Source organism: Prionailurus viverrinus, chromosome E3, assembly GCF_022837055.1.
Source record: "Prionailurus viverrinus isolate Anna chromosome E3, UM_Priviv_1.0, whole genome shotgun sequence".
Lineage (NCBI taxonomy): Eukaryota > Metazoa > Chordata > Mammalia > Carnivora > Felidae > Prionailurus > Prionailurus viverrinus.
The window spans coordinates 5,759,406-5,878,668 of record NC_062576.1 but is presented as its reverse complement, the minus strand read 5'-3'; the positions used below and the strand labels follow the sequence as shown (position 1 = coordinate 5,878,668).

The 119,263-nt window shown below is 50.6% G+C and overlaps 3 protein-coding genes across 5 annotated transcripts; 1 reads left to right on the top strand and 2 right to left on the bottom strand.

Annotated features, from left to right (window-relative positions):
- Positions 1–1,983: 1,983 nt before the first annotated feature.
- TECPR1 (tectonin beta-propeller repeat containing 1) lies at positions 1,984–27,504 on the top strand. The gene is given in 26 exon segments (XM_047839513.1): positions 1,984–2,059; positions 6,197–6,444; positions 6,944–7,126; positions 7,383–7,505; positions 8,475–8,600; positions 10,453–10,627; positions 10,735–10,835; positions 12,212–12,313; positions 13,833–13,978; positions 16,066–16,556; positions 16,921–17,066; positions 17,379–17,534; positions 18,074–18,223; positions 18,340–18,497; positions 19,367–19,488; positions 20,469–20,571; positions 21,530–21,626; positions 21,706–21,785; positions 22,710–22,766; positions 23,217–23,397; positions 23,701–23,836; positions 24,700–24,729; positions 24,732–24,791; positions 25,483–25,589; positions 25,727–25,846; positions 26,000–27,504. Coding segments are annotated over 25 exon segments (3,537 nt in total). The 5' UTR covers positions 1,984–2,059; positions 6,197–6,219; the 3' UTR covers positions 26,162–27,504.
- Positions 27,505–28,669: 1,165 nt separating this feature from the next.
- Positions 28,670–31,369, bottom strand: BHLHA15 (basic helix-loop-helix family member a15). The gene is made up of 2 exons (XM_047839519.1): positions 31,289–31,369; positions 28,670–30,604 (listed from the first exon to the last, which is right to left on the bottom strand). Exon 2 carries the CDS (start codon positions 30,549–30,551, stop codon positions 29,988–29,990), a length of 564 nt encoding a protein of 187 aa, XP_047695475.1. The 5' UTR covers positions 30,552–30,604; positions 31,289–31,369; the 3' UTR covers positions 28,670–29,987.
- Positions 31,370–32,720: 1,351 nt separating this feature from the next.
- LMTK2 (lemur tyrosine kinase 2) lies at positions 32,721–114,179 on the bottom strand. Of its 3 annotated transcripts, none has more exons than XM_047837942.1 (14): positions 113,680–114,179; positions 92,430–92,554; positions 89,222–89,366; positions 81,197–81,267; positions 77,051–77,169; positions 76,782–76,869; positions 64,923–65,056; positions 53,642–53,726; positions 52,244–52,365; positions 46,775–46,924; positions 41,828–44,810; positions 38,040–38,178; positions 37,542–37,784; positions 32,721–36,540 (listed from the first exon to the last, which is right to left on the bottom strand). In XM_047837942.1, exons 1-14 carry the CDS (start codon positions 113,765–113,767, stop codon positions 36,512–36,514), a joined length of 4,521 nt encoding a protein of 1,506 aa, XP_047693898.1. In that variant the 5' UTR covers positions 113,768–114,179; the 3' UTR covers positions 32,721–36,511. The 3 variants fall into 3 exon arrangements, with proteins under 3 accessions (XP_047693898.1, XP_047693899.1, XP_047693897.1); XM_047837943.1 differs by having other exon boundaries at positions 81,197–81,270; positions 113,686–114,178; XM_047837941.1 differs by having other exon boundaries at positions 81,197–81,270; positions 113,680–114,177.
- Positions 114,180–119,263: the final 5,084 nt, after the last annotated feature.

The window sequence follows — 119,263 nt, the reverse complement described above, 5'->3', positions numbered from 1 at the left end:
TACGGGAGAGAAGGGGCAAGGTCAGGATAGAGAAGTCACAGGAAACGAAGGTTAAAACGAGAAGACGCGGGAAGGAGGATTAGCAGTCGGTCTCCTGCCATAAGGGAAGACAGCTCCGCAAAGGACTGAAAGGGCTGGAGGGGGAAGGGGCCAATATGGGTCCCCAGAAGGTCCACTGTGTCAGATCCTGAGCTCAGGAAAACTGGTACTGGACCCTGTCATGGCACAGGAGCTCTGTAAGGCCCATAGAGTGCGCAATGCCTCTCAATGTGGAAACTGAGGCCAGATAGGAGAAATGGCTCCAAAATGTCAGACAGAAGAGAGCACAAGTCTCCCTACAGCCAGACTACTGTTTCAGCTGCCTAGCAGCCACGCATCCTCCTGCTAACAGGACCCTAATTTTCCTCTCTGGAACCCCCAGCCGTACCTCGTGTCTCACCGAGGCTCCTGCTGCGGCTGCCATCGCACAGCTCCCACAGACTGGGCTGGGGGGAGGAGGGGAGCTTAAACAATAAACGTTTCTTTCTCATAGTTCTGGGAGCTGCAAGTCCACGACCAAGGCAGCAGCAGATCTCGCGTCTGGTGACAACCTGCTTCCCGGCCTGCAGTGCCACCCTCTCACGGTGTCCTCACAAGGGGAAGGGGCCTGAACTCTTCTGTGTCTCTTCTTCTAAGGGCGCTATCTTCTTCAGGGGGGCTCCCTGCTCCTGACCCAATGACACCCCCGAAGGCCTCATCCCCAAGTACCATCCCACCGGGGATGAGGGCTTTAAGGTCTGAATTCTACGGGGACCAAAGCATATGGTTCATAATAACCCCCATCTCCAGACTAAGCAAGGGTGAAGGTTACACGCCAGACCACACAACCATCCAGCATGAATCAAAGGCTTTTCGGCCTTTAGAGCTGGCGGCCGTGGGGCTTCCCCAGCCATCACCGGCAGGAAGAAAGCTGGTCTGCATCCTCCGAAAGGAGCAGGAATCAGAAGGGAGGGAAACTAGGTCCAAGGGATGTGGTTTCAGCCTGTGTGTCCCGCTGTGCTTGGCCTTTCATCAGTCACGGCTCCTTTTTTGTTTTTGTTTTGTTTTTCACCTCTGTCCTAACGGCAAGGATACCTCCCGGCTGCTGAGCGGCCCAGAGGAGGGCCCCGCGCACCGCCTCCACCGGCGCCCGGCGCCCGGCCGGCGCTCAGCCGGCGCTCACATCGGAGTCGCTACTAGGTTGGCTACACCTGCAGCCGGCTTTTCTGTCACCGGCCACAGCAGAGTCTGAACAAAGCAGTGGCCTGTTACCGCTACCACACCAGGGACTCACAAAATCGCATGTTTGGCGGAGTTCTCCTGAGCAGGTCTGCGTGCTCAAGGGGACGTTTCACCTAGACACCGGTCTCCACGCCCCAGGCCCCGGCGGGCACGCGGCTCTCCGGCCGCCTCGGGTCACCACGGTGCCGCCCCCCCCCCCCCCCCCGCCCCAGGGCCCCTCCTGACCGCCCCCTCCTCGCCTGACGTCCTGAGAACGCGCGGCTGGCGGGCAGGTCCTGGGGAAGGCGGGCCGGAGTCTGAGGTACCACCGGCCGGGTCCTAAAGAGCGACGGGCCGGGTCCTGGGGGGCTGCAGGCAGGTCCTCAGGGGCGGCGGGCCGGAGCCTGAGGTACGACGGGCTGGGTCCTAAAGAGCGAGGGACCGGGTCCTGGGGAGCGCCGGGGGTCTCGGGGAGCGGCGGTGGGGGGGGGGGGGTCCTGGGGCGACCGAGGTCTGCGGGTCTGCGCGGTTCGCTCCCAGCAGCGCGCAGACACCTCGTCGCACCCGACAGCCGCCTCACCCACTCCACCGCGACCCCGGAAGTGGGTGGGCGCGCGACCCCCAGGCGGGCCTGTGATGCGGTGCGCCGCAGCCAATCGCGTGCGCCCGGCCTTGCGTCACGGCGAGGCCGGCCAATGGGCGCGGGCCTGACTGCCGCTTCCTGCCCGCCCGCTCTCCCGGCAGCCGGGGGAGGGCCGGCCCGCTAGCCCGGCAGCGGAGGAGCGATCGCCGCCACCCCGCCCGCCGGGCGCCAGCCCAGGTGAGTGCGGCGGCGGGTCGGGCCGGTGGGATGGGCACCCCGGCCTCTCCGGACAGGTTGAGGCGGCGGAGGGCAGCGGCGCCTCCTCCCCCGCGGCTGCGTTTGCCCCTGACACCGAAGGGTGGGAGAGGCTGTGCAGGTGCGCCTTCCTGCACACCGTGCCGGGCGCCGTCGCCGTCCCCCGGAACACCCGCTGACGCTTCCACCCCAGTCTCTGCGCTGGAGTGATTCCTGGAGCCTGCGGGTTTAGGGGGTCGAGCTGCAAAGAGACCGTCTGTCCCTCCTGTAGGCAGCGGTAGGAGCAAATCAGCTTGTCGTGGGATTAGCAAGGGCAGATGGTGAGGGCCGGGCGCTCCGACTGTGCTACTGGTGGCTGGACAGGGGGCCCACCTGTCGCCTAAGTGCATACAGCCGAATGAAACCAAGGCTGACCTGCCCGCGATCATCGCGGGGAGGGCGGGGGGGTGGTGGTGGTAGCGGAATGGGGTGGGGTTCATCCCGAAACTGCAGGCTCAGGGCATCTCCTGGCCAGTGCGACCGGTGGACCCTGCTTCAGGAAGGACTCAACTACCGTGCATGTCCTGCTATTTTCTCCCGCGTCTTTGGACCCTGTTGTCGCTTTCCAACAGCCCCTGCAAATGGCTGGCAGTAAGCAACCTCAGTAGCCAGACTCCCTGTGTTTGTACAGAGGGTGGGAGTGACAGGATGTAATAGAATAACCAACAGGAAACCTTTCAGGAAGGAGTCCTAAGGCAGAGTCGGGGACATAGATGCTTCAAGAGCTCTCTTGGTCCCTTGTGTCCCTCCCTCTACCATACCCTCGCCCTACTGCCCCCACCCCCACCTTCCCTTGGGGACCTTTTGGCCTCCGAAGGGATCTATTAATAAACCTGTTCAGAAAGGCAGGTGGCTCTGAGGGTGGTGAGCAGGTCTTCTTAGTGGAATGACTGAAGGTCCAATTGGAATTCATTGTGCAAAAGTTCTTGGTGAATCTGAAGTTGCTTTCTTGGATAGTGTTCTCTCTACCCCTACAAAACAAAGGAGTCCCAGGATCCCAGAATCAAGAGACTTAATGCTCAAACCTGCTTTTCCTTTCAAGAGTCCTCTGACCCAGTGACCCAGTGACCCAGTGTCCCTGGATTGGTTATGTGGTTACCTCACAGCCAGGAAGTGGTATATGAGGAGTTGGGGTAGCATCCTGGCAAGAGCAGAAAGGGGGTGAGGCTGGCCAAGGATATTCACCGCTGTCATCTTTGGCTGGGAAATGATGGTGCCTGGGTGTCCACTCTGAAGGGAGTCTGCAAACATAACCCCCATTCCTGTCCTTTCTCTGCAGCAGAGTCTTTTGTTAGCTGCCCGGAAGGTTCAATTATGTCTGTGTGGAAATTACTGCTTAGTCATTTCTCTGAAGGGAAGTGTATCAAATACAAGTCAAAGTCACTATTCATTGAGCTCAACCCACAGGTAGCCTGACTTCACTGGTTTCTTATAATGTGGACTGTCAGCTGAGAGATAGCTTTGAAGAGTGGCTATATATTAAACTGACATCATAAGAACCAAATTCCCTTCACCTCCAAAATTCTTACTTTTCCCCCCAACAATTTATGATGAGGATATTCAGACACACAGCCAAGTTCAACGCGTTATACAGTAGGCACCCCTCCACCCACCATCTTTTCTACTCCTGGTCTTTAGTTTTATCGCCAGCCTTGCCACCTATTATGACCTTACTTTAAACCTTAAGTAATCGATGGCATTCGGCTTACCTGAGGCAGTATTTCCATCCTAGCCTAGGAAGATGGCAATCTAGTGGATGTAGGTGGCCGTGATAATCCGTAAACTTTGGTTGAACAGCCACTATGTGCAGATCGCTGTTAAGTGCTAAGCAAATGAAGAGACTAAAGGCTCAGGTTGAAGAGAAAGGGCTTTGATTTTGTCTGTTTTCTATGAGATAGGAGATAAGTCGGAGTTTGTGGTCGCAAATGCCAAGTAGGAAAACAATGCCAATAATGCCCATTGAGTTCTGGCTGAGTACTGAGCATGATCTATCACAGGCTCTACACCTGTATGATTTCACGTAAATCTCACAACAACTTTGTAAGTAGGTCGGTGTTCCCTTCCGCCTTTTACAAGATTAAGAAACTGAGGCATGGAGAGGTTAGTCGGCTCTGGGTGGTGCCAGAAAGCGATGGAGCCAGGACCCAGATTACAACAGTCGGGGTCCAGGGTGTGGCTCTGGGCACTTTTAGTCACAGCGTAGATGCCAGAGGCGGGTGGTGGACCCTCAGGCTGGGCCAGGCAGGGGTCAAGAGGGGGTGCCTTGCAGCTCTTCCACCTGGACACAGATACCAGTTTTCAAATGGCTCCAGAAGGCTGGTGTCATGACTGCCCATACGTTTGGCTGAGCCTTTGGGCCAGGGCAGAAAGGTCGGGATTCTGGGATGTTTCATAAAGCTTGGCTCCCGTTCCCTCTTTTTTATTTTTGTATTTTTTTAATATTTATTTATTTTTGAGAGAGAGCTGGGGAGGGGCAGAGAAAGAAAGAGGGAGACCCAGAATCCGAAGCAGGCTCCAGGCTCCAAGCTGTCAGCACACAACCCGACACGGGGCTTGAACTCTCAAACCGCAGGATCATGATCTGAGCCCAAGTAGGATGCTTAACCGACTGAGCCACCCGGGCGTCCCTCTTGTTCCTTCTGCTTCCCTTCTTCCTCATCCCTTGGTTTCTTCCTTCTCAGCCCGCACTTTCTTCTTGGTGTTCGTAAGACACGCTTTGTTCCAAAAGAGCCTATTTGCCTGTAGCAGATGCTCTTGTTCTCAGACGCTTTGCATCTGTGTCATCGAGTTGTGCTGTGTGAAGCGCCCACAGCCTCTGGTGTGCTGGCAGGAGCAGAACAGCCGGCCTAGCAGCCTCCCGTGAGGGTGGGATGCTGTCTCCTAGCAGCTCTTGCCTCCTTCCTGGCCTTGGGGTGGTGTCAGGCCGAGCTTCCCGCTGCCACTCCCCAGGCCTGCTGTCATCCCAGACCTCGTGGCCCTGCCCTGGTCGGAGGCTTTCCCTACCGGAAGCCAGGCTCCGGGAGTCAGGCCCCAGGGAGCACCAGCACGGTCTGCCCTGGAGGCGTGGGGGTGGCCACAGAGCTTACCAGTCACCTTGCCCACCGCCTACGGAGCAGAAAGAGGACAGAAAAAGGCGGCAGGAGTGGAGGATGGCGGATGGAGAGGGCTCGGCCAGGAGAGGGTGGTCACACAGGGGGTCGTAGACAGGACCCTCACATCCCCATCACACAGCCGTAGGCCTCCTGCAGGACTGTGGCTGTGGGGATGCTTTCACCACCCCCACGTAGGATTGTCACTGTGGGACCCACATAAACGAGGGGACCTGCCCACCGTGGGGCAGAGGCTTCCTGGGGAGGCAGCCATGGGTGTAAGACTGAACTAAATCTGTAACTTTTCACTTATTCTTTATTATTATTATTATTATTATTATTATTATCAAATGTTTATTTATTTTTGAGAGAAAGAGAGCACAAGCGGGGAGGGGCAGAGAGAGAGGGAGACACAGACTCCTAAGCAGGCTCCAGGCTCTGAGCTGTCAGCACAGAGCCCGATGCGGGGCTCGAACCCACGAGCCATGAGATTATGACCTGAGCCGAAGTCCGACGCTTAACCGACTGGGCAACCCAGGCGCCCCTTCACTTATTCTTTTAGAGACAAGAAAGGTGTGGAGGAAATATGATCAAATGATAATACTCGTTAAATTTGGGGAAATAGATAACTTGAATGTTACATTTTTTTTTCCTCTGTATATTTTTTGTATGTTTGAAAATAATCCTCATAATTAGAGGGAAAGAAAGAACAAAGAACAAATACGGGCCCTAGGGGCACCTGGGTGGCTCAGTTGGTTAAAGCTTCAGGCTCTTGATTTCAGCTCAGGTCATGCTCTCACAGTTCGTGAGTTCGAGCCCTGTGTTGGGCTCTGTGCTGACAGCACGGAGCCTCCTCAAGATTCTCTCTCTCCCTCTTTCTCTCTCTAAGTAAATAAACATTAAAAAAAAAAAAAAAAAAGAAGAAGAAGAAGGGCCCTAGACTGGAAGCCAGGACTGGCTGCCCACACTGACCTTGGCCTCCTGCCACCAGTTCTCCCTCGGTTACCCGCTGCCATGCCCAACTCGGCGCTGTGGGCGGTGGATCTCTTCGGGAAGGTGCACACACTCTCCACGGCTGGGCAGTACTGGGAGCCCTGCAAGGACAGCCAGCTGGAGTTCAAGCGCGTCAGCGCGGCCACGCAGTGCTGCTGGGGCATCGCCTGTGACAATCAGGTCTACGTGTACGTGTGCGCCAGCGACGTCCCCATCCGCCGCCGGGAGGAGGCCTATGAGAACCAGGTGGAGTCGCATGGGTTTGGGCGGCTCAGTTGGTTGGTCTGCCGGGAAGGAGATCGCCCTGCCCCACGCTCGTGGCCAAGCCCCACATTCGTTTCCTTCATTCTGCTTAACATCAGAGTTGTCCGGTGTCCAGGGCCTTTGGGGCCAGGCCCCCTGTTGTGTCCTTATCAAGGCAGGCTGGCCAGGTCTGCACAAGGTGGGCTCCGGGTAGTTTCCTGGAGCCTGGGACAGGGCCATGACCCCTACCGGCTGCCCCTCGGGGCCCTGTGTCCCACGGCAGGTTGTTTGCCCTTTGGGGAGCTGCTGACGTGCTGGCGCTTGGTGATGAGCCGTGGGAGGCTCTGATCCCTGAGTTCCAGGCAGACCCCCTGCTCACTTCCCATCCTGGAGATCTCTGCAGGGGGGCCCTACTGGCAGGGTCCTGCTCGTCACGGAGAGGTCCCCGCCACCCCGGGCCGGCAGCAGGCCTAAGGCCTTGTGTCTGCTTCCCGGCCCTCAGCGCTGGAACCCCGTGGGCGGCTTCTGTGAGAAGCTCCTGCCCAGCGACCGCTGGCAGTGGAGTGACGTGAGTGGGCTCCAGCACCGGCCGCTGGACGGGGTGGCGCTGCCCTCGCCGCACTGGGTGTGGGAGTCGGACTGGTACGTGGACGAGAATTTTGGAGGGGAACCCACCGAGAAAGGGGTAGGTGAATTCCATTCCTGCCGCCGCTTCCCTGTGGGGAAGGACCCCGTGCCCCCCGGCGCTGTCCCCGGTGCCCCAGCGTCCACCCTCAGCTGGTGCCCTGCATGTTCCTGCTCGGGATACGAGGGGCTGGGCCCTCGGGGCCCTACCACTGTCCCCCTCCCTCTCTTCTACCCCGCTCCCCCCAACCCCATCCCCAGCTGTTTCCTTCCTTCCCCAGGAGCCTGACAGAGCCACCCCCTGCTTGATATTTCAGGGGTGGACGTACGCCATCGACTTCCCCGCCACCTACACGAGAGACAAGAAGTGGAATTCTTGTGTGCGGCGGCGCAGGTGGATCCGGTACAGGAGATACGAGTCCCGGGACGCCTGGGCCAAGGTCGATGCCTGAGTGTGGCCGGGGTGGGGGGCGGGGTTGGACAGCAGTCCCACGGTTGGGAGGGTCCCGTGGGACCCTCATCCCCGCCCACCCCTCCTCTGGGCAGGGCGTACCATGCCACCCTGGGACCTGGCCTTTGACTCACCTCCTGTCCCAAGAGCACTGTGGTGCTGAGTGCGCTCTTGGCTGGGAGTTGGCCACAGAGGAAGCCGGACTAGACTGTGGCCCGGGACAGCACAGAACTTGACCTGACCCTGGTCTCCAGGCTCTCCTGCCCCAGACTGAGGCACAATCTGTGCCCTTCTTCCTCCCCCAACCCCCACAGGAGCCACTCTGGCTCTTGGGTTGTTCCCGTGACCCCAGAAATCTCCCAGTTCAGGGATGTGAGGCCTGGATTGGGGTCCTATGTGGCCTTGAATGAGAGGAGGGCCTTGGGCCCCCGCCAGATCTTTCTGGAGGGATCCTGCTTTGAGGTGGGGCCGCTAGTCCAGCCTGCCATCCCCTTGCCTTGGGAGCAGCCGCCCAGAGAACAGGGTAACGGCTCACACCCAGGGCCAGGTTCTGTGATCGGCCCCCTTCTAGGTGGGGGTACAGGGTCACGGCAGTCAGGTCACTGCAAAGCACAGAGCCGAGACCTTGCCTGTACGTCTGCCTTCCACACTGGAGCAGCAGTGGGCCCTTGGGGGTAGCAGCCCCAGGCCTAGTGGCCGACAGAGGGAGGCCTGGGCAGAGGGGACCCAGGGCCGGGAGCTCGCTGTCCTGATGCTGGCTTGCTGGCTTCTCTGTGGAGTCAGGCAGTTGTGGGCGGGCTGAGCTGGAGAACAGAGGGCAGCGTGCTGGGGGAAGATAGCGGGGAGTGTTGCAGGGGGGCAGAGCACTTGGGTGTCCACCAGGAGGGGAACACTGCCATCTCCTGGCCCGGGTGCCCACGGGTCGTGACCGCCTTTGCCACATGCCTGCTCGTTTCAGATCCCTTCGAAGGATGACCCCGAGCAACTGCCCGACCCCTTCAATGACCTCTCTGTGGGGGGGTGGGAAATCACAGACGAGCCTGTGGGCCGCCTGTCCGTATGGGCCGTGTCTCTGCAGGGAAAGGTAAGGCCCGTGTCCCCCTGTGTCCTAGGATGGGAGGTAGCTGGGGGAGGCCAGCCACCGGAAGGAGCAGGCAGGAGACAAACTGGCCTTCCGGGCCAAAGGTGGAAGCTAGGGGTGGGGGCTGTCCCTGAGCCCTTCTCCGCTCCTCGCCGCCTGTCCCTACAGCTGGGACCGCCCTGAGCAGGCGAGGAGCCATGTTAGTAGGGTCCCCACAGTAACCCCTCCTGTGAATCCTGCGGTTCTGTGGACCCACTTGGTCCTCCTCCTCCTCCTCAAAGCTTCTGACCTCCCACCCCATGCCTGGCCCTGGCCTATCCCTTCTCTGCGCCCCGAGCATGGATCAGTGCCCACCCTGAGCTCAGATGTCCTCAATGTTGTCTCCTCAGATTCTGAGTTCCCTGCCAACTCCCTTCGGGTGGTTCCCGCACAGCAGTCTCCAATAGTATCGTGAATGGGGGTCAGGTGGTTATGTGGAGAGGTGAATGGACAGGTGGATAAATGGGTGTGTGGAGAGTAGATGGCTGTATGGATGGCTGAGTGGGTAGGTGGATGGATGATGGGTAGGTGGGTGCGTGGGTGGGTGGATAGATGGGTGAGTAGGTAGACGGGTAGGTGGGGAGGTCAGAGGCTGGGTGCCTGGATATTTAGAGAGAAGAGGAGATTCTTCTCTCAGGAAGTTTATGAACCAAGGAGTAAGGCCAGCTCCCGCTGGCAGTAGTGACATAGGTGGTCCTTCATGCAGGTGACTCAGCACTTTAGCTGTGGTTTTAGAGCAGACTTTGTCCAGTCCGTACGTACCCTTTACCACAAGTTCACCACGATTTTCTGGTTGGCCTTGGAATAATCACAGTAGGTTTTTATCAGGCTTACTTACCTCTGGACTCTTGTTTGGCCTGGGCATAGCTCAACCCACAGTTGTTTGTTTTCTGAGCCGTGCTGAAAGGTGGTAGGGAGCTGGCTGGGACAGAGCCCCCGTTGAGGGTCCATGAGCACCTGGATGCAGAGAGAGGGGAGAACAGGGGCGTGAGAGCAGCGCTTGTGGTCGCTCCGTGCTGGCTGTCAGCCACAGCCCTGCTGCACTCCTGAGGGCCATAAAGGTCTGACTAGGACCCTGGGCTCCAGGAGAAGCTAGAGAGACTGAGGGGCCCCCAAACCAGCAGGTAGCAGAATGGAGGCTGCCCAGGGGTGGGCTGTGAGGGAGAGGTGTAAGGGTTGGGAGGCCGTGGTCCCCAGTGTGGAGACAGCCTGGGAGGGGTCCCACCCTCCTGGACCACTTGGCAACGTGAAGCCCCTTCCAGATGAGGTGAGCCAAACGGTTTGGACAATATGAACAGGTGGCTCAGTCTTAAATATTTTGTTACACTTGTTGTCTCCAAGTTAAAGGAAAAAAGAAGTGGATATTTTACACATTCCTATGAAAGGGATTTAGGGGTTTTCCCGGTTCACCACCAGGGACCCCCCCCCCACCTCCCCTAGATTCAGTGTACTGAGAGTGCATCGCCACTAGGGGGCATAGGACCCCTGGGGCTGGATGGGGCGAGGTCTCCCTGGGACCGTAGGTGAATGGGAAAGGGGTTCTTGAAAGCAGATGTTCCAAAGCCAGGATGGCTGAAACCCTGGGTGGCATTTTTTTTAGCAGCGGTTGGGGGCCATCTAATCTGGCATGAGGATTGCGATGGCAGTGGGGCCAGAGAGAGCGAGTCTGGACAGTCAGGGCCCCCTGGCTCCCAGAGACTCCACGCCTGGCCTGTGCACATACTCGTGCAAGCATAGTCAGGCTTGGGCTGTAAGCCTGACCCGGAGCCCTGGCCGGGCCCCGCCTGACCCTGCCGTGGGTTTCTCCGCCACCCAGGTGTGGTACAGAGAGGATGTCAGCCACCCCAACCCTGAAGGCTCATCGTGGTCCCTCATGGACACCCCAGGGGAGGCGGTACAGATCAGCTGTGGGCCCCACGACCTCCTGTGGGTCACGCTCTGGGAGGGGCAGGCCTTGGTCCGGGAAGGAATCAACAGGAACAATCCCAAAGGTGGGCAGCCCTACGCCCCATACAGGGAGAGGCAGGGGGACGCCCACTCTTCTCCCCAGCGCTCTTGCTGACGAGGGCCGCCTGCTCTTTCTTCTGGGGCCGGGTAGGAAGTTCCTGGTCCATAGTGGAGCCTCCCACATCTGAAAATGGGATCATGCACGTCTCCGTGGGAGTCAGCGTGGTCTGGGCCATCACCAAGGACCGGAAAGTAAGACAGGGTTGCTGGGGGCTGGGGCCAAGGGCTCTGTTTAATTTCTTTATTTTCTTTCTTCCTTTACTTTTAAAGGCATCACTGGCCCATACGGGAATCGAATCGAGGGCTCACCTAATGTTGAGGGCTGTGTGGTTACTCTTGCTAGTGTGGTCTAAACCCTTTAGAACAAATCCCAGCCAAGCAGCGTGCATTTTCTGGGGTTGAAGGACGTGGTGAGCTCCACGATGTACCCATGCCCCCGTACTGGCTGCAGAACAACTGTCTTTATCATTCAGTACGCTGTAACGTTTCCCATAGTCCAGTGCCAATTTTCTGGAACCTTCTGCCATTTGAATCCTTTTGATCCCATCCAGTGCTCGTTTTTACGTCATCAGAGACAAGTCCAGTGAAATGAGATTTCAGCTTGCTTCCGTGGTGTTTCCGACCCCACCTCCCAGGCATCGGTAGCATTGTCCAAGGGGGCAGAACCCCCACATGTCTGAGTCTGTGTCCACGCAGAAGGTCCCTGAGCCTCAGGCCATCCCCCAGCCTGAGAAAGTACAGATCACCCAAAGCATCCACTTCCCAGAGACCGCAACTTACTAAGCCCCTCTGAGAACGATGAATTCAGTGAGCAGGAAATCTTATTTATATCCGCAGTTTGCTCAGTCTTCAGACAAATATTTGTGCAGACTTTCTTTGGGTCAAGGAGACATTTTAGTCATCCTAGAATTTTTCATAAAAGCGATTTTAGGGTTTCTCATTTAACCGGTCACCTCCCCCCATCCCACCTCAGGAATTGTGTGGTTCATTACATAGGGGCAAACTTGACCAGACAAAATGGTATTTTCCAAGGGTCAGGCATGAGGATTATACCGCGGTCCATGGGGGTGAGATGTCTCTAGTCAGGCTCACGGGTCAGTGTCTGCATTCGAGATGTGGTGCGTGCCACCCCCCACCAGACACCGCCCAGGAGAAGTCCCACCCCCCAGCTCTGTGCACAGTGAAACAGTGGGCCCCTGCTGCTCCTGCCTGGTGCCAAGAGGTGCTGAGCTGGTAGAGAGAAGGTTCTTGAAAGATTCAGGCAGCCTTGTCTCCCGGAGGGGCAATGCCCTCTGCCAGAGAACAGACAGGAAGCCGCTAGGACAGGTGTGGCCGGGGGCAGGTGACCCTCAGCCCTGTGGGACAGTGCCACGCTCAGAAGGAGGTGCAGCGGAGGTATGGGGAAGAGGGACACAGATGACATCTCTCTCAGTGATGTGCTGTGTTCATTTGTGGCCATGAGCCAGAGACCAGAGGACCAAATTACTCATTGGTCCTTCCAGAACCCTTAAAAATTAATCTCGTTCAGCGGCCCTCCAAGGGGGTGTGTTTGGTTCTGACCTTCCCAGGTGTGGTTCCGAAGAGGCATCAACTCGCACAACCCCTGCGGCACCAGCTGGATCGAGATGGTCGGAGAAATGACGATGGTGAACGTGGGGCTGAATGACCAGGTGTGCGTGTGACGCTGAGCTGTGGGTCCCAACGGCCAGGGTCAGCAGTTCGTACACAGCAAGGGTCTGTCTCAGAGCAGGGGCTCCTGATGCTTCCTGCCGCCCCTTCCAGCCAGGCCTGCTCGTGATGCCTGCACGGGTGGGGGGAGGGGTGCCAGCACCTCCTGAGGCTTCCCGCCTGCAGGGGCACCCGGGGGGGCTAGCTCTGCCCAGGGTCCCAGAGCCCCTGCTCATCCCAGGTCCCTCCGCAGAGCAGTCGTGGGGAGCACATCCTGGAGACTTGAGGGGTTTTGCCGAGAAGTATTTGGGCAAAATCCACTCAGTAAGTGAAGAGTGAAAGTGATCTTCCCAAGTTGATGGGTGCGGCATCTCCTAAACGTCCCCGCAGAGTGTGTTTCCTGGTAGAGAAGGAGGCTTGGCTGCTTTTCAGACTCCCTGTGTCCCAACGCACCGCCCTAGAAGCTCTTCCCAGGGCAGGGGTGCTGGCCTCCCCTGGGCCCCCTCGCTCTCCTCCCCCCCACCCCAGTCAGCTGGGCACACAGCGGCCAGGGGCCAGACGGGCTCCGGCTAGTGCACGTGGGGGCTGAGGACGGAGGCCAGCCTGGAGACACCGCAGCCCTCCCAGCAAGGCCACTGGGACCACCCTGGGCGGATGCAGCCCCGTAGACACTCCCGTAGGCACCCCTGCAGGCCAGGGCCCCAAACGGGCTGCTCCCCGGGCCCCCCAGCCGCTCGGCACGCCCTCCTTCGTGCCTGCCGGTGGAGAGCAGGAGGATGCCTGCCCAGCTTCCTTTCTCGTTGAAAAGGAGGTCAGAGTCAAGGAGGTTGTTTTGCATCTTTAATTTTTTTTCAGTTTATTTATTTTGAGAGCGACAGCCCGAGCGGGGGAGGGGCAGAGAGAGAGAATTCCAAGCAGGTTCCACACTGTCCACACGGAGCCTGACGCGGGGCTCAAATTCACGAAACCATGAGATCGTGACGTGAGCGGAAGTCAGGAGTCAGACACTTGACCCACTGAGTCACCCGGGCGCTCCTATTTTGCATCTTTAAAAAGACCCAGACCCTTCTCTGGGCGCACTTGGGGAACAGCTGTCCTCCCACGAGGGGCTACTCAGAAGCCGGGGGCCTGGGTGGACGCTGTGTGCCGGCACAGCACCCAGTGGCATCAGCACCTCACCTGGACTCTGTTGCCCCAAAGCCCAGGGTCTGCCTGAGGTTGGGGAGCCAGGACAGGGTCCCTGCTTCTCCTGAGCTTGGTGCCGTGCCCTCCCCAGTCCTCTCTGGCCTCTGCTCCCTGTGTCTGACTTGTGCACACACCCCACATCCACCCCATCGTCCTCCAGGCCCTAACACTCATGTGCACATGCGCACCCGACCGCGCATAAAGCCGGGGGCTCCTGCCTGCATTTGCAGACATGTCCTCCAGCCTTAGGGTGCTGTCCCCTACTCCTTGCCCTCCCCTCACACCCCAGAAAGGGTCTGTGCTGGCCTCCCACCCAGCAGTCCCTCTCTCTGCCAGGTGTGGGGCATTGGCTGTGAGGACCGGGCCATATACTTCCGTCAGGGTGTCACCCAGAGCGAGCTCAGTGGGAAAACATGGAAGGCCATCGTCGCCAGCCGAGAGTGTGACCGGTCACACTCTGGTAGCTCATCAAGTCTCCTCAGGTGATCCCAAGGGCAGCAGGGCATGGAGAGGTCGGGTCGGGAAGGGCCGTCGGTGGCCTCTCAGTGGGGTGCTGGGCCTTGTCCCAGGCAGGGAAGAACCAGGTTCGGCCCACAAGAGCCATGGCCTGTGAGGTCTCTCCCTTCCTGCTCCCAGTGCCCCTGCTCAGCCCGAGGGTGGCGCATGGGAGCAGGCTTGCGGGAGGTGGCAGGTGGGTGAGGTTATCCATGTTGGAGCCAGGGGTCGGCCCTGAACAGGGCTGATCCACTGGTTCGAAAGTCTCAAGGTCTCGGACAGAAAAGACTTCTTCGTGGGGTGCAGGCAAAGACCCCTCCGTCAGAGGACCACAGGGAAGAAGACTGGGGCTCTCTCCAGTCTACAGCAGGGCTCTCAAACTTGGGCGGGCACCAGAAATGCCTGGAGGCCTTGTTCCCACCCAGATGGCCAGGCCCCAGCCCCTGGGCTTCTGTTTCAGTAGATTTTGCGTTAGACACAAGGTCCCAGGCTTGCCGCTGCTACAGTTTTGAGGGCCACGGGGGTAGAGAGGAGATGAGTCCCAGCTCTGGCCTCTGGCGTTCAGTGCCGGCAGATGACTTAGCAGCTCAGCTGGAGACGCCTTGGCTCCGTAACACGATTGCCCGCAGTGCTTACCTGCCTGGTCCTATGGCACGGGAACCCTTGGTACAGTGCTCCACAGCTGGCCACATTCCTGTCTGCAGCGTGGGCCCTGCCCAGACCCTGGTCCACACCCCTTTGCTCCCCTAGCATGGCTGTCCTCACCCTGCTGAGAGGGCCGGGAGACCGGCCGGGCTGCGCCTTCCTCAATTACCTGAGGGTTTAGGCTCTCAGCTGGTAGCTCTTAAATATTGGAATCAGCTGAGAAGCTTTCAAAACTACAGACGCCCAACCTAGGGTCTGGCAATGGCTTCTTTAATGTGACCAGAAACCACAGAACCCAAAGGAAAAAAAAAAAATTGATCAACCAGAATTTCATCAAAATGAAAACCCTTTGTGCATCAAAGGATACTACCAGGAAAGGGAAGAGACCATCCACAGAGTGGGAGGAAATATTTGCAAATCATACATTTGACAAGAACCTAGCATCTAGAATATATAAAGAACTCTTAGAACTAACAACAAGACAACTCAGTTTTAAAAGGGCAAGGGACTCGAATAGGTGTTTCTCCAAAGCACACAGAAAAAGATGCCCGGCGTCATTTGTCACCAGGGAAATGCAAATCAGAACCCAAAGTGAGATGCCCCTTCCCACCCACCAGGAGGGCTACAGTCAAAAATGAAAGGGGTAACAGGTGTTGACAAGATGTGGAGAGAATGGTGTGGCTGCTTGGAAAATAGTCTGGCAGTTGCTCAAGAAGTTAAAGCTAGAATTCCCGTGTGGCCCAGCACTCGCCCTCCTCGACATACACCCAGAAGAACTGGAAACGGTTCAAACAAAAATTCGGATGTGAATGTTTATAGAAGCGTTATTCGCGACAGCAGAAAGGTGAAAACAACTCCAAAGTCCATCCACGCATGAAGGAATGAGATGTGGCCTATCCCTACAGCAGGATATTTTTCAGCAGTAAAAGGGATGTGGTACTGATTGGTGCCGCGACGCGGGTGAGCGGTGACATCATGGTGCTAAGCGGGAGAGGCCAGTCGCAAAAGATCGCGTGTTGTATGATACCGTTTCTACCTAAACCTGGAGGTTTGGGCAGGGAAAGAGGAGTATGGAGTGTGGCTCCTTAATGGGTACGGGCCTTCCGTGTGGGGGTGACGACAGAGTTCTGGCACTAGGTAGTCGTGGTCGCACGACATTGCACGTGGATTGCATGCCGCATCATTTGAGACGGTCAGTATTCCGTCACAGGTCCTTTGCCACAGTGAGAAAATAATAGGACTGCCAATGATTTGATCGACCTGGGATGTGACCTGGCTGCTCCAGTTCCGTGGGAGGTAGCTGTTCGTGTGTGGCGCGTGGCCGCATGGCTGTGGCTCGCCCGGGGTCACGGCGGACGAGCCAGGCCTGCCCACGGCAGCGCGTGTTCCTCCCTCGAAGGGGTCACGGGTCTGCCCTTTTTGTTCCCAGTGCCGGCTGCTTCTTCGGCGACGAGGTGAGGGGCAGTGGTGAGTCCTGTGCACCGAGCGACACGGACGCCTCCTCAGAAGCCGAGAGACCAGGTCCAGACCGGCCTGGCCCTGCAGAGTCTGGAGACAGTCCCGGGAAGCCCAGGGACAGCTTGGCCCCGGGCTCAGGCACCGGCAGGACCACAGAGCCCGGCGAGGAGGAGGTCGCTGGCCCTGCCATTCAGACCCCGGGGCTTGAGCCTTGCCCTGGCCCGGCCTCCACCCTGGCCGAACTGCCCTGGACCAATATTGACCTGAAGGAGCCCAGGAGAGCACCCGGCCGCTCGGCTGCTGGCTTTCCAGAGACCACTGGCCTCTCCTCGCTGGGGCTCCTCCCGCTGGGCTTGGAGGAGCCCTACGGGGCCGATGACCACCCCCTCTGGGCCTGGGTGTCAGGAGGAGACTGCGCCGTGGAGGCCCACACCGTGCTCAAGTGGTTCACCGTCCAGTCGGGTGAGCACAGGTGTCCGGGGGCCAAGCGCCCCAGAGGGTGCTCCGTGCTGGGGGAGCCGACCCGATGTCCTGCCTGGACGCCCCCTCTGGTTCAGCCGGCCTGTCAGCAGCTTTCGGAGACCAGCGGGGCAGGGCGCCCCTTCCCCTCTCCCTGCCCTGGCAGTGGTGGCCTTTTACAGGCGGGGCTCGGTCCCACAACCCTGGGATCATGACCTGAGCCGAAATCAAGGGTGGGACGCCCAAGCGACCGAGCCCCCCACACGCCCTTGTGGGGCATTTTACAGAGCTCATAGCTCTCCAGCCAGAAAAGGCTGGTTAAAAACAAAAACAGAAGCCCTGGCTCTGAGGCTCCGCTGGCCTGCAGGCCTGTCCCCCTCAATGCAGACGCTGTCCCTGTCCATCACGCCGGCCCAGACCGCCGCCTGGCGGAAGCAGATCTTCCAGCAGCTCACGGAAAGGACCAAGCGGGAGCTGGAGAACTTCTGGCACTACGAGCAGGCGGTGGAGCAGGTGAGCAGGTGGGCAGTCGACAAGCTTTGTGACACTGGGTCAAGCACAGCACCTTCCCGAGCCTCAGCTTCCCCATCTAGAGCGTGGGGTAACAGTGCCCGCTGCCACCGCCACCCCTCCCCCCCCCCCCCCTCCCCGCGCCACGGGCTGTTTGAGTACGAGGAGGTTGTGCATAGACGACCCTGGCTTGTGGGCTCGGCACCTGTCGGGTGTACGAGAGCACCATCTCCGTCACTGCGGGAGGTCGGGGAGCTGGGTTCACGCGGGGCCCGCTTGTGACTCTGTCCCGTGCGCTGGGGGCCCGTGCCGCAGTCGGTGTGGGTGAAGACGGGGGCCCTGCAGTGGTGGTGTGACTGGAAGCCTCACAAGTGGGTGGACGTCCGCGTGGCCCTGGAGCAATTCACGGGGCTCGACGGGGCTCGGGACAGCATCCTTTTCATCTACTATGTGGTCCACGAGGAGAAGAAGGTGCGTGGGGGGTCCCGTGAGAAGGGCACACCGGGGACCGGGACCCAGGCCCCCCAGGTGCTCGGCGGGGGGGGGGGGGGGGGTGCGTGTCCAGCCCGTGGTGACAGCAGCCCTGGCAGTGGGGGGCAGGTGTGGAGGCCCCCCCTGCTGCAGCCTCACTGAGCCGCCGGCAGCCCCTGGCATTTCAGAGGAGAAATCAGCCTCAGAGGTGGAGCCGCTCAGCCCTCCGAGGACTGGGGTTTGAACCCAGTCAGCCAGGGCTGAGGGTGGTCCTGTGGACACGGAGAATGTAACTAATGTGGTTGCTCGTGAACTAGGCCTCCGTGCAGAACTTGCTTGGTCCTAGAGCCCACCGCTAAAACCCCACAGGCCCCGGGGGCCTCTGGGACCGGCTCTGTGGAATCAGGGGTGACCCGTGACCCAGACCACCCCGGTCCGTCCGCTGCGGCAGGGGCTCCGCCCGAAGGTCCGCTGTGCCCCCAGCCCCATGGGGCCACCGTGCCCTGGTGACAGCCCCGCCCTCCACCCTCTGTGAACAGTACATCCATGTGTTCCTCAATGAGGTGACCGTGCTGGTCCCCGTGCTCAACGAGACCAAGCACTCCTTCGCCCTTTACACCCCCGAGAGGACCCGGCAGAGGTGGCCTGTGCGTCTGGCCGCCGCCACCGAGCAGGACATGAACGACTGGGTGAGTGGTTACACGGACGATGGTCCGGGCTCAGTGGGCAGCGGTCTCGGGGAAGCCTGGCCTCGGCCTGCCGGCCGCCCCCCTCCCGACAGTGACCCACCGTCTCCCCACACCAGCTTGCCCTGCTTAACCTGTCCTGCTGTGAGAGCCGGAGGGTCCACGGCCGCCCCTCCCCACAGGCCATCTGGTCCATCACCTGCAAGGGGGACATCTTCGTGAGCGAGCCCAGCCCGAACCTGGAGGCCCCGGAGCACGTGCTGCCCTGCGACCAGATGTGAGTCAGTCAGCCGCACCCTGGCCTCGCCTCCCACCGCCCACCGCCCACCGGGGCGGAAACCGCAGTCTGGCTCCCAGGTCTCGAGTCTTCCTGGGCCTGGTCGAGGACCCCGAGGGGGACTGGAAACTTGGCAGGGCTCAGGCAGGTGTTGGGGGCCGGGAGCGAGGTGACTCTGTAGGTGGCATTCAAAACCAGGAGACGGAACCAGGTCGTCCACGGGGGGGCGGTGGTGGCACCGTTCTGGGGCACCCGGAATTTGAGGTGGGGAAGCAGGGGGTACCTAGCTCCCCGCACTGACCTAGGGCCCCCTCTAGGTGGCCCCGAGCCCAATGTAGGTGAGGCCAGGAGGCCCCGCTCGAGAGGGGAGAGTGGACGAGTCTGTCCACCTTTGGTCCTCCGTTCTTGGAGGCCGTGTGTGTTGCACCCGGAGGAACAAGTCACACTGCCTCCAGTGACAGTAGCAGGACCTGGACCCACAGGAGGGTGACCCAGGTAGCAGCCTGTACTTTGCCCACCCGGGAGGCTGCACTGTCACCTCAGTGTGCTGGCCCATGTCGTGGCTCATCCTGATGAGATGACCCTGCTTTCTGCCATGAGATGTCCGTCCCAGGCCCCCAGGGGGCATGTCACGTGAGGGCTGCTGGCTTGGTCCCCGCCCTGCTGACTCTGGGGCTGAGTTAGCTCTGATCACTACCGAATGGAAACCAGGCAGGTGCCATCGTCCCTCAGGAAGTCCACCACTTGGGGATTGAAGATGAATAAAAACGGGATATTCGAGGCAGGCGACTGAGCAAACAGCTGCAGGGGGAGGAGGCTGCCAAGGCCACCGGGACACGCTTCTCCCTGCCCTCTCCCCTCGCTCCCAGGTTCTGGCGTCAGATGGGAGGTCACCTACGGGTGGTGGAAGCCAACGGCCAGGGTGTGGTGTGGGGTATCGGCTACGACCACACGGCCTGGGTCTACACGGGCGGCGGCAGCTGCTTCCAAGGTGAGGGTGGCCAGCTCCCCGGGCCTTCCCGGCCCGTCCCCTCCCCGCCCATCTGGCTTCCCCACCCCACACCGGAGCCACTGTCCCGGTGTTGACTCTCCGCTGGCAGCTGGCTGACGGGTGACCTTCACCACGGCCACCAGCTTCCACAAAGGATGGTCCCGTGGCCAACCCATGAGGTGTGAGAGCTGAAGACCAGACCTTGCCTCGGTCCCGCACCCACAGTTGAGCCGGGGTCCTTGAAGGTTCTAGAAAGGCAGCTACCTTCACCCCTCATTTCACAGACGAGGCCTCAGGGTACACTGGGGGCAGCCCTGGGGCCTGGGTCTCAGAATTCTAGCCCCTGAATGGGTGGGTCGTGCCTTAGGGCATGAGAGCTTGCTGAACTCCTATTGCCCGCCCCCACCCCAGTTCTGGGAAGCAGGGGCCTTGTGTCTGGTTCTGGGAGATGAGGCGGGAAGCAAACCCTCAGGTGGAAAATTCCATGCCACAGCCCGCATGCCCTGCAGTGAGGGGTGGCCAGTCCCGTAGAAGCAGCTGTGGTCCACTGAGACCACAGGAGTTTCACATTCCCAGGCCTAACAGCACCCTGATTTGTGAGGCAGAAATTAACGTTTGTCCCCATTTTTACACATGAGGAAATTGGGGTTCACAGTGAGTCTCAGTATTAGTAAAGAAGGAGCTGGTGGGGCCCCCCACCTGCCTGGTGCCTGGTTAAGTGGGAAGACAGGAAGAGAAGGGGGGGACGAAGACCAGAGCTAGAAGGTGGCATGGGCGGGAGGTTGAGTGTGCCTCATGTTGTTCTCCTGGAACAACAGCCCAGAATAATCATGGGGAGAGAAACCCAGGCCAGCCCCTGGGACATCCGCTCCGCAGCCCGGTGAGCCCCTCTCTGCTGGCCCTCCCCGTCCTTCCTCTGCCCCTTTCAGTGCTTCTGACGGAAGCCTGAGTCCCCATCCGTCAGCCTCCTCTCCCCCCAGGCCTGGCCAGCAGCGCCAGCAACATCTACACACAGTCAGACGTGAAATGCGTCTACATCTACGAGAACCAGCGCTGGAACCCCGTCACCGGCTACTCCAGCAGGTAAGCCTCAGCCACGGTCTCGGCGGGAACGTAAAGACGGTGATGGCCCCACCGATCGATACCCGAGGGCGACTCAGCTCAACATCTGCCCTCCGCTCAGCCTCGGACAGGTAGATCGTGCGTGACCTCACGGTGTTGTACAAGCAGCTCGAGGGGTTTCCTTGTGTGTAAATACTTGGGAGTTTCTCCGTCCACCCCAGCAAACCGGGGCGTGAGCTTTTTCTAAGGCAGTTGATACCCGTGGCCCAAATACGTCCTGGAAACCTCCGCATGGGCTGTGGGTAGCGTCCCCCCTTCCTCCTCGGTCCTTAGGAAGCGGGACGGGGCGGCACCATGCGCACCGAGGGCCACGGCTCCCGCCCCCTGAGCCTCACGGCCAGCTGCCTGACACCACCGTGTGCCCTTGTCACTCTGTCTGGGTCGGCTCAGCTGCCGTCACCAAGCACGACACGCTGGGCAGTTTAAACAGTGGACGTTGACTCTCCCCCAGTTCTGGAGGCTGGCGGGGGCGGTCTGGAATCGAGGTGCAGGCAGGGCCACTTAATCCCGGGGGCCTCAAGGGAAGATCTGCTCCCGGCCTCCCAGCCTGGAGCCACGGGCATCCCTTGGTTTGTGGTAATGTCCCTGCTGTGTTCACATCGCCTTCCCAATTCGGGAAGTTTGAACTCAGTAAGGACACTGTCATGTTGGTTTAGGGCCCACCCTAGTGACCTCATGCCAACTTGATCACCTCTCGCTCACAGGTACTGGGGCTGTGACATCTCTTGGGGGAAGACGTGGGCTCCCAGACCACAGTGCACCGCAGCCCTCGGGCAGACCCTGCCCTGGGGCAGCCCTGTTTTTGCCCCTCACCCCTTCCGACACAGATGTCCCAGGAGCTCCCGTCTTGTCTGCCACCAGCTGGTGCTGGCCGCTCTCTCCTCTTCATGTGACCCCACCACACCTGTTGTCCACACAGGGGTCTGCCCACCGACCGGTACATGTGGAGCGACGCCTCGGGGCTGCAGGAACGCACCAAGGCCAGCACGAAGCCCCCGTCCCTGCAGTGGAGCTGGGTGAGCTCCGGGCCGGGGCCGGGGCCGGGGCCGGGGCCGGGGCCGGGGGCCGCCTGTGCTGACCCGCCTCTCCCCGCAGGTTTCTGACTGGGCTGTGGACTTCAGCGTTCCTGGGGGCACCGACCAGGAGGGCTGGCAGTATGCCAGTGACTTCCCTGCGTAAGCGTCTCTCTGCCACGCAGCACCCCTGCCCTGCTGTCCTGGGTCACTCCGGCCCCCCACAAGCCCCAGGGCGTGGCCGAGGAGCAGACCCCTGGATGCCCCCCTCAGCTGCTAGCAGGGTTTGGGGCCGGTCACTTGGTTCAGCAGATAGACTCAGGGAGGGCCGTCCTGGCTCCCTAAGCCCCCAGCTCATCTGTTCCGGGAGGGCCAGCCAGGGACCCGGTGATGGGTGGGGGCGGCAGGAGGAAGGTATCGGGTGAAGGGGCAGCTTGAACAAAGGGTGGAGTGAGGCCAGTGCGGTCGTGAGAGGCAAAGGGAGATGTGGATGACAAGTCTGCAAAGTGGGGGCGTGGGGGGGGCCTGGTGGCCGGTGGGTACGTGGCACTGGTGGGCGGCAGGCCCTTTGCGGTGCACAAGTCACATCCAAGTGGAAGGCGGAGCGGTGGGAGCCCAAGCCAGGGCTTCTGAGCGGGACCAGGCTCGGGGCCGACCAGGCAGGCATCAGGGGCAGGCGAACCCGCAGGCATCCCCTCCAGCCACATCTGAGCCTCCTGGACTGACCCTCCTCTTGGCCTCAGCTCGTCTGTTCCCCAGAAGGGCTCTGGTGGGCCCAGTGGTGAGGAGGACTCAGAGCCCCCTGGTCCGGCAGCTGCCACATCCTGGCCCGTGGACCTTGACCCCAGGGAGACCTGAGCCCCGGAGACCCCAGCCGAGCTGGAGGCGTCTGACGGATCAGCCTCGTGTCCTGTGATACCTGCTGCCTGTTGAGCTCACGCCGTGGCTCACAGGCTCCGCCCTTTAACGGGCGGAAAAAGAACGTGTGTGTGTGTGTGTGTGTGTGTGTGTGTGTGTGTGTGCGGTATTGTCACTTTCTGGAAACTTGCACGATGTGGTCTTGATTTGGGCTTCTTCCTCTTGCAGCTCGTACCACGGGTACAAAACCATGAAGGATTTTGTGAGGAGAAGGTGCTGGGCTAGGTAAAGTGGTAACTGGGAGGCGTGGCCTCGTCCCCGCCTACAGGTCCCCCCCTCACCAGTCAGTCCCCTTGGAAGAAAAGCCGCCGCCAGGGAGAGAGAGGGTGGGAGGGAAACAGAATCAAAGTAAATGTCAGCCCAGGAAATGCCCTTGGGCTCCCAACTGCTCTCTGGTTTCTGAAGAGTTTGTTTTCAAGAACAAACAAGAGAAATGTCACTGGCAGATTCTGCTCCCAGCAGGACAGGCAGGTCGGGGATGGGAGGCCTGGCTGGGGGCAGGGCAGGGTGGGGCGGGGCCTCTCCAGGCCCCTCATTCCTGCCCAGCGGAAAGGGGTGCCCATGTGGGCCCTGGGGGTGGTCGCGGCCCTCCCCTCAGGGGCCCCAGAGGCCGGGTGGGCAGAAGGGGAGCTTCCTGCAGCATCAGACCCGGAGCTCTGACGTCTCCCACTGCAGAAAGTGCAAGCTGGTGACCAGTGGGCCTTGGCTGGAGGTGGGCCCTCTTGCCCTTGCGGATGTGTCCATCATCCCGGAGAGCCCAGGCGCCAACAGAAGTGGGCACAGCATCGCCCTCTGGGCCATCAGTGACAAGGGGGATGTGCTGTGTCGTCTGGGTGTGTCTGAGCTCAACCCCGCGGTGAGCACCTTGCCTCACCTGCCAGCCCTTGGGCCCTTCTGGGGGTTCTGGCGGATTCTTCGCAAAATAGAACTCTGGACCAAAGTCCGGCTGGGCTCAGGCCTCCAGGGGCCTGCCCGGGACAGTCCCGGGGACCGGCGGCCCCAGGATGTGGCCCTAGGGGTCACTAGGTTCCCTAGGCAGTGGGAGCTGAGGCTGAGGTTGGCCTGAGGAGCTGCCAGTTCACCTGGGACCTTGGGCAGGGGGAGGGGCAGAGGTTAGGCCCGGGCAGCCCTCAGTGTCCCCTCTGGCTCCCATCTCCAGGGCTCCTCCTGGCTGCACGTGGGCACTGACCAGCCTTTCACTTCTGTCTCCATCGGGGCCTGCCACCAGGTGTGGGCCGTGGCCAGGGATGGCTCCGCCTTCTACCGGGGCTCCGTGTCCCCTGCCCAGCCGGCCGGTGAGTGCTGTCCCCCTAGAATGATCCCCACCGGTTGTGCGTGGGGACGAGAGGCGGCCAGGGTTTGGTCGGGGTGAGGCCGCACGTGCTTGCGATTCTGGGGGAAGGAAGATGGGTCCCCTAACGTTCAGTTCAACTGAGTGCTGCCTGGGGACCAGGTGCGGGGGCCAACCCAGGACTGTCACCAGAGGCCATGCCCCCTCCTCCCAGGACAGATGGGGACTCTCGCCCAGGGGGTGGGACAGTCCCTCACAGCTGCCCTTCACCAGCCTCAGCCCCCTTCCCCGGCCATTGCTGGTTGTGGGCTCTTCACGCATCCTGCCCTTCAGGACAGCCCTGCATCCCCCTGCACAGGGAACTACTCAGGGGACCCTCTGGGAGCGCAGGCCAGGCTGGCTTGCTCTTGGCTGGCTGTCTAGACAGTGTCTGGCATGGAGGCAGCTGGCCCCGAGGCGGTCCTATAGAGAGGTGGCAGCCTGCACGTTGCTGCCATCCACACGAGGACAGGGGGCCTGTGTGGTGGTTGTGCGTGGTGGCCCCGGAACAGGCTGGCCACCACATGCCAGGCTGGGCTCCTTGGTGTCCCTACTCTGAGATGGGCCCCTTGGACCCCACGGTCTGGAAGCCGCCACAGGCTCCGAGGGCCCTGGGCGGAGTGGGATGCTGGGGGGCTCGCTCTATTGGCCCTCAGCTCACGCCAGGCCCGTCACACATGTGTGACCTGGCTGGCCTGGGGACGGAGGCCAGCCACACCTGCCTTGACCCTGTGAGCCGCAGGGGGTGGGGTCACACGGTCTATGAGCTCGTGGGCAGGATCGGAGTCTCCCGGCTACATCCTGAGTCCGACCTCACACCCGCTGCAGGTGACTGCTGGTACCACATCCCGTCCCCCCCAAGCAGAGACTGAAGCAGGTGTCCGTGGGGCAGACGTCAGTGTATGCCTTGGATGAAAACGGCAAGTTGTTTCTGATCCTCAGTGACCACCAGGGGAGATTAGGGGTTCCCTGAGCTACCGCAGTGGGATGAGACCCTCACCAGCCCCGGGTCCCTGACATAAGACCTCGCTAAGCCACCACGAGGGGCCATCAGCCTGAGATCAGCCTCCGAATGAGTCCGTCCTGCGAGCCATGCAGGCTGGTCAGGGCTGCCTGGGCCTTAGCAGAGGGCGTGGGGCCGAGGCCAGGCAATGCCGCGTGGCTGCTGGGAGCCTCTCCTAGAGGGTACCACTCGGGCCTGCCACGCGGGAGTCCCGCGGGCAGCTCGGGGCCGGCGGAGGTCACCTACCTGTGCCACCTCGGACAGGGATCTCGCCAGTTCCCTGTTCTGCTCTGCGGCTGTTGTCGCAAAGCAAGGTGAAGAGAGGGCAGAGTCAGGACTGGAACCAGGGCTTTGTGCCCAGGCCCTGTTCTCTGTATTTGTTTAAAGAATTCCTTGTCCTCAGTTTCTCATGCGTAGAGAGAGCGCGATGGTGCCAGCCCGGCACAGCGGGATGATCATGCGGCTCAGGTGGAGGGCAGCGTGGAGAGGGCAGAGCCGGCTCCAGCCTGAGCTGCTTTCTCTCTGGGGACGCAGGAGCCCCCGGAAGTGTGGTCCGGCCCCCTCCGCCTCCGGCCCCATTCCAACGTTCTGGGCCCTTCTCTCCCCAGGAAACCTGTGGTATCGCCAGGGGGTGACGCCCAGCTACCCGCAGGGCTCCAGCTGGGAGCATGTGTCCAACAACGTGCGCCAAGTGTCCGTGGGGCCCCTGGACCAGGTCTGGGTGCCTGGGGTGGGGGTGGCGAGGCCCAGGGCGGGTTTGGGGTGCTCCGGGTCCTTGCTCTGCTCTCCCTGTTGCCATCCCCACAGTCCCACTGGAGCTGGGGGCCGGGCTTCAACGGGTCTGCGTTCCAGGTCTGGGTTATCGCCAACAAGGTCCAGGGGAGCCATAGCCTGAGCCGGGGGACCGTGTGTCATCGCACAGGGGTACAGCCTCGAGAGCCCAAGGGGCAAGGCTGGGACTACGGCATTGGGGTGAGCAAGGCTGGCCTGGGGCTGCGTGGTCACACCGTGTGCGCTGGAACCTGGCGCCGGGGCTGGTGGGACACAGCCCCTCTGGGGTCCTCGATCTCCTGGGCTCTCCCCTCGGCCCCCGGCAGCACGGGTGACGAGGTTCTCTCCTTCCAGGGGGGCTGGGATCACATCTCCGTCCGGGCCAATGCCACCAGAGCCCTCAGGGGCAGGTCCCAGGAGAGAGCTGCCGAATGCAGTGGGGAGCGGGGCCTCCCCGGTGCACCCTCGGGGGTGGCCGGCGTCCCGCAGGAGGCCCCCGGCCTGGTCCGCTGCTGAGGTTGTCTCCTCTCACCTGGAAGGAGGCTTCATGCAGGTGTGAAGGATCAAGGGTGATAAGTCAGCCTTCCCGTCTGAGCCGTTCTTGGATGTGGATCCTTGAGGGAAGCTGGCCCGAGGTCACAGCCACCTCGGAGGCGCTGGCTGAACCAGCCCAGAAATGTGAAGCTTTATGGACGCTCCCTCGGTGTCCCTGTCTGCGAGGAGGGCCATGGAGTGGGGTGGGGGCCCCTTCATCCCTGCCTCTCCGGCCTGTCCCTCTCCCCGTCTGCCTCCTGTCTTTCCAGAAAGGGAACCTAGAGCCTGGAGCCTTCCAGGGAAGCTGAACCCATGAGGCCCTGGGTGTCCCCAGACAGCACAGGGGCACTGCCCCTCGCCCCAAGAAGATGGCTTATGGGTCTTGCGGCTACTTTGCCCCATTCTGTCATCTTTTCTCAAAGCCGGACTCACGGTTTAAGTTCAAAAGTTCAGCAAGAGTTGACAGCTTGCGAGTGAAGGCTGGGGAGGGGCATCTTTTTCCCGGGTGGGCACAGGCGCCTTGGCGTGCACGGGGGAAGCTGTCCACGTGCAGAGAACTGTGGGCATCTGCCCTCAGCCAGCCTTTCCCCCGCTGGCTTTGGGGGCGGCCCCCTTTGTGTCTGATCACACCGTGTAGGGGCCGCAGGGACATGGGGTGTGCAGGCCGCAGCCCCGAACCCGACACCCCAGGGCAAGAGTCTTCCCGGCCAGGCCAGTAGGAAAGCTCCTTGAATGAAAACCAGCTTTTCTGCTGCTTTTTATTCAATTATGACCCCACTGGCAAAGCCTCAAATTTGCCTCCTACAAGACACTTTGCCTGGAGGCCGTTAGAAGCCCAAGCTCACCTCTGCTGGTTTGGGAACAGAACCCACGCCAGCCTTCCCTGGGATTCCATCAGGAGGGGCCAGCTGTGCATCGGATCCCATTTGGCCACGCAGGGCGTTGTCACCCAAAGGCTGACTTGGAAGAGGTCTCGGCTGAGGTCCCCTCCCCCGCGGGGGCCCTGGAGGGAGCTGATGGTCTCTGCGTTGCGGTGAATTCTGCATGTGGGACCAGGAGGTGTGAGCGTGGGCTGGGGGACGTGGTCCTGTCTGTTTACACGTCACCATCTGGTTGCGGATGGGCCTGGTGGATTTCTTCTACAGCAGCAAGCAGCGATCTGCCGACCTGACCTGCCCTCCGCTGTCTGCAGCCGCTTTCACCTTGCCCTTGCCCCAGGGCGACCGCGTCCTGCTGAGTGCCCACTGTCTACCTGCTCGCCCCACCGAACCATCCTGATTCCTTGGATGCTCTTTATTCAATAAAAACTCACACCAGAGTGTAAACACATGCTATTTTTTTATTGCTACGTTGTGATCAAAATGCAGTCCCCTCTCCCCCATCCGGCCTGGGGCAAAAGTTAGCAGTCTCGGGGGGGGGGGGGGGGGGGGGGGGGGGGGGGGGTGAAATCTTTCTTTTGTTTTTTGTTTTAGGACACAGCATTGGTTTCATTAGTACTTTGAAGGGGACCATTAGGAGAAATCAAAGCAAATTTGGGTCATTTAAGGAACATTTTCACCACAATCACAGCGGGGGCACCGGCCACTCAGTTCCAGGCAGGGTTTCCCACACAGAGAAGTCACAGTTCTGATTTCTCAGCTCCAGTCTGCGGGGATCTCAGCCTCCAGAGCTCATGCAGGTCTGTTCTGCAGGCGGATGCGAGGCCTGGGTGCAGGCCAGCTGGCAGGGCTCGGGGCCAGTGGGTTGCTGGCTTTGGGCGCCCTCCCCGGGGCAGAAGGGTCTCACTGGGCTTGGGGTCCCAGACAAGGTCAAGGGAGCAGACAGCAGCAGGCCTCACTAGCCTATCACCAGAACCTTCCTCCACCTGCCCGCCATATTTAACACCCCCAAATGCAACTGGAACCTTTAAGGGTCCTTTGTGACGTGGCCACAGGGGAAGAAGGACTAGACATCTGGGCCCAGGTCACCCCCTGGGAAGCAGAAGGGATGCAGGTGCCAGTTTGGGACAGATGGAACCCTGAAGGCTGTCATCTGCTAGGGGGTGACCCACACAGAGCCCCTCCAGCACCCTTGGTCATCGGGCATAGTCCCCCGGACGGAGTGTCCACGGGGCACCCCTCCCTGTGCTTTCAGCTCAGTCTGTTGGTTCATTCAGCAAGTTCAGGGGTGCATGGAGCCCCTGCTCTGGCCTCGGCTCTGCCGGAATAAGAACCACAAGGTTTGCAGACCACCCACAGGGAGTGTGGGGCCCATCCGTCCCGATCTCGAAGTGGTCCTCAACCTCGGCTCCAGTCGGTGGGGTGTCCTGACCACTGACCTTCCAGAGCAGCCACCTCTGAGGGGCAGGCCAGGAGTACCGGGGGTCCTCACCTGACGGTGCTGCGGGATGGCTGGGGCGGTGGGGCTGGCATTGGACCAGGCCTCCCAGGGGGCCTGGCATGGGGCCTGATCTGGAAAGTCAGGACCAAAGCCCCAAATGGCTGTCCTGAAGGCTGTTGCCTGCTGTCCTTGATGCTGACACCAAGCCAGGGAGGGGATTAAGCGGCTAGGGCCAGGACCCCCAAGGCTGGGGTGGGGTGGGGAGGGGTGAGGTGGCCCTGCCCCCATGCGGCTCGGCCCCCTGAGGGCCTCTGGGACAGCTCTGGCTGCGAGGTCTGGCCTCCTATGCCAGGCCAGCTCTACCCTCACCACAGCCTTTGTCACTGGGGTTCCTGCCCGTGGCAGCCAAGGTTGCTCGTCCCCTCCCCATATTGGCCATGGGCACAGGGATGAGGGAGGAGAGACGCCAAAGCCTGTCGGGGCCAGAAGTGTCACAGAAGGAAGCTTGGCCCGGGACTGTGGGGAGTGGGGGGGGGGGGGGTGGGGGGACCTGCCAAACTGCCCAGGCCCGCCTTTAAGGAGCAGCACTAGGCGGGGGAGGGGAGCTCCTGCCACCCCAGGATCCCTCCCCAGAAAGCCCTGCAGGCCCCCAACTCCAGGCAGGACCCGAGAACACCCTGCAGTTTTGTCAACCGCCCTCTGCCAGTGACACGACCACAGCAGTGACAAATGCGACCACGAGCAGCAAACGCCGAGGGAGGGAGAGCCGGGCCGTTCTCCCAGACCTGTCTGTAAGCCCCTGAGAGCTGGGCTGCAGCCCCTGGGGCCTGACCCTCCACAGTCAGGAGCCCCACCCAGGAGGAGGAAGGAAAAGATCCCAGCCCTTCTTCCTGCCAAGGTCCCTTTAGAATTAATTTGAGGTAATCGGATTAGGATTTGTGGGGTTTTGAGAGTTTCTATCTGACACACGCTGAACTACACGCTTCAATCATCTCGGCTTAGCCACACTCCGTGTCTGTGGCCTTTGCTTGCTCTGTGCCTCAGTTTACCCTGAACGAAGAGGCCACATTGCAGGTTGGAGGAGGACTGTTCCTGGGCCTGGGGCCTCAGCAGGAACTGTGGAAACTTACCCACATGGACCTTTTCCTGGAATCTCCCTCCCTCCCCCCCCCCCTTTGTCTCAGGAAGGAGTTGGGACTGGAGAGAATTTAGTTACAAAGGCCTGTCAACTGCAGCCTGGTCAATTAAAAAGCAGGTCCTGGGACTTAGGTCAAGGTTCGGGCCTCCTGCTGCCCAGAGCCAGGGCTTCAAGCAGGCCACTCAACTGGTCTTGTCCCCTGGGGACCAGGCCATGCCCCAGGGAGGCAGCTGAGCGTTTGGGGAAAATGGAGCCGCTGGGGCCACGTCCACGTGGGGTGTCCCCATCAATCTGGGGCTCTCGGCACAGAGGCAGCAGGGCCGGGCCAGGCCGCGGACCCCAGGCCAGGCGCTAGGAGCCCTCCCGGAAGCTGTGGATCTGCGTGGAGTACCTCTGCAGGTGGCCTTCGGGCTGGGGCTCGGTGGCGCCCAGTGCACCCCCAGCCGCCGCCTGCTGCTGATAATGCTGGTAGAGCTTGGGGCCCGGGCCGTCCAGGCCGGGGAGGCGGCCGCTGGACATGGTCAGGATGGTGGAGGTCAGCGACTTGATGTAGTTCTTGGCCAGAGTGAGCGTCTCGATCTTGGAGAGCTTCTTGTCGGCTCGAACGTGCGGAATGACCTCTCGCAGCGCCTGGAAGGCGTTGTTCAGCTTGTGCATACGCTGCCGCTCTCGCTCATTGCTCTCCAGCCGCCGCTGGACGCTGTTCTCCCGCCGGCCACCAGGCCCCGAGGCCCCCGGCCGCCTGCGCCCACCCTCGGCCCGCGCCCCCTGTGCCCGCACCGTCCTGCTCCGCAGACCCTTGGCCAGCTCCAGCCCCGAACCTTGCTGGGGCCCGTCAGGGGTCCGTTCCCCTGCGGCGGCCTCTGGGTCCTGCGCTGGCACCCGGCGCCTGGGGGGCCGGTTCTTGGTCTTCATGGCTCCAGGCTGCTTGTCCCAGGGGGTGGCGGTTCTAAGGCAGGCCCTTGGAGCTGAAATCCAGAACACAGGCCACCCTGTGGTCACACGGCAGGCTGGTGGGCGCTTAGGACGCCCAGTGGACACTCAGGGCAGCTGTCCTGGGCAGCCCCCTCACTGCCCAATGGCAGCTGACCACTTGGGGCACCGTGACCCCAGGGTTCTTCCCATTCACCCATGGAGCCCTGAGCCAACCCCTCCCCCATTCCCGTTTGACCTCATGGCGACCCCTCAGACTTTATCTGGTGTCCCGCCCCTGCCCCCCCAACTCCACATGCACTGATCCCTGGACCTTTCTCTGGCCCCTGGAGCCTCACTGCCCCCTGAATGCCTCCAGAGTTTGGGTGGCCTTTAACACTTTTCTCAGAGCAGGTGGATCAGGAGATGTGGCAGGACTCTAGCTGGTCGTCTGCCTGTGGCTGCTGCGTCTGCCCTCATGGACAGGCACCCACTCCAGCCACCACACTGACCACCGGATGTCACACATGCAGGGAAGACACTGGGGCCAGAACCGCTGTGGACATGAGGCAGCTGTCTGCGGTCAGAGGTCGACAGTGGTCAGAGCCTGCCACAGCCCCCAGTCCCACCGCGTGGATGCCCCCCCCCCACCAACCCAGGATTCCCGTCCCCACCCCCACCCGGTCCCGCCCCTGGGTCCTCTCCCCTCAGTCCCGCCGGGATCCCCCACCCCTAGTTACCTGGAGATCCGCGGCTGCACGCGCTAGGGCTGCCCACGGGGGACAAGGACACGTCGCTTTAGCCGCCCCGGGCGGGGCCGCGGCCGCATGTAAATGAGCCCGCGGGGCGGGGCCGGGGCGGGGCCGGGGTGCGCGGGTCTCTGCCGGCGGCAGGGGGCGTCGGCGCACCTGCGGGGTGGGGGGGGCGGCGGGCGGGGCCGGACGCCGCCCCCATTCCCCCCGCCGCTGCAGCCTCCCGGCAGCAGCTGGGAGCCCGGGCCCAGAGCCCATTCGGCGGAGGGGGAGACTGAGGCCTCTGCGAGCACGCCGGCGCTGAGGGGGATTTCGGGACGGCGCCTGGCCGCCGCACCTGGCCTTGGGGCGAAGGCTCAGAACAGAAGCCAAAGCCAGAAGAACTGGCGGAAAAGCCGTTATGCAATAATACTGATTTCTCAGACAGGTAGTGGCCCGTGTTTCAGCGGCCCCTGCAGCACCCGGGGGCTTCGTGAGCTCCCCCACCACTCCGCAGGGCTCAGGCCCGCACGGCGCAGGTTCCGGGGCCGGGGAGGGGGGGGGGGGGCGGAGCCCTGCCCCGCGGAGGACCTGCTCCGGCCCCACAGCTGCTTGCAGGTCACGGGGAAATACCCTGGTCGGTCATCGGTTTTAGGAGGTCTCCAGGGGGCGAGAGGTGGTCAGCTTGGGCTTAAACCCGGCTTCCACCCACCTGCTCTACTAAAACGCCTGCCTGCCTGCCTCAGTTTCCTCCCCTTTTACAGAAGCACTAAAAGGTGTTAAAATCAGCCTCTGGCTTCAGGGGTTCTTCTGGGCTGATGAGGCGCACCTGGAGTGCAGGGAGACGGCGGCGTCTGGGCCTGGCTTCCCACCCCTTGTGACCAGCAGGTTCGGGGGTTAGGGGTCGGTGGGCGCCCATCTCGCACTTGTCGGAGGTGCCCAGAGGGATGCTCGTGGGTCTCCATCTACTCCCTGGGGGTCTCAAGGGAGTTGGTGTGACTGGGGTTGGGGCCAGGCCTGCTTGGTAGGAGGCTGTCCCTCGGCTCTGGGCAGCTGGCGAGGGGGGCGGAGCGAGGACGGGGTGATGGAGGAGGCCGAGGTCCACCACGGGACATAGAAAGGCTGGCGTTGAACTGATTAGCCTCTTGACTTTTACAGCTCATTAGAGGCTGTATCTCAGAAATTAAAAGGCTTCTGAAATTCATCAAGAAGGACAAAGGCTTGGAATTACAGATACACCTTGAGGCAGCACAGTCACTGCATCAAAGTTCAGTTTTCCAGTGAGCACACGAATCTTCATGTTCTCACGCAAAAGGGCACACTATCTCTAGAGACCGGGGCACTGTGTGTCCCAGGGCCTGCGGCAGGGCGGGCGGTGCCTGGTCACACACCCTGGGCCTTGGAGAGCGGATAAAAACACGAAACAAACGCAGCAACAGAGTTTATAAATATATAACTATATTTATTTTGAATATTAAATAGTTTTTAAATTACAAGCAATTTATTGAATCACACTATGCATCAATATACAGTAAAAATCTTACAATTTAAAAATGTACACAATTTAAACCGAAAGTTCATTAGCGGTTATATTGCCGTGAACCTCTTACAACTGTGTTAAAGCCCGACAGGGAAGCCGCGTGGGTGGACTGCCCCAGGGGGGTCCTCATCCGCGGCCGGAATTCAACAGTGGATTCACACACCGGCCCCTCAGGAAGGTCTGCGTGCGCCTGCGTGAGCCTGAGCAACGCAAACATGTTTTCAAGCCGTTCCGGTAACAGGTTGTTGGTAATTCAATACTGTCCACACGTTTCAGAACTTAGGTACCCGAGAGAAGTTTGTTAACAGCCAACACTTGAGCCAACCCCGTTACTATTAGGAATGTTGTGCAGGAGACTGAAATGTGAAGTAACTGCGTTGCCCAATCTTATTTTAAGGCTCCTTCTCATAAGGCTACTATTCTGAAGCCCCCGTCACTGGAGCCCAACATTCGGAGCCCGACACTTGGGTTCACTCCCGGAGTTTTCAGATGATGGAGGGCTGGGTAGGGCAAAGCCGGGGGCTGCCTCCCTCGGGCCTCGGGCCCTCTGGACGGACATGCAGTTAAGTCACTAGCCCTCCAAGTACCCTACAGAAAAACTAATACAAGGGAGAGGTTCTGAAAGGTGTTTTTACGGCAGCAAGACATACAAAGACTTTTCTAAGATAAAACCCATTTCTATAGAAACAATCACCTGTACGTTTAAAAATAGAACGGATGCTGTTTTCAATTCAGCTTCGTGGAGCTCCTTCACCGTGAAGAGAAATGGCTTCTTACCCACACACACAGTCCAAGTTCCAGAAGGATTTGGGGAGCACTTTTTTTTTTTTTTACATTTCTTTTTCTGGCTTATGATGGGATCACTGGATTAACACAAATGAACATTTAGCTAGGAAGGAAATGAAGGTGAGATTCTTTTTATTCTGGGATTTGAAATATGTAAACTCCACCAGAGTAACACTAACCAAATCCTGATAGACTCCAAAAGAGGCCAGGAAATGCCATTGTGGACCAGGCATTATAAACCTCAAACATACTATCTAGAGGATTCCACTGATTTATTTCATTGCATAACTTCTCAGGACCAGTTTGGTCTGAAAACCCACTACTGGTAACCAACATAGTTAAAAACACAAAAAGACAAAAACAGAAACAAAAACGGGAATTGAACAACAAAGCACATGCTGATGCTTCAAAGATGGGCTGAAATTTTTAATCTACATCATTAGTTTCCTGTGTATTGCTTGAGATTTCAAAAGAACATGTTAACTCACATGTGTATTATAAATATAAAACCTTCCCCGCCATGCACCAACCACCACAGTAAGATTTACTACTCAGACCCACCCCCCCAACTCAGTGTAAAAAATGCTTTCTTTTGGCAATTAATCATGACAGCAATATAGACCTAAATTAAATTAAAACGGGAATTAGGTTGTTAAAATCTCCTTAATCATAGTGAAAAAGATACAGCCCCCAAATATCTATAAATTTATCCCGGGCTGATTGTATAAGAAGACTATATATTCTATGGATCTGCTTGATTTCGGTCATTAAATCTGAACTCCTTAGAGTTTGAAAAAACTTGTATAATCATCACCTCTCATTTCTCTCTCCACAAAGACTGGTAGTTAGATGTAAAAACTCAAGAATCTCAGGAAGTCTCCATAGCAAGAAATTCAGAGTTATGACAATTTGGCAAAATCACCTTCTAATGCCCTGTGATGGTTTCCCGTCTGCGTATCACAGGCCCAGCTCTCCTGGCCGCACTCCCGGCTCACACCGCCCGGAGGGTAAAGGGGGCTCTCTCTCCATTCTGAGTTCTTGCTCGGGAAAGTTATTGCTAGGTATGCAAAGTTAGTGGAGTGAGCCAGAATTGATAATCAAGGTCATAATTTACTTCGTAAACTCCAGCCAGTACCCACAACTGCATCTCACGCCGGGACCAGAGCTGCTGGGACTTCTGTCACACAGCCCAGTGGACCTGTGTCACGCTGGAGTCAGGCAAGCGAATCAGCACCGGAAAACATTCGGGGTGACGGGCCAGCGTGTGGGGACCACAGCCCCGAAATCAGACCCCCGATACACACGGTTTCGTGGCGAGCACGTCAAGCCTCCCCCAGCATGCGGCCCTCTAGCCCCTGGAAACTTCCTGGTGTCAAAGCGGGACTCACGGACCGCAGAGTGAGGCCAGCTTTTTATCCCGAACACCCGATTCCTGCCAACGCTGGGGGGCTGCGCTGGATACACTCGGTCCCTTCCCAGGCGAGGGCGAGAACGAGGTGCTTAACGTGGAAGGGAAGGGTCAGTGCAGAGGAGTCCCAGGGCCACGCCTGGGTGTGATGGCCATCCGGGGCCGCCCAGGGTCCCAACCGGGAGGACGGGCTGGCTGCGCGGGCTCCGCCACTGTCCCTCGTCCCTCCTCCTGGCTGCAGGAGACCGGCTGAGCCTGGCCCTAAGCGGGGTGGTTCTTGAGGGGAAACCCAACTCTATGGGTTACTTAGAAGCTCGCCACCTGACGTGTACAAATGCAATGAACTCAAACTGTCCTCGGCAACGAGAGCCCTGCAGGGACAGCTCTTGCTCAGAGCTCTGGACCGTCTACGAGGACACGGAAGCCACGGCAGCAGCCCACGGTTCCACACAATAAGGAGAAGAACCGGCTTTGAGGGGAGGCGCAGGGGCCACAGCAGAGCGCACACGGGGGGCGGGCACTCGGCTCCCCAGGGAGGGGGGCAGGAGACCCAGCCCTTAACCCGCAGCTGAGCCCTGGGGTGAACCGCCTGTCGAGTGTTACCGAAAGGGTTTACAAAACTGGGGAGCCGGGGGTGGTGGGCGGTGGGAGAACCACGAGGAGGGCTGCAAACCCCTCACCTCCTCAGGGAGGCCTCACTTGCTACAAGGAACCTGCGTTATAGAAAGAGACAAACGTGTGTTTCATTCGGTCAACAAAACAAAGCAGTCTTTTTGGACTCATCAAAAATATTTCCTATAAGAACAAAAAAACACTAACATTCGGAATCATTTATCATTTACAAAAAAGTACCATATGTACAATTCCAACAATTCTAGACAGCAGAACACTCAAAATATTTAAGCTTTACAAGTACCATGCAGAGCAAACAAACTATAAAACAGAGAAAAAAATCAAACTAGTGGATAGCACCAGCTTGACCTGCCTTATTTTCCTTGAATAATTTAAGATTCTGTACAATATCAGGTACTCTTAGAACATTTATCCACAGTGCAATTACAGAAAGCAATTAGTGATTTCTTTAAAAATAATAAATATGGCTCACTGGTGCCCGTTCCCATCGTGCTCCTCCGGGCCCCCGTACACAGAAGGGGTGCGCAGGTGTGGACGTGGAGAACACCCACCCCACCCCACCCTACCCCCCACAGGGAAACCGGAAATGGCCCAGAACCTACAGTTCCCACACACCGGAGCAGGGTCGGCACTCCCCAAGGATGACCGGGGCGCGAGCGCTTCTGGTGGGTGAGAGCGGCCGCAGGGCCCCCCCTCCGGCCAGGCTTCCCGCCGTGGGCACGGGGCCAGCGCGGCTCCCTCTGGGCCTCCCCAGTCTCTCTCCTGGGCCGGACGCCGTCGAGGGGAGGTCACTGCTGGGCTGCGGCGCAGGAATGCTGCCCGGCGGGGGGAGCAGCCTGGGACCCGAGAGCGCCTCGGGATCCACCTAATCCTTTTCTCCATCTTCGCTGCTTCCTGTTTAGGAGAGAACGAGCAAAGGTGGGTTTATGCCGTGATCGTCCTGGATGCAAACAGTCCGGACGGCATCTGACCTGTGCTACAGAAACGGGAACTGAAGCCGGGAGCGCGGCCACCCACCACCTGTCCAGCTGCGTGTTTTCTTCCTGTGACAGCGGCACCTGCCAGACCCTCGCACACTCTCGCACACACACCTGCTCCGCTCACACGCAGCTCGGTGTCAACGCTCAGGGCGGGAGAAAACCGCTCTGATCTCTGACAGATCGCTAGGGAATGGGCGTGATCTAACCGGCACAATTAAACAGAGCCCAAACACGAACACAAGCTCTTCATGGTTCGTGGCTGTTATCCGAACTTCGAACTTCAAATCGAAAAAAAGGCACCTGTTGACATTCATCTCCCAATCTAGTTATGGGGAAAAAAGGATCCGTATGTCCAGATAACACCACTGCAAATGGGCCCTGCCCGTGACCTCCCACCCAGGCCCCTGCTATCGCACAAGACCGAGGCTTAATGGCAAAGTCAATACTCCCGGGGGAGAACCAGAGCACATCTGGGCTCAATCCCAAAATCTTGGGCCAAGTGTTCTGAACAGAGTAAGCTTTCTGAAGAATGGCTTCCCTCTGGGGAAGGAGGAGGGAAGGCGGGGTTGTGGCCAAAAGGGGAAAAGAGAAGAAAAGAAGGTGGCAGACACCCTGGGCAAGTTTGGGGACCTGCAGCCAGGCCGTCACCCTGGGCCACCAGGCCCGACCGGGGCAGCGAGGGGACACCTCCAGTGGCACTCAGCTTGCGGAGTGACAGAGGCCTGCGGGTGGGGGCTGTGGCCCCGAGAGCGCGCTCTCGAACTGTGAGAGCTTTCTGAGGGATTTTTTTTTTTTTTTTAATCTACTCTGCAAACACCAGGAAAGCCCCAAATTAGCAAGCATTCAAGTCCCGCGGGGAAGGTCTCGCAGGCCGACGCCCGCCCAGCCCTGCTGGACACACAGCCCTCCTCTCACCTCCTTGCTCCATGTCCGAGTCAGTAAGGTGAGTGAGAGAAAAGCTGGCGATGTTGGCAGGCGAGATGGAGAACCGGGAATATGGCGGCGTGTGAGGCCAGCTCTGCTCTGCGCTCCGGGGTGGCGGAGGCGGCGAGAAGTACTTGGACGTCTGAAGGGAAGGCTTGGAACTGAGAAGGTTACTTGTTGTCTTTGCCATAAAAGGGTCCGGGGAGAAGTCATCATCCCATTCAAAGCCTCCACCTAAAAGGGAAAAAAATACACCCCAGTTTTCCTTCTCTGATTCTGTTAGAAAGAGCAGAGGGCCGAGGGCAGGCACACAAGTGTGCCTGTAGACCAAGCAACACCGACTCGGCCCGACAGGGGGCAGAGCTGCTCCCCGGGGTCCTGACAATGTCCTTTACAGCAGTACGTGACGTCACCCTCCAGAAAAGCCTCCCTCACTCACAGCCCACTACCTTTTAGTTTCTTTTTAAACCCACGGACGAAGGGAAATACCTTCTTCATCGGTCGAGCTTTCGGAATTTATGCACCTGCTCAGGTAGGGAGAACCCGAAGGCGGTGCCGGGCCGCGGCCGCTCAACTCGGGGCCGTGGGCATCTCCTCCGCAGTGCCCCAGCTCTTTGGTCGGGGTCTCCTGAAAGCCAAAGAGAAATTCCCGTCAGCAGAGGCCGGCTCGCGGGAGCCTCACTGATCGGCCGCGAAACGCTCCTCCTCAAACAGCGTGGGCTCGGGCCCGGGGAAGGTGCGACGGAACACAGCCCCGGTTCACCCACCGAAGCAGCTCCGGGACCCGGGCGGCAAGCGTGAAGCGGCTGCCGGAGGCCTCCGGAAAGCAAGCAGTGGCAGGCAGGCCGGGGAAGAACTCCTCAACGGCGCGTACCGGAGTGGACACAGAGAGCTCCAGAAGCCCCTTGGTTCTGGTTCTGAAGCAGGAGGGAGGTCTTCTGACGCTGGGCAGGGGGCTTCCAGATGGCCCCCCTCCATCTCTTGCTCCCCAGCCCCAAGCAATCCTGGGGTGGCAGGCACCTAGAATTCTGAGGGGGGGGGGGACTCACTCTCCCCCTGGGGGAGCTGGGATCCTGAGACAGAAGCCCTGCTGCTCGTCTTCCCCTCTGTCCACACGGCCGCATCCAGTGTGCAGTGTCGTGCACTAACGAAAGCCCCAGATGTTCAGCTGCAGCAACCGAAAAGTGGGGTTCAAGACATCGGAAAGTACCAGGGACACCACGGACAGGGAGGAGCTCAGAAAAGCAACCCTATCAAGTCTGTGAGAACCTGCCTTACCTCCGAGCCACGTGTGGTAGACCTGAACGTCAACAGCACCAAAGCTTTGAGAACTGAACCGCAGGCCAGCACTGGCCAAGACCCACCCTGGCCAGTGGGGGGAACGTGCACAGGACAGGTTTGAACAGTATAGCAAAAGCTTTAAACGGGGACCCCCCAGCCCACAGAAGGGTGGCTGGAACTTGAGACCTGAACCCCAGTGGGTCAATGCCTTCTAGGACAAAAATATCAGCATTCTCCTTAGAATCTAAACAAGGACAGAATCATAAACACACTAAAGAATCAGTCAAAAAAATCACTCTGCATACAAAGAATCAGGAAAACCTCAGTTCACGGCTGCCAATGCCACGATGACACAGATGCTGGGATTACCTTAAAGACTATTGTGAAAATGTTCCTACGAGCAAGAGCAAACGTTCTTGAAATGAATGCCAACCCAGAATAGTCTTGGCAAAAGAACAGATGATAAAAATAATAACAAAGTGCAAATTTCAAAACAGAAAAATACAGTAGCTAGAACTTAAAAAAATCCACTGGACGGACTCAGTAACAAGATGACAAAGAATGACTGAATTTGAAGGAGATCAACAGAAATGATTCAGTCTGAACAATGATGAAAACAGACACGGGAGAAAAAGCCAACGGGCCACAGACACACACAAGTCTGATCCCGGAGCACCAGAGGAGGGGACCCGGAGTGCGGCGAAAGAAAGCATTTGGGGACATAATGGCTGAAAACTTCTTGAATTTGGTGAAAGACATAAAACTACAGATTCAAGATGCTCAGCAAATTTGAAATGGGGTAAACGCAAAGAAATCCACACTCACGATCAAACTGCTAAGAGGAAAAATAAATTTTGCAAAGAAAAAAGTCCTGACAGCAAACAGACATAATAATACTGAGAGAAGAGAGTTGTCAACTCTGAACTGTGGATTCAGAGAAAATATCTTTAAGGAGTGAGGGAAACTAAGGTAATTTGTTGTCAGTAGATTTGATTAAAAAAAAAAAAAAAAAAGCCAAACTTCTTCAAACGGAAGGGAAATGATACCAGAAGGATCCTGGAACATCAAAAATGAAAAGAGAGAAACAGTAGAGCCCGCGTGGATAAACAGAACCCAATTTGTCACCTCCTGAGTTTTGTTTTTTTTTTTAAACATTTATTTATTTTTGAGACAGAGAGAGACAGAGCATGAACAGGGGAGGGGCAGAGAGAGAGAGGGAGACACAGAATCCGAAGCAGGCTCCAAGCTCTGAGCTGTCAGCACAGAGCCCGACGCGGGGCTCGAACTCACGGACCGTGAGATCGTGACCTGAGCCGAAGTCGGACGCTTAACCAACCGAGCCACCCAGGCGCCCCTCCTGAGTTTCTTAAAACATGTTTGATTGCTGGAAACACTGATCACACAGAGCACCGTCGGACGGGGCTTTCAGAGTAAGCGCGTGGAATAATATACCAGACAGCAGTAGTAAGTTTTCTTTCCACTGGAAGTGGTACAGTACTGATTCTAAGTAGATCGTGACAAGTATGTATATTTTAATCCCCCAAACCATGACAAAACCTAAGATACGTAGTAAAAAAAATGCAATGATAAATTAAAAGGTAATATTAAAAAAGGCCTATCTGTGTTGACAGCTCAGAGCCTGGAGCCTGTTTCAGATTCTGTGTCTCCCTCTCTCTGACCCTCCCCCGTTCATGCTCTGTCTCTCTCTGTCTCGAAAATAAATAAACGTTAAAAAAAAAAAAAAATTTAAAAAAAAAGGCCTAAATTACCACAAAGATGGGAAGAACAACCAAGTAAAAACAAACAGAAACGAAGAAAATGGTATGCCAAAATCCAAACAAGACTAATTTTATTAAATGTAAGTGGCCTAAAACCATCAATTAGAAGACAGGATTTTTCAGAAGAGATTTAAAAACTGATTTGCTACTCACAAGAAACTAACGTCAAACAAAATGATACACGTAGACTGAAAGAAGGTTGAAGAAAGAGATCTCATGCAAATGCCGATCAAAAGAAAGCTGGAGCGGTTACATGAATATCAGACGAGGGAATAAAGAAGGACATTCTGTCACGGTAAAAGGTCATCTCAACAACAAGATCTAATGGTCTTAAACGTGCATGCGGCTAACAACAGAGCCGCAAAACAGAGGAAGCACAGACTAACAAACCGAGAGAGACAAATCCAGAATTGCAAGTCGGAGACTTCAACACCTCTCTCTCTTCTATCCGGCCACGGACGGAACTACCAGCACGCAGAAAAATCAGCACCTCAGCACCAGTGCAGAAGAACTGAACACCGCCCACCATCCAGATCCAACGGACATTCAGGCACGTTCTTTCAAGTACACGTGGAACGTTCACCAAGACAGACCGTAGCCTGGCTCCGAAACAAACCTTTTTAAGTTTAAAGGAACTGAAACCATATCAGACACGCTCTCTGACCATAACAGAATCAGACTAGAAATCAGTGACAGATACAAGAAAACCTTCAACCCTTCATTTTTAAAGTGGCTAAAGTCTGAGCTCGTGGAACAGGGCCCAGCAGGCACAGGAGGCCTGGAGGGCCACGGATTCTGCCGCTGCCGCTGCCGCTGCCGCTCCCTGGTCCCGATCCACAGGGACCGCCGGTGGCCGGCAACTCCGGGGCTACCTGTGAGCCACAGACTGTTCCGGCTTGCACCTGCGTGCTGACCACCACTGCCAACTTCTGGGTTACGGAAATGCGGTGTGTAAAGCGCAGCTGACTTCAGCAGGCCTCTGCCGGCAGACCCAGAAAGGGCATCCGGGTCTCCTTCCCTTAACTCGACAGGACTTCCCTGTCCCACCTACACCTCTGCATATTCTTGGGAACCGTAACCAACCCCCAATTCCCATCTTTGGGGAATCCTAACACACTCTGCGGCCTCAAAGCGGCCATCAGGAAAACAAAGCGCACTCGATTTCCTAACACGTTCTGGAATTCCCCGAGACGACAACGTGCGGAGGTTAACAGATACCTGGTCAAACAGATAGACCGTGACATCATCAAAAAACGTCACCGCCTTCTTTTCTTTCTTCCAGTCGTCCGGCAGCTGGTCGATGGCGACAGAGGCCGCAGGTTTCAACAGGCTGCGCAGATGCCTCCCGTCCTCGTTGCTGAGGATCACGGGCACCGGGTGCTCGGTCTCGTCCTCCGACTCGGAGCTCAGGCTGTGCAGGTGAAACGCCCGCAGGTCTTCGTCCGAGTCGTCGCTGTTTTCGTCCTCCTCGTCGGCATCCATGCCGTCCTCGGAGAGGTCCAGCATGCCCGACACTCCAAGTTTCCCCAGGTACTTCCCTTCGACGTCCGGCTCCTTCAGCTTGGGGCCCTCGGAGTGGCCGCACGACGACTTTTCCGCCGTCACGTCTGCCGCGCTGCCGGGGCACAGGGTGGAACTCGCAAAGGCAAGGAGCTCGTTGGTGTTGGTTCCGGTGGAAGCGAGCGTGCAGGGGCGCTCCTCTGGTGCCTCGAAGTCATCGCTGCTGCTCAGCTCGGAGTTCCCCAAACTCAAGGGACTGCCGGCCTCGTCTTCGGGAGGCGGCGTCTGTTTGGAAACGTCAGGTGGTGCCGGTTCCGAAGTGTCTCTGGACGCCGGGTGACCGGAACTGTGCGAAGCGGGGAGACAGCTTCGGTCTGGCTGGCCGTGGCTGGTTTCCAGGCAACTGTCCTGGGCGCCAGGACTCTGCTCCGGCACGACCGGCTCAGGCAGCGGCTGGTCCGTTACCACCACCAAGGCCGAGGCCGAGGGTCCTGGGACGCCCTCGGACTTCTTGTCAGGCTCAGAGTCATTATCTGAGAAGTAGGCGGAGTCTCGGTACGAGCTCTGAGAGCCAGGCGCGAAAGTCTGCGAGGCCACTTCCGTACCCCTGTGGCCGTCGGCTGCGTCTGAGATGACGATGACCGGGTTGGGGGGCAGGGTGCCACGGCTGCCGTCGCCCGCCGTGGCCGCCTCCGCGGCCGAGGCGCCGTCGGGGGCGGGGTGCAGGGTCCATTCAGGGGACTCCAGGTTCTCCGTCTCGTAGCCACTGTCTGCAGGCTTATCGGGGGGCACGAGTTTCTGAGGAGTGTGAGAGCCTAAGGATCCCAATAAAACGTCACGGACATCCACCGAATCCAGAGAGTCCGGGGTCTCCACGGACTGTTCCGAAGTCGGAATGGGTGTTGACAAGCTGTCTTCTAGGAGGCTGTCTTGACTGGTCGAGTCTGAGGACAGGGCGGACACCAGGCCGCCCTCCTTGGCAGCCGCTTTACAATGCAGCTCACTCAGAGCGTCCGCACCTTCCGAACTTTTCTCCAGCACACGGTCAGCGTGTCGGTCTTCTGAGAGCGGCTGATTTGGGAAGTTCTGTCTCAATTCTGGAACACTGCTTCCTATACTCACCTCATTGGCAAAAATGTCATCAGTAAGAACCGGGTCACTCTTGGTCAGTGTCAAGGCCTCTTCGCTTTGGCGGGTCAGGTCCCGGGACCGGTCACCAACACCGGGTGCTCTGGCAGCCGCTGCGGGAGTTTCTACCGTGATGGTCACAGGGTCCGGATTCGTTTCTTGGCAGAGACCGTCTTCGTGGCTACGGACATCCGAGCATGTGGGTTCTCCCTGCTTCGGGGACGTCTCTGGAGGTAAGCGGGGAGATGTTCCTTCTGTCTCCAGCGAGGTAGGAGGTACCCGCGCTTCTGGGGAAGGCTGTAACGAGGTGTTCAAAGTGCTGTCCTTGAACACGACACCTGCATCCTGACCCTTGGCACTGAGGCTTTCCTGCAGCAAAGGAAAGCCTGGTTTGTTCTCGGCAAACTTCACTTCAGTACCTAAAGAGTTCCTATGTGGAGTTTCTAATATCGTTTCGGTGAAGCCAGCGTTTTTAAGTTCTGTTTGAAGATCATTTAGATGTTCTTTGTCAGACAGTGAGTCTTTTAGTAGGTTTTTCTCTTGAAGAAACAAAAAGTTTGCTGACAGCTCTTGAACGTTCAGTGGATCAAAATTATCTTGGTGCATGAGGGTTTCTGATAAGCAAAGAGGCTCGCCGTCAAAAAGCTTACGGGGCTTATCTTTCTCAAAGTGGCACGTTACAACGGACTCTCTGGAGTCGTCCGGACTTGAACCGAAAGCGGTCGGCTTCAAGTCGGTTTGAACTCCATTTAGTTCCATCAAGTCAAATATCTTTTGGTGACTGGGCAGATCCTCTGATTTGTCAAGATCACTAAATATACTGTTGAAAGGGCTCTCAGGGCCCCTGGGGACCTGTACATCCTCGGGTACGCTGGAATCTTTGGGGTCTGCACCGCTTTGGAAGAAATCCTCATCTGTACTGGACTCCTCTAATTCAAGGTTTCGGAGTGTCAGGAGTTGGGGCGCCTCCTCGTGTATCCTTTCCGGGTTATCCATTTCAGTTGTGAGCAGTGCGGGTGGGTAATCAAGCTCCAAGTTGCTGCCGCCTTTTTCTTCCAACTGGATGTAATAGTCGCTTCCAACAGAAAGGTTGTGGGCATCAAACACAGGGACCACTCCGGGGGCCCCACGGGGCACATCCTGGCCACTGTCATCTTGTTTCCCCGGCCCGGGGTCTGAAAGTGAACTCTCAAAAACTTCAACTGGAAAGAAGATGCTCGTGTAGGACAAGGCTTCGTCCGGGGGGCCCCGACCGCGCTCGTCAAAGTGGTCGTGCTTGGCTGCCTCCCAGACATACTCAAAGCTCAGGCCCTGGCTGGTCTCGGTCACGGTGAGGACTTCCTCCACCTCACGACCCAGCCGGTCCCTGGCGAAGTGGTCGAGGATTGGGAATGCGGCATTACTTGAAGTGTCTCTGCTGTTTGTATTCGGTTTAAGAGCATTCCACTGCTGCTCAAAGTCGACTTCTGAGTCCCTTTGGCTTTGCATCCGCAGGTAAGTGAGCAACCTGTGCACGTCTTCGGCCGCTGGTCTCTTGTCCGGGGACAGCCAGCAGAACTGCAAAACTTCATACCTGGGCAACGATTCAGAGGTGATTAATGGAATGATGGTAAAACTGCTTTAAAACAAGAAAGGACTTCACGAGGACTCCCAAGCCAACTCGCACCTCAAAAGTTTCTATGCTATAATCACTGTCAGCCACATGAAGGATCTCGGTTCACGGTGAAATACACTGTGGCGCAAGAGGAAATGAAGAAACATAAACGTTGGGCCTACTAATTTTGTGTGTTCCCGGGACATGTCCCAGTATCAGTGTTTGTCATTTTCCTTCTGGTGTCTACCCAGTGACTTATCCCCTGAATTTAGAAACAGTTTTAACATGATCTCCTCTTTAAAAAATCGCCACAGGTGGTCTACGTGGTAAAGAATGCACTTGTCTTACGTTTTTTAGATTGACTCGTTTTATTTTGCAAGAATTCTCAGAGACAAATGCGGTAGTGACTAATCTCTAATTCCTCCCCCCACTGAAAAGTAACACTACGATCTTACATAGCACGTGGTCTCCTTAGATCATAAAAGGGGCTGAAAGCGGAGGGAAACAGTAGAAAATGAAGTCCAAAGAAGAGAGCAAGGGGGAGCTGGGTCTTCGAAGGGTTGGCTGAATAGAGCCAACCTCCTACAACATAGCCACGAACAAAAGGGAAGACAAAGGCAACCTCAAAGTGTTAACTGTAGGCAGTATGTGTCAAGTTATTCCAGGTGAGACAGTTCGAGTGCTGTGGGAGCTGAGCACTGCCTCAGTGCATGGGGTTGCCTCGCTTCACGGGCAGTGCCTACTGGGCAGGCAGTGGTGTAGACAGAGGCTTAGAAAGAGGTGAACGTGATCCTGAATGGAAACGGAGTAAGAACTGGTCTGAAGACTCGTAAGAAGTAAATTTGTTTTGCAAATGTCAATATGCACTATGCAAATTAGCTTCTGCCGCCAATTTAAATATTACCCTTCCTATGCTCTTTTCTCACATATTAGGGATCACTTACAAAAATAGCCTCATTTTTTTTTTTAAGTTTATTTATTTTTGAGACAGAGACAGAGCATGAACGGGGGAGAGGCAGAGAGAGAGGGAGACACAGAATCCAAAGCAGGCTCCAGGCTCTGAGCTGGCAGCACAGAGCCTGACGTGGGGCTCAAACTCACGTGTGAGATCATGACCTGAGCTGAAGTTGGACGCTCAACCAACTGACTGAGCCACCCAGGCACCCACAAATAGCTTCATTTTAAAACAATTCCACAATAGGAAACTCCCTAATGTTGACTTTTCTAATTGGTTCAGACTTCACATTTTTTCTTATTGCACAGAATACATAAACTCCTACCTGTTGTACACTTTTTCCAAAACTAACATTACATTTTTAAAATATATGTTAATTCTAAAATCAGTTGTGGGGCGCCTGGGTGGCTCAGTCGGTTGAGCGTCCGACTTTGGCTCAGGTCATGATCTCACAGCTTGTGAGTTCAAGCCCCACGTCGGGCTCTGTGCTGACAGCTCGGAGCCTGGAGCCTGCTTCGGATTCCGTGCCTCCCTCTCTCTCTCTGCCCCTAACCCACTCACATTCTGTCTCTGTCTCTCTCAAAAATAAATAAATCATTTAAAAAAAAAAATTAAAATCAGTTGTGAATGATACACAAATCTTGGCTTTTCACAACATTTATCGTTTAAAAACAGGGAATAAATATACTGGGGCGCCTGGGTGGGTCGGTAGGTTGAGAGTCCGACTCTTTCTTTTGGCTCAGGTCACGATCCCAAGGTCGTGGGATCCGGCCCTGTGTCAGGCTCCTCGATGAGAGCCTGCTTAAGATTCATATTCTCTGTCCCTCCCCTCACCTGTGCCCCTTCCTCCACTGGTGCTCCCCATCCCCTCTAAGATAATCAATCAATCAATCAATCAATCAAAATGGGGAGTATACTACTAACACCCACAGACAGAGGATTTCCTTATCTTCTGAAAACAACAAAAAAGTAAAGTAGAGTTACCCACCATCTGTCAGAATAAGGCTGCTCCAGCTGGGGCTTAGGGAGTTTTGTGTCTCTCTCTCGAATGACCTGATTGAGAACATCTAAGTTGGAGAGGTTGGAATAAGGCTGAGCAGCATTATCAAAGAGCTCCCAAAGTGTCACACCTAGGGACCTGTGGAAAAAAGGAAACAGTCATTTCCTCCTCCCTTTAGATGTCGAATTTTTAACACCCACATTTTTATTAGTGACTTTAAGAATAAAGTGTGTACTGAAAAGGTTATTAAAGATAGCTCTTTAACGTGATTTTTTAAAAAAGGCACCTTCAATACAATGAGGTCAAGTATGCCTCCTCACATTTGCTACAGAGTACTCTAGAAGCTTTGGCCAACGCAGAAAGGAAAACTTAAACAAGGAACGGGCATAAGTACAGATAAGAGCTAGTGTAACTGTCCACTTTGAAACTCAAGAAATTTTTTGGCACATCTTTAGAACGATGTAAGAGTTCAGTAAAATGGTGAGATACGAGAGGAACATCCTGAGGCAGACAAAGAAATCCCGCTCGCGACAGTCGTAAACAGTTGGGTTTGGCTGCTGTTTCGAAGGGGCTTCTTCCCGTCATCCCGCCAGCTACCCGTGGGCCAGAAGAGGCCACCTGCCGGAGCCTCTCCGTGCCTCCAGGCCCACGGCTGTTACCACAGGCAGAAGGGAATGCCCCCTCCTGGGACCCATCCCCCTCCCTCACACCAAGTCCTCTGTCGCCACGGACACAGCCTCTGCGGCTCAGCCAGAGGGACACTTACTCTCCACCTCCTCTAAGCAGTCTCTGCATCTCCACCTGGGTCTTACGGCATCTCCTGGCCACTGCAATGGCTCCCAAGCCTGGCTGACTATCTGTGTCATCTGGGAACCCCCCACCCCAAGGACTCTCACGTGATAATGTAGGTGTGGCCTAGGAAACTGCATTTAAAGAGGCACCTGGGTGGCTCGGTCGGTTAAGCAGTTAAGTGTCTGACTTCGGCTCAGGTCACGATCTCGTGGTTCGTCAGTTCGAGCCCCACATCGGGCTCGGCGCTGACAGTGCAGAGCCTGCTTGGGATCCTCTCTTTCTCTCTCTCTCCCTCTCTCTGTCCTTTCCCCCACTCATGATTTCTCTTTCTCTCAAAATAAAAAAATAAACTTAAAAAAAAAAAAAACAGTGATTCTGACATCCAGCCAGGTTTGGGTGTGGATGGTTCACGTGACCTGGGATCGAGGCCTCCAGCTGTTTGTTTGAATAATAAACCGCATTAAATAAATACGTTTATTATCTGATACTGTACAGTACAACGTAACTTATGAGTTAATTTACGTTAACTTCACAAATCAGTGAAAGAAAGCACATTCAGAATCTAAGTTGAGAGATCCCTTCTGTCAGAGGAAACAAAATAGACCCAAATCTCCCAACTCAACTCAAGAAGGAGAACACACCTTCTCGCCGGCACAGACCTGCCAGAGGCAGAGGGTCGTTCTGGATACAAAACAAGTTTAAGACGCTATCGATGACTTTAGGGAGCCTACAATTTAAGTGAGGAAAATAAGAAATTCGCGCTACAGCCGGTGTGAGCTTGGGCACATGACCCTACCCGTCGCAACTCTCCAAATGCCTGCTCTAAAACTCCCTCTCCCGAGAAGGCCCGTTCCCAAACCAAAGCCCTCGCCGGCCCCCGGCTCACCCTGTTGTTCAGGAAGCTTGACGAGTGGGCTTTCTCGACTCCCCACCCCACACCTCTAACGTCTCCGGTCTCCCTTTCTCATCTCCTCACACAGGCCACAGAGAAGAGCCGTGTCCCCTCATCAAGGTCCGTCCCTGCCCCGGGGCTCTCTGTGCTACGCTGTGCAGTCTCCTGCAGGACAGCCGCCGTCAGTCACGGCCCCTCACCCCTAGCTGCGGAATTCTTTACCTTGAACTGGCCCTTGCCTCCTCGAGTACCACTGGCCTCCTCCTTCTGGGCAGAAAAATATCCTGGGGGGTCTTACCCACTCTTCCAGCAAAACTCTCTGAGAGAGGTCCCTCCCGTCCCCCCTGGCACAGGGCAGCACGGCCCCTGCCGCAGGCTGACGTCGGCAATGCTGCCCGCCCTACCGCTAGACTTATCACGGTGTCAGAAACCAGGGATGGGCTCTGTGTCCAGGAGCACAGGCTAAGCTCTCACGTTAAACATCCTGCTAGGAATAGTAAAAATTTGGACAAAACATTAAAATTATCTTTTTAAAGGCATCACAGATGAGATAAGATAGCATGGAATTACCAGGAAAAACCCTAGAACTTGAAGAGCTAAGGAGAATACTAAAACCACCTCTGAGGGGCCGCTGGGTGGATCAGTCAGTTGAGTGCCTGACCCTTGATTCTGGCTCAGGTCATGATCTCATCGTTTGTGGGATTGAGCCCCACACGCCAGGCTCCAAGCTGTCAGCACTTGGTATTCTCTCCCTCTCTCGCTGTCCCTCCCCCCACCAAAATAAATAAATAAACTTGAAAAAAAGATAGAGGGGCACTTGGGTGGCTCAGTCTGTTAAGTGTCTGACTTCGGCTCAGGCCATGATCTCACGGTTCGTGAGTTTGAGCCCTGCATTGGACTCGGTGCTGACAGCTCGGAGCCTGGAGCCTGCTTCGGATTCTGTGTCTCCCTCTCTCTCTGTTCCTCCCTTGCTCGTGCTCTGTCTCTGTCTCTCTCTCTCTCAAAAATAAACAAACATTTCAAAAACAATGGATCCACCTTTGAGCTGGTGCATTTGCTGAATCACAGAACTTGGGCTTTTGTGGTCTTGGTTTACAAAGCTCAATGGGGATGGTGGGGGTGGTGAACAGGCCAAAGCCCTGGGCCTGTCCAAAGTAAGGGGAATCACAGAGAGACCTCCTCACCATAAAAATAAGCCTGCCCCCACCCCCTCCAGGAGCCTGAAAGGCAAGCTGACTTGGCACTGAGGGGCTCTGAGTAAGTGTTTGCGTGTGTGTGTGTGTGTGTGTGTGTGTGTGTGTGTGTGTGTGTGTGTGTGAGAGAGAGAGAGAGAGAGAGAGAGAGAGAGAGAGACTGTGTGTGTGTGTGTGTGTGTGTGAGAGAGAGAGAGACAGAGAGAGAGAGAGAGACTGTGTGTGTGTGTGTGAGAGAGAGAGAGAGACAGAGAGAGAGAGAGAGAGAGAGAGAGAGAGAGACTGTGTGTGTGTGTGTGTGTGTGTGTGTGTGTGTGTGTGTAAGGGAGGGTTGGCCCCTAACAAGCTGTAACCACAGAGCTGCCCCTTGATTGGATCTGCAGCCCAAATTCACATCACCTGAGTGGTCAAAAAAACCCTCAAGCTGAATATATAAAGCACAGTCCCCTTACACGCCAGGACAATCCTGGTATCCGACACACGTAAGTAAGTGTAGATCCTCTCGGGAGGAATGCTCCTCAATTCTCGGTTTCCGAGATCCTCACCCCAAGGAAACGAGGCAGCATCAAGAACCAGCAAGATCAAATCCACAAAGACTTCAGATACTGGAATCACCTGACACAGATCACAACCCAATTGTTAAGAACACTGGGACAGGTTTTAAAAAATCCAGTCGACTTCCTCCAACTGAAAAGTCAACAGCTGAACCATAGAACTTAGTAGACAGATTTAACAGAAGAACAGACACACTTGAAGAGAGAGTTTTAAAGAGAGACAGAATTAGTGGCTGGAACACAGGTCTCGAAAATTACCTAGAGTGTGGCACAGAGAGTCAGAGAGACAGAGTGTAAAAAGGAAGAGATTAAGAGACAGAAGGCCGAGCAGGAAGGCAAAAAACACACGTCTAATTAGACTTCCCAAAGGACAGAAATGGAGCAGAGGCAGTACTTGAAGGGTAAGGGCTGAGAACACCATCAAACTACAGATTTGAAAAAGCCAAATAAATCCCAAGCAGAAAAACATAAGAAATCCACACCCATACCCATCAGAGTGAAACTACAAAAACAGAAGACAGAGAGAAGAGTTTAACAGCAGCCAGACAGCAGAAGTCACATTACCTTCAAAGGGCTTAGGGAGACTTACAGCTGACTTCTCAATAGCAACAATGGAAGCCAGAAGACAGTAGAATGATCTCTTCAGTATGCTGAGAGAAAGTAACTGTCATCCAGTAAAAATATATTTCAAAAACGAGGACAAAATAAAGGTATGTTCAGACGCACAAAAACCCGAGGGTCTGTTACCAGCAAGCAGGCCCTCACTACGGGAAATTCTGAAGGACGTACTTCAGACAAAGGGCGAACGATCCCAGATGGAATGTCTGAGATTTAAAAGCAAAAAAGAAAAGAAAAGAGAACTTAGAGCAAAGGGATTTGATTACGTGGATCAACCTAAACAAAAAACCGCTAAAAAACAAAACAAAACAAAAAAACCCCAAAATCCAAAAACCAAAAAAACAAAAAAATAATAAGAAGAACAATGTCTTGTGAGGGTAAAAGAAAAAAAAAAAAACCCAGCAATTACGTATTGTGTGCATGCGTGTGCATACACGCGTGGGGGGGGGGGGGAGGTGTATAATCAAACCAAGTTAAAGTCTGTTTAAAGTATCCTGAGGGCCTTGCAATGTTCAGAGAGAGAGAGGGCCAAGACACAAACTGATATATTAGACTACAATAAGTGGAATACACGTTATAACTTCTAGGGTAACTTTTAATAAAAGTACAGGACTAGAGTATACAGCTCCCAAACTAACAGGAAAAAGAAGTTAAAAAAAAATCAATCCAGATGAAGGCAGGAAGAGGAAAAGAAAATAGAAAAGGCAGGATAACAGTACAAAAAAATGTGTACACAAATTAAGAAAGCTGTAACAGAAACTGTTAGTCAAGGACGTAAATGCATTTCTTTTTCAACTTCCATTAAACGGATCTCCTACAAATCACAGTATTACATAATGGTCCAAACTTCTGTTTTTTTTGTTCACTGCAGTCAATATTTAAAACGTCCATTATGGGGCGCCTGGGTGGCGCAGTCGGTTAAGCGTCCGACTTCAGCCAGGTCACGATCTCACGGTCCGTGAGTTCGAGCCCCGCGTCAGGCTCTGGGCTGATGGCTCGGAGCCTGGAGCCTGTTTCCGATTCTGTGTCTCCCTCTCTCTCTGCCCCTCCCCCGTTCATGCTCTGTCTCTCTCTGTCCCAGAAATAAAAAAAATAAATAAATAAAATTAAAAAAAAAAGATAAAAAAAAAAATAAAACGTCCATTATACTGTAGGCCCTACAGTCAACACAGAAAACAGACCCGGTTCCTACATGTATGGACCTTATTACTGTTGAACGGGTAAGAGAAAAGTTAATGATATCACAGTTGTGATAATTGCTAGGATGTCAATAAACTGTCTTTTTCACACCATCGGGCGCTCCTGCGTTCCTACATCTTATTCAACTACTTCTCCTTAAGCACTCAAGGAGAAAGAAGGTAAGTCTTGGCTACACAAAAGTCGGACAGAATGGCAAATCAGGACGTACCAGATATTACTATATTTCGTTTGATCCGCAGTTAGTAGTCTGTCTTGAAAGCTGGTTACTAGTTCTGGAGCAGTCCATCGCAGAGGGAAAATTTTTTTATCATCTGCTTCAATATAATCCTCCTGTTTTATTAGAAAACATACGGAATTTTTAATTCTATTATGGTTTTTTTTTTTTAGCGAAGTCAATGATTTAATACCAGGTCATTCTCAGAAAACAAATACTCAACCCAAAAGACACATCAGACAAAGAAGTGGGAGTCAAGAGAGATTTTCTGGGCAGGAGGTGGGTGAGGTTTTTCTCTGAAGCCTCCTGGGCTCCATGAGCTGCTTTCTGAGCCATGAACGCTCACCCAGCCATGAACCTTCCTTCCTGGAAAAGGAAGGTACGCCACGTCGGATGCACAGAACACAGACTCTGAGCAAAACATCTTTTAAAACATGCTGGGCCTTATGCCCCAAGTAGGACAGCAGTGCCTACGTTACTGAATAAAAGCACAGACTTGAGAATGACACAGACTGGGTTGTAAGTCCAGGCTCAACCGTTCACCTGCTGGCTATCTGACCCTGGGCAGCCAACAAATACGCTAATAAGCCTTTTTCTTTATCTGTTAAATGGGGATCATACAATTCCCACCTCCCTTTATGGTGAGGATTAAATGAGATAATGCCCGCAATTACTTCATGGTGCCTGGTAGACACCAAGGGCTCAAGACACTAGAGGTACCGTGTAGACAAATAACCAACTTATATTTGCATAATGTACTTCAGTTACAAAATACTATGAAAATATGACCCCGGGGTCCTCACAAGAACCCCGTAAGACAGAACAGACACGACCCTCGTGTCACTGCTGCTGGCGTGGAGCCAGGACAGTCACATTCTTTGCCCCACGTCACACTACCTCATGCAGTTGGGCTACACAAAAACAAGTGAAAACCTCAACTACCTCTTACCTTCTTTGGGGATACAGTTATGGCAGAGTTTAAAAATCTAAACTTCTAAGCTTACTCAATTTGGGCCAAAACTCTACTGGAGAAATATTGATATGACATGCACGGTATTATTTTTTGATACAGGTGGTCATCAATCATTGCCCATTGGTTCATGCTAAAATTTATTCTGCACCATCAAATTACGTCAATTACACAGTGTAAAAGTCTTTTTACGCAAAGCCTTTGGAAAGCGGTCACAAAACCTCAGCACAGAGCCACTCATCTCGACAAACTGCTCGTCAGAAGCCAACACTACCGTTAAAATGAACAAACCGCTCTCCAGAAAGGCACCGTAGCCAAGATCTTACCCTCCTTTGACGAACAGGGTGGCATCTGTGATATGACCACCTCGGGGCTATGAAATCAAATCAGCTTCAGGAGAGAATCTTTAAACCTTGGCTTACCTTGTACCTGCTGAGTCCTATCCCATAATCTCCCACTTTCACATTTAGGTCCGAGGTAAGGAAACAATTCCGCAGGGCTAAATCACTGAAAACAGAAAGAGGGATGTGAGCATGAGGACAACGGGAACCCGCAAACAGCACAAAGTGACCTCAGATTTGCTACAAAGCAGAGTGGCGTGCTGGGCTCCCTGGCTCCATAACGTTTTAGATTCTTTTTTGACGGGAAAGGGATTATATGTCACGTTCTTTGTTACTTAAGTCCCTGGTGACGATCAGATGGTTTTACAAACAACTGCTAAGGTTAAACGCTGACCACGTCTTTACCTTGTGCTGTGTCAATACCAGATCAATGGCTCATTTCCCAATGTTTTAAGAGTGACCGAGAATTCTAAAATACTAAATTGTCTGAATAGTTTTTTACAGTAACTTGTATTACTTGAGTAACAGTCTAGCGGTAGTCTGTTTATTAGGAGTATAGATGAATAAAGTTACAGCCTCGAGCACCTAAAGTTAATCTACATTATTAAAAATGTTTGCTTTTTAACTTTTTTTTCTCAAAGACATGTGAGCATTCTAAGGAGGCCCTTTCCAAATTACTTCTTGCAAACCTCACCTCTCCACAGGTAGGTAAAGAACACATTTTCAGGACTTGCTTAAAACAGTTCGTTTGTATCGTGGATTTAAGAACATGTTAATTCTCAAAAACATACCCAGTGAAAAGTAAAAACTGCTTTTTCGGAAGGAACTTTCCATACAGACAACAGAGTCAACACTTCGGATTTTGGTATAAGTCCTTTATCATCTTTTAATCTTTTTTATCTTTTTAATCATCATTCGGCATAGGAATTAAAAAGTCCACTAAGTCAAGACAGAAAAGCATACTGAATTTCGTTTCAAATCATAAAGTTATCAGAAACTGGATTTCTGTGGTCCAAAACTCCACATGTCTGTCTTCCTCTGACCGTAGGAGACAATCCTATAGTGATTCCATTCTTATCTTCAAAGCTTCCATGTGGGGAACAGGACGCTAATGAGGCTGGTGACGGCAGCACTGATTCAGGCACACATCAGTGGCTGTTATTTGCAAAGCACTCACTCTACACGGGCACTTCTCTGAGCTCCAGCCACGTATTAACACATACACTCTTCACGACGAACCTTTGAGCCGGATGCTATCATGCTCCTTATTTACAGATGAGGAAGCAGGCCTAGGAGCAAAGGAACTCCCCTAGGGTGGCAGAGCCAGCGAGAGGCCGTCCCCACCAGTAACTGCCAGCGACAACATGTCAGGCCAGCAAGCAGAGGGCTGTTTCATGCGTACGGCTGGTCCTCGATGAACAGGTGCGGACTGAGACCTCCAACGGGTTATGTTCAACTCTTCTCTACGCTATGTTTGCTAGTGGTAATTTTCAGTGTCCATTCAGAAGCTTTCGGGCCTGTGGTGTCTGGGAGCAACGGAGAAACTCCCAATCTTTTTTTTTTTTTTTTTTTTTAGTATTTGTTTATTTTGAAGGTGAGAGAGTGCGCGCACATGCGTGGGTGAGGGGCAGAGAGAGAGAGAAGACAGAGAATCCCAAGTGGGCTCTGTGTTGTCAGCACACAGTCTGACACAGGGCTTGATCCCATGAACTGTGAGATCATGACCTGAGCCAAAATCAAAAGGTGGACATTTAACCGACTGAGCTACCCAGGTGCTCCAAGAAACTTCCCATCTTGTTTTTCAACGTTCATTTGTTTTTGAGAGAGAGAGAGAGAGAGAGAGAGAGAGAGAGAGAGAGGCACAGAGAGAGGGAGACTGAGGGTCTGAAGTGGGCTATGAGCTGACAGCAGAGAACCTGACACAGGGCTTGAACTCACAAAGATGGAGCGATCACGACCTGAGCTGAAGCTGGGCATCCAACCGACTGAGCCACCCAGGTGCCCCAAAACTTCCAATCTTAAGAAAATTAGTCTCCTTGTTTGGAACGAAGGAGGCAGGAGGGAGGAAGAATCAATACACCATTTGAGAGCAGGGAAGCGGACACACTTCCAGGCAGGTAGCACCGTGCGCAGGACCGGCAGCCGCAACAGGACAGGGCCGCGGGTTCCGCCAGCAGAGGTTCGGTGTCGAGCACCCCTGACGGGCATTTCCGCAGTCTCCGTTGACAGATCCTTCTTTTTTTTTTTTTTTTAAAGTTTTTTTTTTTTTCAACGTTTATTTATTTTGGGGGGGACAGAGAGAGACAGAGCATGAACGGGGGAGGGGGAGAGAGAGGGAGACACAGAATCGGAAACAGGCTCCAGGCTCTGAGCCATCAGCCCAGAGCCCGACGCGGGGCTCGAACTCACGGACTGCGAGATCGTGACCTGGCTGAAGTCGGACGCTTAACCGACTGCGCCATCCAGGCGCCCCTGACAGATCCTTCTTAACCTTCCCCACGTCCCCCTCCTCGGGCCGGAGTTAAAAGCTGGGTGCCTCATTCCACCAAGGCCCCACGCGTGCCGCCTGACGCTGGCGGGGGCACCTGCAGAGGCCTCGGCGCCTTCCCCGCGGGCCGTCCGTCCGAGCGGCTCCTGGGCCGCTCCGCTTCCCCGCTCCTCACACCCGCTCAGTGCAGGTCCTGACACACATCGGACGCGAGGGCTACAGAAAAGACGAAAAGTTACAGAAGCGAAAGGCCACAGCTCTCACTGTAAAAGGCATCCTAACACTCAAATACGACCCGGCCGGTGTTCTCAGGGAAACGCTCCTCGTCGCCTGGAAACCGAACCGATGAGGCCAAAAACGGGGGTGCGGCTGGGGGGGCTTGCACACCTGCCCCCTGCCTCCACCCCACACAGACCCAGAGCCACACACACGGCCCAGGGGGAAAAGCGGCAGACAAAGGCGACCCGGGGCAGGTCACTTAACACATCAGAGCCTCGGTTTCCGCAGGAACAAACAGGGACGCACACTCACAAGCTTTCGCAGGGGTTAAAATAAAGCTACATACGAAAGGTCTCTAATTTGACGCAAAATCGCTACAAACCTTCTCTGAAGCCCAACAGTACGCAAAGCAAAAGACCAGAAAAACACAAAGCTGTAACTTAACGGAACAGGTAATTCTTGACGTCAATGGCTGCTTTGGGTCGGGGAATACAAACATACGCAGCGTATTCTCCTTCAAGTTGAAAAACAGGTCTGGTGGTGAGGGGGCCAGACGATCCGGCCCCGACAGGCTCTGTCTGGCTCGGTCCCCATGGCCGTCGCCTCTGCTGTGTGAGTGGAGCAGGCCGACACGGGAGGCGGGAACCCACAGATCTGAGGAGTTCCCCACCCGGGTTCACCAGGAAGCATCGCTGCTTGCTCTCAGCTCACACCAGAGCTAGTGTTAACCCATCTCCAGAAGGACTGCTCCACTGGAAACAGCTCGGCGGGGCCGGAGCCATTTTCAAAATGGCTCTATTTATGTTACCTACACTCTCCTGAGACGGCCCAACTCCTGACAAAAAGAGTAACAGACGGGAAGCAAAGTTACTGAAACTTCGCACTGAATATTCTTCTAGGGCGTGACGTACATTATCTTAAGTCATCTTGACAAAGCACTTCAGGAAAAAGATTATCCCTTCACAGAAGAGACAGGGTCGGAAGTATTAAAGGTCGGGGCGTATCTTCTGACGAGCGCTGAATTAACAACTTGAGCCCCAAACCCCTGCTTTGCTCACAGCGCTCTGCCTCTGGCAGCCGTGAAAGTGTTAAAATAATCATTCCATGGTTCTGAAGAAACTGCAGGATGTGGCTCAGAAAGGTGCGAGCACAAGACGAAAGCAAACGGGTTCTGAAACGGCACCCAGGACACGGTCTTGACCGCTTTTGCTCCTATTTACTAGGTAAGTCCTTGCTAGCTGAACCACGCTGCATTTAGTGAGCACCCGCTGCATGCCAGGCACCCGCCAGGCTCTGCGTGTACACAGAACACCTGCACCGTGAAACGCTGGGTGGGCCCTGGGGAAAAGGTTTGGCCAGGATGCCGTCCACCACCGACGGCCTGGGCTTTGAGGCCCGGGGATCATACCAAGCCTTCAGTTCTCCGCTCTCCCCAGGGCTGGGCCACAGCTGACACTGAGGTGGATGGTCAGGCTGCTAGGGGTCTCCACCCCTGGTTATGGCTCATCTCCTCACCAGAAACAATGACCAGACTGCACAAAATACATAAGGAAGCGGTTTTCAGGTCCCGCACAGCGGACAGCCCAGGGCTCCGACCCTGAAGAGAAACCAAATACCAGAGGTGAGCTCCACATGCGCTCCAGCTTTCCGTTGAGGGTCCTTCCCAAACCACGGCACAGATGCAGAGCCCAGAGAGCAACAGCCTCCTTGGACGGCAGAAGCAGAGGCTGCCGGGGAGGCTGAACTGTAGGGCAAGGTGTAAGGAGAGGAGGGGTAAGCGGAGAGAGCACGCGAGGGCCCCTCTGAGTCTTGTCTGCGGCCACCTCCTGAGCTGCGGTGCCCTGGAAGAGAACGAGGGGCTGACAGAGGACACTCCCCAGAGCCAGCTAGACGGTCAGCGTGGAGCGACTGCCCTCAACACCCTGGTGACGCCCCTCAAAGTCCTTAAGAAGGAGGGGACTCTGACATAAGGCAGGGGATCCTCTGGGCCTGTCCTGAAGACATCCAAACCAGGGCGGGGCCAAGCTGCCAACGAACTGCCTTCCGGACACAACCGCATCACACTCGGTGCGTCAGGATCACGAAGAAGGTGAGCGAAAACGCAGTAGGCCTGCGGTGGGGCCGGTACTCCCCATCACACAACTCCCAGAATCCAAGCCGGGGCTAAAAGGCCACATCAGATCAGGGTCAGAGAAGGCCGGCGTGTTTCAGGTGTGCACGTTTTAGCAAGTGACAAACCAGCAGGCTTAAGAACACAGCACTACACCATGGGTCCCAGAACACTGACTTTCCCAAAAGGCCCAGGACCATCTAGAAAAATGCAACATCCACTACATTACTTAGCACTGATGGTTTTAAACTGACACCTAGGGTCCCAAGGCAAAGTGGCCCTCCCCTCGAAGACACCCACTTTCACCTTCCCGCACACGCTCCTCCTGCGGTGCGCATCGCTTCCCTGGCGTGGCCGGCCCCCACCTCCAGCTCTGTCCTCCCTAATCCTCTCTGCACAGCATACCTGCATTTTGCATTAACTGGGTTATTGGAATACTAGGCTTTTTCTAAGGCTTCCTGAAGCACAGCTTTTTAATTTTTTTTTTTAATTAAAAAAAATTTTTGGGGGGGGGCCGCTTGGGTGGCTTGGTCGGTTAAGCGTCCAACTTCGGCTCAGGTCTGATCTCACCGTTAGTGAGTTCGAGCCCCGCATCAGGCTCTGTGCTGACAGCTCAGAGCCTGGAGCCTGCTTCAGATTCTGTGTCTCCCTCTCTCTCTGCCCCTCTCCCCCACTCTTAAAAATAAATAAACGTTAAAAAATGTTCCTCCCCCAGCTCCACCCTCCAGGTAACATGTTTCAACAGACTGGTAGCTATAATCTTTTTGTACTTTTCCCGTATACATAGTATACACACAAGAAGGCATTTGCTCTATGCGACATTACGCCCACCTCTCTACATCCTCGCTTTTTTTCATTTTTTACTCAACAACATCACACAATGCGGAAAGCCCTCGGAGTCACCAGCACAGCAGCTGTCCCTCCGGTAGCCGCGTGGTACTTCCACAGTGCCGGACGGACTGAGATGGGTTCTCGCTCCCCACAATGAAGCTTGCTTTGTTGTGGTTTTTTTGTTTTGTTTTGTTTTGCCGCCCCTTCAGACAACACGGTGCAGTAACAGATCGTTCTCATCCATGTCCTTAAGTTCCAGGGCTTCCATGTCCTAGGGAAGTGAGTCTAGCAGGGGGTAAAGGGAACGTGGATTTCTAATTATACAGCTCCCGCCCTGAAAGCTCTTCAAAATTTGTAATGATTTACACGAAATTCAGGAAACTCCCCCACATCCCTACCAGCAACAGACGCAGGGGCTCCTTTAGTTCTGAGGTTCTGTGACTTTGACCTGCGTGTCCCTAGCTACTGAATGTGATCATCCTCCCGTCCGCTGGCCCGGCCCTGTCTCTGCCCGTCTTTCTAGGGGTCGATGTTCTCTCGCCAATTCTGAGGCCCGCTGTGTATCGTGAACGTTCGCCCCCCGGGCCGCTCCTTGCGTTGGCAGCTACATCTTCGCAGGTGTGTCGTCCACGGACTTTGTCGCGGTGTCTGTTGCCACACAAAATATTTCATTTGCAGAGAACAGTCAGCCTCTGATGTAGTATCTATCCTTTATTTTACAACTCCCAGGCTTCCTACCTCAGGAAAGGAAGACCTTCCCAGACAGGAGGTCTTGCTCATCCCTCGGTAACACATACCCACAGCCTTCTGGAATTTTGCCGGAATCACCTTTATTTCTTACGTCTTTATTTTTATATACAGGGTGGTGCAGAGGTCCAGTACTTTCACCGATAGGTAGCGACCTATGCCCACATTGGATAGGGAAGCCACCTTTTCCCCAGTGACAGGAACATCACTTTGCCATACATGAACTTGCTCCTCATACTGGCCACTGTCCGCTTACCTGTTTCTCCATCGAAACCGTCCTGATCTCTATCTCAGTGGCTGACTTTGAGTTCTGATACCTCGTAAAGCAAGCCTCCCTTGCTGCCCCAATTCACCTCTTTTTCATACTTCACTGGCTCTTCTAGACATTTATTTTTCCATATAAAGCTGAAGATAATTTCACCCCCCCTCCAAAATCGTGTGAGGATTCTTACTGGCATTGTTTTTGAAGCTTACTTCTCAATTCTGAGTTGACGGACATCTTTGTGCTGCCTGCCTTCCCACCATAAAACGGGGCACATCTCTCCATCTGCTCGCGTATTTTACGTCCTTCAGTAAGACTGCATAGCTGTCTCCACGCAGTCCTGTGTCTTTCTCACATAAATTATTCCCAAGTAATTTATAATGAATGATAACAAATAATTTTGTGGCACTGGTAAAAATGGGATGGGTTTTCTGGCCTCACTTCCAGGTATACTTTAGTATATCTATAAGCAAGCTAAATTCTTATTGATTTTGTTTTTTAAAGAAACTAGTATCTTGCTACCAGTAAAAAAGGGTGCCCAGTGAGTGCTTAGGGTAGTTCACTGGCTCAGAGTGTGGGCCTCGGAGCCCCCAGCTCTGGTTTTGAACCCCAGCTCTGCTCTATGACCAGGATCTTATGAGTGAAGAACACGAGGCTAGAAGAGGTGAGGCCCTGTGCCTGGGGCCCTCATTACTGGTCAAGTGTCTGCAGACTTGTAGCTCAAGCCAGATTCCACAGACTGTATAAGGAAAATCCTTAGATTTGCATCATAAAAGCAAAGTGACAGTACAATTGTGTCTTCTTTTCATTTAACACCACTAAGGGCCAGACGCTACAGGTGGCTTTGATAGAAGATTATCAATTAGGGAGAGCCCCCCCTTGACTTGCTGGATGGGGGCTGCCCAATTCATGAATAATTTAATAAAGCCAATTAGATCTTCAAAAGTAAAATAAAATAATCAAAAGAATTACAGCAATCATATTTATTGCCATACGAAATTTTTTTTCCTTAAAGACTAATCTTTAGAATACGAAACATTAGAAGGAATTTGAAAAGATAAAATTTGAAGATTTACATGCACACAAATTAATGAAATCTCCTAATAACACACCAGCTGAAAGATCTGCTCATGCCAGCTGTGCAGCACAAGCCGATTAGTAACCAGACTTTCTAATCTTTACCAGTGTGAACACCCACAGTACAATTTAAGAAAAACTAATGTAAAACAGAACCTAACCCTAGTGTTTATCTATCATGCTCCTGCAACCCTGGATACCCACACTCTGAGAGCCGGAGAACCTCAGTGTTTCTCAGCAGAAGGTAACCTTAACTTTAAAACAGGGAAAATCCTGGGGTGCCTGGGGGGCTCGGTCAGTTAAGCGTCCGACTCTTGGTTTCGGCTCAGGTCGTGATCTCACAGTTCGGGAGTTTGAACCCCATTGCACTATCAGCACTATCCCTGTTTGAGATTCTCGCGCTCTCTCTCTCTCTCTCTCTCTCTCTCTCTCTCTCTCAAAATAAATAAATAAATAAACTTCAAAAAATATAAATAAACCAGGAAAATCCTAAGGAGGCTCACGAACGATCCAGGTACTCCATCCCTCAGCTACCTGAGGCACCATGAGGCCCAGGCTACTCACTAGAACCTCTGTGCACTCAGCTCATGGTGGTGACCTGTGGCATCTCACTGGAGCGGCTCAGGAAGCCTGACGGGCAGGGGACGGGAAGTCCCAGGCTCTCGGCCAGAGTGGCGGAATGGTGTGGAACGTAACCCGCTGGCAGCTTCTGCTGTTGACATGGCCTTCACGGATGTCACATGTAAGCTTCGGAGATGGAGGCTACCTAAGACCCAGGCATAAGTCTCCTCTTAAACAATAAGCAAAAATAAAATTTAATTGCGGGTGCTTTACTAGATCAGTTTCCAAACATAGCTGACAGCTTTTAGTTGGACACGTGGGCTATTCTATTTTCAACCAACACAGAAACCTGACTTTAAGTCAGCCAATGAATATTCTGAATTCCAATTTAAAAATATGCTATACAGTTTGCTACCACCAAAAACATAATAATAATAAATTAATTAATTAAAATATGGCTACTTAGAGAGAGAGAGAGAGAGAGAGAGAGAGAGAGGGGGGGGGTGCTAACAATTTAAATATTCTTCACCTTGAGTTTTTGTGCCTGGATGACATCCAAACATAAATGTGATTTAATTCGTCACCTGTATTTGTTCTGAAGTTCACAAAAGCCTAAATCAAGTAGGACTTCAACCTATAAGGACTCACAGGAAGGGGCACCTGGGTGGCCCAGTGGGTTAAGCATCCAACTCTGGATTTCGGCTCAGGTCACAAGCTCACAGTTGTGAGATGAGGCCCAAGTTGAGCTCCATGCAGAGTGTGGAGCCTGCTTGGGATTCTCTCTCCTTCTGTTTGCCTTCCCCTTCTCATACGTGTGCATGTTCTGTCTCTCAAAATAAATAAACATTAAAAAAAAAAAAAAACCTCAACTCATGGGTTGCCAATTTTTTGAGGTCTTTGCCAATTTTTAATATACAGCAGTAGGGACGTACTTGGGCTTTAAATGCCATTTCCAGCTGCCTCTGAGACCTTTGTGCTGCTGACTCTGACATGATACTCTCTCCAAATGCTCCATCTTCCGAGATCTAAAAATTCCTAAACCAGCTTTTAGGGATTAATCTGCTGTGACTTACAAAAGATTAACAATACAAATATGCTGGGTATTAACCTGCTATAAGATATTAAAGATATGAAATATAAGATTTCTCTGTCATGAAGCAAATAGACCATTTACATTTCGAAGTTTTGTATAAGGGATTCTGCCTTGGGCTTGAAGAAACCCATAATCTCTGGGGTCTTTTATAAAGCCCTTTATCAGAATGATTCACTCACTATGCATGCCAAATAAGATATAGATGTATGAGAAAAATGTTAATAATTTTCTTTCTTTCCTACCCTGAATAATGTTGAGAATGTGACAGGGTACTTTTCCACATCTGTTCTCACGCACGCACGCATACACAGCTCTAAACATACAAGCAGGTGTTTTCTTATTTAAAAAAAAATGGCATCATACTATAAATATATTCCTATGAAACCTACCTCTTAAAAAATAGAATACTTCATAGCCCTTAAAGTCAAAACACACAGGTGTGCCTTTTCAGGGCTTTGGATTGTTAAGTGTTAAATTATCTAATTAAAGTCAACTGAAGAGCAGCGCCTGGGTGGCTCAGTTGGTTAAGCGTCCGACGTCGGTTCAGGTCATGATCTCACGGTTTGTGAGTTCGAGTCCCACATCAGGCTCTGGGCTGACAGCTCAAGAGACTGGAGCCTGCTTTGGATTCTATGTCTCCCTCTCTCTCTCTGCCTCTCCCCCATTTGTGCTCTGTCTCTCTCTCTCTCTCTCTCAAAAATAAATAAAATGTAAAAAAAAAAAAACAAAACCCAAAAAACTAAAGAGAAGCTGGTTTCCCAGAGACCTGAGAAATAATTTCAAACATATTTTTATTTTTTATTTATATATTCAAAGTTTATTTATTTTGAGAGAGAGCCAGGGAAAGGCAGAGAGAGAAAGAGAGAGGGACAGAGAATCCCAAGCAGGCTCCACACTATCAGCGTGGAGCCCAATGTGGGGCTTGAACTCACGAACCTTGAGATCGTGACCTGAGCCGCAATCAAGAGTTGGACACCAGGGGTGCCTGGGTGGCTCGGTCGGTTACGCGACCAACTTCGGCTCAGGTCATGATCTCACCGTTCATGAGCTCGAGCCCCACATGGGGCTCTGTGCTGACAGCTCAGAGCCTGGAGCCTGCTTCGGATTCTGTGTCTTTCTTTTTGCCCCTCCCCTGTTGTGCTCTGTCTCTCTTTCATAAATACGTAAACATTTTTTTTTAAAAAGTTAAAAGAAGAAAAAAAGCTGGACACTCAACCAACTGGGCCACTCAGGTGCCCCTCAAACATATTTTAAACGTAAATCAGAGCTCAGAAGGCTAGAGAAGAATAAGCAGCAATCTCCTTTTGGGTTCACAGAACCATCATCTCCGATAGGACTCAAAGCCCTTTTTTACAAAACATTAATTACAAAAATTACATCAATGGTCTGAGCCAAACACAATGTGCTCCAAAGAGCTGCGGCTATTCAAGTGGGACCAGGAAGGTTTCGGCACAGATACATTATACTGACTGCTGCTCACGCACACCCCCGACCACCTATAACCCAGCCCGGGGGCGGGGGGCTGAGGTGGGAGGGCAGGCCTCTCAGAGCACTGGCACCCCTGTTGTGACCCTCTACAAACAGACGATGCTGGCCTAGCAGACCCTCCCCTCCCCTCCCAGGGATGGGCAGCGGGACCCACCCTGAAATCGCACAATCAGGACCACAGCCCGAAGCTGACATGACAGGGGAGCGCAGAGAGACGTCAGTGGGGAGACGGACGCCGTCTGCCCCCCGCTGAGCGATGTGCAATTTTTTACATTCTCTGAAATTCTGGAAATGGTCTCCGGACCTCAGGCTGTATGCGGACATCCTGTTCCCCGGTTCTGGTCTGACCGAAGCCCAGCTCTACCCTCGCTCTGACCCGGGGCGTCCCGGACAGCTTCTGCTTACACACCCTCCAAGTACTCTCCGGAACCGTCACGCAGACGGCGCAGCCCGGGCGGTGAGTGGGGCGCCGACGGACGGACCCACCTGTGCAGGAAGTGCAGCTTGTGCATGGCGGCCAGGCCCGCCGCGATCTCGCAGGCCATCCGCTGCAGCAGCATGGTCTGCGAGTCCCCCCTCACGTGCTCTTGCTCGTTGCGCAGGTAAGCTTTTAGGTCACCCTGCAAAAGGCAGCGCAGGTCAGTTTCCAGAGGGGACGAGGCGAACACGCTGGCGACCACACACGTGCCTCTGCCCGTGTCCACTATCATTTATTAGAACTCACAAAGATTGGACCTTAATAAAGAGCAAGTTCCAAGTTACAAAGAGTAATTCCACCCAAATACTTTAAAAGTATAGAAAACACTATCATCTTTTAGGATCGTTCTAACCAAACGTTAGTTTATCTTTAAATAAACTATCAGTTTAGATGAACACACGTAAAACCAAACAGTAAAACTTAGATAATTTCTCAGTGATGCACAATCTAAACTAAGTGCAGAGGTACAGAAATTTCCAGGTAACTGAGATGATACGGAGAATAAATGGTGCCACATGTGCACTGCCTGTAAGGATTCTAGGACACACACTGCCAGACAACAGGTCACAAAGGCTACTGCCAGAGCACTCGAGAGCGACGGGGAGGGAGAGAACGAAAGAAGACCGGCCGGGGGGGGGGGGGGGGGGAAGCATTCTGAGTGCTGGCCCAGTCTCTGCCAGCTCCCCCAGGGCCCGGTGTGGCCCCGAGACCGCTCGGAGACAGAACATTCCGGAAAATGTTCCCTCCAGAAAAACGCATAAAGTTACTAAGCCTATTCAGAGTCTGGCAGCGCGGACAGGAAAATGAACAAACTCACACCGGACACCTCCTGAGGCACACCCACCGCAACGCCAGGCCCTCCAGGTATCCCTGCCGGACTGCCCCGTGTTACTCTGCCTCTTTTTCAGGACTTTATTATTAAAAAAAATTTTTTAATGTTTATTTTTGAGAGAGACAGAGAGAGACAAGAGTATGACCAAGGGAGGGGCAGAAAGAGAGACGCACAGAGAATCTGAAACAGGCTCCAGGCTCTGAGGTGTCAGCACAGAGCCCGACGTGGGGCTTGAACTCACAAACTGCCAGATCATGACCTGAGCCAAAGTCAGACACTTAACAGACTGAGCCCCCCAAGCAGGCATCCCTCTTTCAGGACTTAAATTTAGGACTGTATGTTTTGGGGAATACACGTTTAAGGAAATAAAATCTTCCACATTCTCCTTATCACCACGAGTAAATATTTATTGATCGGACTTAATTCCCAACTAAAGCTTTATATAAACAGTTAACAAAATTTAGAAAGCAAGCGAATAGCTTTCGATTGTCATTATACCTGGGTCAAGTAACGACTCCTGAGGAAGGTAACCAACTAAAGAACAGAATGCATTTCTTGCAACTGTCAGGAAAGAGCAAATTTATCCAATTCTACCCAGAATAAAACCTTAGAACACAATATTCCATGACAAACGTTTGCCTACCTTTAACTGCACACCGCAGTGTAAATTCTAGGCCCGCTGCAACATCTAAAGGCTTTCGTTCCCAGTCTCAGTGGTTTTTATGTGAATGATAATGTTGAAATTAATAATTACTGCCACCGGAACTTCTGAGCAGTGTGCCAAGCACCGTGCTGGGAGTGTCTACACCTGCTGCCTCGAATAATTCCCGCAATTTGAAACATTTCCTGGCTGTGGAACTGAGGCTCAAGGAGGTTAAGAAATCTCGACGAGGCCACAGCCAATAAACGGTGGGGCCGTAGCTCTACTGTTTAGTTTTACCAACCTGTCAAGAAAATCCACTTAGGGTTGCAGATCAAATCAATTTACTTTATAAGAATGAATGTACAATAACTTCATGTCAGCCACATGCATTTGTCGGATCCCCCCAAACTTAATGGGACTGCTCTGCCAGGGAAGCAGTTTCGTGCCCTCGGGACCCGTATGTCCTACCTCTTATTTCCTCCCAGATGTGACGCTGGAATCACAAGCCGCTCCAGGAGAGGAAGAGACCCTTCTTGCCTTTGAATAACACATGTCCCAGAGAGCCTGGGAGACTAGATTGGTTAAGGATTCGACTTCGGCTGAGGTCATGATCTCGTGATTTGTGGGTTCGAGGCCCGCGTCGGGCGTTGCACTGACAGCATGGAGCCTGCTTCGGATTCTGTCTCCCTCTCTCTCTGTCCCTCCTCCATTTGTGCATGCTCTCTCTCAAAAATAAAAATACATGCCCCTTCCCACCCCCACCCCACCTTCCCCCAGGCTCGGCTCTACCCGGTGTTGGAGTGGGTGGGAATAAAGACGGAGTCTCATGACAAATACATTAATCCAGACTAAGACCAGCAAAAAGCTCCAGGCCTACAGGCTAATGAGATTTTCATAAGGTGGCCCACATGGAAACTAAATATGAAAATGAACAGCTTTTTATTTACATTACCAGTGAAATGGCAACTTAAATCCATTTGTCCAACCCCTTTCCTGCAATATCCATCTAAGAAAAAAATCACCCTCACACAAAAGTAGCATTATGCTGTGCTGTATCTGGCCAATTCTCAAAACAAACAGAAGCTGCTGGCAAACAGTGAACACTTCACAAGTGACTCTGGCCATGAAGGGAGAATGGCAGAGTGGGTGGAGTTATTTTTCAAGGTTATGTAAAGTGCAGTTGAGCCCTGAACAATGACGGGGTTGGGGCACCGACCCCCGAGCGGTGGAAAATCCACACAGAACTTCAGACTCTCCAAAAACTCAACCACTAGCAACCTGTGGTTGACCAGAAGCCTTACTGATAACAAAGAGTTGCTTAACACATATTTTTATGTGGCATATATTATAGACTATATTCTTATAATAAATTAGGCCAGAAAAAAGAAAGTGTGGAGAAAATATATTTACAGCATATATTTTACATATATTTACAGCATATAATTTACAGCATATATTATAGACTATATTCTTATAATAAATTAGGCCAGAAAAAAGAAAAGTGTGGAGAAAATATATTTACAGCACTGGCCTGTATTTGTCGGGAAAACTCTACGTGTGGGACCTGCCCGGCTCAAACCCATGTTGTCCAGCTGGACCATCCATCACCATCCACGGTGCTCAAGGTGTCTTCTCTCCGCAGTAATTCACCCCCCAAATCTCACCAGAAGATGCACAACAAGCACAAGGGGATTTTGCTTAAGAATGTTACCGCCCCTAATGTTTCCAGCTTGGCCTCTCGCGATCCCAACCCCCAGCCCCCAACCCCCAGCCCGGGGGACAAAGTCAGCAGTTAGCAAAACGCTGGCAAACACACCTCTAAGCTGCGTGAGGAGCTGACACCAATGATTACGGAGGAGCCCGATGGGACTCGCAGTGGTTTGTGCAGGACCCAGGGTTGGTTCTATGTTCTAGAAAGACCGTCGGCTGTCCTGGTGCCACCATTGAGAAGAAAAATCAGCGTAAAATCTTTAATTACGGTAAAAATGTTTCTATTAAATAAATACCAAAACTGGATTCATTCTATCCAAAACAGACAAAACCGTATTGAGACGCCAGGTTTACTTTATTTATGTTTGCGTGGTACTTGGTGAGCAGACAGGGATTATTACTTTGGTCCCTTATTTAAAGAAAAACCCACCAAGAACAGCAATATATTCTGAATTAAAATCGTTCCCTTTATCCAAGTCTTAAAAAGTTCTCAGATCCTCCCCCAAACCCTCCCAGAAAGCCTGGAAAAGAAGGACGTGTGACACTAGGTGGCAGCAAAGCGCCGCACTCAGGACTGCGCGGAGCCGGGGCCGGGAAGGACTTCACGCACCGCACTGAGCGGCCCGCAGACCTTCAGACAGAGGCGCACTAGTGTCCTCTTAAATTCCAGCCCGGGCCACCAGGAGGGCGTACGCAGCTTTCTTCGGGGCACCGGGAACCATGAATTCATTTCATCACAATGTGAAAACGCAACCAGTGAGGAGTTCTAGGAGTGGAAAATTACAGTCTCTTATACTTTTAACAGGAGGACTTTGGGGGAGAATTTATGATTTTTAAACGAAACTGGAACGAAAGGGTGCAAGACCGGCATAAACAGCCACATACTCGGCCCCCGCTGACAGAAGGAAATGTCCACACGAAGCCAACGCCCCAGTACCCGTCCGGCCGTGTCCCCACCCGCCAGAGGCTGCTTCCTCGGCCCCGAGCCCTCACCTGCTGGCGTCCATCCCCTGACGCACCAAGTGCCGTTGTTACGGATTACTCACCCCTGTGCTCACACGCTCAGACACCCCTCAGGTCGGTCCAACCAGGAACCAAACAAGCCTCCCTCTGCCTCCACACTCCTCCTGCCCCGGCCGTCCCATTCCCCCTTCTCCCCTTCCCCCTTCGCACGTGCACTCTGAAGCCTGGTCTGCACCGGCTGGCCCACCTCCCGGGATCCCACTCCCTCATGACCCCGTCCCCACGTCCCCACGCCTCCCCCACGCTCCGCCGCTGCTGCCCGCCCCCCCCCCAACCCCTCACCAGCACTGCCAGGGTAGAGCCATCCCTCCCCCCTCCCCCCCCCTTCCCGGTCTCCTCCTAGCTCACTGGCATGCCTTTTCCAGGCCCCTGTGCTGGCCCCTCCTCCTCTTGCTCATCAGCGAGTGTTGGCACAGCCCGGGGCTCCATCCATCCTGCCACTGCGGACACTCATTCTCGGGCGACTCTACCCACCCCAAGGCTTTAAAAATCATCTCTAATGCACTTCTCAGGCTCAAAGCCCTCCTGAGGCTTTCCTCCCGAGCCCCAGACTCATCTTCCCAACTGCTGACTTGACGCCCTCTCCTGGATGCCTTCCGAGGCACCTCGAGTCGAGCTGGTCTGATGCAGACCTCGGACAACCTGCTCCGTCTCAGGAAATGGCATCGCCATCCTCCCGGTGGGTGAGACCAAAACCGAAGGCCTCGTCCTCGAGTCCGCTCTGTCTCTAGACGTCCAACCCATCGCCAAGTCCCGGGCAAGGCCTACTTTCACCAAAGCCCAGGGTGGCAGCCAGGCGTGAGGAAGGGAGAGGCCACCAGCAGGGCCCGGGGACACCCTCGCTGTCAAGCCTGATCATGCTGCATCGTCGTCCTCTCTGCTGCCTCTGGCCAGGGGCCCTGTCACACGCGCCTCTGTTCCACTGTTACCCCACACCCTCTCTTCTTCATGAGCTCTGTGGGGGCAGGGACATGTCATTCATCTTTGTCTGCCCAGCACCTAGAAGGCTCCCCGTGCATGGGCTTACTTGATGAACACATGTGTAACTAAGACATTAGACTAAGCCCATTAACTAGGCATCTTCTGTACGAAAGGACAGTTCTAAAGTGCAGGTTCCCCTCTGGTGGAAAAAACATGTACAGCCGTTAAACCACGTGGTACAGAAACACACAGAATAACGTTAAGCCATAAATTAAAATCCCTACTTTGCCACTGGTAATCATGTGACCTGAGGCAAGCCAATTAACCAAATAAAGAAGAACAGAAAGCCTGGTGCTGAAGCCTGGGTTTGGCCCTTCAATGAGCACCTTCATCTCCCTCAGCCTCAGTTTCCGTATCTGTAAAATGGAGCTCCTGCCACCCCACCTCACAAGGGCTCTCAACACCCACGAAGTGAGTAACGGATACCCCGTCCCCAGCACAAGGTCCGGCACAGACCGGCTAGAGCTATCCCTTCCTTAGGCCTCTTGGTGGGCATGGCCAAGGTTCCTTCGGCTCTAAGAGCCCATGATTCTAAGCGGCCCTGACTCCTGACAAGAGGCGGACTAAAGCAAGCCCCACAGAGGAACATGCAGCACATCAAGAACCCCAAACGGACTTCTTTCCCATTCTCATGTGGCTACTGCTAATTCCTTTCAGAAACTCGTCCTCTGCTTTATCGGCGATCAGAAAGCCAAAAAGGGAACGCTCCCTCGCAAAGAAAATACTGTCTCTTGCTTCAGAGTCAGGTGACAAGAGTCAAAGAAACGGATGAATCTTCAGAAAGATTAAGACAGAGCAACGTGTAACCTGCACTCCTCTCTCTGCCACCTCGGCCCTCGGTCTGGGCTCCAGAGTGGCCTGTCTCTGCTTTTCACCCTTTCAGCTCATCTTTTCCAGCAGACATCAGCCTGCCTCTCTCACCAGGACTTGCGTGTCCCCGGCTCCCCAGGGGGACAATGACTGAGGGGCTGTTCCCGCTAGGAGGTCTATCCAACTGCTCTTGCATGCTGAGCAAACTCCTTCTCCAAAGTTAGCCTTCTCCAATGATCCCAGTTAGAACTGCTATACTTCTCCTTTTTTTTTTTTTTTTTTTTTTTTTTTGTAAAAGTAATCTCTACACCCAATGTTGGGGTTTGAACTCATGGCCCTGAGAGCAGGAGTTGCATGCTCTCCCGACTGAGCCAGCCAGGTGCCCAGAACTGCCATACTTCAATACACACTACTCAGACCTTTACTCAATCACTAACTGCGATCAATTTAAGTAACTAAATATGAATAGAAATAGCTCCTATGTCTTGAGTACTTACCATGTGCTCCAAAACTTACTTTGCCAGCTTATTAATGGTCAGGGTGGTCTACGGGGTAGGTGGCATTATCCCCATTTTACAGAGGCCTAAACTGGGACTTAAAGAGGTCAGGTAACTTTCCAGAGTGACACACGAGTGGCAGGATGAGCATCTGAAGGCGGGCCAGCCTGGCTCTCCAGGTAGGAAACACAGGGACCCGGGTGACCCGCCTGTGTTCCCCAGGGCGCCGGGCACAGCTCCTCGTACCCAGCTGGTGCCTGGTACGCTTCTGTTGAATGAGCGGTCCCTACCCAAAAGCAGTCTCCTTGCCTGGACACTCACGAGCGAGCGGTGTGCACCTTCCATGGCAGAAAGCCGGAGACAGCACCCCGCAATCATCGCTCCTTCCCTGAGCACGGCACCATGAGCGTTCCAAACTGGTGGCTACAGTCCAGCTACCAGACTCGCTCTCTCTTCGTTTTCTTTCATAAAAAGTCTAAGATAAAGTGCTTTTTCAACAACAGACCGGTAATTCCACATCACCAGAATGACTTAAGTGCAAAAATATCCTCTCCTTTCTATTTAAAAGATGTTATCGTTGCGTATGATCACCGCCCGATGACGACTGAAAGGCCAATGTTCATTCAATAGCTCTTGACCTACTAAGAACATGTGAAGATAGTGGCTCCTTTCACTGTGGCCGCAGCTGCTTATGACCAAGCCCAAGCTATTACCCTCTGTCCTCTGGATCCCTGCCAGTGGGCGGTTTTGCTTCAGGTGACGCCCCTCTGCTCTGGATGGCCTATTTCTGGGAGGGCTGTGGGGCATCCAGGCCGGGAGCAGGGCTCAGCACTGAAGCGAGGCTTTGGTGTGTCAGGGGGACATCCCCGCAGGCGGGTGCCCTCTCTGGTTCACCGGGATGATGCTACCTGACCATTCCTGCCACGGAGCCACTGCACACACTGAGCCTGGGCAGAGGGACTTCAGAGCTGGTGACCCCGCTCCCTCTGAAGCTTAGCAGGGCCCAGAGGTGACGAGCCCGAAACTGTCCAATGACACAAACGTGACCCTCGCTGCTAGGCAAGGTGGAGGGTTCCCTGGGTCAACAGCCTCTACTTGGACAGGAGACTGGGCACTCGGAGCACTTCTAGCATCCTGCTAGCACAGGGACCAGCTGGGATGGCACCTTAAATAACAGTAAGTAGTCATCGATTTGCACGTGTGTGGTAAAAACTGGTAACGTAACACTACCATCTTAACCTCTGGTAAGCGCACAGTTCAGGGGCATTAAGAGCATTCACGCTGCGGCGCCACCGTCACCACCGTCCTTCTCCAGAACTCTTCATCTTCCCAAACTGAGACTGTGTCCCCATTAAGCACACTCCCCATCTCTCCCAACTCAGTCCCCGGCAACCACCATCCCACTCTCGGTCCCTGTTGAGTCTGACTGCTGTAGATGCTTCATAGGTGGAGCCACACAGGATCCTCTTCCAGTGGTTTGGCTTATCTCACTGATCATGCCCTCAAGGTTCATCCATGTTGGAGGTGTTAGCATTTCCTTCCTTTTTAAGACTTAGTAATACTCCACGGTATAGACTCGATTTTGTTTACTTACTCATCCACCAATGGACTCTTGAAGGGCTTCTACCTTTTGGCTAATGCGAATCATGCCGCTATAAACAGGGGCATGTGAACATCTCTTTGAGATGCTGCTTTCCGTGATTTTGGATATATGTCCCTCCAAGTGAAACTGCTGGGTCGTATGGTAACTCTTGTAATTTTTTGAGAAACAATGATTGCTTTCAAGGTTTTGTTGTTGATCAATGTACCGCTGGGCAGTGCACTTAAATTAAAAATAGCTATTAGCTCTGCACCACCAATGAAAGCTGTTGGTGGGGGTGAGGACCTCTTTCCAAACATCTAGCTACAGGAGTGAACATTCTCCCATGACGACTTAGGGGGTTCACATAAAATGTTTCAAGGAGTCGTATTTGTTGAACGGGTGTACAAAATTAAAAAAAAAAGTTTTATTTGTTAATTGTGGAGGGCTATATGCATAATCCTCACCCCAAAATACGGAAACCAGTACAACTTTAGGTAAGTTAATATTCTCTGCATACTCAGTCTAATAAGTACTTGGAGAATATGCATTTAAATGTGAGACCTAAATGTCCTGGGTAAAAACCATATAAAAAGAATGTTAACAAAAAGCACGTATTTATTATATTTACATAAGGGGCACCTGGGTGGCTCAGTCGATTAAGCGTCTGACTTTGGCTCAGGCCATGATCTCACAGTTCATGGGTTTGAGCTCCGCGTCAGGCTCTGTGCTGACAGCTTGGAGCCTGGAGCCTGCTTCAGATTCTGTGTCTCCTCTCTCTCTCTTTCCCTCCCCTGCTCATGCTCGTTCGCGCTCTCTCTCTCTCTCAAAAATAAACATTTTTAAAAATGTATAATGACAAAGATACAAAGAATACTCTTGAATCTTGTCAATTCTGACTTTTTTATAGTAATTGTAAAGGAGCTGTTTGTGTGCTTTGTAATGTTTCAGTTTCTTTATAAAGTAGGTTAAACTACTACTCCCAAAAAGAACAAGCAGCTTTGTGAAAAAATGAATTAGAATAGCACTAAAACTAAACCCATCGCCTGAACCATTTAGAAGACAACAAAAGGTGAGCATCCAGAAGCTTTTACCATTCCAGGAAAAACAATAATGTCTAATAAAACTTCCAGGAATAGACGGGGCAGACAGGGAGAGAGAGAAAACCCCAAGCAGGCTCCACACTGTCAGCACAGAGCCTGATGGGGGGCTCGAACCCACAATCCGCGAGATCATGACCTGAGCCAAAAACCAAGGGACAGACACTTAATCGAATGAGCCACCCAGGCGCCCTGAGATAGTTTTATAATTACGAGAATTGTGGTATTTCAAGTAGATATGCTCCCTGCCGCATTTTTGTTGTGTTTGATCAGGAAGAGTGTTTTGATTGTTATTTAGAAAAAATATCAAGAGCTTAGGGACCCAAAAGAACCACCATAGAGTGTCTCAGAAAACTACAACTCTGACTGCAGACTTGTCTCCTCACACAGAGACACTAGACCATAGGGCTTCTCAAACGCTGTCCGCACAAGAATCACCCGTCACATCAGTTAGCCTGAGCCAGACTAAAAGGAGCAGTTCTCATGTTGTAATAACCGAGGGTCATAAACATTATGACTGATAACATTGAGATAAAACAAAACGTAAATGCAATAAAATAATCAGGAATGTCATCGAGTACGTCGTCGTCTTAGTTCTCACGCCTCCATTCAAAGGTTTATCGGGCTAAATAACCACGATCACATGTCTGCTCTCACTACCAAGGAGGCCTAGAGGACAGTGACCGAACTCTCCCTCCGGATCCATGGATCCATGTGGGAATCCGTCTTCCAATAGCAGGTGTTCAACAAAGAAGCACCCTTGATGTTCGGAGAAAATGTGGGCTTGGGACAAAAAAGCAAATGGGATTTCAGTTTTCCTCACATGGAGGGAAAGCTCTATGAGGTCCCAGCTTCTTTGGGGGAGGGTTAAAATATTAATTTTAGACTTAGTCAAATTACATACGCATATTGTAACTTCCAGTGTCATCGTACCAAAAACTAAGAACAGTATCTAAAATCCAAACTAGTAGGTGCGAAAAACTGAACCAACCACCACCCCCACCCCCCCAAAAAAACCCACCAAGAATCCAAAAGAAGGCTAGCAGAAAAGCAAAACAGAAAAACTGAAACAAGTAGGTAGGAAAAATAACACAAAATAGGTACATCAAAATTCCAACTATCTCATAAATGCAATAAACATAAACGGACCACATGTTCCATGGTAAGTGATCAAGACTGACAGATTAACAAAATTTTAACGATAAGCTATTTTCAGGTGATGTAAACCAAAGGACTTAGACACACCAGGCAAATTCTAACCAAAAAAGGCTGGGATAACTATATTAATATCAGTAAAGCACAGACTTAATCCTCAGTAATGCTTTTAATCTTATGAAGAGTCCCTTCATAATAGTGAAAGCTTAAAATTACAAGACATTGCATCAATTCTAAATTTGTATCCTTGACACAACATTCAAAGCAAATACAACTAGAATTATAAGGAAAATCTGTAATCAGAGCAGATTCTACTATGCCTCTTAATAACTGATAGAAAACAGACTCAGACTCCTCTATCAATGCCCTCCCAAATCAGAAGGATGCAGGAGATTTGAACCACCTCATATGCTTGACCCAGAAGACCTATACAGATACACTTGCACAGAATGTACCAGAATATGCATCCTCCCCCTCCCAGCACCTACAGAGAATATAAAATACACTGATCCTAGAGTGAAGCTGAATACAGCCTGGAACAGAGCTGACGTACAAGATCAGTGAGAACCACTCTGCTCTCAGCAGTCGCTGAGACTGGGGGCTACTCTGATATAATCCAACGAAAGCTAATATATCAAGTTTATTAATTTTCCTTTGTAATTGACTACCACTGCCAACAAGAGGAATATTCAAATCACACTTTGGAATTAGAACAAAAATCCACAATGGTTACTGCCCGTTTTAATTTTGCTGGCTGAAAATACTGTCTGAACGAACTGGGCGTTTATCTCGATGTACTCCCACCTTTCCGTGCCCGATCTTAATGTTTTCACGTTCTGAAAACTGAGGCGATGCAAAGAAATCAATCAAAACCCAGTTTTTTAAAAAAACATGTTTACAGGAACTTTTCACATAAAAATTAGTATTCATAAAAACCGTGTTTGTGCAGCTTTTAATGCACAAACTGCACACACACAGTTTTTCCAACTTATAAATCTCAGTAATACTGTCATGCGAAGAAGTGAGGCTATTAATTTTGGGTTAAAAAAAATCATCTATTTAAAAATCTAAACGGCACGTACACTCACTATTTTAAAAGCCTGGCAGGTCACGGGTACTCTACAGGTACAACAATTACCTCATTGGGGAAAAGTGTTTCAAACTGCCTAGCTGAGGTCAAGACCTCAAGCTCTCGGGAAGGGGATGCTGGAGATCCAAACTCTGGCTCTGGCATATCCTTGATGAATAACATTTTCTCAATCTCCGTGAGCCTTACTTTAATCATATAGAAAGTGTGGACAAATATGATTAGATGAAATGCATGTGAACAGCTCAGCATAGGGATGGAGTGTAAAAACAACGCTGACGTAAGTGTCCGTCAGGACTGTTTTCAAAAGGTAAGGACTTAGCACATTGTAAAGTTTTTAAAACGGGGGACAGAAGTGAAAGCAGTCCCTCATCCGGCATTTCTATCTGTCAAAAACACTTGGGTGTCACGTTTTGAACGCCTGACCTTGAATTTCCACTAAAAACTTACCAGGTCACAGAACTCAAACACCAGGAGATAGGGAATTGCTTCTACACATTGTCCAACACACTGAAGAATATTTGGATGCTGAAGAACACTGGGGAAAAGAAAAGTCACGTGTCATTCATGAGGGAGCACACGAGTACACCTGTTCAGACGGTAATCTAAATTTTAACATTCATCACAATTTAAATACGATACATTGCAAAGTCATTTTAAACACCTGGTCCTCAACAGACCCCGGACTATGTTTACAAAACACATCTTAAGGTACTTACTAGTAAGGCTCGCCATTTTTCAAAAAAGTATCTTGTTCCTTTGGGCTCGCGCTCGCTTTTAACTCCTTCACTATTACTCTCGCTACACTAGTGCCTGTGTAAATCTCTCCAAGAAGGACCTAAAACAAAGAACAGGTTTTCATCTCACTTCCATCGAAATGGTAAAGAAGCAGGTCTCACTCATCAGGAGATGGAATCCAGGAAAATAAATTAAGGAACAATCAGAAGGTCCTCTATCATGAAAATACTACCTCAGAAAAAGCTTGTGAAATGAAAATGTTTTCCTTGTTTTAAACTGTTTACTGGATATGGACAGCATTCATCTATGTATCCGTGTTTCTTTTCTATTTATTTTAAAAATGTACTATACTTTCACAAATATTACCGGTGACATCACAGAAGAGTTATTTACAAGTTCAGTTCAAACAGAACTCAAATGTTTCTCAAAACACTTCAGCTGGGTTTTGTTATTTTGCCTCCTTCACATAAGAGAAAGTAAAGGGACAAACAGCAGCGTACAAACATATTATCACAGCATTGTGACTTTAAAAATCTACGGCATCGCAATTATTCCAGACCTTTATCTTATACCGAAACCTCAGTTAAAACACAAGGAAAAAATAGGCCACCGAAAGCAACAGAATACAAAATGAATGAAAACGAGCAAAGGAGCACACGACGAGCAAAATACCAAATACAACACTGGGCAATACAGAGGTGTTCCAAAAATACAATACTTAAGATGAAAATGACGATGAAGTGAAAGTTTTCATTTAATTCAAGAATGGCCAAAACTAAAAGCCTTCTTTTTGAAATAGTTTTTAATATTTTATCGAGTTGATTAACTTTAATGCCCTGGAAATTGAGAATAAGTGAACAGCATGTATTGTGTTTATTAAAGAATGTAAGGGCAGAAAAAGAAACAGACAAGAAATTCTGATAACCTTGTCATATTCCTGGTTTCAAAGGCTAGCCTGCACACATCTACTATAAGCCTAACACTGATCAGATATCAATTCCAGAAAAGATCAGGATAATCTCACTCTCTCTACCACCGCTGCCATCATCCTTGGTCTTCAATGTCAGCAGGGACAATTCAGTCAACATCTTGACCTCTTAGGTTTTCTACCTCACTTCCAATACTCTTTTCTATGACCCAATCTTGGCAAAAAACTCCCACAGGTCTAGACCTAGCTAATAATTGGATCATGTCCCAAACCCTGAATTTTAAATGTTTTTATTTTTGAGAGAGAGAGAGAGAGAGAGACAGAGAAAGAGAAAGTGAGAGGGACAGCGAGAGAACGAACACAAGTGAGGGAGGGGCAGAGAGGGAGAGGGACATAGGATCCAAAGCAGGCTCCATGCTGTAAGCACAGAGCCCAACATGGGGCTTGAACTCGTGATCCGTGAGATCATGACCTGAGCTGAGGGCAGACACAATTGACTAAGCCACCCAGATGCCCCCCTAACCTTGAATTTTAACTTCTCCTTCTCTACCAGTCCTCTGATTTCCAGCTCACTTCAACCGTCTAACCCAAGAAGTGCACAACCTGGCCTCCAGATCCATTCACGACAGCAGCCCTCTACCACCTGCCCTACCACAGGGCCCCCTCCCCTCCCTGGCAGCTTAGGGCCCGTGATCCTCCACTACCGCCACCCCCTTCACCACTCTTGCCGAGGCCTAGGAGCTCAGCCAAACCCCGGTGCCGCTAACACTCAACTACCTGCCTACAGTAACGCCGAATGTAGACAAAACACGCGCACACGACCACGGCGACCGGCCTCGTTTCAAATCTGTGAGGGTCCTCAGCATTCCCATCCTCCCGCTGCGTTCCCTACCGGATGGATTTCCCGGGAGGACTCTTTCACACCCTCTCCTCCTGTTCAAACCCCCAACGTGTCTTTTGACTCCTCCCTTTCAAACTGGCCTCTGTTCACTGAATAAAGTAACCAGAAGTGGACTTCCCCATTTTATACCAGCACCTGTACCCACACGCTGCTTTTATTCCCGTTTCAAGAGAACTCTGACAGCATCCCCCCTTGCTCTCTCCTGCACTATCACTTCCTCCCCTACTGCATAAAGCGGCTAAAATAGCTACACAGCCTATAAAAAGCAAAGCAAACCAAAGCAACCTTCCCTCGGCCCTGGGACGGCCCCGAACGGCTCGTACTCCACGTCTCTGCTCCCTTTATGGTAAAACTCCTCAACGGGGTCGTCTCCACGAGCCGTCTCCACTTTCTCCCTTGCGCCTACATGTGAGGACGTGACCCCCGAACAGCCTCTTTTGACAATACCACGGAGCTCACGTGGCCGAGTCCCACTTTTCCCAGTCCTCTCTTAGTCTGCCAGCAGCAGTCACTACCATTTATCTTCTTGGGTCTCCTTCTTCGCCGACCCTTAGAACACCCCGCTATCCTGCGCCCCCTCCTCCTCAGTGGCCAATTGCCTCAGTCTCCGTCACCAGCTCTCCCTGACTGCGCTGACCCCTCCCAACCAGACCCTCGGGGCTCAGTCCCCCTGCCTCCCCTTCCCCTCCACGTTCAGGGTCTCGGTCATTCCATCTGGCCTCTTACCTTTGACTTCCAGCTATACACTGAGTTCTCCCAAATGTCTATCTTTGGCCTGGACCCTCGCCCTTGAACTCTAGGTGTGTATTTCCAACTGCCTACTCCTCTCTCCATCTGGATGCCCACACCTAACCTACCCAAAAGCGAACTCCCGACCTCCTCCTCCTCCTCCTCCTCCTCCACGCCTGCTTCTCCTTAATCTTTCCGTTTCGCTTGACAGCAATTCTCTGCTTCCCACCAACCGGGCCACAGCAGCCATCCTTGACCCCCCTCTTCCGGACTCCACATCTGACCCGTCCCCAGCCCCGCACGCTCTTATCGCAAACTCCATCTCGACTCGCACCACTTGTCACCACTCCGTGCTATCACCCAAGCCTGCCTGCACCTCACCCGTATGACTGCAGTAGCCTTCTAAGCAATCTCCCCGCTTTCCCCTTGGCCTTCCACAACATAATTGCCCACCTGGTCCTTGTGAAGGGAAGCCAGACTGCATCCCTCGGGTCTCAGACGCCCGAGTCCTCTCCCACTTCACTCTGAGTAAAAGTCTCTGGATGCATATGCTGTCTCCCGTCACCTGGCTCCCCCACACCCCTCTGGGCCCATCTCCTCCCCCTGAATGTTTACTGTCTGATCTTCCCACACACACACTCTCTCCGCAGCTAGAGATTTAGCCTTTGTCGGGGCAAGGGGTTCTCTCGTTTGCTGCTACATTCGTAGACTCCACGCAGGTCAGGACTTCACCCATCGTCCCCCACGCTATACCCTCCACATTGAGAACAATGCGATACGTAATAGGTTTTGCTGTATGGCTTAGAAGATTCAGTGACTAATAACGGCTGCATGACATCAAAGATACAGGACTGACAAACGACTCTGAATGGAAAGCAAGGTGCGTAACACGGCTGACCACTGAGCACATACATCTTGTCTTGACCACCCTGCTCACGATGCAATCGCTGCTCAGTTAGGAACCTTTTACCCAGAATGACTGCTGGCTACATCACGGAACTAGCTGTTGCAATAAAATGATTCCTTCTGACACCCCGTGGTAAAAGGATCAACAAAGCACTGTTACCATTCGTCCCTTGACAAGCCAGGAGAAAGAGAGAACAGTTCTTTGTCGTGGTTTTCATTACAATACTACGATGCATCAAGAATTCTAAAGTGGTTTCAGTATCACAAGGGAGGGAGGGAGGGAGAAGGGGAGAAGAATGAAAAAAATAATAAAAATATAAAAATAAATAATAATTAAATAAATAAATAAAATAATTTAACTTGAGGAGGATAAAAAGCTTCCAAAATTCCAGGCCCTTTTCCCTGCTTACTGTTCTTGCACCAACAATTAGAAAAGCATCTGCTATATAAATAAAAGGCCTTCTTGGAAAAACGTATCCACCTGGAAACGCCGAAACCCCTCTTTTGGGGAGGGGGGGGCGGGGTTCAGGCATAATGAGGAGAATCAATCCGTACCACAGCATCCAAAGAGAATGTGGAATGTCACACACAACAATTCTTAATCAGCTTCAAATTCTAAACACTAGTACTAGGAAGGAAAAAAAGTAGATGTGAACATCTTACCTTTCCAAACCAGCCATTTCCAATTTCCTGTATATAGTTCAGACTGTGGCGGGCAACTTGGGACTTCAAACCTTCTGTAGGAAAAAGAACATAAAAACTAAATATGGACATTTAACTGACATACAATAAATATTAGATACAAAATCTAAAGTATAAACATGAACATAAAGTTACAGCTTGTCAGCCCAAAGGTAGAAAATAAAGGTAGATATAAATTCATACATACATACATACATATATATATATATATATATATATCATCACTTTCAAACCAATACTGCCAAAATGGTTTCAAGTTTTAAGACTGAAAATATCTTTTTGAATGAGTTTCCTACTGATTCTTAAATGCTTTGCACTGTTTTTTTGTTTGTTTGAAAGAGAGAGAGAGAGAGAGAGAGAACATCCACGTGAGCAGAGGAGGGGCAGAGAGAGGGAGAACCCCGAGCAGGCTCCACACTGTCAGTGCAGAGCCCAACGTGGGGCTTGAACTCACGAACCACAAGATCGTGACCTCAGCTGCAATCAAGAGTGGATGCTTAACCGATGGAGCCACCCACACACCCAGACACTGTGTTTTCTGATCTAACCTACTCTACTCTAACTACTGATCACCATTCCACTGGCTTTTACTTAGTCCTTAGTTCCAGGGTAGAAGTGAGTATCTTGTCAAAAACCGTCAGTGTCCGTGCATAGAACTAGAGGGTATTATGCTAAGTGAAATCAGTCAGAGAAAGACAAAAATCATTATGACTTCACTCATATGAGGACTTTAAGAGACAAAACGGATGAACATAAGGGAAGGGAAATAAAAATAATATAAAAACAGGGAGGGGGACAAAACAGAAGAGACATAAATATGGAGAAGAAACAGAGGGCTACTGGAGGGGGTGTGGGAGGGGGGATGGGCTAAATGGGGAAGGGGCACTAAGGAATCTACTCCTGAAATCACTGTTGCGCTATATGCTAACTAACTTGGATGTAAATTAAAAAATTAAATAGAAGAAAAAAAAACATAAATGTCAACTTTATCAGAATTCTGGAAGACAAAGATTTATAGCAACCAAATCAAACCAGGAGAAAGGCCACTGAAACAGGGTAGAATTTCTTTGTGTCTTTTAATTTATCAGAACCCCACCCAACAGCGGTCTTAATGACAACACATGTTCCAGTGAGAGCACAGTGGACCTTATCATTCCCCAGGCACTGTGTTTCTTTTCACCAGAGGTTTCCCTCAAGGACTGCCTCAAGCGGCTTCCCTTGGTTTCACAAACTCAGAACTCTATCAGGATGGAGTGTTCCTCAAAAACAGTGAAAGCCAAATGGACAAGACACTTCCACCTGGGGCAAATAAATAAATAAATAAATAAATAACAACTGAGGCAAACAACAGACACACTGAAAGCTTTAGCAGAAAAGCTGGGGAGTGAGATTTGCGGGGGGTGGGAGGGGGAGGTCTTTGAAAAGCTATTGCAACATATGAAGAAAGCTTGAGAGCCACCTTCACGTTCAGGGAAGGGCACGCCCACAAAAGACTTGACAAGAATATAACTTTCACCTCTGGCTAGGCTCTCTGCCCCGCAAAGGCAGGAGGTGAGGACTCCAGCAGAGCTATAAGTGGCCTGGGTAAGGAGTGTCCCAACACAGAGCTAATCGGCAAAGACCCACAGAATACTTTTTTCCTTTCTTTTCTTTCTTCTTCTGTGCACATTCATATCATTCAACATGTCCAATTTTCAACAAGAAAAGTACAAAACATGCAAAGAAACAAAGTATGGCCCACCCACACGTACAAAGGAAATGTAAAAGAAAGTGCCCCTGAGAAAACAGATGGTGGCCTTACTAGACAAGACTTTAAACCAATTGTCTTAAACATGCTCAAAGAGCTAAAGGAAATCATGGACAAAGAACTAAAGGAAACCAGGAGAACGATGTTCTGGTAAGTGAAGATCAACAGAGATACAAATTAGTACAAGGAGCCAAATATAAATCTGGAGCTGAAAAGTGTAATATCTGAAACAAAAAAATTCACTAGAGGGGTTCCACGACAGATGTTAGCAGACAGAAGAATCAGTGAACTTAGAGAGTTCAAATAAAACTATCCAGGCTGAGAGGTGGAAAGAAAAAAGAATGAAAAAAAATATCGATGAACAAAGGCTAAGGGGACTTATGGGACACCACCAAGTGGACCAATCCACACACATAACCAGAGTCCCAGGAAAAGAGGGGAAAGGGGTCAGAAAGGATATTTGAAGATGCGGTGGTTAAAAATGTCCCAATCTGATAAAAGGCATGAATCTACACATCCAACAAGTTCCACAAAGTCCAACTAAGACAAACTCAAGGAAACCCACACTGAGATGTATCATAATCAAACTGTGAAATGCAAAGATGGAGAACCTTGAAAGCAGCAAAAGGGACCAACTCATCACATACAAATGATCTTCAATACGATTAACAACGGATTTCTCAGAATCATGGAGAATCTGGAGAATCATGGTTTCTCCATCAGAAACCATGGAGGCCAGAAGGCAGCGGGATGATGCATATAAAGAGCCAAAGGAGAAAAACCATTAACCAAGAGTTCTACACCTGGAAAAGTGGTCTTTCAAAATGAAGGAGAAATTGAGACATCTCCAGATAAACACAAGTTTAGGGAGACTGCTGCCACTATACCTAACAAGAAGGTTAAAGGGAGTCCTTCAGGCTAAAACAAAAAGACGCTAAAGTGTAACTGGAAGACATAAGAACAAATAAATATCACTGGTAAATATAAAAGCCAGCACTATTGTATTTTTCGTGTATATATCCTCTTTGGATTTCCTACATGATTTAAAAGATGAACACATAAAAAATTATAAATCTATGTTAGCGGACACACAATGTATGCAGATGTAATTTGTGGTAACATAAAATGACGGGACTGCGTTGCAGAGTTTTTATATGGTATTGAAGTTAAGTTGGTATCAGATGAAATACAATTGTTATACATTTAAGATAACTGTAATCCCCAAGAAAATATCTACAAAATATAAACAAAAGGGAATGAGAAGGGAATCGAAATGGTACGCACATGCACATACAAATCCCAACGGTCTGTTTTGCAGAAATGGAAGAACTGATCCTAAAATTCATACGGAATTGCAAGGGACTCTGAATAGCCAAAACAATCCCGAAAAACAAAAATAAAGTTGGAAGACTCACAAACTTCTCCATTCCAAAACTCACCGCAAAGCTACAATAATCAAAACAGTGTGGTACCGGCATAAGGCTCGACGAGACCATAGACCGATGGGATTAATCGAGAGTCCCCAGATAAACCCATACAAATGTGAGAAACTGACTTTCAACAAGGTCCCAAGACAGTTCAATGGGGGAAGAAAAGTCTCTTCAAAAATTACTGCTGGGGCAACTAGCTGTCCGCCTGCAAAAGAATGAACCTGGACCCTCACTCACCTCACACCATATGCAAATATTAATGCAAATTCCAAAGCTAAAACTACAGAAGTCATAGAAGATAACACTGGTGTAAATCTTCATGATCTTGGGTTTGACAAAGATTTCTTAAGGATGACACTAAAAGCACAAGCAACAAGAGAAAAAAAAAGATCAACTGGACTTCATCAAAATTAAAACCTTCTGTGCATCAAAGGACACTACTGAAAGAGTGAAAAACCTACAGGGAGCAAAATGTGCAAATCACATCATTTATTATGAAGCTATTATAATTACAACAGTGTGGTACTAGAACGAGGAGTTGACACATTAGTGAAACAGAACAGAAAGCCCACAACAGACCCATACACATATGGAACTAAAAAGCAGGGAGGAACGGGAGAGCTGGAAGAGCCGCTCAGGGAATGAAGCTGAGAAAAACACAGTAATCCGTAAAAACACACACACAAACAAACAAACAAACCAACCACCTCATGGATTCCCTAACACCATACCCAAAAATCAATTCAGGATGGGCTATGGATTTAACTTAACTGTCAAAGCAAAACCTTAAAACACTGTAGAAAAAAAAGTAGTTAAGTTATCATTTTGACCACAGCATGGAAAAAGATTTAAGACATAAAAAGCTCTAACTCAAAAAAAAAAAAAAAAAAAAAAAAAAGAAAAAAATTTAGAAGTTAAAAAAAGAAAGAGACTGCAAAATTTCCAGCTTAAAAGGCTGTTAAATTTGGCTATATTAAAATCAAGAAACATCAAAAAATTCTTTTTTGTGTATATTTAATTTTTGGTATACATTTTGATTTTTTCATTTTCTGTTTCCATATTTACTAGTTATTTTCTTAGTGGTTACCATGGAGATTACAGTTCTCACCCTAAATTTACAACAATCTAACTTGAACTGATACCACCTGAGCTTCAGCAACAGCACAGACCAAGTGAAACCCACAAGCAGGAACATAAATGAGCACAACTCCTTGTGGAGGGGGAGCTGGCAACAGCCCTCAAAATTACAAACACATGCACTCTTCGGCCACTTTTGAAAATTTATTCTACGAATACATTAGCCCAACATCAGTGTGCAGACCAATATAGGTGAAACCTTTGTTTTTAATGGCGTAAGATTAGAAACAACCGAAATAGCCATCACTAGGAGACTGGTTAAATAAACTGTGCTTGGTCCATACAATTTCAATAGTACAGACTTTTTTTTAAGTTTATTTATTTTGAGAGAGAGAGAACGAGCAGGGGAAGGGCAGAGAGAGAGGAGGAGAGAGAAACCGAAGGGGGCTCTGTGCTGACAGCAAAGAACCTGTTGCGGGGCTCGAACTCACAAACCGTGAGATCAATGACCTGAACTGAAGTCAGGCACTTAACGGACTGAGCCTCCCAGGCACCCCTCAATAGAATAAACTTGTAAGCAGGAATAAATAAGCTCTTCTTATGCAAATGGAAATCTCTCTAAGGTTTATCTAAGTGGAAAAAAAAGCAAGAAGCATATTTTATGATGCCACCTATGATAAAAAAAAAAAGGGGGGGGGGCGAGGGGCAGCAGGTAAATGGGAATATTTACATCAAGAAAGTCCGGAAAGAGGTATAAGAAACCAAGAAGAATGGTTATGTACAGAAGCTGGGGGTAGAAGCTGAGGTCAGGTTCAAAGATTGGAGGCTTTTCACTATAGATACCTTTTTACATTTTGGTTTTTGAACCAAATGTATCACTATATTATCTATTCAAAAAATAAAATAAATATTAAAAGGAAAAAGGGTAGAGTTTCTAACAGACTTGCTTTTGAATATGCGGTGTACTTTTTTCACTTAATACATCACCAGTACCTTTCATCCTTTTATAGGACTACATAATACTCCATCATATGGACTTACCATCATTTAATGAGTTCCACACCAACATTTAATGTTTCCACTCTTACACTGCCAAACAATGCTGCAATAAACTCCTTTGCAGATACTTACTTGCCTACTGACCTCAAAAAGCTACTAAGAGTGGAACTGGGGGATCAAGTGTAAACACATTCTACACTTGGATACATACTGTCAGACTACCCTACGGAAAGAACATCTCTATCAATTTACAGTCCGGCTAGCAGTGAGTGTCCAAGTGCCTGTTTCCCACACATATCCCTCCCCTGTCACCACCCAGTGTCCTTTCTTCTCTTTGTTGAACTGTTATTATTTTTTTTTTAATGTTTATTTATTTTGAGAGAGAGCAAGAGAGAGAGAGAGAGAGAGAGAGCAAGAACACACTAACAGGAGCAGGGGAGAGGCAGAAAGACAGGGAGACACAGAATCCGAAGCAGGCTCCAGGCTCCAAGCTGTTGGCACAGAGCCTCCTGACGCGGGGCTGGAACCCACGAAATGAGAGATCATGACCTGAGCCAGAGTCGGACGCTTAACCAACTGAGCCACCCAGGCGCCCCAATCTGTTATCATCCTACTTTAAGTTTGTATTTCTTTAATTAATAGTGAAGTTCCTTTTTTATTGGCCACTTAAATTTCTTTTCATGAACTTCTTTTACATCCTTGACTTATTTTTGCCTATTGAACTGTTAGTCGTCGTCTTATACATTTGTTTGTAATCTTAATATATATTAATATATAACAGGGTTTTTTTAGACATTTTTTGTAGCTTACAAATATTCTGGCTACTTTGTCAAATTTGTTTATGGTGTGTTTTACCATACAGAATATTCCATTTTATGCGTCAAATTTGTCAATATTTTCCTTTATGGTTTCTGCATTTGCTGCCAAGCTTGGCTAGGCCTCTTATATCCCAAGATCATAGAAATATTCTGTGACTATTCTACGCAGAATAGTCTCTATGCAGAGAAATCAAAAGTAATTTCTTCCTATTAAGAAGGAATTTAGGGGCACCTGGGCGACTCAGTCAATTAAAAGTCAATTCTTAATTTCAGGTCATGATCTCGCGGTTCATGAGTTCAAGCCCCACATCAGGCTCCTGCTGACAGTGTGGAGCCTGCTTGGGATTCTAGGTCTCCGTCTCTCTCTGCCCCTCCCCCGTCTGCACAGTCTCTCTCACTCTCTCAAAATAAATAAACTTAAAAAAAAAAAAAAGAAGGAATTTAGAACAGAGGGCTTCAGAAACTAGAAAGGTGTATGAACATAATGGGGATGGCTGTACGGGTCACTACCATTTCCGCTGTGTTCGCTACAGGGCTCTGGTCCATCCCCACTATGCCTCGGACAGAAGTCGTGAGGCTCTTCTCTGCCGCGCCTTCTTGCCCACAGTGAGGGGTCAACATCATCAGACTTGGGGGAAGCCAACCGGGATGCCTCTCCGGAGGGTTTTCCGAGGAGAGGGAAGCTCCCTTCTTCTGGTAGTAAAGCTACAAGGACACGAACCCGGCAATGGCAGCAGCCACGCTCCGAGCTGGCCAAAGAAGCCGGTGTGCGGGATCTAAGCCGACACACACAGAGGAGAGAAATGAAAGATGGACGAGAAGCGCGATGGCGTCCAAGTTCCCAGCGCCAGTTGTCTCCACGGTCAGCCTCACCCCTACCCTTCCCCATCGCCTGGTTCCAAGTGTCCGAAGAATCCCCTTTCTATGTACACTGATCTAAGATTCTATTACTTGAAATCGATTCATGGGTGTTAAGACTCCAGGATGGTAAAGGCCCTAGAGAATTCTCTCAGGGCTTCCCTTACGTGTAAAGGAAAGCCTATTATCGAGTAAGCAAAGATAGGAGAAAATCTTTCCATTTGTGGATACGTGCCCTTAGGTTACTTAGGTTATCCCCAGGATATCCCAATCCTTTTAAATTTTACTATTTTACTTTTAAATTTCACTATTTTGGTCAAAGCAAGTGTATTATTATTTACAAAAATTGAAGGTAGATACTACGTGTTAGCCTTTGAGTGTTGCAAAAACCACCAATACTAAAATTTACCAACTTTACAAGTGTTTCACATGAAATGCACCAGCTGTGTCATGTTTCACCTGACTTTTCCCTTCAGTCACGCATGCCTCCAGCAGCACAATCCACTGCGGGGTGCGCACGGCCCCACGCCCACACCACTGGGCGCAGCACCACGAGGCACAGAAACGGCCCCTCACAGAGAGAAGAGCCTCTCCCGAGTGGTCTCAGAAATCCCTGACTCTTGAATTGCTAGTATTTCTGTTCTAGAACAAGAAGCCAATCGATCTCTAACCAAACCTCTATCTTAGGATGAAAAATCAATCCAATTAGCATATCCAAATAAACCCCTCCTCCCCAAACACAGGACATCCCCGGAAAGAAGGCAGCATTCTACTCAGCAAGGCAAGCTGCGTCAAGAACTAGCAGAGAAGCCTCTCGACCCAAGGGAAGGCCAGGAGCTCCGTGGGAGAGTTCCACTTCAATGATCAGAGGCGACCAGTTTATTCCTACACCAGATCTAGGGTCCAGAAGAAAAGGACTCAGCTTGTGCAGGCATGCAGTGGGCCCGACCACTACATACAATTCGGCTTCCCCAGAGAGCAGAAAAAGAAAGAAGCAAGCAGACGAGACAGGCGACCCAAGTATTTGGAAAACATGACGCCGGATGCAAGGCCTTACCTACGGAAGGCTGGAGCCGCGACGGAGCTGGTAGTGAGATATTTGGTACTGAAAGTGTGAAAACTTCTGCTGGGGACTGGACAGACGGAGTGTCTTCTGCTGGTGGTGTGAAATCTATCTCATCATCAAAATTATCTTCAAATTCCTAAAATAAGAGGCGATCAATGTTATATCTTATATAAACCAATGTGAGAACAAATATTAAGAATACATATGCTAACATCGGACATGAGAACATTGACTCACTCACTCATTTGAAACATGCCGCCTTGGGTTTTATCCCCCCAATTTGCACCTACTTGAGTAAAAAGCATATGTAATTGTGCTCTCCAACACCAAACGGCAGAATAAATAAGGTTTAATAAGTTATACATACTTTGTATTAAACTTTTTCAACTGAAAGCTTGAAATTAAATGCAAAATTGTCTAAAATGACCACGGAACTTTAAGTGGAAACACTCTTCTGGTCTGAAATTTTGCTTTTAAGTTACCAGAGCTTAGGCTATTCTTTTTTCTTTATTATTCATTTTCACAGATCCCTTTGCACACGGAATCAAAACAGATTCGTTTTATTATAAAACTACATGTTCATTTCTAATTGCATTAGAATTGTATTCTGCTATGATTTCAATCAAAATAGGGACAGTTAAAGACCCAAAAACGGTATTTTTGAGAAAGTCCTGTTTCTCTGCAAAGAGTAACGATGGGAAAATTACTAAGCTGTGTAGAAAAACCATTAGGACGTGAACGACGATCAGTATGACACTGTGTAGTACATAAGTACCTTCAACACACTAAGAACGTCTGGTTTTCTGAAGATGGCAACTTTAAAACCGAGGCTGCGCCCATACAGGTGTGAAAGTCTTTTCAGTGACTCAGTCAGCAGAGAGCTGTCCTGACTCTTGCTGTTATCATTCCAGTGAGCTCAGTCCACCCTGGTGTCCATGTTAATTCCACGTTCATACAGATGACAATCAAGGTCATTCACTCAGATAATTAATGAATATCACCCCACCAAGCACCGTAACAGAAGCTGAGAATAATCTGCGAACAAGACGGTTGTCCTTTCCTCTAGAGAATATCCTTCTTTTCCTTTTCTGCCACCTCCCCTTGCTACCCCCACTAAGCCCCGGGAAGTTATAAGGGTCGATCTGTCTGATGGGACATGTATGATCTCACACACGTGTGGGAGGACACTATTCTCACATATGTCACCTATGCTGTCAAACGCATTAGGACGTTACCACTGTTTTTAACGGGAGGCCGTAGGACCAGCGAGGTGCTGAAACTTCAATCTCTGAGGCACCTCTCAATGGAAGAGCTTTGCTCAATTTCCCCTCTGGACATTCCCAAAGCTTCTCTCATTAAAAAAGACTTTTTATCCATCGCATCTACTTAAAAACAATGCCACTCAAAAGTCTGGCAGCAGCATGATAGACTATTAGGCAGCCGATGATTCTAGAGATGCAGAGAGGTAAAACAGCATAATAATACAAATGGGGCTGGTGAGAAGACTGGGTCGCTTTTCTAGTTATGCCAGCAGCTGCCCAGATGCACTCAGGAAGTCGCTTCCTTTATCAGGCAGTAGCCTCCTGGTCTGTAGCGTGACTTCCAAGGGTCAAGGTCTCTAACGCTGCAGTTCTAAATCTAAAGGCGTGGACACTTGTCTTCAGTCGTGGCTTGCACAGCTGGAGAGGATCCTGTACACACTGTGGTCCCAGGGCCGCCTGTACCAGAACCACCTGGGGAAGCGGATAAAAACACTGCTTCGCAGAATCTACGTCATAATGAACTCCCTGGGTCAATACTGAGACCCAGTTGGGTCAGAAAAATCTAAGGCAAGAATGAGGCATTGTGACACGTGAGAGTGACTGGATTTTAGTTTCAGCAACACTGATCAGACTTTATCTTTGTCCCCAAAAGACAAGGCGTCTGTACACAGTCCCTCAGCAAGAATGACGGTCAAGGCACAGGTTCTCTGCCCACCACTGTGCACCCCCGCCCCCAAACCATGTGGTAGTCGGTAAGTTCCCACGGAGGTGTCTATAGTGATTCCAGGACCCGGGGGCTAAAGCTGTGGATTACTTAAGCCCACACGTTTGGGGTAGAATCTTCTAAGAAAAATGGCCCGTGCTAGTCTTTTCCTGCAGCCTTCCTGGTGTGTAATGTTAGCATCAAGCCAAAAGGATAACACGTCTCCTCCTCTCTCGGGGCTGCCACCAGACTCAAGGTAAAGAAAACACAGAAACAGGGGTGAGGCTCTAGAAATAAGGCTGATGTGTCCACTAGCAGGAAGGTTTTAGCTAGAAGACAGCCCCCCCCCACCGCCCCCAATTTGAACCAGTGGCCCTCAGGGCCCCTGGGGACAGCTCCAGGACAACCAGCAGGGCTCCACAGAAAGATCATTTTCTCTCATGCATTCCTTTTGTTTCTCAAGTCTTCCTCTTTATCAAGTATTCCCCGGGCCCTAATGTACACCAGCAGGCACGTGGTAAGTTCCAGAGCAGGATATCCCAGCTGGTTTCTGGCAGATTCCACCCATCTGCAGCTACAACACCAGCCCTTCTATAGTGTCTCCCCACCCCCCGCCACACACACACACCCCCCACCAGAATTCCTAATAGGTAGGATTCTTCTTTCTTCCCCTCAAAGAACTCGAGGGTTCAGGTAAAATGAAAGATGCGGTTTCTCATACACAAAACACACTGGGGCGTCCTTTGGCCTCAATAATCTTAACCACCACAAACTCACCAGCATGCTAAAGTTCAGGGGGGAGAAAAAAATCAGCCTGCTCTTCCTTATAGGCTTTATAGCTAGTGAATTCAATCATACTTTATTCCTCACCTAGCGAAAATTAAACAGGCAAGTGGTTATTGTCAATGATGCTCTAAAGCAGGGTCAGCAAACTACAGCTGCTGGACCAAATCCAAACCACTTATTTTTGTAAATAAAGTTTTACTGGCACACAGCCACAACCGTTTGGTTTCACCTTTCATATCTGTATCAATGTAGCGCTACAATGGCAGAGCTGAGAGCTGAGGAGCCTTGACAGAGGCCGTATGGTCCACAGTATTTACTATTCACAATGGCAGGATATATTTACTACACAGCCCTTACAGAAAAAATTGGCCAGCTCCTGCTCCCAAGGGACTCCAATGATCAACGCATCAGAGGATGATTTTTAAATGTCCCCACCATCTGTGCTCACCTTGAAGTCTATTTCCGGGTCCTTACAGCAGGATACACAGTTTGCAATTAACACTATTAATATCATTAAACTGCACACAGACAGGATCACAAAAGAGGAGGAAACTTCTGCAGCAGGTGCCTCCCCTGGAAAGAGAAATAACTAATATTAACAAGACGGACATTCCAAGATCAACTTTACTTTGCAAACTTTACTTTGCAACTTTACTTTGCAAATCAACTTTACTTTACATATTTTCCACCCAATATAAATGGGACCAAGAGTTAATAAAATAATGCCTAGATGCTCAAGATAAGGCAGATGATCAATCCAGGACAAGGAGTCAGGGTTTAAAAAAAAAAAAAAAAAAACTGAATATGGAAATAACCTTAGATTTACGGAAGAGCTGCAGAGACCCTCTGAGCCCCACCACACACCCTTCACCCAGCTTCCTCGAACATCAACACCTTGTGCCCCACAGCAGTCACCAAAGCGAAGCCGGTAACCTGGGGCCATACTACTAACTGAACTTTCAGCTTCATCCGGGTTTCACGGCGGGTTTCACAGCTTCTGCCGTCTCCTCTTTTTTTCCAGGCTCCAGCCCAGGCTCCCAGGGCTGTGCTTACTCATCTCACCCCCTCCGTGGTTCCTCAGTCTTCCCCCGGGTGTCATAGCCTGGGCACCAGGGAAGAGCGTCGGTCAGCATTTTGTACAATGTTCCTCAGTCCGGGTGGCCTGATCCCTTCTGCCTGCCTGACTAGACTGAGGTCACGGATACGTGGGAAGAATCTAGAATATCACAGGGCACACCGCCCTTCTCGTCACATCACGTCACGAGCACACAGCACTGGCACAACTTACTCCCAGTGACATGAACCCTCATCAAGCCACTTGGCCCAGGTGGCTTCTGCCAGGTGTCACCACTGAGAAGTTACCACTTTCCCCCTTTACATATTCCTTAAAAGTGGGTCACAAAGTCCACGGCACACTCACAGAGAAGAGGATTTAAGCTGTGCTCCTTGAAGGGAGGAACACTATAGAACCTACAGACATATGTCACCACTACCAAGGTAATTAATATTTGGGAGACACTTTGAGGCTGTGCAAACATCCTGTGTCTCCCTGAAGTTTTACACACTCATTTTCACATTTGCCATTGCGTCTTAACCTGCAGCAATCACCACTACAATGTTCTAATGGGTGATCGTCTATGGCCCTCATTTCTTCTACATTTACTACGTGGGATTCTTCCATAAGGAAGATCTGTCTCTTCTCCCTTAATTATTTGTCTGGTCCTTTATTTAGTTACGGACTCACAGATATTTATTTTCTATTCTTTGGGTTATAATCCATCATTAACATTATTTTATAGCTTGCAACATTGTAGCTTTGGCCCCTGGCAGCTTTTTCAAGTTGACTACTGGGTCTTTTGGACATGCCCCATCTTTTCTCCCACACCTCCTCATGGAAAGCTCCAGGCTTTTCTTCTATTTTCCCTACTCTCCAGCTTTAGCATCAGCCACTTCTCCAAGGAGCCTTGGTCATAATAAGAGCTTTCTACTAGAGCAGAGGTCTGCAAACTACAGCCTGGGGCCTGTTTTTTGCATGGGGGGGGGGGAATCCAGCGTAGAATGACTTTTACATCTTTAAAGGAGTGTTTTTCAAAACAAAACAAAATGCAACTTTACTTTCAGCCAAGAATTATCTGGAAAACATCCTATTCAACCAGAGCTATTCTGAAGCTCTTCTTTTGCCCAGTGGTGTTTGAATAAGAAATAAACTACCCCCGCTCCACCCACTTTTTGGAGCTATAACTGACATACAACACGTAAGTTCAATGTCCCAGTGCACCGAGGGGAAAGCAGGGACACAAGTTAAGGAACAATGTCACCATTTTCCTGAAGTGAACCTGGAGCACCTGAAGAAAACAAAAACTAACCCAAACTCCTATGTGAGCAAAACACGTTCTTGAATATAAAAATGACCTCGGCGAAGAGCAGAGGAGTCTGAAATCAACTGCAAACAGAACCCAATGCCTTGCCAATAACAAGAGGTCCCTCTGTGAAGGGACAAGGCTGAAACCCACATTGTTCCACGTGAGGCTCAGGCTGGCTGAAGCCTTGCTCAAGCCTGCACTTAAAAATAACAGTTAACCAAAGGTTGCTAAGGATCTGCAAGTTCTATACCAATAAAAATCTAAAAGAGGAAAATCCACACTTCAGACACAGAAAGCAACTTGGAGATTCCTCTCGAAGTCCAGTGTCACGGAGGGCAAGAACTCCCTAAGCAGACACCTGTGCGCGTGGGGACAGCTAAGTGCGGGGCGGACCCCGAGAGCCGGCTCTCTGTGAACGGCGACCTGGAAGGAGGCGACTTCCTCTCTCTCTCCTGGCAGCCACCTGCTCTCTCATCCCGCCGGGCCTCGGCTTCCCACTGGTATTTATTCTTACAACCTTGTTGCACTCCCCTGACTCATATAGTAACGATTAAATATGACTCCTGAGGCTTATACAGCAGAGCACTTTCATATACACTGCATCTTATTGATTTTTTTTTAAGATGCAGTTTTTGTCCAACCACATCTTAACATGGGGCATCTTGCACAGGAAAGCAAGCTGGTTTACACTGGCATTTCTTGTTTCTTAATGGCATAAAAATAAGGGTGTGTCATAACCCAACGTCATCTGAGATTTGATGACATATAACACAATTCCACTCAATCGTCACAACGTCTCTGAGGGAATTCCATCAGCTCCACATCGTACACGAGGACAATGACAAGGCCAAAACACTCAGTGGGAAAGCGGCAGGGCCACACTCTGCGTTCAGGGGTGGTGAGAAGAAGTCCCCCTTGCTTCCCTGGCTACCACATTGTTTTGCCTCAAGGAGGCTGACTTTTAATTCTTGAAAACAGCCTAACCTAAGCACTGTGAACCAAAGTCCATCGTTGCTGATTAAAAGTTCATACTTCTGGGACTCTCCTCCAAACTCCCCAAGTGGCTATTAGTTTTTTCCTCTTTTTTCACCCACAATTTTTTATGATCACAAACCATCTATTTATTATACAATTTGATCAGAACTGCCTGAAGGCCAGCTCAATTATCTGATTCACAAAACTGTCTTCTGTGAGTCACCAGGTAGGCATGAAAAGCCAGACTCCTGCTAAAAATAGCTAGTTACGAGTTTTGCCCTACCTCGATAACGATAACGTACTTATTTCTGCTAAGACACTGCAGGGGTGTCTGCTCCCCAGTACTCAGATTTCTCCCATTTACATGAGGTTTATTCAACCACAGTGTCCACCAGAGCCACGGAAAGGCCTCTACAAATTACTGCTCAGGAGGAAATGTTTGCAGCTGTACCACTTTTAAAAAAAGGTTTTTTTCAACGTTTATTTTTATTTTTGGGACAGAGAGAGACAGAGCATGAACGGGGGAGGGGCAGAGAGAGAGGGAGACACAGAATCGGAAACAGGCTCCAGGCTTTGAGCCATCAGCCCAGAGCCCGACGCGGGGCTCGAACTCACGGACCGCGAGATCGTGACCTGGCTGAAGTCGGACCCTCAACTGACTACACCACCCAGGCGCCCCTGTACCACTTTTAAAAAGTACTTTATTTACTGAATTTTTAATTAGTCCAAAGAATTGTGCTAAAAAAAAACAAAAACAAAAACAAAAACAAAAAAAACCTCTACATACCAACAAAGGAAACACTTCCATAAAATGAAGAAATCAAACCAACCTGTGACAGGCTGGAAGGTGAGGTGGGTTTGCACAAACCACAGAGAGGAAGTAAATTCTGGTTGTGGGGAACTACGACTAAAATCCCCGAGCCCCAGCGGTTCAAACTACAAACTGAGCCCCGGAAGGTTCCTGATTGCAACTGCTGTATTAGGAAACTACGAAGAAAGATGGCTTTCCTTCAATAGTCCGGGCCTGCAGCGTTCAGAAATGCATAAAGCAAACCGATATCCTACTATACAGCAAATCGATAACCACAGGAGTGTCTCCCCACTTTTAGGCTGCTTTCCCAATCACAAACCGAGAACAAGGATAATTAGAGGTTTGGAGTAGTATGCTTCCCCAAGACACTGATTAAAAAAATAATCGGCATCTCTAAAGCACGTTCTGTGAGTTATCCCTGTACAGTTTTTAGACCATTTTAATAGATATCTGGTCCTTGATTTAATAAAGCAGAAAACCTGAGAAACTCTAAGAAGTGGGTACACATTATCTGTTTTATTTATAGACAGGTAATTTGGAGAATGCAATTTCTCGGCAATGACTACGAGGTAAGTCAGGAGGATTACATGATTATTAATTCAACTATTATAAATCCCTGCCCAGAACCTCGATCAGAGCTTGAACACACATGTAATTAATGGAAGAGTTACTTGTGAATCCATTTTTGGATTAAATAAAAAAATGTTTAAGGTCCACAGATAAAAACAAGTGATGATACGTGCAAATCCATTAGGGACTGAAAATGCTGATATTTTAATTTTGTTATTCCTTCTTCAGGCACTAGCTGACACACTTTTACAGAGAAATTTCCTCGTTATTTACTAGTTTGCTTATCCAGAGGTAAATTCAAACCCTCTAATCCCAGGACTGGTTCCTTTGGCCACCACTCCCATTCTGAGGCTATGTAAGAATGGTGTTTACATTTTTAAATAGTTGTTAAAGAAAAAAAAAAAAAAGAATATTTCATGAATGTGACATTTTACACCAATAGCTAAATGCAAAGAGAGACAACAACCAGATATTATGTGCCTTCTGATGGGAAAATACCAGCCTATATCCGACCAACCCTCTAGACCTAAATACCAATTTATAGGAAATAAAGAGAATCATGGAACATACACACAATACCACCACCAGAATTTAATCAGCGAACCAAGAGTACAAGAAACGCTAAAGGGGAAGAACTGTGTTGAGAGAGACGGCGAAGAGACCGAAAGAGATTTGAAAAGACGTAGCAACCAACTGCACTGTATGGGTGACATCTGAATCATGATTCACACTCAAAAAAATCATGACACTTGAGACAACTGGAAATGTGAACACTGGTAATTGACCATATTAAGGAAGTATGACTCATTTCTCCTAGGAGTGATAATAATAATGTGATTATGTTTTTAAAAGGAGTCCTTACCTTTTACAGATAGTGACCTAGTTAAAGATGTCCGGAACTTGCTTCCAAACAGGAACAGTATACGAGGGGAGTGAAAGCGATGGGGGTCGCATGGAAAAGACAGCCAGGAGCCTGAGTGAAAGCCCTGGGGAAGTCAGTATGGCAATGTCTGTCTAGTCTTGCACAGATCTGTATGTCTGAAGTCTTCCATTTATTAAGCAATTTCTTCACATCCACTAAAATATGAAGTTTAAGCAGAGGGGCGAACTAGATACAACAGCTTGCAATCTGTACTCCTGTGTATCAGCTTGCTAGAGCTGCTGTAACAAAGTATCACAAACTAGGGGGCTTAACCAATCCTGGAGGCTACAAGTGCAACATCAAGGTGCCAGCAGGTCTGGTCCCTCCTGTGGGCTGTGTGGAAGGATGCGCTCCGGCCACTCTCCTGCCTTCTGGGAGACGGCCGTCTTCCCCCTGCATCTTCTCCCATGGTCTTCCCTCTGGATCCGTCCCCGTGTCCAAATTTCCCTTCTTTATAAAGACGCGGTCATGTGGGATTAGGGCCTAATAACCTAATTTGAACTCGATTATCTCTGTAAAATCCCCAAATAGGGTCACACTGAGGTAACGGGGGTTAAGATGTCAACATATGAATTTGAGTCGGGGTGGGGAGGGGGGAATACAATTCAAAACCAATTCTATGATGCACGTTTGAATGAAAACAAGAAAAAAACAAAAACCAACAGCTCAGAACAGCGTGTACACAATGCTACCCCTGGGGAACGGTGGTCACCAACAGGGAAGGAAACCGGGTGGCTGGGGGACGAGGAGGCGCCCTTATATCCCTTTACATTCTTGAATTTTGTACTGGGTTTTCCCAGTTTTCTTTAGCCTGCCGTCCAAACTCCTTAACAGGCCCCAATACCACTCATGGTCGGCGACCACCTGCCCTCCACACTGGGCTCTCGTCGCCTCTAACTCCCTCCCTGCACCTTGTTTCATCTGCCATGAGCCTCTCCCAGTCCTTCCAGGCAGGCCCTCTGCCCCTTTGGAGTCTGCAAATTCACATTCTCCCGGACCAGGAAGCTCCCGCACTGACAGCACGGACAGCCTCCCTCCACTGGTTCATCGTCACCACTCAGATCTCAACTTGGAAACCGCCCCAAGGCCCCACGGGTTAGAGTGCCCGCCTCTGGAGCCCCCAGCACGCTGTTCGGTCCACCGCAGGGTTTATCACACTGTGTATTTTAAATGCCCAAACGTCCTCCCCGCGAGACTGCAAGCTAAACGGGGTCAGTGACCAGGACTGGACACTCCAGCAAGGACTCCAGGGCCCAGGACAGAGAGCCTGGCACTCAGTCAGAAGGGGGAGGGGGTGGGAGTCAGAAAGATGGCAACTGAGGGGCCGGAGAAAAGGAGGGAAGACGGAGAGAGAAATCCACAATTCATCTACTGGTTACCAGAAGAAACATGCTTTCAGGGTCAAACAAGGAAGATTATAAAAGCAGCATTCCTTCGACAATGTAACGCTCTTATCTGGCAAAGATTTTCCTCCCATTACTAGTCACACTCCAACTGACACCAACACCGTGTTGGGGTGGTTCTGACCCTTCCCACTATTAATAGTTTACCACTTACTGCCCAGGTCACAGAGAACTCCCACATGCTTTATTTACCCGTTTTGCAACTCATGTTTAGGAGTATAACTATTTTCTTTAAGGAGTAAGTTTTCTCAAAAAGTGGATTTCCCCCTACTTACATTCTCCTGTGATAACGAGTATTTATTCACACCTGTGCCCTCCACACAGTTCATTTTGCGGGAAGCTGTCCGAGCAGAGTCACTCTGCCAGCAAGACAGGAATTGAAAGGTGCCCTCCCCTCCCTCCACAGGAGCCCCTGGGAGGTGCTGGCCTGGCGGTGGGGGGGGGTGGGGGGAGGGGTGGGGGGGGTGGGGGGAGGGGTGGGGGGGGGTGGGGAGCCCAGCGCATGAGCAGGGCTCCACTCCCAAACTGGTGAGAGAAGGAGGAAAAGAAAAAAAAAAAAAAAAAGGAATCCTGACAGACGCCTTCTAAGATAGGACACTAAATTTGCTTTTGGGGCGCCTGGGTGGCTCAGTCGGTTGAGCGTCCGACTTCGGCTCAGGTCACGATCTCACAGTCCGTGAGTTTGAGCCTCGCGTCGGGCTCTGTGCTGACAGCTCGGAGCCTGGAGACTGCTTTGGATTCTGTGTCTCCCTCTCTCTCTGCCCCTCCCCCGCTCATGCTCTGTCTCTCTCTCTCTCTCTCTCTCTCTCTCCTTCAAAAATAAAAACATTTTTAAAAAATTAAAAAAAAATTTGCTTTAGTCTCAACACTGTGTATTCATGTGCCCAGGCCACCATTACAAGCCACTGCACCCCCGGCGATTTAAACAACAGAAATCCACGGTCTCACGGTTCTGGAGGCTGCAAGTCCAAGGTCAAGATGTGGCAGGGCTGGTCTCTTTTGAGGCCTTTCTCCTTGGCCTGCAGATGACAGCTGCCTTCTCTGTGCCTTCACGTGGTCCTTCTGTTTGTGCACCCTTGGTACCTCTGCCTGTGTTCAAATTTCCTCCTCTTATGAGGACACCAGTTGTCCTGGATTAGCAACTAAGGAGCTAATGGCCTCGTTTTAACCTATTCACTTCTTTAAAGACTTTACCTCCAAACACCATCACCTTCGGAGGGACTGGAGGTGGGCTGGGTTTGAACCAGGACTCAACGTGGCCCATAACGCTGTACGTTTACTAATTTAGGAACAGCCTCCCCACTGGCAGGGGACCCATCTTGGGCAGCACATGCTGCCTTCCTCCCCGGGTCCCAGGACCGGGAAGCAAGTGCCACATGTGTATGTCACTGTGCTGTTTTCTCTTTTCTCTACCCTCTGGCCTCTGGAAATTCACATGAGAGATTTTAGCGGCTACTTAACAAGGAAAACTGCTGGCCACTGGGCTGACTAGACAAAGGGAGCTCAGTACAACTCAGGGAAGCTAAGGACCAGCCATCTTCCAAACTGGTCCTGACACAAAGTCCACTTCTAAACACATAGTTTTGGTTTTTTGGGTTTTTTTTTTCCTTTTTTCTGTAAGGGTAGGACCAATAATTGGACCTTGTCCAGTATTCTGACAAGTAGCTTCACATCCCGGAGACCTAGGAAAATGAACCATCATCATATCACGTGGGGGGAAAAATTCAGACCGTCACCGCAGATCACGTGTTTCTGCTTAACGCCTCAAAATGACAAACCCATCTATCATAAAGGTTTCCTTGCACAGAATCTTGAGTCACTAAATGTTTTCCTTGCCTCCTGGTGTAACACTACATCTATTTATAATAACATTAAATAATCTAGAACCTCCCTAATGTAATCGAACACTAAAAGGAGAAAACAAAGCATAGCGCTAAATACGCTCAACCACACAGAACAGTAAAGAGTGCATTGATCCAGTTGATGAATCAGAAATTCCACAAAGACCCCGAAGCCAGAATATCAACAGCCTAGAAAAACATATCGTGCTGTGTCCTAATCACAGACAGTGAAGCGTTCTTTTTGTTCGAAGATGATTTTCAAGGTCAGCCAACCCAACCGTTCTCTCGTACTTGCAGAAAGGTTACATAATTTGAGTGCTGACTGAATACCTGTGAACATGATCATTTTATGTGACATTGCTGTTTCTCTTTGCCTATTCCATCAGACGGTTATCAAAGATTCATTCCATTCCAATTTTTTTTTTAATTTTTTTTTTTTTAACGTTTATTCATTTTAGAGACAGAGAGAGACAGAGCATGAATGGGGGAAGGTCAGAGAGAGAGGGAGACACAGAATCTGAAACAGGCTCCAGGCTCTGAGCTGTCAGCACAGAGCCCGACGTGGGGCTCGAACTCACAGACCGCGAGATCGTGACCTGAGCCGAAGTCGGTCGCCCAACCGACTGAGCCACCCAGGTGCCCCAATTCCATTCCAATTTTAAAAACACTAACTAGGACGGAGACTACCACAGAAGAGCTAATCTAACATGGTAACAGCCCGGCCAAACCAATGTCAGGTTTACAGAACTCTGTCAGATGACAGTGCTCCTATCCCCAGGGAAAAAATGGCAGGGATGGTATTTTATGAACTACAATCTGAACTAAGTTGATGGCACAGTTCGGTCGTGGAGCAATCCACAGTGCTCAGATGTCTGTAACAGCACTGAATCAGGATCTTTCTGCAGTCCAGGAAGGCAGCTCAGGAACAGGCAGCATCCGGTTCCACAAGCAGAAACTCAAGGCCAGCTTCCCAGGGCTTCTTCCCCCATAAGTGGTCACTTCAGTGTACCACTAATACCCAGGGGAAAGAACATTGTGTCTTTCCATAGGCCTTCCCTCTGAAATCTGTAGAAATGCACAGGTAGTCAATGGCAATACTGGATTCACAGCACTCAGCCAATACAATTTCTGCACGATAGGATCCACGGACGGGAGAGAACCCTAAACACCCTAGAAAAACACGTCTACCTTTGTCTTTAAGTTTTCCTATAGGACTCTGACATAGAGTCTATGGTCTCAGAAACTTTCTAGCTTCCTATGGTCTCAGTGAAATTCTTGCTAATATGATTGAATTGTATTCTTACTTAGGCAATGTGTCTTTCTTTCTCTTACTTTCTCTCTTTCCTTCTGTATGTATGTATGTATTTAGAGACCACAAGTGGGGGAGAGGGACAGAGGGAGAATGAATTTAAATAAACTTAGGGGCACCCGGGTGGCTCAGTCGGTTAAGCGTCCGACTTCGGCTCAGGTCATGATCTCGTGGCCCATGAGTTCGAGCCCCACATCGGGGTCTGTGCTGACAGCTCAGAGCCTGGAGCCTGGTTTGGATTCTGTGTCTCCCGCTCTCTCTGACCCTCCCCATTCATTCTCTGTCTCAAAAATAAATAAACGTTAAAAAAATTTTTTAAAACAAAAATCTTTTTAAGCCAAAAATATTTTTATCACCTTTAATTAAACAGTACAACTTCATTTCATAGGTGGAAACTAAATTGTTATTCTTACAAATTGTTTTTTAAAAAGTTAAATATGAATGTGGATACTGAGCCTCATTATATACAAGTCAGAACTTGAGTTTCCTAATTTTCAATAAGGAATTATCTTCAGTAGTTCAAGGATCTTCTATATGACAACTATGGTTAAGTTTCCTCTCCACATTTTCAGACAGCGAACAGAAACGGATATCCAGAGGAGAAACGATCGGAAATAGTCTCTGCGTGCACACCACACAAAGCAGTATTCCAAGGGTACAAAGCAGAGCACTTGGTGAACAGGGTGGTCTGGCGGGTAGGGTCCCTCATCAGGATTAGGTCTGCCACTGAGTGGCTGCTGGGACTGAAGTCACCACACGGAATGGCCCTGAGCCTCAGCGCCTTCACCTGTAAAGTGGCCGGTCAGCTTTAAAATTCTCTGTACGAGGATTGATCATTCTAAAATTGTATGAGTCTACCAAGTGCCTGTATGGTTAATACTGGAAATCAGATCTTTTATTAAAGTTAACTGTACTTTTCTTAAAGAAAATGAAGTTCAATTACAGGTTTCGGGACCGTACCCAGGCAGCAGGCTTCTGATGCAGCAGTCCCGGGGGACTATTTTGGTTAGGTTTGTTGTTTTTCAGTGTCTCACTAGCAATCAGTGTCCTGGTGTTGCGTTTTAATAATAGTCTGAAGTCAGAGTCAAGTGGGGTTCTGCGCTGTGACGGGCAGGCTGCATCCTTGGAAAGTAACCGTTGCTGCTGACACAGAACCATCCTACATAGGCACACTGCCAGGTGGAACCAGGAAGAGGCATTTTTTTTCCCTTGTGAAAGGAACACAGGCTGAATTTACCGGGGATTTGGGGAAGAAACTGCAACATGAAAAATACTTCAAACTTAGTGGCTTATCTGAGAGGCAACCAATAGACCACAAGACTGGTTTTGCAATAAAAAGCTGAAACTACAAAATTTTACAATTGCTCACTGGTTAAAGTAGCAATTGTAAATGTGCAAAATGATTGCACAACTCATCCTCCTCTACCTTCTAAGTCCAAGATGCCTTAGAGATTTACTTCCTATAATTACAGGTTGCAATGTTATCATGTCAAACCCAAGTCTCCCATGCACTAGAGCAAGCAAGAGAAAAGGCCGTTTTCAGGATGGACTTTATTTTTTTATTTTTTTTTTAATTTTTTTTTTCAACGTTTATCTATTTTTGGGACAGAGAGAGACAGAGCATGAACAGGGGAGGGGCAGAGAGAGAGGGAGACACAGAATCGGAAACTGGCTCCAGGCTCTGAGCCATCAGCCCAGAGCCCGACGCGGGGCTCGAACTCCCGGACTACGAGATCGTGACCTGGCCGAAGTCGGACGCCCAACCGACTGCGCCACCCAGGCGCCCCCAGGATGGACTTTAAACATGGGCCTCAAGAAGGAAAAAAACCATGAGCCTTTAAAAAATTAAATAATAGTGTTTTCACTATGGGATAACAGCAGCTTCCCTCCCAAAAATCACTATGGCGGGGGCGCCTGGGCGGCTCAGTCGGTTAAGCATCCGGCTCTTGATTTCAGCTCAGGTCACTATCTCACAGTTCATGAGATCGAGCCCCATGTTGGGCTCCAGGCTGAGCGTGGAGCCTGCTTGGGATTCTCTCTCTCCCTCTGCCCCTACCCTGCTCTCTCTCAAAATAAATAAACTTAAAAAAAAAATCACTATGGTAGATGTCTGTAACTAAATTCTTTTCTCCCATCCAAGGCATACACGTGTTGCCAAAAACAAGTCCTGAATTATCTGTACTAGTATGTGAGCCTAGGATGTTCTTAATCAAACTGCACCCATTATACAATCATTACAATGTAGCAGTTTCAGAGATTAAACAGCGTACTTTCTTTAGCTCATCATAAGACTATTCTGTACATGCCAATACATCCACAGCAAATATACAAAAATATATCAACGGGCTTAAAAAAAAGTACTTGTGGGAAGATATGAAATAGGCTACAAATCCCAGGCTATTCTAAAATAAGCCAGCTTAAGAAAAATAAACTTTTTGAAAGCAAGACGTTAATGACATGACATTATCCTGGAAAGAAACAGCCCTGTGAGTTACTGAATAGGTCATGAATCCGGGGCGCTCACACTGCCGTGTGCACGTCTCACCTGGGGAATCAGGAATGTCCCTGCGTTACGCCTGCTCTCACTTCATTTCCTTGCCAATCTGAGCTCGGGCGGGAAGAACCCTGGGCAGTCGAGGGCTGGCATGTTTACACCACGAGGCTCTCGGCTCACAACACTGGCATCTGACTGTCAGGCTTCCAGCTCGCAGTTTTTACTCATTATTTATACAAGATATTTATAAAATGTAAAGAGGCTATTATTTATACTGACTTCCAGAGAGGGACTGAAATTAAAAAAAAAAAAAAAAAAAAGCCATTTAGAGCTGTGACTGTGTTCTGCCCTGCAGTGTTTAAATTCCTTTGTGGTTATCGCATACCTACTTTTCACAGGAAGCTTCTTCAGAACAATATTCATGTGCTGTGGTCAGGAGCAGAAGTCTCTTCAGAATTCGGGTGTTGACATTAATTTTTAAAATTTAAATTGTTCTTCTTTCCTTGAGTCTCACTAGTCACCCAAGCCAACAGATTTCTATCAAATAAGTGATTGGCTCGGCGGGTTGAGCGTCCAACTCTTGATTTTGGCTCGGGTTGTGATCTCGAGGTTCATGGGACTGAGCCCCACATCAGGCTCTATGCTGATAGCGCAGAGCCTATTTGGGATTCTCTCTCCCCCGGCCCCCGCCTCTCCCCTGCTCATGTGGAGACTGGAAGAAAAAGGAACTTCAAAGTGGAGAAAGTTGACAACAGGTGATCACAGTCAGGTGGTGAAGTGACCGGTCATGCTGAAAGCATGTACCCTTGACAGGACGTGATTAGAACGGCACTTTATCTCTGTGGTCTTCCTCCCAAAAACAGCTGACCCCAGTCTAACCAACGAGAAAAACATCAAACTCCTCAAGAACTGTCAAGATCACTGAAACAGGGGAACATACCAAAGAAGCCCGAGGAGACAGGACATTAAATGGAATGTGGTATCCCGAACCGAAAAGGGACATCAGGGAAACACTACAGAAACATGAGCAAAGTATGGACTTCAGTTGATACTAATGAATTATTAGTAGTGGCTCCTTAGCTGTGACAAGTGTACCACACTGACGTAAGACGTTACCAAGAGGGAAAACCCTGCCTATGCAGGAACTCTTTGTACTATCTTTGCAACTCTTCTGTAAACCTAAAATTGTTCTAGGGGCGCCTGGGTGGCTCAGTGTGTTGAGCATCCAACTTCGGCTGAGATCATGATCCCGTGGCTCGGGAGTTCGAGCCCCACATCAGGCTTGCTGCTGTCAGCACAAAGCCCCCTGGGACCCTTTGTCCCTCTCTCTGTGCCTCCCCTACTTGCGCTCTCTCAAAAATAAATAAAAAAAGTCTTAAAATATACTAAAAAAATAAAATTGTTCTAAAAGATTAGGTTTATTATTCAAAATAAGACCACTATAAATGGCCTTGTTCCAGGCAATGGGCTGTGGCCGGATGAAAAGCAAAGTTTGCGGGAGCGTGAGAGGCTCTAGGCTGACATGCTCTCCTTCTGGCTCCCACACTCTCTGGAGTACTGGTCTGCAAGCTTCGTTCCCCAGCACCGCCTTCACCAACCTCACACACAACCTTTGAGCGTCCACGGCCTGTGATCATGCAGATACTAGAAACACCGAGGATGCAGGACACAGTCCTTGCAGTCCTGGTAAAGAGACGGGACTTGACGAAACAGGTGGCAGCTGCTAAACGCAAACGGGAGACTGGCACAGGCAACCCAAACCTTTTCCGATCACAGAGCCCGTCGGTGAAGTTTCTTCACATTCCTTCCACTTCATGTGCATTGATTCACAAACCACAAAACGTGTTAGTGTACCAATATACTCTGTACCTTTAAAAGTCACATAAGTCAACATTTTTAAGGGATGAAACGAAAACTAAAGGCTGAAGCTCCAAAGTTTCCGTCCCGCACCCCATGGAACATCACGTCCCACAAGTAAACACTTCTAGTGGGAGGTCACCGGTGGAAGAAAGCTCTGGGGTCTGGGCGAGGTCTTGGTAGGGCACTGGGGCTGCCAAGAGGTGGAAAGAACTGAAAGAAAAAGACGACAGCACACAGAGGTGCTAGGAAGAGCCAGCCTACTGCAGACAGAATATATATGGTGAGCTGGGAGAGAGGAATTCGCACAGAATAACTTGCAAACGAAAGCAGACTAACTTAGCTCTTAAAGTGCCATGAAAGCCAGAGCGTGGGGGCAGGCAGGGACCGCCGATGCCCCGCCAGGCGCATGACCTTTCCTGACCGATGCTTCCCAAACTGGGGTCAGATGCTGCAGGCCAGGGGCTACCCTAGCCACACCACAGCACAGGGTTTCAGCATACCTGAAATCGATGGTAATTTAAGCCTTTTCCACAAACGTATACTACACAGTAAAATGCAAAATCCGCCAAATTGTCAAAAACAAAAGGTGTCACCACCATGCCCCATGCCCCAGGAGGGTGGAAGTGTACAAGGTCACTCTTTGCAGTCGGGGGGACTGCAGAACACTGGTCTGGATGAGGATAAGCCCAGGGAGACCTTGAGAGGTGAGGCATTCCCCATGTTGTGGTTTTGGGCACCTGGCGCATTTGGTGTTAACAATTCTAATTTCTCCCATTTGAATCACAATAAAGTCAAATGAAATTTGGAATCTCTGCCTTATACTAACCATTGGGGGGAAAAACACCTTTTTAAAAAAATACTGAGGTTATTTTTCTGATAGGCCTGTTCTTTGTGGCAAACAACTGTAATGCCGAGGCATGGTTCCAAATTAGTCACTTGTTAACAATTTAAAAATACTTCACTCCAATATTTTGCTGTGACACACTGATTTTACCATATTTCCTCAGCTTTCTCTTACAGCGTCTTCATATGAAGATTTACAGAAAAGTTGAGAATCTAATCTAAAAAAGACCCTAGATGTAGCAATCTGTTTTAGACCAGGAGTGTTTGTACAACTTTTCCTCTAATCTTTCCTTCCTCGTCCCTGAGTAATAAATAAACCTTTTAAGGGGCACCTTGGCTGGCTCAGTTGAGGGAGTGTGAAGCTCTGGGTCTCAGGGTCATGGGTTTGAGCCCCACGTTAGGTGCGGATTCCTTTAATAAACTTTAAAAAAATAAAATAAACTTTTTTAAGAAGAGTAAAACACAGGGGCGCCTGGGTGGCGCAGTCGGTTAAGCGTCCGACTTCAGCCAGGTCACGATCTCACGGTCCGTGAGTTCGAGCCCTGCGTCAGGCTCTGGGCTGATGGCTCGGAGCCTGGAGCCTGTTTCCGATTCTGTGTCTCCCTCTCTCTCTGCCTCTCCCCCGTTCATGCTCTGGCTCTCTCTGTCCCGAAAATAAATAAAAAACGTTGAAAAAAAAATTAAAAAAAAAAAAAAGAAGAGTAAAACACAGCTAGAAGGCTACAAAAATACAGGGTGCCTGGATGGCTCAGTCAGGTAAGCACCTGACTTCAGCTCAGGTCGTGATCTCCCGGTTTGTGAGTTCAAGCCTCGAATCATGCTGACTGTGCAGAGCCTGCTTGGGATTCTCTCTCTCTCTCTCTCGTCTTCTCTCTCTCTTGAAATAAATAAACTTAAAAAAAAAAGACTACAAAAATACATGATTTTAAAAGACAGAGAGGAAGCAACTCAGTCACAGTCATCTCTCCAAATGACATTTTCTAAGGGAAGGTCTCAGCCCTGTGGTGGTTCTACCACAGCCCAGCTTAACGGGCTGTCTTCAGGGATGCTTTGTGGGAGTATACATTTTGTTTGGGACCAACTCAACCTCCACTGCCTGCAGTTCCTTTAAGTACATTAAAACCAGAAACTGTTCACGTGCAAGAGCTTTAATTATCTTGACATTTAAAAACGGGTTTATTACATAAAAGTGGGCTAATCCAGATCATCTTAAATAAGTCAGACTTCTCTGTAAAGGATCTCTTCCTCACCCATCACACAGCAAATTATTTTAAGTAACAAAGGTTTTTAAATTCAGTAAATTCTGGGCATGCCATAAGCAGCTACCACTTTGAGTTCCTTCTTGGAACCATACCACTCACCATTAGCTGATGCCACGGTAACCCACCAATTTTACAAGGAAATCTGAAGCAATGAAGACACCTAACGTGGCCGACATGGCGCACCAGCATGATGCGACCTCACCCTCCCCAAACCCTTTAGGTAAATATCATCATCCTTTTATTTTTTAATTTTTAAAAAATGTTTATTTACTTATGGGGTGGGGGGAGAGAGAGAGAGAGAGAGAGAGAGAGAGACAGAGAGACAGAGAGACAGAGAGACAGAGAGACAGAAAGAGAATCCCAAGCAGGCTCCGCACTGTCAGCACAGAGCCCAACGCAGGGCTCAATCTCACAAACCACGAGACCATGACCTGAGCCGAAATCAGGAGTCAGGCGCTTAACCAACTGAGCCACCCAGGCACCCCTTAATTTTATTTTACAGAGAGCGCGCACGTGTGAGTTGGGGAAAGGGGCAGAGGGAAATGGAAAGAGAGAGAAAAAAAATCTCAAGCAGGCTCCACACTCAGTGCAAAGCCTGATGCAGGGCTCAATCCCATGACTCTGGGATCAGTCATGACCTGAGCCAAAATCAAGAGTCGGACGCTCAACCAACTGAGGCACCCAGGTGCCCCTCATCATTTTTTTTTGAGTTGAGTTTTGAGAAGCTTGGAGAGGTCAAGTAACTGGCCCAAGGTCTCAATGCTATTGAAGCGGCAAAGGAAGGCCTCCCACCCAGACTACCTCCAAAGTCCAAGTTCTGTCCGCAACACCCGCTCCTCCTGTGACTGGTTCACGACTTACACTCTCAACAGGACTGAAAGGTTGGATTCTTTTTATACGTCCATCTATAAAAACTTTTTTGAGGACTCACTTGTTTGCTTCAGAACCCTGGCCACCCCTTACATTACATTTCATTTATGTTACAAATCTTTTTTATTACATTTACAGCTGTTATCTGACACAGCAGACCCAACGACTCTCTAAATTTCAAGACAATTGCATGAACAGTCAGCACATTGATATCAGCAAAACTGTAGAGATTTGCTAACTTCAATGTTCATCAGCTACAAAATTGTTGGACAGACTTCCTATTACTGTGCAAATGAACATAGTTACCCAAAAATACCACCAACTGAGAGCAAATACCAACACTCCCAACCTAAATGAAATCTTGAGCCTCACAGCCATAAATCCTGAGATAGTCAGCACGAAAAGCCTGTTGAAATTAATTTTTATTTCTCAGATGCCATTGAAATAAACACAAAAACTCACACTTAGAATTCACTTTAGAAAGCACTTCCTTTACTGCAGAATCTTTCTCAAGATCCAAGGCTGTTTGTTTAATCTAAAATGAGAGCCCCGGTTTCACTAGCTGCTGTTTAATAAGTAGCTGAGTCCCACTGGCTTCACCGACTTGCGTGAGCTCCTTTATCTGGAACTGCTAACAGCTTCCTCTGTACTCTGTGACCTAATATGCCACAGGACAACAGAAGTGGGCTTCCCGGTCTAACCACTATCCTGGTATTAACAAACAGGGGACTTAGGGGAATGCATACAAATATACTATCTCTTTCTATGATGTGACTGAGAATCTCACAAAAGGTACATAAGTGTTTTCTAAGACAAGAATGACCTCATCACTAGGAATGGAGAAAAGAATTTCTCAACTGTAACCTTAGTCTGGTCGTTTAACGGTGTGTGAAAACAGTGGACTTTCTCCCTTTATGTAAGCTTTCCAGTGAGGACGGACACGATCTCCGTCTACACAGCCAGCAAGGGCCCTCGCAGAAATACACATTCTCAGGAAAAGGCTCCCAAAGAGGACAGGAGCGACTCCCAGAGCAATAAAGACAGGCCCAAAATAAAGTTCAAGCAAAAAATGCTTTTCTTGTACACCTGAAACTAATATAACACTGTACATCAACCAACTGAAAGAAAGAAAGAAAGAAAGAAAGAAAGAAAGAAAGAAAGAAAGAAAGAAAGAAAGAGGGGTGCCTGGGTGGCTCAGTCGGTTGAGTGTCCAACTTCGGCTCAGGTCATGATCACACGGTTCGTGAGTTCGGGCCCCGCGTTGGGCTCTGTGTGGACAGCTCAGACCCTGGAGCCTGCTTCAGATTCTGTGTCTCCCTCTCTCTCTGCCCCTCCCCCACTTGTGCTCTGTCTCTCTGTCTCTCTCTGACTCTCAAAAATAAAAAAAAAATAATTAAAAAAATTTTTTAAATATACTTAAAAAAAGAAAGAGCCTTCTTGCCTGATAGGCAAAGGCAATCCACGTATTTACAAAGCTTAATTATGACTGAATGGGTAAATACCCTTTTCAACTTCCGAAACCTAGAAATGAATTTTGGATGCATTTTGGCTGAATTTTAGTTAACTGCCTCATTTCTTTCCCCCCATGCAAATGGGCTGGCAAAGGAAAACATTCAAGTATTTTTTCCAACCTATTTTTGATAAGCCACGCTTTCTCCAAGGCACTATCAAGCAGTTTGGAATTTAAGTGGAAAGAACAAAGCCGAGGAGGCAAAAGACTACATGTGAGGCATGTATCCTGAATTTGGAAATGGCCAGCCCTACTTCTGTGTGGAGCGCAGTCCCCACAGAATCAGAGGCCCGAGGGTTACAATGCTTCCAACATTTAACTGCTCTTTTAGCTCACATATATGTTCAAGACGGGCTCCTCTCTCTTAACCAGTGAGCTCACTTATCAGGATCAGCTCAAAGGTTTCTTTATTCTTCTTGGTCACACACATCTTCATCAAGAATCCAGCTCCATTACCAGGATTAATAATCTCTTTTGGATGGAAACACAAACCCACAAATCTATGTGTGACTGAGCACCCCTTCCACAGAATTTAACCCCAGGGACCTGTCACTCATACGCCACATGTCTAATTGTATTCCTTCTGAGCAACAGAATACGAAGGGAAAATCTGCAAAAGCTGCTGTAAGTCACCACGTATTTCTTTATGCTTTATTCATGCCAAAATTTGGTATTTCTATTTATGGATGACTTTTCCTGATTGTCTTGTTTTACAATGCTCCCCCCAAAACCTCCAATATTCTGATCTGTACCTCCGTAAAAATGGAGGTGAAAGTGAAAGAACGGAATAAAAATCATGTTAAGAGGTTTATAAGGAGGGGCACCTGGGTGGCTCAGTTGGTTAAGCATCGACTTCAGCTCAGGTCATGATCTGGTGGTTTGTGGGTTTGAGTCCTGCATCGGGCTCTGTGCTGACAGCTCGGAGCCTGGAGCTTGCTTCGGATTCTGTGTCTCCCTCTCTCTTTGCCCCTCCCATGCTTATGCTCTGTCTTTCTCTGTCTCTCAATAAATAAACGTTTAAAAAAAATTTTTTTTTTAAAGAGGTTTATAAGGAGACACATTCCCATAGGTTCCCACCTAGAGTCTGTTTTTCAAAATATATAAAAATTTAAGTGCAAAGTCATCTGGAAACTTCTTGAATCCCTTTCACATAAATACTCTTTACACACTATCCTACTCTGGTGCTAATTTTCAATTTCACCGTCAGTTTCAATATCACCATCCACGTTCTTCTGTATTGTCTTTTACAACTTTGTCACTTTCTGTGACTCATACCTGGGCTGCATACACTTCTCATAACACTCACTTTTCTTGTCTATCAGATCAGAAAACAGAATTCACCTAACAAATATTTGATCTAAGGCAGTGGCAAAAATTTAGCGATACATTACGTGGTACACTGATAACAGTTAATACCCAACTAAAGGGCACTCAATGACAGAACTTGGTGTAGCTCTGGAAACATTATTTATAACTTGCATAGTGGATGTGTTTGTCTTTACTGGGGAAGGGAACTTCCACATTGTGTACCCGGTTAACATCGTATTAAAATAACTCTTAACCTCAAGAGTATTCCGAAACACTTACAAGACCTAACGTGGGGAAGTGGAAAAATCACACAACTAGGGAAATCTCAGACATGGGTTTTAGATGTGGCTCCGCCTACAATTTAGCTGTGTCACCTTGGGTAGGTCATTTGACCCCCCCAGGGCCTCGGTACCTTCAACTGCGAAACAAAGATATCAGGCTAAATTTTCTTTAAGGACTCTTTCAATTCCAAAATTTCATGAATCTATGAAATTTCAGTCTCTCCTTACTTCAAAGACAAGCACTAGATCTTAACCCAGATTTTTTTTTTCTTTAAAAAAAAAATGACTCAACTTGGGATGCTTTCCTCGGGTAAAGTTTTATCTGGGAAAATAAACCAAAACTGAAGAGGATGTCGAGAAAATGGGGAGGAAAAAAAGAAAAAGAAAAGAAAACCACACACTGACGTAGCTAAAATAGAAACTTCAATCACCCTTGGGCCATTCTGTCAATAGTTACTCAAAGACTGCTACTCTAATCACTGGCTTCCTAAAATAGAAATATTTACAGAGTTGTTTCCTTTTCATTCCTTGAGATTCAATCCGAAAAAAAGCACAGCGTCTAAAATCAATTTACAACTTCAGAACAAGTTGCAGGGAGCGAATGAAACTCCGCACAGTTCATTAAGTCATTTGCATTCAAGTAAAATTAGGGCTAAGAAACGGTTCTTAATATAAGATGTGAGAAACGCACAGAAGGCAGGTGACATCTGAAAGGGAAGCAGAACTGCCAGAAAGGGATGTAGGCTGAGGACCTCCGGGCAACAGGTTCAGAGCAGGTACCGCAGCCTACGCCGGGAGGGGTCGATCGCTGCCGCCCGGCTCGCCGCCCTCCCCGGGCCCAACCGCATCGCCTCGCCCCCGCTTCGGCCCTGGAGAGGCTGCCCGCTCCCCCACCCCACGCCCCTGCGGCAGAAACCTCCCTAATCGCTTGCTTCCCCGGGCCTCCCGCCCTGGCAGGCCCTCCGATTCCTCGGCGTCGCCGGACGGGGCCCGCCGCCTCCTCCCCTGCCACCGCCGTCGCAGCGGCCCCGCAGCCTGGGTTCCCGCAGCCGCGTCCCCGCAGCGGGCCCGCTCACCTGCACCTGTTTGCGGAAGTGGCGCGGCCCCGGCACTGCCGGCGGCCAGGAGCAGCGGCAGTAGCAGCAACGCCGGCGGCCCCGGCATCTCGCCCACTGCACGGCCCCCGGGGCCGGCTCTCGGGTCTCCTTCCGTCGGTCCGTCCGTCAGTCGGTCCTGCCTGCCTCAGCGGCACCCGCGCCAGCTGCTCCTGAGCACACGTCGCTTCGGCCAAAACTCAGCCCGGCTCCTAGTCCGCACCCGCCGCCCCGGCCACAGAAACACCATCCTTCCCGCCCGCCCGTCTGTGCCGCCGCCGCCGCCGCCGCCTCTCAACAGCAGCAACGGCAGCAGCCCTGCGGAGCCGCGGGCCAGGGCAGCCGCGCTCCTGCCGCCATGATGGGCTGCGTCATGTGACGTAGGGTGGGGGCGGGATGCCGTGACAAACAGCCCAGCCAGCCAATCGTCCGTTCCACACCGGCCCCAGAGGCCCCGCCCACCACCCTGAAAGAGGGAGGGTGGCCGCCGGTGCGCCCCCTGCAGACCGAGGAGTGCGTGGGCAGCAGGTAATGCCGACAATTATTTTAAATTTTAAAATACAGGGAAGTATAAAGAAGACAATAAAAAGCATTCAGAATCCATCTGATTTTTTTTCAGTATTTTAAAACGAGCAAAACTAGGCCTGTTTTGTCTTCTGCCTTTTTTACTTGGCATAGCCGTTTTAGGCTCTTCTCTCCTTAGGTTGACCTATACATCTTAGCAGCCATCAAGAATACTTGGGCTTTTATTTCAGTCCAACAAGAATAGGATGGCTCTCCCCTCACACTCACTGACTCAGCTCCTGAGCTCAAGATGTTCCCTTTACCAAGAGTGCCCTTCCTGTCCTCTCTTGGCCACCTGGCACACTCTCTGTCATCTGTCAAGAGTCACCTAAAGGATGACGTCATCTAAGAAAACCCCTCCCAGCCCCGGGAGAAATGACTAGCATCTCCTAGTGCCTCGCCCTGGCCCTGGACAGACTGCTATCCCAGCTGCCATATTTTATTGTTCCTGTGACTGTAAGCTCCCTGAGGACAGGCACTGCGCCTGTGTCAATGGGAGTCCCCCCCGGGGGCTGGCACAGGGCCTGGCCCTGAGTAGTTGTGTCCTATGGAACGGCGCCCTGTCCTGGTGCTGGGCACTCCCAGGTGCCAGCCTCTTCCCACCAAGAGACAAGGTCCAGCCAACAGGGAAGGAGAGACCATAGTCCTGCAGAAAGGGTAGAGAAAGCACCTTCCGGGCAGAAGTAACATAGTAGTGAGAGACCTGAAGGTTGGGAAAAGGCCAGGCCTTTCTGGCACTCGCACCGGTTCGTGCATGAGAGGGACTTATTTGAATCTTATCAGATGGAGCTCTGTGGACTGCCAGCAGGGGAGCCCAGTTCTCCAAACTCCTCAAATGTCCATCCTAAATGTCAGCTCTTGCGGTGCTAGCCCAGCATTGGACCTACAGGCGATGCCCCAGGGAATATTTGTTCAATGATTAAAGCAAGCCAATAAACACCTAAGTAAACACAGAGCTGGAATGTGAAATACTGAGTTAAGCGTCCCTGCCTGTCTGCTGATCTCTGTTTGGGAAAGGGGAGGCAGACAGATCTCTGTCTGGGAAAGGGATGCAATCACTCTGTGGTCTTTCTACTTCCCTCAGGAAGCTCCAGACTTTGAGTTTGAGGAAGCCAGGGAATGCTCATGCTCTGTATGGAGGAGAGTCACCCTGCTTATCTGCAGCAGGGCTGGCCCAAGCGAGGCCCTGCCTCATAAACCTTGTGGTTGTCAATCTTTAATTAAAGTGCACCCCAACAGCAACATGTCAGACCACAATCCCAAAGCAGGTTTCATTATTATTTGAGCAAGCCCCCCAAATCTTAAAAAAAAATTTTTTAATGTTTATTTATTCTTTGAAAGAGAGCGAGCGAGAGCACGAGCAGAGGAGGGGCAGAGAGAGAGGGAGACACAGAATCCAAAGCAGGTGCCCGGCTCTGTGCTGACAGCTCAGACGTGGGGCTCGAATTCACGAACTGCGAGATCGTGACCTGAGCCGAAGTCCGATGCTTAACTGACTGAGCCACCCAGGCGCCCCAAGCCCCGAAATTTTTTAAAAACCTCTTTTTCTCACTTCACAGAGCAGGAGTTAAGGTACACATTCCTCAGAGGGTGTCTAATGGAAACCTTTACCATCCACCTCACCACTCATACCTTTGCCCAGTGCTTCTCTTGAAGATTCGGTCGAGAACTTGTAAAACAATTGAACACCGACTGGTTTGCTTTGTTTCGTTTCACCTGGCAATCAGAAAACAGCCTTAGGCGCAATTTGGGATTAGATCCCTAAAGCTTAGAAGCAATATCTTGGGGTGTGTTCCTATAGCTGTTCTCACCTGTGCTCAGCCTTTTCCAGTTTTTCTTCCATGCCAAGACATCAATTGGACAACCCTACTGGCATTGTTGTCCTGCCAGCAGTGACTGAGGGGTAGGTGCTGAGAGATACGGAGTTAGTTTAGTACTAAATGAGCATGCATCCCTGAGGGTCTGGCATCCAGCAGATACCCTGAGTGTTTGCAGGGCTGAGCTGGATCACATGGGTGCATCCATGAGGGTTCTGCCAGTGGTATTGTGAACTCTTCAGGAATTTTGCATGCCAGTTGTTAGACACAGCCATTGTTACAAATTAAATTATAGTGGCGCCTGGATGGCTCGGTCGGTTAAGCATCCGACTCTCAATTTTGGCTCAGGTCATGATCTCACGGTTCAGGGGATCGAGCCCTGCATTGGGCTCCGTGCTGACAGCACAGAGCCTGCTTGGGATTCTCTCTCTCTCTCTCTCTCTCTCTCTGCCACTCACTCAGGTGCATGCATGCACTTATCTCTCTCACAAAATAAATAAATAAAACAAAGGTGATGAGGAGAAGCATTCCAGAATGAAAAGCAATGAGAACACTGACAAAAATGGTCAAAATTGACTTCTGCAGAACTCTAGAAATTAGCCAAAGGCTTGCAACGACACAAGGAGTAGTTATTAAAGAAAAACAGCCGAATCTCAGTAAAAACTTTGAGCTTTGTGGCATTTCCACTTGCTGTATTCCCATTCTTCTCTACCCGCCCCCCAACCTCCATGGGAGCCTTAAAAACCAGCGGCCTCACAACCAGAGTAGCTGTGAAAATGAGCAGCCTAAAAGCTGCAGGAGGGAACAGGTGTGAAGGTCCCCCCAAAACTGCATCTCCGGAGAACTGACAATGTTGGACCCATCAGACAGCTCCCTAGAAAGGCACCATTCTCAAGAATGGTCTTTATTTGCTATGACTCAGGACTCCCTTAGTGCAAACCCCCCTTTCCCCAGTTTGTTGAAAATAATCAATAGTAACTGTTGAGCATCGAGCTTCCTGAGCCGATGATACCTGTTGGCTGATCAAAAACTTGAAAATTTAGAGAACGAGGTATCACTGGGGGCTTCTAAAAGCTCTGATATATTCCTGGAAATCTAGAAAGCTATGTGCATATGCAAAGGCTGTGCACACGCCCAGGAAAGACATGAGAAGGCCTGAATCTCTCCCTGGCTGATCTTGAGGCTCTGTACAAGCAGGAAGTGGAGGCTGGGGTGGAATTTCAAGCTGGAGAGCATTGAAGTCATGGCTTAATACACACACAGAGACTCTTAGCATAATTGAGGAGACATATTCGTTCAAGGCATCTAAGGAAACCTTCGGGTAATCATTAGCTGACCATGAAGCTAGCTGAACAGAGACTTCAGTGGCCACACACAAAAAATACAGACTACAGAATTAGTCCAGGAAAGTCACGAAACAAACAGATGGTGGCAGCAGCAGTTGTTGAAACAAAAACAAACAGCGACAACAAAACAAATTCTGGGGAAGGGAGGTATTAGGAAAAATGGGTTTCCGGAGTCGCCATATTACGTGATTTTAAAGGTCCACTTTAAAAAGAAAGAAAGAGAGAAAGGAACAATGGCAAGACACAGAAGGGGACAGGAAAGTATGCTCCATAACCAAGATGAAAAAGCAATAAGTAAAAACTTCCCATGAGGAGGCTGAAAAGGTGGACTTGACAGACAAAACATATAAAATAAGAAAAAGCTATTAAAATTAATTTTGAAATAAATCAGCTATCACAAATATGTTCAAGGAACTAAAGGAAACTGTGTCTAAGTAATTAAAAGTTGATTGAAAGACGTTAAAGAAGACCTGACTAAATAGAAGATATTCCATGTTCATGGATCAGAAGATTTAATTTTTTTTAATGTTTATTTATTTATTTTGAGAGAGACAGAGCGTGAACAGGGAAGGGGCAGAGAGAGAGGGAGACAGAATCCCAAGCAGGCTCCACACTCAGCATGGAGCCCAATGTGGGCTCAAACCCACCAACTGTGAGATCATGACCTGATTCGAAATCAAAAGTCACACACTTAGGGACGCCTGGGCGGCTCAGTCGGTTAAATGGCTGACCTCAGCTCAGGTCATGATCTCACAGCTCCTGAGTTCGAGCCCTGCATCCGGCTCTGTGCTGACAGCTCAGAGCCTGGAGCCTGCTTTGGATTCTGTCTCCCTCTCTCTGCCCCTCCTCCGCTTGTGCTCTGTCTCTCAAAAAGTGAATAAAAATGTTAAAAAGCATTAAAAAAAAATTAAAGAGTTGCACGCTTAAATGACTGTACCACCCAGGTGCCCCAGATTTAATATTGTTAAGAAGGCGGGACACCTGGGTGGTACAGCCTGTTGGGTGTTCGACTCTTGATTTCAGCTCAGGCCATGATCCCAGGGTTGTGGGATCGAGCCCTACATCAGGCTCCATGCTGAGTATGGAGCCTGCTTGGGATTCTTTCTCTCCCTCTGCCCCTCTCCTCCACTCATGCTCTCTTCCTCTCTCTCTCTCAAAATAAAAAATAAAATCTTTAAAAAAATATTTGTTAAGAAGGCAACACTCCCCAGTTGACCTACAGATTCAGTGCAATCCCCATCCAATTCCAGCTGGCTTCTTTGCAGAAATTGAAAAGCTTATCCTAATATTCATATTGAAATTCAAGGGACCCAGAATAGTTAAAACAATCTTGAAAAAAACAGCAAAGTTGGAGGACTCATCCTTCCTGATTACAAAGGTCGAGTAATCAAAGTAATGTGATGTTGGCATAAGAACAGACATACAGAGCAAATAATAGAACTGAGAGTCCATAAGTAAACCTAAATATTTGTAGTCGATTGCTACTCAGGAAGGGCGCCAATACAACTCAGTGGGGAATACTGGTTTCTCACCAGGCAGTGCTGAAACATTCCACGTGGAAAGCATAAGTATGAGCCCCTTCCTCGTGCCATATACAGAAATTAGCTCGAAGCAAATAGAAGACCTGCTTCTAAGAGGTAAAACTATAAAACTCTCAGAAGAAAATATAGGCATATATCTTCATGATCTTGGCGATGGTTTTGCACCCACGGACACCAAAAGCACAAGTAACAGTAACACCAAAATGATAAGCTGGGCTTCATCAAAATTAAAAACTTTTGTGCTTCAAAGAACACCACTGAGAAGTGAAAAGACAACTCATAGAATAGGAGAAAATAT

Coding starts and splice junctions, on each gene's coding strand:
- BHLHA15 (XM_047839519.1), bottom strand. CDS start 30,551: ATGAAGACCAAGAACCGGCCCCCCAGGCGCCGGGTGCCAGCGCAGGAC.
- LMTK2 (XM_047837941.1), bottom strand. CDS start 113,767: ATGCCGGGGCCGCCGGCGTTGCTGCTACTGCCGCTGCTCCTGGCCGCC. Junction 52,366..53,641: donor TAGGACTCAGCAGGTACAAG/GTAAGCCAAGGT, acceptor CTAATAAAACAG/GAGGATTATATTGAAGCAGA. Junction 36,541..37,541: donor CTCGGACATGGAGCAAGGAG/GTGAGAGGAGGG, acceptor TCTCCTAAACAG/GAAGCAGCGAAGATGGAGAA.